This window comes from Emydura macquarii, unplaced genomic scaffold (genome assembly GCF_026122565.2).
Source record: "Emydura macquarii macquarii isolate MOO-44397 ecotype Brisbane River unplaced genomic scaffold, CSIRO-AGI_Emac_v2 contig_3080, whole genome shotgun sequence".
NCBI classification, from domain to species: Eukaryota; Metazoa; Chordata; order Testudines; family Chelidae; genus Emydura; species Emydura macquarii.
In genome coordinates this window covers 3,804,873-3,947,022 of record NW_027133217.1, presented here as the reverse complement: position 1 = coordinate 3,947,022, position 142,150 = coordinate 3,804,873, and the positions used below count along the sequence as shown (strand labels likewise).

Below are 142,150 nucleotides of genomic sequence, written 5' to 3'. Positions count from 1 at the left end.
GGAAAACACAGACTGGCTGATCTTTCCAGATTCACTTCAGAAGTGCCCTCCTGTTCAAAACTATTCCTGAGCCAACCAGCCTATCCCCCAAAACTTGGCTCAAATCCAGCTTGCTTTACTCATCCACACCATCCAGACTGCTCCCATCAGTGAGATGAGCAGGCTTTGACCCTGTCACAGATTTTATCAGGCCAGAAGGGTCCACTTTATGATTATCTAGTCTGACCTCCTGCTTCTGGAACAGCCTCCCTGTATCTCTCCTGCCTTCTCAACCTTCCTTCTCCCTTGAAATCTCAGCTAAGTAGGTACGTCAGTTCCCTTCCCCCATACCTTTTAACTTCTCTCTCCATCTACTTTTATTTAAGTTTTACTTTATCAACTGTATAGTCTCACATAGCTCCGTGAAGCAGTTGGTGAGATAGTTTACTTGTATGGAGCTAGTCAATATAAAGCTGTATTGTAGTGGCCTACGAAGAATTTCCAATAGATTATATATTCGACAAAGTAGTGTGTCTAGGTTCACAGTAGCAGGACTCCATGAGCTGCAGTCATTTTCTTTTTTCCATCATGCAGGTGTCCCATTAGGGTATGTGACCTGACATTGATGGTATAATTAGGCAAGGTTCCATTTTTCTCTTTGCATCTGAAACAATCAGCATCATTCTTGCGAGAGGTCAAAGTTCACTTCTAGCCAGTGACGGCCGTGACGTTGATTGGCAGGTCCCAGGTCGACTTCTGTCTTCCCCTCTTACGCAGGTTGTCAGGTCTGTGTTTATCAATTAGTAGGTTGCACAGCCTAATGAGGTTCTGATGATGGAAAATAGCCGGAATTTCATTCCCATCTAGGAAAAACGGCTGCGATAATAACCCTGATTCCCCTGGCTTTACAATGTCAGTAGCCATGCCACCTCAAACGGCAGTCCAGACAGCTCGCCCAAGGAGGATGTGTCAGTACTTAATGCAAGTCCTCTAAGGAAAAAAACAGATGCTACCGGAAGTGATGTGGGTGGTTCAGTAGGTGGCACTCTTCTCTCTGGTTCTGTACCAAACCAGTGCCCTTGCATAGAATTACAGTGCACTGTGCTGCTGGAGGTGATGTTTTTCAGATGAGATTTTAAATTCCATATTGTAGCTACATGCAGTTATTAAAGATCCTATGGCTGATCTAGATGACTAGATGATCACTGATACCTACTTGGCATTCAGATACCATAATGATGGGCAATAAGAGAGAGAATTTCTGTAAGGGTGCTACATCTGATATCTTGACCAAATTGCAAAGTGGGTAACATGGTCCTGCCAGTCTATATCCTCCTATGTTTTCAGTTGGATACAGTGTTCTTCTTCACTTCATAGATATGACTGCCTTTCACTGATGAGTGGCCTGCCTCATATACAGGTCATAATTTACTTTAGGATCTTTTAAGATGATAACTACTAAATACATGTAAGATCATTATCAGAAGAGCAAGAGTTCTGTGGCACCTTAAAGATTAACACATTTATTTGGGCATAAGCTTTTGTGGGCAGAAACCCACTTCATCAGATCTGTTTCTGCACACAAAAGCTTATGCCCAAATAAATTTGTTAGTCTTTAAGGTGCCACAGAACTCTCGCTGTTTTGCTAAAAGCAGACTAACATGGCTACCCCTCTGAAATTATCAGAAGAGTTATACCTAGAGCTGCTTTCATGAACTTCCATTTAATGCCGTCAGCTGCTTTAACATTAGTTCAGTTTTATATAATCAAAGGTGCAACTGAGAAAGGAATTTTGTAAATCAGATGTGATTTCTACCTTAGTAATGTCTCCTTCTTCGAGGGAGGCTATTCTTCCCTGCACTTTGTCCCATTCTTGATTTCCCCCCATACCCCAATGACACGGGAACTCATAGAATTAAAGATAAACCCTACAAGAAGAATATTTAAAGTGCTCTTATTACACTTTCAGTACATCACTTCTGCAGAGACAACTCAAGATGGCCCTGTCAGTATCCCACAGGTGTGGAGGATGAGTAGTATAATGTAGCAAGGATATACATCTTTGTGACTTTTCACTGCACAGTTGCAACATATACTTCACAGACAAGTCAAAAAGGGGACCAACAAGTGAGCGTCTAATTGTCAGAGAAAAGCCTTGGCTTCCATTCCAGAATTTGCCACTGACTTCCTATCTGACTGCGGCCAACTCACTGAACATCTCTGTGTCTTAGCTTACCGATCTGTAACATTGGTATTATAACCATAACCTATGATTCATTTTAGAAGTGTTCTGAGGTTTAATTAATTAGCATCTACAATGTAATTTGAAATCCTCATACAAAAGTTGCACCATAAAATATACATTTACTAATAGGAAACTGACAACAAATTTCTGTTTATGCACAATAGATGAACAAGTTTGGTTGAAATAAGATTCACCTTTAAATCTTCATCTGAAATTCAAAATGAACCTTAGCTAAGCGGTTGATCTAGTTTATTTTCAGGAAGGCAGCAAGGAATTACCTAAGTTAGAAAGTAACCAGGACACAAGAGTTAATGCCTCTATTCTTAAAAAAAAAGGTGCCAGGGGATTTTAAGGATCACAGCACTAGAGGACAGTAACTATTAATTCATTTCTAAGTGTCTGATGCTACAAATGCTTACTACTGTAAGTAATCCTTACTATTGGGAGTATTTGCTGTGTTTGTGACTTCCATCCTTAGAGAACCTGAAAGTAGTTTTCCTTGGAACAATGTTGGCAATTCTGATTAGTAGAGCTGTGCAGGAACAGGAATTTCCATTGCATGGGAAATTCCATGTTTTTTAAAAATTTTGTTCAAACTGGAATAAAAATAAAGAATTCTGAAACTTCCCACAAAATGATTTTTTTAAAAGATTGTTTCAAGTCATTCCTAACATTTTTGTTTCAATTTCAACATTAATATAAAGTAAAATAAATTTCTAAAAGAAAATTTGTTTCAAAACAAAATATCAAAACATTCCGTTCGGAAAATGTCAAAACGGAATGTTTCAATCTTATGAAAAAGTGGGTTTTTTCTTTTTTTTTCTTAAACAAAATATTGTTGAAATTGACGTGTTTCTGCAAGAAGCTTTGATTTACACAAAACGGCATTTTCTGATGGAAGAACTTTCCACTGGAACATTTTCAACCAGCTCTGCTGATTAGCTACCACTATGGTGAAGTACCCTTCAATGAGATTACTCCTAACAGAAAACCGTATGCTTAGAAAAAGGTGTTTGCAGAGACTATTCACAGCACTGAGCCGTAAAATGCTCAAGCTCAGATTTCGTACTGCTCAATTCCTTCACTTGACGCAGGAATGGACAGGATGCAAAGGAATCCTTAAGACATCTTTGCACTTCCCTAAATCTGGGCCCATACAAGAGGGTTACTCAGCCCACAGCATAGCTCAGAGCAGCCTCAGGGCTGCTGTAAATTGTACAGCCATCTATCCACTATGGTCTTCGGTGGAGCTACAGGAGGGATGAGTTTGGCTCATAATGTTTAAAACTGCATGCATTTAACTGGGACGTTTGGATTTTTTTAAAATATTATGGCGATTGTACATATACCACAGATGTTTCACAGAAACCGGTTTCTGCTATCAGTGTTAATTCCTGAATCCTATCAGTGTTAATTGGAGCCAGCATTAGCACCTCTATATTTAATTTGCACTGAACTGCAGTCTCAGCTAGTAGGGCTGTGAGCTGCTCTTGCCAATAAAATTTGGAACCCAGTTACATGATGAGTTTTTCTACACACGAAGTACATCGCTGTAGATAATGTTAAGGCCAAATGCTGAGATCCTTAATCAGTGTTTACTCAAAGAAACAGCTATTGACTTCAGTAGGCAAGAAAAATTCTCACTGACATCACTGGCAGTTTGTCTGAGTAAGAGCAAAGCAAAACCCTACTTGGCTCTTAACGGTTTTCTACAAATACTAAAGGGCACTTGAGGATTTTCCAGAGTTCTACTGAGGGTCATCTTCCTGCAACTAACGGATCTACTGAGGGGTGCTGCAAGTGGCCAGTTTCCCACTGGAACAGAAATCAGTGACATGGAGCTGAGATATTTTTCTTGATGTAACTTGTTTCATTTACACTGTATGCATTAGTTCTGGAACAGAAGTGGTCGTAAATGGCATGCAGGCAAACACCTCTTTCAGAAATCTCAGCCCAGACACCAGTGTCTGGTTTCCAGGAAGCAACTCCACCTTAAGAATAGACTCTAGTTAAAGAAATTAAGGCCCTCTCTGCTGCTGTTTGCAACAGCTCCCCGCCCCCCCCCCCCAAAAAAAAAAAATAATAATAATCATGCATCAAAAACTAACGACAATATACTTGCTCTATAAAAAATAGTGGAAGATGATATGAAACAGCACCACCTGGTGGCTCCCTCCAAAATGTTAAAGATTAGTTCAATTCAAATAATAAATATAATGTAGGAACTGCCATATTGGATCAGTGGTATCACTGATTTCAATAAGAGAACTTGTGGAGTGAGATATTACTTAATATAAGGACAGCATTACAGTGATATTCAGACTGATGCTCACGAGCTGCAAGTGGCTCTATAATGTGTCTCCTGTGGCTCTTTGCAGCACATGATATTAAAACGCTGTGTGATTTAATTATTAACCAATCTAAGTTATTAACCAATCAGGATGCTTTTACCATGTTATTAACCAATTGCAGAATATTTGGTCAGTCATTTTGCTGTGAGAATTAGAGAGAGAGAGAGAGTGTGTGAATGAAACAATGAATTCACACTCATGTGGCTCTTGTCTTGGGTAATATTGTTTGCTAATTTGGCTCCTGAACCACTGAGTATCACTGTTCTAGTCCAAAATAAAAGCACTTACACAGCAGGTGTAGTTAGAGACTCTTCTACCAGTGTGTTAATAACAGCCAAAAACCATAATAAACCCTTCAGATCAACTTTAAAATATGTTGACCCCAGGAAATTAACTCAGATACCAATGTGTACATGGTGTATGTCCTCTGATGCCCATGGACAGGGCCCAAGCATAATTTTTTCGGGCCCAGTACAAACTTGTACCAGTACAGGCCCCCTCCCACACACACAATGAGGGTTGCTGCCTGGGCCGGGCGCCCCAGGGCATCTGGGCCCTGGTAAAGTGTAGCCTTCCCCCCCCCCCCCCCATGTGGGGGCCCTGCCCACGGATCCATCAGTAAGGACTACCGTCATCTGATATAAATTAGAGCATCCTTACATTCATGGACAAGGCAACTTGTGAATCAGTCAGGGAACCGTAACACACACACACCACACAAAGCTTATCACAGTGCAGGAGAAAATCCAGCCCTTCAAGATGAGTGGGTCTTTCAAGTCAGTGAAGTTATTGCTGATTTGCACTGGTGCAATTGAGCAGAGACTTTTTCTCATGTGAGGTTAATTCTATTTCTTTCACCTGCAAAAATATCTAAATCTTCTCAGTGTTTTACTCACTGCCCCCGCCCTTCTCTAACATTGTTGGGTAATATTTTTTTCCTTCCTTTCCTTTTATTAACAGGAAGATGAAACTCAGGATTCAATACCACGTTTATTGTCTTCCTGCAGGCCTTCCTTCAGCAAGGTACTTAAGAACGTGCCTAACTTTAAGCAGGTGAGTAGCCCCATGTGGTACCTTGATGAACTGGGGCCTTCATGTCCAAATTCAGGCAGTAATGAAATTCATTATTTTGGTATTAGTTAAAGTCACAGACAACAACCCCCTGCTACAGGACAGCAATACCACCTTTCATATCACTGACGCCTAGAATTTGAAGTAAAGGTGACCCAATCCATTTCTGAAACAAAATTTAACAAGCTCAAACGAAAAAACACAAAAATGACCCAACACTACTAAAATTTTAGATGGACAGAGCTAACAGAAACAGCCCAGGCACAAAAACAGATTGGGATTATAAAGAATGGTTGGATATGATTGCCTTCAGCAGAAAGGACACTGGGCCTTATTCTCCATTGCCCTCCTCCACCTTGTGCAGTTAGTAAATTATAATTATTAGAAAATTATATATGTGGTATGAGTACAACATGCAAAACCTGATGTATATTCTTTTAGGAGGAGATTTTCAAATGCATCCAGCTCCCATAGACCTTCAATGGGACTTGAGCACCTCGCTTTCATTTGTGCTCTTGAAAGTCCCCCTCTGATACCTTAGATAGGATCAAAGTTTATGTTGGAAAAGATCCGCTAATTCATAGAATCCATCTATCTATCAGGGCAGATATAGTTCCCACAGAATGAGTACATATCAGAGATACTGCACTGGGTCTTAGCCAGAGTGCTCTGCAGATGAGTGCATTGCGCACAATGCTGCATGCTGACTTAGCCTGCACATTCTCTGGGCCAGGGACTGTCTTTTTGTTCTGTGTTTGTACCATGCTTAGCACAGTGGGGTTCTGGTCCATGACAAAGGCTTCTAGGTGCTATGGTAATGCAAATAATTAAAATGCAGTTTTTGCAATGACACAGTGTCATACAAGCTAGTATCAGGCCTGAGGCTGACAGTTCTTCAGGAATAACTTCACCACCACTGAAATGCAAGTGTTTACATTTTAAGTCATTTTAGAAGTGATATTGAACAAACATAAAAGAAAACTCATGTGAGAAACACTGTCAATAGCAAGAATATGCAGTATTGGACAAAGGAATCTCTACTGTTAACAACAGAAGGAATTAAGCATTTGTAGACAAGTATTTTATTAGAATGTATCGCTTCTCAACTCAGAAGTCAGACGATAAACATATGGGCTCAGACATCAATCCCATAAATACAAATTCCCCAGAGATTATATTTTGAAATAATATGGAGTGGTTCCTTCTCAGAGAAAACTTGCCTGCTCCTCCAGCATACCTGCTCAATCTGGCATTGTGGTGCACTGATATAATTAACCTCATAATGTTAAACTTGCAGTAAAGTACTGGACGGCTCTGGAGAATGCTAATTGCATAGATGCACCCCTTTCCGTTCCAGAATTCTGGTTCAAATGCAGGCCAGATTGTTAGTGATTAAAACTTGTTATCAAGTGATGGATGTTCAATGTCCTATGAAGGGAATGGGATGGGTATAGGTCCTAATAGACAGGTTTCCAAAACAGGGGCACTAATTGGCATCTCTGCCATCAATCTCAGCGCAGAGGCCAAAAACTGAAAGGGCATGAAAACCAAACTAACCGTCTCAGTCCTCGGAGTTGTCCAATCCAGTTACATCAGTGGGGCAGCGTGGCGCTGGTCACCATACAGCACCTGTTCTGCAGATAAAGGACTTCACTCATAGATCTGTCAAGCCAGCATTTTCACTTGTACTACATTACACTATAAAAAAACAAGAGTCCAGATTCTCTGCTGCAGTTTCTTTTACACACAGCAGAGCTGGAGGGAGGAGGGGGGGTTTGCAGAGGAGCAGGTTCCAGCTTCATGATTCTGGGGCTAGTTACTGGAAACTGCCATAAAGTACCCTCATTGGCTATGGCCTTCAAGTGGTTGCCTGCCAGCAGAGCATAGCCAAAGTGTATAGTGCTGTGACCATGTCCCAAGACACCTCCTACCCCAGAGCTGCCTGAAGAGACATAAGAGCTGGCTACAGTGGTTTTACAATGGCTGCAGACTCCCCCAAGCCAGCGCAATTCCCTGCTAGGAAGGTCCAGGTATTTCCCAGCCCGTATGCATCGCCAGAATCCCTTTAGCGGTCAAGGAGGAATAGAGAATCTAGCCTGAGATTTTTTCCCATGTTATTGGTCTAAAGCGAGAAGAGTTCCTCAAGCAATCACTATTATCCTAAATAATTTTTGAAACCCTGGAAAATAGTCGCTTGTGGGAGTGACTTTTTTCATAAGTCATATGCAAAAGAGTGCTATTGAGCAGGAAGATTTGTCACATGAATCTCCCCAAGGGAAAGCAATACCAAAGGGAATGTACTGTGTGGAAAGGTTTGCAGAAATCACGATAGATTCTGTTGCACTGGCATTATATATTTGCTTAAGGTCCACACAAAACTGCCCCTGGAGGAATTCATTTTAATTTGATGTGACTCAACTCCTGAAACTTAACAGAAATGAAATCAAATGTATCATTCTGTCCCACTGTCCCACCCACAGGAAAAGGGGCTGTCTCTTTGCATAGATCTCATTAGTCACCAAGCAAAACTTTCAACTTGCATCATACCACTAATCATCAGTGACTCAGACTGACAAGAGGCCAGCTCTGTGTAGGCTTTACCTGTGCAAAACCTGACTGATTAAATGATGTTGGTTTCTTCTGGGGTATTGAGAAGCAGTGTAGTCTGGTGGACTGAGCACAGGGCTGGGTGCTAGGAACCCTTGCTTTCTAATCCCAGCTCTGATTCTGACTTGCTCTACTCTGTTGCCCCTCTGTTAAATGGGGATAATAATATTTACCTATACATTTACAGGACCATGGGGAGAATTCATTAGTTAATGACTATAAAGGATTATACTTGTGCTATAAAACAAGGCTCTGCACGCTTTGAAATGAGCTAGACCAAAATTCTACAGTCACATCCCTAGATTCCGACACACTCTTAGCAGAAGGTTGGCAGTTCTGCAACAACTTCACTTAAATTAAAATGGGGGATAATTAATTCATTAATTATAAACATGTATAACAGCCTATGTATTATTTAGTTTACATGCTATTTATTTGTACGCTGCCTCAGGTTTTCAGTTTTTAATGTCCCACGGAGTTTGGCACTGATAATGCACAACTGCTGCATGGAAACTGTCAGTGGGGAAACTGGGAGGTTTTACAGACTGGATACTGGATAGTTGGGGGATTTTAATACCTGAGAAGGTGTGGGAAGTAATTTGGGATTATGGGATAAATACGTTAGTTGGATGCTTCTGCTAAAATGGTCAGGAGTAAAATAGTTAACGTTTTCATGTACACCACCATCTTTAGGTTTCAGAGTTAATGTCGCCAGGGTGAAAGGAATTCACATCTCTGAGCCATTTTTTCAGGATGCCTGAAAATTCTAGAGGACAGCATGTGTTAGTTTACACTCAGTTTACACATTCTAGGTTAGCCCAAGCCTGTGTGAGGTGAATTTGTGGATTGCAGTCCAGTTCAGTGGTAGAATATCCTCTTTACAAAACCTACCACAGTTATCAGTAATTGGACCCCTTGTTAGCAACCTCAATACTGAAGATTTTTTCACTAATACAAATAGTGCCTCCAGAGTAGGTATTAGGCTCATTGCTGAGGATGAAGGGAAAGTTTGCACTGATGGGAAGCAGTAAGGTCCAATGGATTGGGCACTGGATGAGAGTCTGGACAGCTGGGTGCTATTCCCAGCTCTGTATCTGACCTGCTGTGTGACCTCAGGCAAGTCATTTCACCTTGGGAAGTCACTCTGGGCCCCTATTTCACTTCCCTCCTTATGTTTACGTTACCTATTTAGACTGTGAGCCCTCTGGTACAGGGATTGTTTCTTGCTTGCTGTGTGTTTGTGTCCAGTGCTTAGCACATGGCACCCTGATAAAAGACGTCACTGTAATACTGCTACTAATAAGGGCAATGCTGCTTCTGGACTATTTTTATTATATGGCTAAGTCAATAAGGGTAAAGGCACAGAATAAGGCACAGAAATGGTAAACAGCTGCCTAACTAAGAAATTTCCTCCTCCTTTCTTATTTTTCTCTGCCCTGAAGCATTCCAAACCTGACAGAAGTGCAGGCAGCATCTTAGTGCAAGCTGCCACCAGCAGGTGTCACCTACATGAGTTTACGCCACCACAATAAAAAAATAAAGGGGAATTTCTGTACAGCATAAATAAACAGCACTGTTTGAATGGCATCTCACTATATATATGTATAAGGTCTCCCCTGACATTCTTTGCCTACTGTAATAAAGTGCTCCCCTGAATTGCTTAAATTAAACTGAGCAGAACAAACTGTAGTTAAGCAGTTCTGGGTGTCACCAAGCAAAAGTTCTTTATGACATCAGGAAGCGATAAGTGGGGATACCATATCAATGCTAAAGCTGTACAAATCTTCAGTTCCATTTCTCAGGGGGTTGGCTGACCTCGTAAGTTTCACTTGGCATTTTAGTTTCAAATCAGCACAGAGAGTCAAAATTGAAACATGATATCAATAGGAATTATTCCCACTTATGCCAAACCTAAATTTGATTCACTAACTTTTAACTTCTGTTCTGATTCCAGAAACTTGGGGCTCTTAGCCTAATAAAGCTGAATTTTTTCAATTGAAATCACATTTAAATTTTCAGCCTTACTGGTAATATGCAGATATGCTTAAATACTGTTTCTCCAAACGCAAAGCCATCTGATAGATGACAGACAGTTCTCCCCTCAAAGAATAATTCTGGAATGTCCATGCCCAAGATGAGTACAATGTTTATACAAATACTGTGTAACACATAGAGACAGACAGCTGCAAACCCAGTAGTTTTCACACTACCTCTCTCATCCCTGGATATGTGAATTGTGAAACAATCTGTTCATGGCAACAGTTGCTTTGTTATTCTGTTCTTTAAGTCTCTCTAAAAGACCCATTTCTGCCATGCTGCCTTTAGTGGATCTAGTTGATCTGTATTTTTAAAAAATCATTTGTTGTTCTCTTTTCCCCAACCTCTGTCTATATGTGTCTTTACATTGTGAGCTCCCCAGGACAGGAATTGGCCCTCCTTCAATGACTGGAAAGTGCTAGTTATCTGTGGGTGCTACTATAAATAAAATAATAATGACTAGGTGGTCATTTACAGTAGTGGTTCCCTATCTTTCCTCTGAGGGATTGGAGGAGAATTCCTTTTTCACCCAAGGTCCCCTCTAACCATGTCTCAGTACAGTCACTCTCCTTTTTTCTATCTGTTATTTCTATTTCTTTTCTATCCTTTCCATTCTTTTTTGTTTTAATCCTGTGTTGTTGTGGCGGATATTTTGTTTTTCATTTGTTAATTTTCTTTTTTTCTTGATACATTGGTGGCTACAAGGTCCTAGATGCATCTGCTCTTGTGGCTTTGGGTGTCTAGGGAATAGACCTAAGAAGAGGAGTTCGGGCCAGCAGGCAGGGCTGCCTGAGAATATAGCTTTGTATATGTGAGATGCTCCCACCACCAGTTATACTGAGGGAAACTACAGGAATGCCAAGGTGGGTGGCTTCCAAGAAGCCAGCCACCACTTTAATGACGCAGCAAGAGGATGTTTGCAGCATGAGGTGTGGTGGATCCAAGATCATACAGTTTTCATCACCTTCCCATTACTATCCTCTCTGCCTCATTACTTCCTCATGCCCCCAAGCCAACTCCCATGTCCATAGCCCAGGTTGGAAAACTATTACACTATTAATTGATTTCAATGTAAAAAACCAACAAGATAAAAATACTATGTTAAAAAATATCTTTCACCAGAAGGCTTGTGCATGTCACCCCGGGGGCCTGAAGCATGCCCGTTTCACAAGGCCCGTGCCATCGCCACGACGAGACCCGTGCACGTCACGAAGCGGTGCAGCCGTGTCACCCCGAGGCGCGTGCGTATCTCCACGAGGTGTGTCCGTGTCACCACAAGGCCTGTGCCATCACCATGATGAGGCCCGTGCGTGTCACGAAGCGGTGCAGCCGTGTCACCCCGAGGCGCGTGCGTATCTCCACGAGGTGTGTCCGTGTCACCACAAGGCCCGTGCCATCGCCACGACGAGGCCCGTGCATGTCACGAAGCGGTGCAGCCGTGTCACCCCGAGGCGCGTGCGTATCTCCCCGAGGTGTGTCTGTGTCACCACAAGGCCCGTGCCATCGCCACGACGAGGCCCGTGCATGTCACGAAGCGGTGCAGCCGTGTCACCACAAGACCCGTGCCATCGGCACGACGAGGCCCGTGCGTGTCACGAAGCGGTGCAGCCGTGTCACCCCGAGGCGCGTGCCATCGCCACGAGGTGTGTCCGTGTCACCACAAGACCCGTGCCATCGGCACGACGAGGCCCGTGCGTGTCACGAAGCGGTGTAGCCGTGTCACCACAAGGCCTGTGCCATCGCCACGAGGTGTGTCCGTGTCACCACAAGGCCCGTGCCATCGCCACGATGAGGCTCGTGCGTGTCACGCGCGGTGAGTGCGTCACTAGCAGTGTGTCTGCGTATCTCCACGAGGTGTGTCCGTGTCACCACGAGGCGCACAGCGTGTGCATGTCACGGCGAGGTACAAGGCACGCGCGTGTGAGTGTCACTAGCAGTGTGTCAGGTTTGGCCACCAAGCCCCAGGGCCGCCCGAGCCGGCCCGAGGAGCCCCTCACGGCGCCCCCACGCAGCGCAGCGCACCACTCCCGGGCTCCCCGCGACTCCGCCCCACCGGCGCGCGCCCAACCGCTGGGGGATCCCTCGACTCCCGCCCCGTCGCCCCTCCCCTCCCTGTGACGTGACCTGGGCGCCGCTGCAGGCCCCGCCCACCGCGGCCCTCCTCGGTTACCCGTCGTGCTCCGCGCGCGGGCAGCCCCTGCTGGCACACACACTGACGTGGCCGCCCGGACGGAGCTGTCCGCCATCTTGTGAGCCTGGGCGGGGAGCGGGTGAGAAGCGCAGGAGGGAGCCGGCCCCGAGCGAGAGCCCGAGAGAGACCCAGAGCCGGGGGCAGCCAGCACCGGGTAAGCGGCGCCTCTCCCCTCGCGCCGCCGGCCCACCTCTCTCCCGTGAGGGCCGGCTGAGGCCCGGGCCTGGGGAGGGCGGCGCGAAGGCCGCTGGGCGGCGGGGCCCGGCCTGCTGGGTCTCCCCGAGCAACGGGGGCGGGCTGGCGGTGGCCCGTATGGCCCAGGAGCAGGCACTGGTAGGCCCCAGGGTGCGGAGAGCCATCCGCCCCGGCCCGGGACTGGTACGGGGAGCGTGGGATGGTCGGGGAGCTGCGAGCGGGGGGAGGGGAGGGAGCGGTTCAAACGGTCGCAGCGACTCGACCCCTGTGCCCGGCCGGGCTCGGTCCGGCATCCCCGCCTCGGCCTGGTCTAGGGACCTGACCCCGGCCTAAGCAGGCCTCGGCACCTAATCCCTCAGGCCCGGCCCGGCCCGGCTGTACGCGCCTGATCCCACCCCCCGAACTCCCCAGTCTGCGGATCCAACAACAACTCCGAGGCCGCCCAGGGCACATGGAGTCTCTTGCTCAGACTGTTGGATGGCTTTACATGGTTAACCTCCCCGTTCAGCCCCCGGGAGCGTGCTCAGGGATGTGTGCTGAGCACGTGCCTTCTTTGAAGGTTGGAGGCTATCATTGCTGAGGTCTCGTAGCGCCTGGGCTGGGTTGGTGAGGAATAGAGTTGTTGCTCTCTTGACCCTGGAACAGAATTTCTTTCCAGCCTCAATGGCTTGGGTTGGTGACCCAGGAGGTCAACCCTCCACTCTGCATGTCAGGCTTGCTTATAACAGATTAGCTGTTGGCCTATAAAAATCCCATCTCTTGCCTTTATCTCTGGCCCATTCATAAAACTCCAGGAAAGTAATGCCCTCCCACAGTGCGCCTCGCCAGTAGAATAGCGCTCTCTACATGGCATAATTCATTTTGCCATGAAGCATGATTGGATTTACCCCCATCTTAATATAAGTAAAATAGTTTTCTTATAAAATTATTCAGTCATAGTGTTTTACGTTGACTTTGTCATCCTGGCACTTGGTACTTGCCGGATCAAATTCCACAGGTTGGTTGAGTGTATGCAGAAGTTTTTATTTTAAATCCATCAGCTTCATCTATAGCTGAAACGTTAACTATTGAGATAGTACTTTGAACTTTGCTATGCAGCCACTGAGCTTCACAACACCTCTTTGAAGAGCATTATTATTCCTGTTGTACAAATGAGAATTTGAGAACTTACAGTTGAGTGATTTGTCCAAGTGTCACGGCAGAACAATTCTATTGCTAATTTTGCCCCCCTGAATTTTAATAATCTAATCACCTGACTTTTTTAGAAGATACACTTTTGAATCAAATGTGGGTATTCCCTGTCATATTCTTCCTTTAAGTCAGTTAGGATTTTCCTCCAAATATTCTTTATTTTGTGGACCTTCTACTCAAAATGGTACCATTATATACACTTTAAGTTTGGAGGTATGGAAGGAAAGGGCTTTTCTGAAAATGTACTTAAGGGGTTGGTTTGATGCCATTATTTCCTATCCTAGACACTCAGAATTGTTGCAAAGCTTGGGAAGGGACTACTTCCCCCAACCCATTATTGTAATGGTAGCCCTGGATGAAAAAGTGAGGACACTTACCCAATTTGAAGCTCTTAAGTAGGCAAGCTTACTGACACCTCTGCGGAGTCTTGTAGAGCAGTGGGATCAAGAGATGGTTTAAACAAGTGTCACTTCCACCCACTCAGCAGTTTTGGATGCTACAGCAGTGGACACTTGTTATTTTCTCCATTAAAAATCAGGTGCAGGATAGATCGTGCCCATAACTGTGTGGCTTGACAGATCACTGAGTCCACTCATTTATCATGGCTTCTTAACTCAAGAACCTTGAATAGGATATAGTGTCTTTTACTAATCTCAACATCAGTCCATATCAGCAAATCTCTTTGTATAAATTTATTTGAAGATGTTATTCTTTTGCGTTCAAATCTGAAAGAGTATAAAATAGTACATTCTTACTCAATAGATCTCCTTGTGTAGATCTGAGTCATATTTACTGACTCTATTGACAAAATGGAGAGTTGTCTTATGGCTTCGGAGCTAGCACAGTTAGGAGTAGACAGGATTTTGTTCCTTTTTGTGACTCAGCAGAGTTGTTTGCTTGTGTTCGTAACCCCTGTGTACATTTTTCTGTAAGTACTAGGGTTGCATGGGTATAACAAAGGGCATAATTATTATGTTGAACTCTTATTATACACTGGTGGAAGAAGGAAAGAAACCCATCTTGACACCAAGATCGGATGAGTTTGGAAGGATAGGAGTTAAGTAAAATGACTTTTCTGTATCAAACATGCTCAGTAGAAAATAATTGAGATGACAATATTCACTTTCAGAATAGAACCACACTTTAGTTTTCTAATCTGACCTATACATGATAAAATATTTTGTAACATTCCCATGAGTATTTCATCGTTCTAGATTCTTTACAATGGATAAGTCTGTTCAACAGAGGCCATGGGTACACTACACCTTAAGTCAACATAAGTTATGTCGCTCAGGGGTATGAATTAGCCACCCCATGAGCAACATAACTTACGCCAACTTGAGTGCTGGTGTGGACATTGCTATGTCAACAGAAGAGCTTCTGCTAACATAGCTACTGGTGCTAGCTGGGGGATGGATTAATTAGGTGGATGGGAAAGCTCATATCGGCTTAAAGTGGTTACATTAGAGTTTACATCAATGCAGCTGCACCATTGTAAGTGGAGCCATAGCCATAGTTGTATAAGATTGTGATTCCATAAAAAAGCAAGCCTCTTTTTTTAGTCTGTTGAAATCCTTGTTAGTTTAGAAGCTGTAAAGCTGGTATTACAGCTACCCCTATCCCCAGCTATCATTCTGTCTCTTCCTTTTACTGATGGGCAATGTTTTGAATCAGCTTCCTGCTATTACAGCTGTTTTTCTGCAGTATTCGGCAATTTTTCTTGCTGCTTGCAAATAACTAATTTTATTTCTTGTTTCTTATACATGAAAACATTGGGGGAATATATGGTATTGCTTTTGCTGATGGCTCAATTCTAATAACTCCTATTCATATGCTGATCTTGAACCAACCAGTCAATTGAGCATTGACTCTTGGATTTGCTTAAATGTCAACCACCAGTCTTGTTTCTCTTATTCTTTAACTTGATTTTATTCACAGTATCTAAGGTGAATTTGGTCATAGTTCTGAACTCTTTATCTTTTCAATGGGGATGGGGTAGTATGTAAGACATATATAGTTTAAAACTTGAGCAGGTTTAAAGTATGTGTTTCACTATTATAAGTCTGAGCCACATTCTGTTTGTGAAAGTAGTTAACACTTCTCTGCTGGTTAGGCTGCGCACAGTGGTCTTAAGTGCAGATGAAGCTGTAATCAAACTACCTGAGATGTGCCTTGACTGGGTAGCAGCCTACTTTTAACTCTGGCCTCACTTTTCAAGCAATTGGGGGGCATCTAAAAGGAAAAAATAGAGTACTCTTCTGCTTCAGCCCAAAAATCTCATCATTGTAGTCAAACTCATTCCAGTACAGTACATTCCTTTACATTTTTTGCCAACCTTTTCTTAAAGGAAGATACAGAAGTTGTGTTCCAAATGCTTCTCTTTAAACTTCATATCTCTGTGCAAACATGTGGGCTGCCATAAGTTCACAGAAACTACAGAATGATTTGTAGCTTAATGGATTACTGTGGGATACGTTAAATTGTTCATCTGTTTTTTAGATAAACAATATTGGATTACCCCTGTTCTTTGTCTTGTGGTACACCAGTTGTTCATAATTTAATGTGGCTCAGGGTTTTGTTTTTGAAACTTAGAAGTGCATCACTGTTTCTCATGCGTCAAGGTGAACTTGAAAACAAGAACTCAGACTGATGTGGCTTTTGAGTAAAATGTTAAATGGTCTGCCTTTTGTCTCCATGGGTTTCTAGAGTATTGTGCAGTCTATTTCTGTTCCCAATAGTGCAGGAATGACTAAATCTTTAGTGCACTTGGGCAATGTCTCACTGTGTATGTGCATGTTCCACCTATTTATTTATATTACAGTTGCACCTAGGGCTCAATTATGCTAGGTGCTGTACAAACACATAATGTGAAGAAGATCTCTGCCCAAAAGAACTTACAATTTAAGTAGACATGAGCTTGTGCAACAAACAGATGGAAGAGATGTAATGGAATTTATGTGAACTCATGTTCTTCAGGAGGCATGTTTCATTGTTGTTCAGAAGCAGTCGAGAAGCTGGCCAAAGTTGCAAGTAAGATCTATCAGTGAAGAATATCATCTTGACTTGTAGAGGTGCCACGCTTCCCTCAGCACCTGCAGCACTTGCATTTATTTGGTCCTGATATTGATCTGTTCTTGTGTGGTAGTTTGGAAGAAAAGTTCAATTAATTTGGAGAAGCGTTTGAGAACAGTTGTCTCTCTCTATCAACATTCTCTTTAAAAAAAGCTTGTGTGTGACTCTTGGGTGAAAATAACTTACTGTGTACATGTTTTCATCCATCCCATCTGGGGAAAGGCATTGTCTGCTCTGGATGGGTCTTCATCTAATTTAATTCATAGAATGCTCTGTTCATCAGATCTTGGAGAACATGAAAGCCACATTTAGATTAGTCTTGTAGTACCATGAAAAAGAATCACTTCAAATGGACATAGATGGGAATTCTTCAAGGTGATCTGTGAAGCAAAGACAGAATTCCCGTTATTGCACCGTGTCTTTAAAGACAACTTGCAATTGGCTCTTTCCAAAAGCAATGTGTTTTACATTAGAAACGTCAGTTATGTCAGGTCTCTGCTTTCCTTATGTTGGTCTCTGAAGTACCTGAGTGGTAAGTAACCAAGATACCGTAACTTTTTTACCTGTTTTTCCTCCTCCTTTCAAACTCAGCATCCACTTCCCACCCCCTTCAGCTGGAGATAAGGAAAGTCGCAGCTCTGGTTGTAGCATCATGTGCTATCAATCGTTTAAGATCCAAATCTTACCAAATATCTCCAAAAAAAAGAGATCGGGACTTAATATATGTAACAAGTTCTTTGGGGGGAGAGCAGAGAAGAAATGTAGAGGTAATCTTGATACATCATGGTGAGAGTATTAAATGATACCATCTCTTGCTTTGCAGCTCATTTTTAAATACTTTGTACATGATTCATCTTCAATTGTAAGACTTTTCACAAAGTTAGATTCCTGATGATGATACATACTTAGACTAAAAATTCTGAAAATGAACATGACTTCTACATCTAAAATTTATGCATAATTTTAGTCTGTTAAATAGTGTCTTGAAAGTAATAGTTTTCATTTCAGTAGAAAAAATTAGAAATCCAAAACTATAATTCCAACTTGAAGGAATTCTTTGAGTTGTCTACAACTATTTGCTATTTAGCCATTTTTCATCCATTGCTTCATATGTGAAAGATCAGTAAACAACTACAAATAGTTGGGTATAACTGTTCTTGAAATAGTCATATACTGAGCCAGTTTAGTTACATACATGACAGTATTCTGATCAAGAGCTGTTTTTAAAATTTGCCCCAACAGAACATTTTAAGCTGCAAGGAAACAGATTCTTCAAGTATGAAAGAATGCAGGTTTTATATCTATTTCAGGTGTGCAATACTATGCTACTAGAATACATTGGCACTAAAACTTCTTGGATATCTCATCCCTGTGACAGTGAGAAATGACCCAACATCTAAAAACTACTTTAAAGGTCAGAGGCATAGTACCAACTTTTAAAAATTGCTCTTTGGCCTAAATATTTTGTCTACTTTTCTTACAAGCCACACCAAGGAAAACTCTGTCTATTCTAAAGATCTTAGATAAAACTTTTCTCTGATATTGTTTACTCTGTGCATTTGGTAGCATTTTGTATAAGCCCATGAAAATATAAATGTAACTTTGTCTCAGTGAGAAAGAGTGCCTTTGATATGTTTGAAGAAAATTGGTTCATAAACATGTCACTCCTGCTCTTAAGCATTTGAGTAGCTGGCAGAACACTTGGATACAAGAAACAATTTCTGTAGTTACATATTGGTTCTGTTATTGACAAGAAAGCTAACATAGGCAGTTGGGGATGGAGGAAAGGACTGCTGTGAAAAAATATTTTAAATTCTATCTGAAATCACAAGTTTAATGTTACATTACAAACTAGTAGTGCTGTGGCTTCAGTGCGGTCAGTTATTTTATAGAAAGGAGGCATTTTGACTAGTTTTATTGTAAATAGCATTTCACGGTGTACAAGAATGGGTATATACATTCATGATACTCTTCACCAGTTGTAGCTACTGAAAGAAAAAGTTAAAGGAAAAACACCTAGGGTTAGCAAGTCTTCGGAATGCCTTCCTTACAACTGTTTTCACTTTCTTTAATAGACATGGCATGCTTGTACTCTGAGGTAGGGAATTAAGCTTTTCTGCAATTAATCTTAATTGCTAGCAGCACCTTTCCCTATTTCCTATGTTGGATGTCTTCAGGAGTAGAGAGAGACACTTTGTGAGCAAGATGCTTATGTTCCTGCCCAGTAGTTTTTCTTACAATGGTTTGAAACCATGAACATGTGTAACACCAGTTTAATTGCTGCTGAAGTTCCATAGTAAGTGCTCTTAAAGAGGAGCAGAGGTTTAAATATTAGTATTGCATCCGGCATTCCACTCCTTAGATTGTGAAAATAGCAGAAAGATGTTGGGGGATGTGCAGGATTTTCACCACACAACTCTCTTTTTAAAGCATTCTACAATATCTTTTTTAAAATGGTGTAAAATTACGGGATATGATGGCCTACATCACAATTGCTTTTTTAATTTAATCACTAAGTTGAATCAGTTGTGATGGCCAAATGGAACTGTGCCATTAAAGACTAAGGGGTTGCATTCCATTTTTCAAAGATCTTAAATCCCAGTTAAAATGTCAGTACAATGCGCACCTTTCTTGGCAGATTATTTACAGTGTAGTTTGAATTAAGTAGACTGGCTTTATTCAACAACAGTTGGATGACATGTGAACAGCAAAAAGAGGAGCATGTTTGATTTCTAAAGCCATGCAAGTAAAATAAAATGCCATTAAAACTGGTATGGATGCTGAAGTATAGAACACTACTAAACATGTAAACTTCAGTCACGTCTTTTTATATTAGATTATGTAATGCTTAAAGGCTAACTCTTGTAGTGCTCTACCACTTGAGCAAAGTTCTGAAATGAACCCTGCATAGTAAAAGCATTGCTATAAGACTTATTCACTCTAATTTTTAAGTTTACTGTGAATTTACCTAAGATGGGTGTCTGCAATCTTGTTTGCATCTCTAAATATATCACTTGCTAGAAATCTACCTAAAGTTTGAACTATCTTGTACTTCCTGGTGTAAATTTGCAGTGTCTTATCCAGAAATATGAGTCTTTGTTGCTTTTACTGCTTACCAATGACACAAACATCTTAACTGAACCTGAATAACAGGTTTCTAGCACTGTGCAAACCTTGTGGGAGGTGGTGCAGAATGCAACATCAAGGTGAAGGTGTGCTCTGTGGTGCTCCAGGTTTGTCTACACCTACAGCACTGCAGAGGTGCTTCTGTCAGCATAGGTACTCCACCTCCCCAAAAGGTGGTGGTTATGTCAGCAGGAGAAGCCCTTCCATTGAAATGGTGCTGTCTACGTTGGGGGTTTGGTTGATATGACTGTCGCTCAGGAGTGTGGATTTTCGTAGTTACACCTGAGAGATATAGTTATACCACTGATTTCCCCGCCTTTTTGGCTCGTGGGCCCCAAATATCATTTTTACAACCCTGAAGGGCCACCAGTCTATCAACTCATTAAAAAATGTATTGATGTATACAGTATTAAGGACTACAAATCACATTTTGATGCTTCTGTGCTCATTTTTACGTTCACTATTTTACACCTACAAATTATTCACAGCATGTCACACACAGACAAAGCAGTAGTGTGGATGAGTGACTTTCATTACACACTGAAGCACACAGCCTGGCAGCTAAGTGCAGGTCAAACCATAAGGCACTGATTTTTAGAGTCCTGCCTGCCCCTCCTCAAGTATGGTAGGTCCTGCCTGCTCCACCAGCAGCGCCACCCCCCCACTGCAGCCAGATGGAAGGAGTTCAGCGGGGAGGCTGCCTCCTTGCTGATCTCTCGTCCCCCTGGCTGTAGCAGAGAAACTGCATGCATCCTGTAGCCCCATGCGCTCCAACTGGATCCCTAGGCAGCGTCTCCATTCTGCAGCCAGGGGGATGGGAAATCAGTGCTCCCCTCCCTCTGGCTCCAGCAGGGACCCCAGCGCCTAGAGACACAGGCAGAGCGCTTTGCTCTCTGATGGAGCCAGGGTAGGGGAGCGCTGATCTCCCCTTCCTCTGGCTCCAGGGGGGACCTCAGCACCTATGGACCCAGGAGGAGCACTTTGTCGTGCTCCCTGCTACAGCCAGGAGGAGGGGAGCGCTGCTCTCCCATCCCCTTGGTTGTAGCAAGGAGCCTGCACCAGTCTTGTAGCCCCACGGCAACATGCTCCACCTGATTCCGTAGGTTGCAGCTCCCTGCTGCAGCCAACAGGAGGGGAGCGGCGGGCCACTTTGAAAGATCCCGTGGACCACTTTTGGCCCCTGGGTCACAAGTTGGGAACCACTGAGTTATACCATGGTAAGTTTGTAATGTAGTCCAGGGCTCAGCCTAATGAAGAGCAATGAAACAGGAGTAAAAGCACCCAAGTGTGTTTTGGAATATTCAGAGGTGTTGAGCAGTACTCGATTGACATCCATGGATGCTGAAATCATGTCTATAGAATATGTATGGCACATTTACCAGCAGGTCAGTCTGCTCTATCAAGCCTGACCTGGAGGGCCCTAACTTACAGGTGATAGGACAACAGAATCTGTTCATTCATTCCCCAGTATCTCTTCTGAGGATGCCAGTTGGGGACTTGCCTATATACAAAAAAAAAATATCTATTGCTGACAATGGGCACAGCTAAACTGATGCTGAATATGGTTTGGTTGCATATGAAGACAAGGACAACCCATGTTAAGGTAACTTTTTTAGTGTAGACAAGCCCCAACTGAACCATTTGTGATCGTTATACCTGTGCACTGGGAACTAGACTGAGACCACCAAACTAGCTTCATGTAAACTGTCAAACAGTTAAGTGGTAATATTTGGAGTCTCTACTAACTTGAGCTAAGGGAAGCTAAGGCCAGCAGGAGGAGTAGAGGAAGATTCTTTACTTAAGAATAGACCATATATTGGGTAGTTAAGACTCTGACTCGTATAGTTAGTTGCCTTTTCTCAGGTAAGACACATGTCCAGATATCTGGAAGGGACAAAAGAATGAGAAGACTGTTTAAGCGTACGTCTACATTGCAATTAAACATGCCTGGCTGGCCCTATCAGCTGACTCGGGCTCATGGAGCTCAGGCTGCAAGGCTGTTTAACGGTAGTGTAGACGTCCGGGCTACAATCCAAGCTTCTAAACCACAATTAAATAGCCCTGTGACCCTGAGTTAGCTGATGTGGGCCAGCCACTGTTATTTAATTGCAGTGTAAACATCTCCTAAAAGGCCCATGAAAAGTAAGGGTCTCGCCATATGGGGTGGAAAATTACTCAGAAATCGTCAGTGTTTAATAGTTAGGCTGGTGGTCTTCATAAATAGATGTGCTAAGGAAAGGAACTAAGACACTGTTGTTTATATTACAGTAGTGTGAGATGCCTCAGTGTAGTAAAGGATGCATTGCAACCAAGGAGAGAAAAGAACTAGGTTTATATTCACTAGAAAAGAGAATCTAAAATGAAGACATAGTGAAGAGTTTAAAAATCTGAAGTTGAATAGAAAAGCTGGATGCCAAAAAACTACTGAGGTGGGTGATAGGCTAAAATGGGGAGTACAAATTTAAGTTAAAACTATCTGCCATCAAAAGGATTCAAGTAAAACCTCCTGTCTCTCCATAGTTTGTGGAGGGGAATTAACAATGGAATTGAAGTGTGAACATAGAAACTTGTTACTATGAGACAAGCACAGGTTGTATGCCTCTTTTGAGGGAAGGGAAGATGTTAAGAATCTCACCTACATGTGAACTGAGTTTACCAAAAATTTTTAAATGGCTGCTGTCAAGATAGAAATCATAACCTAAATTGAGTTATATGCCTTTAAATATGCAAAATACTTTTTAAAACTTGACTCAATTTTTACAGGGCTTTTAAAGTAGCCTAATAGTGGTAGCACTTAGCCCTCCTACAGGGGTGTGGTTATAAATGCCTACATAACAATATTAAGTCCAAATTTCGCCTTTATCTAGTAAGGGGAGATGCTGTGGAGGCAGCACACTCATGCCCATTAGAATGTTTTCTGTCACTTCCTTCCTTCTAGCCAAACAAGGAGTGGCACTGACTGCTGCAAAGGGAGACATCTCCAGTTCTTCATGTCTGGAAAACTGGTGACAGTGTTTTCAGGAAATGGGGCCCTAGAAAGAAGGAAATGCATCCCTTTGCAAATGAGTCATGCCACAGTTCTTCAATCTTTCTGTTTTATGCAGCATTCGTAAGTTAAACTACAGTTCTCTCTAATAGCTTAATATTTTGGCTTTGCAGGAATATGAAAGCAGCATTAAGTTAGAGAAAGCTTCTCTTTTAAAGATAATAAAACTTTTTAACAAACTGGAAGTAAACCTGCTACTAAAAACATAGTTTCCACACCACATCTTATTAAACTTAAGTGAATTAATGTTGGTGAAAGAGTCCAGAATAATGGCCCTAGAGATTGAAGTCTCCTATTCATGGAATAAGCAAAATATGGGCAGCAGTGCAACAGAAGCATTTAGTGTCCTGCCATTGTGCGAGTCCTAAACTTTAGCCTGTACCTGTGTGAAAGAGTAATATCTTCTTGATCATTCTGAGACTAACAAGGTTCCCTTTGACTGGGCACTGGGATGTGCAAATCTGTCTTGGGCGATACACCGACAGTCATATTTAGTCTAACTTCAAATATTTATATATTGGCTTCAATAATATTAAGTAATTCAGCAATTATTTTTAAAACTTTGGTTAAATAAATAGAGTAGAAAATTCTTTTTAAGAACAACAAAATTGCTTCAGTGTGTTATGTAGTGAAACTAAACTTAGTACTATTCTTAACATATTACTAAACAACTCAAGGTATATTCTAATCTCTTTGCATTATTTATTGCTAAGTATTTTGGGATGGGGAAATGTAATAACTAGCATGTTTTATTTGTCAAAAGGAAGTTGAGCTTTGTGACATGGACTATATATTAAATGTTTCTTAAATTGGAGGGGCAGTCTTAAGTCTCAGTTGCCTACTGCACATGTGCAATAAACTTTCAGATGACTCCGAATGAATCTTTGGTAATGTGTTAACTAATTACACGTCATATGTAAAGAATTTGGATTATTGTAGTAAACAAAAATCCTCTAAAAACTGTGCAGTTTCTGACTGTGTATTCCTGCTGTCTTTTATTCTCGTTCTAAAATTTATACCTTAATTTTAAGTTTCTTAGCTTTTACCCATTAGAGTGATGATCGTCTCTGCATATATCAATGTACATCTGAGATCTCAGTTTCCAGGCAGAACAGTAGCAAAGTGAATTTTGTCACGAGTTCACTGAAATGCAGTGTCACCATCTACTAGTTAAGAAATGTTTAAAAAAAAAAAAAAAATTGATATCTGTGTTTAAATACCCTTCTTGTCTTACCCTTTTTCTCCTGTAAAATTTGTCTTGGGTGCAGCTTTCAATTGAACGCTAACATGCAGTGATATTTGTTAGAAAGGAAGAAATTGTTATTGCAATAAACTGCAATAATTCTTATCCCTAAAAATAACAAGGTAGGTGAGGTGATATTTTTATTGGACCAACTATTGGTCCACCTTTTCTCACCCACCTTGTCTCGCTAATATCCTGAGATATTAATAGATAATATCCTGATTAATAAATAATTAATAGATAATATCCTGACCCATAGAGCTACAATACTGCATATCTTTAGAATGTAATATTGAATTTGCTGATAGGTATGTAATGTATCTTTTAATGGAAATATAGAAGTGTGTCAGATATAAAAATGAACTGCGAAGGTTTTGCTGAAAATGTAACTTGGTGTTAGGACTGAAAAGCAGATATCTGGAGGGGGTCTTCTGGTGACATCCCAACTACAGTGCTCAATAGTAGATAGTCATTCTACTGTAATCCTCTAACACCACCATCATTTTCTCATACTGTCCTTTTGGCTGTTACTTTTGCATACCCAGTTTCAGCCAATGGTCAGTGATGTCTTGTAGAAAGTTTCAATAAAACCCGCTGACTCACTTTTAAGAAGAATGTCTCAAAGATGCTGGTTTGGTGTTTAGCAAAGCCTCAACCAGTATGATGATCACCTTGCAAATGGTTTTCCTCTTGTAGAACAAGCCATTGAAAAAGAGGGCAGCAACTGTACGGAAACATGGTGGGCTGTGTCTTGGGATTTACCCTCTTTCCTTATTTTTATTTAGTGAACAGATTGTGTTAAAGAAAAAAACAACAACTCAAGTCTTAACATCTTTTAATCACTTTAAAGTGAATGATATATTTATCATTTTGATGTAATATATGTGATATGAGTAACCCACAGCAAGCATTGGAGCAAGATACTCTGGAAGTAATCAGTTGTATAATTCATGGTGATAAATCATGTGTGCTTCAGTGTTTTCTTCTTTCTCTAAAAATTAACACTTAACTTTTGTATATTTTTTTCCTCATTGAAAAAGGATGGTGATGCAATGTCTTAAATAACTGACATACTGGGCATAAGAGCACACTACCAAAAGATTCAGAAGAACTTAACTATCTTGTAATTAGGGCTACCTTCCCCCAATTTGTCAAAGTCCTTGAATTTTCCATATTGAAACAGTTAAAGAACTAATCTGTTTCGAGTGCAATTTAAAAGACTTAAATATACCAGGAGCTCCTGACAGCTTTTGTTAGAATTTGTGATCAGCTGCTAGTCTGTAGCTGTTCTTAAGTAGCCTGTGTTACTGTGCAGAATGTTGTCGGTAGTTATACATGCAGTAACTTGTACATGTAAGACCAGATGGTATTCACCCAAGAGTTCTGAAGAAACTCAAATAAGAAATTGCAGAACTAGTAACTGTGGTATGTAACCTATTGCTTAAATCAGCCTCTGTACCAGGTGACTGGAGGATAGCTAATGTAATGCCAATTTTTAAGATAGACTCCAGAGGTGATTCTGGCAATTACAAGCTGGTACACCTAGCAAATTGGTTGAAAATACAGTAAAGAACAGAATTGTGAGACACACAGGTGAACTCAATATGCTGGGGAAGAGTCAAAGTAGCTTGTGCAAAGGGAAATTATGCTTTGCCAATCTATTAGAATTCTTTGAGGGTGTCAGCGAACACGTGGACAATGGTGATCCAGTGGATATAAATAATGTACTTGGACTTTTAGAAAATCTTAGGTTAGATCTCTCTCCAAGGCTCTTAAGCAAAGTAAGCAGTCATGGGATAAGAGGGAAGATCCTCTCATGGATCAGTAACTGATTAAAAATGGAAAACAACAGGTAGGAATAAATGGCTAGTTTTCACAGTGAAGAGAGAGGTAATTAGCAGAGTCTCCCCAAGGATCTGTACAGGGGCCAGTGCTGTTCAACATATAAATGATCTGGAAAGAATGATAAACAGTGAGGTGGCAAAGTTTGCAGACAATTCAGAATTACTCAAGATAGTTGAGCTGACTCAGGAGTCTCACAAAACTGGTGACTGGACAACAAAATGGCAGATGAAAATCAAAGTTGATAAATGCAAAGTAATGAATTTTGGAAAACATCTCAACTACACATACAAAATAATGTGGTTTAAATTAGCTGTTGCCACTCAGAAAGAGATTTTGGAGTTGTCATGGATAGTTCTCTGAAACCTCTGTTCAATGTGCACTGATTGTCAAAATAGCTAACAGAATGTTAGCAACCATTAGGAAAGGGATAAGTTAAGACAGAAAAATAAGACAGAAAATATCATAATGCCACTATATAAATCCATGGTATGCCCACACCTTGACACTGTGTGCAGTTCTGGTCACCCCATCTCAAAAAAGATATGCTAGAATTGGAAAAAGTACAGAGAATGGCAACAAAAATTACTAGCTTCTATGTGAGGAGCTTAAAAAGACTGCGACTGTCCAGCTTAGAAAAGGGGGTATATGATAGTGGTCTATACAATCACGAATTGTGTGGAGAAAGTGAATAAGGAAGTGTTATTTACCCCTTCACATAAAACGAGAAACTGGGGTCACCCAATGAGATTAATAGGCAGCAAGTTTAAAACAAACATAAAGTAGTACTACTTCACACAATGCACAGTCAACTTGTGGAACTTGTTGCCACGGGATAATATGGAAACCAAAAGAAAAGAAAAATGGATACGTTCACAGAGGACAGGTCTATCAATGGTTACTAGCTAAGATGATCAGGGACACAGCCCTATTTTCTGGGTGTCCTTAAGCCTCTGACTGCCAGAAGCTGGGACTGGATAATAGGGGATGGATCACTCAATAACTTCTCTGTTCTGTTCATTCTCTCTGAAGCATCTGGCACTGGCCACTGTCGAAAGACAGGTTACTGAGCAAGGTGGACCATTGGTCTGGCCCAGTATGGTCATTCTTATGTTCTTATTTTAATTGTCTTGAATTTCTTCTCTCTAGATTTCATTGGCCAGTGAGGGAACATCATATTTCAAGCATGGGAAATATTTTTGCTAACCTCTTCAAAGGCCTTTTTGGCAAAAAAGAAATGCGTATTCTTATGGTTGGTCTGGATGCAGCAGGAAAGACTACTATTTTGTACAAACTTAAACTTGGTGAAATAGTAACTACTATCCCGACTATAGGTAAGATATTTAAATTTTGCTTGCTTTATTTAAACTTTTTTGAGATTCTGGTCCCTGTAACACATTGTTCACATCAGTGACTTTAGTTAATCCCACGCTTTGCTGGTTTTGTGGCTTATTTGCAGTGCTGCATCCTGACATGGCTCTAGTGACAGTTTGCCTCTGATGGATTGGGAGTGTAGTGAAAGCAGTACAGTGAACTCTTTAAACCAGGGAGGAGAAGAGAACATATGACTGCTTTTAATTCCATTCCTTCCTTCTGGTCAATGTGTGGAGCAGCCTTTGATAGAATGGAAGTTTATCTAACTACCCACTGCTAAGGGTGCCATGACATAGAGTAGTTGAGAGGGGGGGATGGAAGAACAGAGTGGCTTTTCTGGGGAGGTGGCATGGACAGAGGATATAATCCAATCCATACAATCTTCAGGTAGGGTACCAAAGAGTATATTTAAAAGTTCATTTAGTTCCTTTTACAATTCCAACTGCAGAAGTCCCAGTTGAGGAGCCATTCATAGACACACATTACTGTATATTTTTAGGGGACTTCAGAAGGTAAGAGAAACTGCTTTTAGCCATGTTGAGGTCTTGAGAATAAGTGAAAAATGTAAAATTACAGCATCTAAATGTGATTTCATGTACTCATCTTATCTTTTATTATTAACTTCTGAGCATGAATTGGAGAAAATACTGCAATTTTCTTGCTTGATCAACTTTTTTGTCACCATTTCTATTTCAGGTTTCAATGTAGAAACAGTAGAATACAAGAACATTAGCTTCACGGTGTGGGATGTAGGTGGTCAGGATAAGATCAGACCTCTCTGGCGCCATTATTTCCAGAATACACAAGGTGAATCCTCATTTAAATGACTATCCATTTTAAAGAAACTTTTGTATATGTTAAACTTTTTTCCTTAATTGCTTACTATGTGAAAGCATAAGCCAAAAGCATCAGACTAGTATCCATTCAAGGCTGGTAACTGGGTACCAATCCAAAACTTCAGTGTTTTTTGTTTCAATTCCCAAATTAGATTAGTGTAGATGTAAAAATGACAACATCTGTTCCTTTAAAACAGCTGAAAATAAGCTGTGCTGCTTACCTGTCAGCCAGAGTTCAGAGTTGTTTCCTCTGCAAGAGCTAAAAATCTGCTTTTAAACTAATGGAGAGAAAATGGAGAAATATGCTCCTTTTTAAGTACCTACAGAGCTAACGTAGAACCATGAGTTAGACATTAGGTAAGTAGAGGAATTGTTGTTAAAACACTTATATTTTTTTAAATCCTGTAGCAACTCTCCCGCCCTATAACAATTTTTTTTTAAGAGAACATACAGTGTTTGACAATATTTTTGTAGTTTTAGTTCTGAGTATATATAATCTTAAATCTATTCTTGGCTCAAAGTTGGTAGGAAATATATGCATAGTCAGCATTTGTTGGGATTTGTCATTGTCTCAACAAAAGATATTCCAGTAGCCTGAGACACGTGGTTTCCTGTGATGCTACATACTGATAAGCTGTTTGCTTTATCGTCTCTTAAAACTTCAAACTTCTACAGCTTTAGCCCTGATTGTTTTTTCACCCAAACTGGGGCAGTTTTTTAAAGGAGAATTTCTGGTGTGCATATAATTTTTTTTAATAATGATTGTCATCTCGTTTATAGGTTTGATTTTTGTGGTTGACAGTAATGACAGAGAACGAGTGAATGAGGCCAGAGAAGAACTTATGAGAATGTTGGCAGAAGATGAGCTTAGAGATGCTGTCTTATTAGTGTTTGCTAACAAACAGGTATGCGTTAGCAAGTGATCTTAAAACTTCTATTGTAAAAAAAAATTGAAAGTATTTGACATATCACTGTACCAAACATTTTTGCACAGTCTTCAGCATTCCTTAACTTTAATGTGATTTATAAATGAGAGATTGAAAGGGTACTCAGTAGTATGCCATATTGACATTAATCTGTAGTTTCAGCAAAATGTGAAGTGTGTGGCGCTTCTCTGAAAAGTAGCTCTATAGAAGTGGCATCCTAAATCTTCATATTTTGTGTCACTAACTTCCGTATCAAATTCTCAACTTGCTAGTAAAGAATGCTACCAATTTGAATTTTAGTTAATTTAAAAGTAGTTTGAGGTATTGCACCTGTCTGAGTTTCCCCATGTAGTCAGGAAACTGACTGTCAATAAATACTGCCACAGCATACAGTAAACTGAAGATACTTTATCTAATCCATCAGTTACAGTAAACTTAGGTGTCCTTTGTAAAAAGTACAAAGATTCAGTCGACTCTTCCTAGTATCCCTTAAAAAAAGATTGAATGGCAAGCTCTGCAAACTCATCATAGGTTGAGAGTCTAGCTGGGTTTTCGTTCTCATGCATCACCACCAATAGGGTTTAGGTTGGTCCAGATTAGGGCCTCAGCAAAACCCCTATAACTGTACTGCAGATTTGAACACATGCATCTAATTGTAACTTCTTTCTGTGTATAAGAGAGAATAGAATTTAACTGACTTTCACTATGTCTTCACTGATGCCGTCAGATCAATCGATCCAGATCGATTGAGCGGTCAGTGGACACCTACTCGATCGATCCAGATCAATTGAGCGGTCAGTGGAGACCTGCTCGATCAATCCAGAAGTCGACTTGTTAAAACCACCCCCTCAAGAGGCACAGTGCAGTGAAGATGCCGCGCACGATGGAAGTTACGCAAGCTACTCTCCGTAGCATGCATAACTCCCGTCAACTGCCGCCGAATTTTAAGGTAAATGTAGACCAGGCCTCAGCTTTATTAGCTACAGCCATTAAAAGCAATAAGTCGTCATTATTAAAGTCAAAAGGCAAGACTGAAGGTCGGCAGGGAGCAGAGCTATTAAGAGTGCTATTTATGTACCTGGTCTTTAGAACTGCACTTCAAGCTTTTCAGGAAAATCCCATTTCCACGCCTTGGCTGTGATGAGAACCTCCTGAATGTGTGGGAGCTGATATTGCACAGTCTGCCTGAAAATGCAGGTAGCCTGAAACAGTAGCCCTGAAGTGTGCACTGTCTCATCTCCGTGCATGTTAATTCTGAAGCTTAATGAGTTTAAATGTCAGCATTAACCATTTCACTGCTGAGCTCTTAGCAGAAGCATCCAGTGATTACAGAATTGTAGACAGCTTGAATAGAGTTTCACCACTTTTTCTAATTAAATCCCTGACTGTCAGATTCCCTTTTTTAAAAAGTATGTTACCACAGTTAAAAGATTAAACAGAAAGCTGTTACTTTGAATCTACAGCTTAGAGAAAGCAGAATCTTGATTGGAGAGCAGACATTTTCAAAGATGCAACTTAAATTCTTCTAAAATTGCTAAATTAAAATTTGAACTGCTAATGTAACTAAAAAGGTAAATCTTTAGAAATCCTTGCTTTTCCGTTTAATAAAACGAGTTCTGCATCTCAGTCTTGCTCTGCATCATCAGCTTGCTTTTTCCTATACAACACAGTACTTCAGGGGCAGCTTCATTCATAGGATGAAATATATATTTTTCACTGACTGTCTTGTTACATTTTTCTGAAAACTCCCGTTCAGTCAGTATGTAACAATCATAAGATGTTATGCAAATACTGCTGGGGTTCGTTTAGGTACGTAGTTACCCTTTCTTTCATTCGTACCTTCTCATGTGAACACTTGAACTGAAATAGGTAAAGGAATTTTCTAAATGGAAAAATGACCTTGTTTTCCCACCTTCAGGACCTGCCTAATGCGATGAATGCAGCAGAAATTACAGACAAACTTGGACTGCATTCTCTTCGTCACAGGAACTGGTATATCCAGGCAACCTGCGCCACTAGTGGAGACGGTCTCTATGAAGGACTGGACTGGTTGTCCAATCAGCTCCGAAACCAGAAATGAAACCAGAAAACTTCCTCTTCCCTCTTTTTCCACCCCTCCCTTTTATTTCCTCCTTTTCGCCCTTCGCTTTACTCTAATGTGGCAAACTGTGCTACTTTGTGGTATTGAGTGCCGGAAGCTGTTTTCATTACGTTGTCACAGTCTGTATTGCACCACGCTGTAAATGTGGCAAATACAAGCCTGAAAACAGTTAGGTTTCTTATTTAATGTAAATAGTTTTTGTTTCCAATGAGGCAGTTTCTGGTACTCCTATGCAATATTACTCAGCTTTTTTATTGTAAAGAATCAACTCACTGTTTAGTACTGGGAAGGGATTTAAGTGGATTAACATGGGTTGCCAGTAGTCATTGTGCAATAGAGCTGAATACTATCTCTGTTCGGTTGTGAGATCTGTGTTGAGATCCATTTTGGTGGTTGGTTTTTAACCTGAACTCTATATTTTTAAATAGCTAAAGAAAAGTAAAACACTTGAACACATAAGTATGTTTGACATAATTTCTGCGGTTCCAGTTTGAATGCCAGTGATTTTTAATTCTTTTGACATGGCAAAGCAGAAATGAAACCAAGATTCATCTGGTTAAAATACAGATCCATGTGACTGCTAGGTCTCTGGATCTTTCTGTAGTTCACAGCATGTGTTCAAGGGTTAAAGGTTTGTTTGAACTGGTTTAGAACAGTTTGCAAATTCATTCATACAACTTAAACCTCGGTATTTTGGTTCAGGTAAGGTTGACATGATCTTCCATCAGACTTGAATAATTTTTTGGGAGGGTTACATTTTTAAACTGTTATATCCTATGTGAAATGTTTTGTACTTTTCTTGTGTGTAAACGGCTCCAGAAGGCAAAACCTTTCCACAGAAAACACAGCCTATATCAGTCCTAAGCTCTATAGTCAGAAAGTACTGTACCTAAATAAGAAATGCCATGAAAAAAGCACCAAACATCTATGTATAGTGTCTAGAAAAAGCATGAGAGTTTGGAGAGTCATTCCATTCTAGAAGTATTCAATCCCATTTTGGAACAATCTCATATCTGTATATGTGTGAAAACCCTTGGCATCCCTCATACTGCAAGGTTCAGATTTGCCATCAGAAAAAGATCTTTACTTTTTTCTTTTGTATTTTGATAAACACTGAAGAAGCTGGAGCTGTTGAAAACATTAAACTTGAGGAACTATCGGAACTGGTTTGTTTAGTGTTGCGGAAACCTTTATGCTTTCAATACACAATTAGTAATCAACTGTTTTGTATACTTGTTTCAGTTTTCATTTTGACAAACAAGCACTGTAATTAAAGCTATTAGAATAAAATCTCTTAACTATTTCATGTTTTTATGCCTTGCTGTTTGTTTGATCACCTTTGCAAAATCATAATGAAATATTTGTTGAATAAAATGTTTCCTGAAACTTGCACTGGTATTATTCATAGATTGCAAAGCTGGAAGGGACTATGTCATCACCTTGTCTGGCCTCCTGTGTAGCGCAGGCCATAGAACATCCCCAAAATAATTCCCAGAGCAGATCTTTCAGAAAAACATCCATTCTTGATTTAAAAATTGTTAGTGATGGAGAATGCAGCATGACCTTTGATATGCTGCATTCCATCACCACCTGGACCTTACTACAGGTCACATTTCTACCTGAGCAATAAGAAGTCCTCCCAGGGAGGGGTTGGGCCTTAAATTTGCTATAATCCAGAAGGGGTTGCTTTTGGGATTTTAATGTACCCCCCTGCCGTACTTCTAAGCAGTAACTTTATCAGTGTGGGATCTGAAAATAACTTTCATTTCTTAGTTTGCACAAGGTGGTTAATAAAATCCCAGCATCCCAACAGTGTGTCCCTCTGGGGCGCTTGGTGGTAGGGAGTTCTGGGGTTAAGTCCCACGTATCGACCATACAGAATAGTGTGGCTGTTGTAACTGTTCTCGGGGCTGCAGTGAACCTGGTTGTGGGCTGAAGCAAAGCCATCCCATCAAAAAATACTGCAAGTGCTGCAGCACTTTGACTTCAGTAGACAGAGCAGATGCATAGCAGGCAAAACAATGCCTCTGAAGAGCTGCTTCAGATTAGTTCCTATGGGTCCTGGGGTCTTCTGCACTGCAATTGCTTCCTTCAGCAGAGAGAGGGAAGGGAAGTTGAGTTTGAGAAAAATCAAGTGAGCTGAGGGGATTCAGAGCCAGGGAGGAGACTAGTTCTCAGCCTGGGGAGTGGAGCAGGTTCCAAAGCAGGGGGAACATTGATGTGGGGAGGGGTTGGCTGGCTTGGCCAAGTAGAGTGGGAGGTGGATGGACCAGTGTGGGTGAGATGTTTGGGCTGGGGAAGACAGCAGGAGGAAGTGGGAGCTTGAGCACTGGCATGGTGGGCCTGGAGAAAAAAGATCCATGATCAGGAGAAAACCACACAGGAATCGAGGCCCATTTTAACAAGTGGCTCTCAATATCCCCTTCACTTGTAATCTCAGCTCTCCACTTCAGGTGATCTACAAGGATAAAACAGCCCTGCCCTGGCATGGTGTGAGCTTGAGGATGTTCCCATTGTGAATGATCAGCAAAGTAAGCTGGGGGAAGAGACTAAAATCAGCACCCTCCTGCCCCTGGCACTGCTGCCTAGTTAGCCTTAACTGACACCAGCAAGTTCTTGCTCTGCTGGCAGGAGCTATAGGAGAGGGAGAGGGATTGGCTTTGGTTGTGTTTCGTTGTGACGGGATGTTCACCCCACACTTGCCTGGAAAGGCTTAATGCAGAGTGAGCTGGGGGCTAATTAACCCAATGGGCCAGAGCTGAGGGGAATCAGGTGACCAAGTAATCTCCCTACTGAGTGAGGGATCCCAGCTGTGGAGCAAGGAGCTGGGCTGGCCTTGTAAAGATAGGAAATTGGCAGCAGCAGGGGCCTGCTGGGGAAGCCTGCAGTCCCTTTCTGGGAGAAGGGAGGTGCATTTGGGCTGGCAAGCCAGGAAGGTAGAATAGAGCTCGGGGAAAGGCAGCAAGGTCTAGAAGGGAACAGGCTGTGACTGCTGGGTAAAGGGTCCCTGTATCAGAGCCTGGCATAGACAGCAGGCCCGGCTTCCCCTGCCAGCCACTGCGGGAATGGCACTACAAGGCTGTGAATGTGAAAACTGCCTACGACTGCTGGCAAGGGCTTTCCAGCCCCAGAAGGAGAAACCATTGGGTGACCTGGAGCTTGTGGAGCGTGAGAGGTGGAGGATGGCGTGCAACTGCAGGAAGGGGTGTTGACCTTGTGGGCTATTCCCCAGAGTGACCAGCAGGAGGTGCCATCCTAGCAGTGAGCGGAGCACTCCTGCCACGTTCATCCACAAAACTGTCCGCCCCTAGTGACAGGATCTTTGCTACTGGAGGTACCATCAGGCAGAACCCAGCTTGAGTTTCAGGGCTGGTGTTGAACCGGTTGTGTGTGTGTGTGATAGAAAAAATTATCCACGATACAAACTACCTGATGGATTTTAAATGTGAAAGCCAGCTACGGGCTCGTCCTCACTAGAGCGAGCACACGCTGAGAGACATTCATTGCATCCATGCCCTCTGCCCTTGCACCAGCGCTGACTTACGCTGGTTGTGAAGGGGTGTGTTTCATCAGTAGTGGTGAGCCGCCTTTTCTTGCTAGCTGAGTCCCCTTTAACACGTCACACAGTTGAAGCCTCTGTCTCTCTCTCTCCCTTTTCCTGCTGGTAAGAAGCAAGTTTGGTGGGTGTTCCCTTGGTTTTTGGTTTTTTTGGATGGAAGTATGAAAGCCAAGGGAGTCCCTGCAGCCCTCTAACAGCGAAGATACAAGAGCGGTCTATACAGTCGTGAATGGTGGGGAGAAAGTGAGTAAGGAAGCGTTATTTAACCCTGCACGTAACACAAAACAGGGGCTACCCAATGAAATTAATAGGCAGCTGGTTTAAAACAAACATAGGGGAGAACTTCTTTACACAACACACAGTCAAGCTGTGGAGCAGGTTGCGAAGGTCAAAAGTATACCTGGGTTCAACAAAGAATTAAGCTCCTGGAGGATATTAGCCAAGATGGCCAGGGACACAACCACATGCTCTGGGTCCCTGAACCTCTGACTGCCAGAAGCTGGGAGTGGATGAGAGGGGCTGCATCATTCAATATATTGCCCTGTTCTGTTCATTCCCTCTGGCACTGGCCACTGTCGGAAGACGCGATGCTGGGCCAGATGAACCATTGGTCTGACCCAGTATGGCCATAAAACTCTCCACTCTATGGCTATGGCTTATTGGCTAAGGCTGCAATTTCTGCCCCCTCTTCTCTTCCACTCCCTCACTCTAAGCCTATGCTGCTTCTCCCCTGCATTATTACAGCAGCATGTGGGATTCCAGACAGCTGAACACTGACAACTAGCTGATTGCTGCTCTCTGGGCTCATTCTAGATGCACAGTTAGCCTGTGGCAAGCTGGGGTGTAAATCTACCCTGCACCAGCCTGCTCTACGCTAAGTGTCTGTGTGGACGCCACTGCTGCATGCTTAAGGTTCCCAAGTGCAACTTCATTTACTGCCATTTCAGAGCGGCGGAGATCAAAGCACACAAGGGGATTTTTAGTGCCTGTTAGTAGCATGCACAGACAGTGCATGGCAGGCGAGCGCACTGTAGATTTACGCCCCCCAGCCTGCCACAAACCAGCTGTTCCTCCCTCTGAAATGAGTGGCTCATCTGTGAGGGTTCTGGCTGTGGATTGCTGGTGCTGGCAGTTCTGCTATGGCTTGCTGGCTGAAAACCTGTAGAAGCGGCAGTGAAGGGCCTCTGGAGGTGTAAACCTCGTGGGGACAGGGCAGGGATTCTCAGTCAGCAAGCGGAGGCTGTACTATCTCTGACCGAGGGCAGAGATGACTCCAGCCATCATTCTAGTGAAGCCCTCACCCTAGCGCACAATCTAGGGAGTCATTGCCCTGCCGGTTGTCGTAATGTCAGTGATTTGTGAGGCAGGGTAATGTGGACAGGGGGATCTTGTGCACTGTCTGCCCTGCGGTTGTTACCTGTGGTAGCTGGATTCAAGCTAGTTCTGGCAGGGCAGCCTGTGCCCAGCTTTTACTGTCTAAACGTGGCCTTAGTCTGTGTCTCCAATCCCTGTCTGTAACATGGGGATATTAAGGCTTCTTTTCTTGCATCTTTTGTTTATCTTATCTCTAGGTTGTAAACTCTTTGGCGCACCTGGTCTGCTGCGTAATAAGCATTTGTACAGCACCTAGCACAATGGGACGCTGATCTCAGTAAGGGTTCCTAGGCACTACCTCAGTGTGTAAGCAAAACTTGCTTGGATGCAAAGAGCATTTCAGTCACTTGACCTTTAGCATAGACAATGCTAACATTAACTGCACAATCATGTCACGTTGTGCCATCTTGCTGCAGTCAACTGCTTGTGGGGCAGAAATCGACGTATTGGAGACAGGCTAACCACATCCGCTAGAGAGCTTCCAAAGAGAAAGGTTTGATTTGCAGGGCATGTTTCAAGAGGTTCAGTGGGCGATGCAGGTTTACGGGCCCTGGAAGGCAAAGCTGACAGCAGAAGAACAAGAAAAAGAAGCTCTTGGATGGACAAGGTGGTATCCCGGTGGATCAAAAGGACTATTAGTCCACAAAGAGATTAGCAGAGAACCATACAGATTGGGCTACCCTGGTTGCAACCCCCACTAATGGAGCTGCCACATAAGAATATCTCCACTATGGAAAGATGCATTTCCAAGGTCAGCCTCATGTGTACTTCTCCCAGCAAGCCCTATGCGCATACTGTAGCTGTTTGCTCTGTGGAGTTTGCCACCGTTCTTCTGGAACAACATTACCGTGCAAGCAAAATGACACCAGCCAGGAATTGGGAAGTGCCCGCCCCTCAAATTATTCCACAGCAAGCGGTTCGTTTGTGAACTGGATACTGGCAGATTGGTGTGTCCAGCTGGGAATAGCAATATCAAGCTGGTACACGGTCCTTGTTACTAGGGTGGAGAGCTGGCCAGCTTCTCAACTGGGTAAATCCTCAGAACCCCACTGAAGTCAACGGAGCTGCAGCTGATTTACACCGGCTGAGGATCTGGTCCGACGTTCTCTTTCCCACCCCTAGGTGTCCCCTCTTTCCCACCCCTAGGTGTCCGGTCACAACACAGCCGTAATAGAGTGTCATCCCCTCACCCCCTCCCGCGTTAAATAACGTTGAAGCCCTTGAGTGATGTCTCTAGGCCGGGGCGATGGCTGTGAGTGCGTTGACGTGCAATGGGCATGCAAAGGGCAGGCATTTGAAATGTGATTTGGGGTGTGGCTAGAGCAATAGGGCTGAGAATGTGGGGCTGCCCCCAGCAATGAGGAAATGGCCCTGAGGGGGGCTCCCACGTATGCCAGGAGAGCCATATACAAATCACACCTGAGACCGGTGTACTCTAAACACCCTGAAACCGTGGGAGAACCGGGGCTGGGAAGCGGGGCAGGCGGGGCTGCCTGGCTGGAAACTGCAGGAGGGTCACAGGGGTGGCGTCGGGCTGCCTCCTTCGTGCATTCAGGGGCCAGGCCTCGCGTGCTAGGAAGCGTCTGACCTGCCCAGTGAGCCGGGGCAGAAAGCTCACAGCTGGCCAGCCAGTTCCCACTCTCTGTGACTACCCCCTTGCTGGAGGGAGGAAGAAGATCCCTCCTGCTGCATGATGGGGTGCGGCTCTGAGGCTGATTACATCCTCACCTCTCCCCGGACAGTCGTGCATCTCTGGGGACAGGACGCGGGTGAGGTCTGGGTTCCCATTCCTTTTCCTTGGCCCTTCTTGCACCGTAGGCCGGACAGAGCTGCCCGTGGGCACACACCACTGCTGGGGTTTGAAAATCCAGAGGCCGCTGCAGTCTCCTTTGGCAGCGGGCCCGGAAAGGAAGGAAATTTGCTAGCATAGCAGGCACTTCCCCTGCCAAACCTGCGGGGCAGCACAAGGCAATGTATGGCCGCATTTCTCCCAGGCACCTCCCAGGCCAGAACCCCTGTGGCTGGCAGGAGATCGCCCAGGCTGACCCGGCATCCGTACACGGGGGAGTTTGCTGGTCATGTCAGTTGGGTTAAGGTGCTACCGTGTGGTCTCAGGCTGGGTGAGATTCACCCCGCCCTGCTCAGCACGAAGCCTTTCACCCCTCTTCTCGCCCCGGCAGGCTGCAGAGCTGAGCGTCACACCGGCTGCTGCAGGGCTGGAGAGGAGGGGTAGGTTGGGGGCTGGGGATGCACACTTACGCAGAACAAATCCCCTGTGCAACCAGCGAGGAGGGGCTCAGGACCCTATTTCAGCCCTCAGGCTAGAGGGGCAGCCTTGGGCGGGAGGAAGAGGGCAGCCCCACAGCTTACCCCTGTGCTGGAGAGAGGGTGGATATGTCTCCATCCACCCTCCCCACCCAATCTGATCTATCCCCTCATCCCGGCAGTCTCTGAGCCCTCCAGCGCCATGCGAGCGGGGGGAATTTCACCCCCGTCACAGCAACGCACTTTCCTAGGCTGCCATGACCCCTGCGGGTTTGCACACAGCGGGAGTCGCTGATGGGGAGCCTGCCGCTGTGCTGACTGATGGGGGCGAGACGCCCTCCCTCGTCGTCAATCAAACCCCCAGTCCACTAGGCCTTGTAAAAGCAGAGAGGCAAAGGCTGTAACGGGAGCCCAGCCGCTGGAAGCCCGCACAAGGTTCGGGAGGCATTTGAAAGGGAAAAAAGCCAATGACAAAGTGGAGGGATACCGTACAGCTGTTCGGTGTATTAATGAATATTCTCTGGGGCATATTAGGTGTGGGAAGGGAGCCAAGTATAATCTCGCCACGGCCACAAAGCCAGAGTTCAGCGCGGCTGGGTTAGTTTAAAAAAGGCAGCACTGTGGGAAGGGCTAAGGGAACTGCTTGGAGCACTTAAACGGATTGCGGAAACGGCAATAAAGCGGGTGGGGTGTTGGTCAAGCTCCGTAAACTGATAGCGTGAAAAGAGCAACCTGGAAACAGGGGGAGGATGGAAATCAGGGGGCCTGGATTGCAAACGAGCTTCGGGAATGTTTGCTCCTGGGCTGCGGAGCGTCTGGCTGCAACGTAGCCTGGAAGAAACCATTGGATGTGCGTATAGTGCCTAGCCCAACTAGATGACCAGTGTGGCCCCCGCAGGCCTTAGACGCTATGTAATAATACGTGATTAGATGCTCTGGATGGCTTAGAGAAGGGTGAAAAGTTTCGGGACACATCTTCGCCGTCTGTGTCGGGCCGGTTTGGACTCAGGCAGAACCTTTCATCCAAGGATTCCTCGGTCCTGGTGTTACAGCTGAACTGTAGAGTCGCTGCCGAGATCACGGTCACCACGCTAGGCGATGCACAAACCCATGGCAAGACCATAGCTGCTCTGAAGAACCTGCGATTTAAGTAGACAAGACAGACACAGGATTATTTAGCTCCATTTTACAGATCGGGAACTGAAGGGGAGAGAGACTTGCTCAAGGTTGCCCAGGGAGTCTGTGGCAGAGCCAGGAATAGACCCCACGGCTTTAACCCCAAGACCCTCCTTTCTTTGCTCAGGGCTTTACAGCTGCTCACTTATAACATCTCAAGGTTAACCCGCCCCTCCCCCCCGCATGCCCACCATCGGAATCGAATTGAAAAGTGTTCAGCTCTGGGGAGGAACACAGCCACCATTGTAACAGCTAGTGCTAGCTTAGTGGGGGAAGTGAAGAGAAGCCACCAAGCCCAGATTAATATTGCCGCAGTAGCACAGAGGGGCAGGAGAGTGGAGTTTGGCGAAGACAGTGGGATAAACACCCTGACGGCTTTAAAAAAAAAAAAAAAAAAAGCGCTATAGCGTCTGTACTGACCACGCGTGGACAGGACCTCTGTTTTGTCTGAGCAGATGACCAACACGGGAAGCAGCACGGTCCTGTCTGTGAAAGAGCTGTGATGGTTTTTTCAGCTGTAATTACAACAAAGGGGGTGACGCAGCATGTCTCCTGGGATGAGCTTGTGCCCCTTTCCCCCGGGGAAGGCTGTACGGCCTAGCTGAGTGTTTCTCAACCTTTTGGATACCAGGGACCAGCTTGCTGCCTTCCTAAACTGTGGCAGGGAGATCTCAGGGGCCGGGAATGGTCCACGGCTCAGTTGTTGAGAAACACTGGCCTAGTGGGTGGCATGCCAGCCAGGGACTCGAGAGACCTGGGTTCTGTTCCTGACTCTGCCACTGGCTGGGCAAGTGAGTGACCTTGGGCAAATCACTTTCCCTGCTGTGTGCCTCAGTTTCCCCATCTGTAAAATGGGGATATTGATTCTGCCCTCCTTTGTAAAGCGCTTTGGGATGTAGGGATTAAAGTGATGAGAGCGAGGTATTATTAGAAAGAGGGTTCAGCAGAGAGGCACACAGGGGCCTAGAGAAGAGGACAGAGCAGGACAACTAGATGCCCCCGTGGAAGCTGGGCACCTCACTTCCTTAGACTCCTTTCAAAATTCCCAGGCCAGAATCTCTTGTGCTGCTGTGGGACCATAGGTGAGTCACTCTGTCTGTCTGGCTCCTGGTAAATACTCCTTTGACAGAGCAGAGCTAATAAAACTAGTATCACCCACAGCTGGGCTGTGTTCTCATGGCTTTGCTACAGAGCTTCATGGCCATCTAGTACTTGGAGAGCCTCCGACAAGAGGCAGGGAGTGACCAGAAGCAGCGTGAATTATCGCTGGTGTCAAGAAGAAAGGAAGCAGGGGCAGCTCTCTGCTAGCGTGAATGGGGACAGCTCTATTGATTCCAATGGAGCTATGATGTTTTACACCAGTCTGGCATCTGCCCCGTGGACTGCAATGAGAAAAGCTCGCAGCAGACCCGCAAGCTGTCAGCTCGCCTCGGCTGGTACAAGGCAAAGATTGTCTCAGCCGGTCTGTGGAAAGGAGGCCAGGGGCCAAGGCCAGCTTGTGGGAGTTACACAAAACCCGCTCCTGTGCTGGAGAACGCATCCGCCAAGTGGGAGGCCGTGCCGGGCGCTCGAAGTGGATTGCTGTTTACAAGGTGTAGCAAGGAGCTTTTCAAGGCTGAGTCATAAACACAACCCTCCCCCCCCCCCCCCCCCAAGCCATATGCTCCACGGTCCTTCGTCCAGGCATCTCCCCGTGCAATCACTGGGGTATACAGGGCCCAGCGCCTCTGAGGACTTAGACCCAGCTGCTCATAGGTGTTTAGGCTCCTAACTTCCACTGAAACCCGTGGGAGCTAGGAGCCTAAATACTTCTGGGGATCTGGGCCTTAGCCCTTTGTTCCTGGAGGGAGAGGTTTGTAGAAGATTATAATTTAGAGACGCTCCCTCCTCAGGGACAGTATTACAAGCATAGGAAGTTGGAGATGTGCCCTGGAGGCGGGCTGGGAACACTGCATGGCCGGGTGTAGCAGTTCACCAGAGATGATCTCCACTTCGCTTTACAGTCACTGGTTTGGTATTTAATGAACCCCAAGATTGGTGCAGTTCCCAAGTGATCGGCAGCTGTCGGGTGCGTCTGAGAGCTGCAGACTGGGCTTTCAGAACTGGGGTCGCGTTGTTTTTTTCCAGTCCTTTTTACTCTCTCTGCCAGCACAGAGCTGCAGGGATGCTTTGAAAGAAACAAACCCACCGAGCGCTGTTATTCCCTGCCCGTGCACTTCCCCGGCCCTCAGCGTGGCCGTATTGCAACACCTTTGGCACCTGGCTGTGATTGGTGGTTCTTTGTGGGCACCATGGATGTCCCTCATTTTGAAAAACCAGACGCTGAACCAAACCTTTTCGTGGCAGACAATTTAAACAGCCCTGACAGTGAGGGTGACCAGATGTCCTTGTAAAATCGGGGCAGTCCCGCTATTTGGGGCTCTCTCTTATAGAGGTGCCTGTTACCTCCCACCTCCTGCCCCAATTTTTCACACTTGCCATCTGGTTGCCCTACTGACAGCTTACAAGGCATGGCAGGATGAGAAACCGCAGGCAAGTGGAGCCAGCGAGAGTTTTTCCTTAGCACCAGAAGTCAGAGCACGTTAACACAAGCAAAATCCCCGGCCTGGGGCTCATCTCATTCCTGGGCGCCTGCCTCTGGGTCCCTTTCTTCCCAAAGGTAGCTTCCACCCTCTGCCTCCCACAAGCAACCCATTATAGTCCTTCCCCTGAACGTCCGTGCAAGGGGAGGGTGAGCTGAGGTGAACCCCTTGGGCACCAGGGATCGAGGAGCACCGCCTGCACGCCTGCCCCCATCCAACCATGGATGCCTTCCCTGGACAAAGCAAAGCTTGTCCAACAGCATGCGCCTGACACCGTGATTGACTGGCTCCCAAAATCAAACTCCAACAGACCCACGAGGGAGAGAGAGTTTCACACCCAGGGACCTGCTACTGAAAAAATTCTGCCCTGGGCCTCCCAGGGTGAACCTGTGAGATCTAGCAGCACCAGCAGCTCAGCTGATCTCTGCCCAGACACCTCCTCATGGCTCTCATTTATGTCTGTGTGAATTCTGCTCATGTCTCTGCTTAAACAGCCACCAGCTGCTGGACCCAACCCCACGTAGCTCTGCAGGTAGGGAGACCAGATGTCCCTATAGAGTCAGGACAGTCCCGCTATGCAGGGCTTGGTCTTATAAGGGCACCTATTATCCCCCACCCCCCATCCCAATTTTACACACTTGCTGTCTGATCACCCTATCTGCAGCTGTGGGGAACACAGTAGGGCCTGGCCCTGCTTGCACCTTCTCCCCCCGGTGGAGGGTCTGGTTCTATTGACTTCAGTGGGGTCAGTCAAATGAGGCAGGCGAGCACGTTGCAGGCCTCAGCACTCAGCAGCATTTCTTCAGTAGCTTGCATTGCAGAAATGACCTCAGGTCACATGGATCTTGCTGACAGACGTGCAAAGGGACCTCTCCCCACAGGCTCCCGCCAGTTTGCTGGAGATCACGGGGGCAGGAGAAACAAAGAGTTTAACTTCTGTCTCTCAGGGGCTGGCCCTGAGCCTTGGGCTAGCCCCCTCGGAGGCCTCCCTCGCGCTTCTCTGTGCCGCCACAAACCAGGGGGTGATCTCCAGATGAACTCCCCGGCTAGGACCCAGCGCTGCATCATCAAACAGCTTTTTGGGAGCAGGAGGGCAGGCCTGACGCACCAGAGCTGTGCGGGTTTCTCCGGGATTGTTCCCAGGCACCGGCCCCGGAACTGCGGCAGCGTTGGGGCCATGCCACTCCCCGTTCAACGAGAAAACCCATATGCACTGTGGGGAAAACACGGTCACTGCTAACAGAAGGTGCACTATGATGCAGCGCTGAAAATTGTGGGTTCAAATCCTGTTGACGATCCCTTGGGAGGGTGGCCATTCCACCTGCACATCAGTATCCTTACAAAACATCCCTCAGTTCACAGGAACACAGTGACCGCAGCTGTTATTTAAAAGGACATCGGCGATTGATAAACATTTTTATGTGCCCATCGGTGCAGTATCTGGACATCAACAATAGCGTGGGAGCATTGGGCCAAATCTTGAAGTCTTTATGCCAGGATTTCAAAGGGTATTTTGCCTGAATCCTGATTATTTAGTATTAAAAACTGAGTAAAGATTTCAGGAGTCAGCCCCACAGTTTAAGAGCATTGCATCCTCCCAAGGGCTGTCAAAAGAAACACGCCGTACATACAAAAAATTCCATACCTGGGTTACCAAGACCACTTTTCATTATTCCACAATTGAACTCCTTCTCTCCTATAGGTGCTGTTTGTTTGTCTGCTTCGCTCAGCTGGGCCAGTTTGGTTTCTTGTCAGTTTCACTTCCTAGTTATAAGGAGTTTCACTCATTCTGAGACCTCCTAAAGGGATGCTGTTGTGTTAGGATTTCCAAGACAGCAGAGGTAGGTTTAACTCTTCAGACTGTGCCACTCACAAAAAAAACCTAGACAGACCTGGTTTCGCTGGTTGAAACATTAAGAAAATCCCGACAATATTTCCTTTGGGATGGTTTATTAGGTTTCATAAACTGGTTTTAAAATATTACACTTTGGCAAAGTCCCTTTAAACTGGAAAGGTACGGAGCTTGTTGGATTTGATGTGGGGCAATGGCATGAGGCTATGCAGAGCCAGATTCTGAGCTGTGGCCAAGGAGATCTCTGTACATAGCAGTGGGAGATGTGGGGCTTTAAGCTGCTTCTGTGCTCCTCTGGTCTGGACTGATCTGAGTTGGGTCTTTTCCCAGCACAAATTAGAGTAGCCCCAGGGCTGCTCTAAACTGCATCGGTTGCCAGTGACCGCTGGGATCTTCGAGACATAGGGATATCCCAGCCGTGCCTCCTGTTTCCCTCCCCAGCCTCAAGTCCCTGGGAGTCGAAGGTGTCAAAGCAGCTACACTGGCTCCGGGCCCCAGAGGTTCCCCTGACGCTTAAATGATCCTAATGCGGTTGGTTACATCAGCTCTAAGGCAGCTTTGTGCCAGCGGCGCAATACAAAGCTACCTTAACACGGCCTGGCTCTTGCCTGCAGGCCCTAGTACATAGTATTTGCTAAATATAAAATGGCCCTGATTCAGCAAAACACTCCAGCACTTCCCTAGTCAGCAAAGCCCATCAACGTCAGTGTGAATTAGACTTCAAGTTTGCTTAGAGTTAAGCAGGTGCTTAAGTTCTTTCCTGAATCAGTGACGATCCGATGGGCTTTATTTTGGCTCGGACACATGCACAAACCACTCCCCTGGGTTAGGAATAGAATCATTTGAAGACACGCAGGGTTTGCTCCAGCAAACAAACCGCAGCCAACGGCATATCTGCAAACGATTCAGGCTTCTAAGCTACTTACTCAAGTAGCCTAGGCCCAGATCCTCCATGGAAGTATGTGTGTAGGGGGGGGGGTCCACTCACTGCGAGTGACACCTCTTCCTGGCTAGCCTGGGGATTAGCTCTGCCAGGCATTGAACCCACCTCCGGCGGTGTCTTCACCCATCCGGTCTCTCCCTGCAGCCCCTCTCGCTCCAGGAACTGCAACCTCCTCTTCATGACTGGACCCCACTGGCTGGGTCACCATACATGTTCCCCTTCCGGGGGTAGCAGAGTCCCTCTTGACCACTGAGCTCAGGCAGGTTTCCTGCTCCCTGCCCCACCAGTGTCACTTCATCGGCAGCTGGTAAGGAGACCCGGGCTGCCCTCTACTCCAGTTCTAGCCCAGGGGCCCTCCAGTCAGCAGCCAAGGCCTGGACCGTCCTACCTTGCTGCTTACCCCTGAGCCGTCTCTTACCATTCCGGGTTCACCAGCTTCCCAACTCCCTCCACTCAGGGAGTAACCACAGCCTGCTTCCCTGCAGCCCCCTTCTGCTGCCAGCTACCTGGCTTATATAGCCCCCGCCTGTGCCGCCTCCCCTGGGTGCTGTCAGCAGTTAGAGCCCAGCCCCCTCTGGCTTCTCCTCCAGGTGCAGCCGGGGCAATTAATAGGCCTACCTAGCCTCCTTAATGCCTCCTTAACGCCCCATCGCAAGACAAATGCCAAATACCTTTGGGGCGCGTTATCCACTGAATGTGTGTGTTCGCGCCAGTCAAGCAGACCCCGTTGGAAGCTTTGTGAGTCTGAAATTGCCCTCGCCATGGCCACACGCTCCTCATTTCCCCCAGCCAGTTCTCATCCAGCGAGGTACAGAACATACTCCCTGTTTTAAGAAGAGAAAAACATTATTACCTTGAAGCTTAAATGAAAAAGCGACGGCCGGGTTAGGCGGGATTCTGCGTCTACCCGGTCGAAGCTGGAATCAGTTAGATTTTCAGGATCCAGCTCAGACGTCTACAAAGGAGACACGGACAGGCCACATCCCTTTCCCCTTAACCCTGCTGTGGAGAGGACATTGATCTGCGTTAGGGGGGCTAAGATTTAACTATAGCCGTGCGCAGTGCGCGGCACAAACGGGCAGTGGGTGGGTAGAAAAGTTCCTGATTGTGCCAGAGAAAGAGAGAGCTGGAAAACGGGTCAGAATCCTCCCATGAATCAATTCTGGCTAGCTCTATGCAGCTCTCCATGGCTGGACGTGGTGCTCAGATGCTACAGTAACCGCAGCTGTGTTCAAGATAAACCAAGCCCGTGCCAGGAATGTAGTGAAGTTCTGGGACATGAGGTGCCAGGGTTCTAGTCCCATCCCTGCCATTTATTTTCTGTGAAGCCACGTAAACGCTCTGCGCCTCCGTTTCCCCATCTGTAAAATGGGGTGAGGATGTTGCTGGCCTGCTTTTGTTAAGGGCTTTGAGATCTGTGGCAGGAGAGTCGCTTGGGACGCATTGCTCAGGGGAGCTGTGCAGAAATTGACTCGTGTTTCCACTTTTAAAACGCCTCTTTTTTTAGCAATTGCAAACCTAGCGGGGCAAATTCAGCCCTGGAATGAAGTCCACCCAACTCGCCACTTCCACCGGGGCTGGATCTGAGCCGCGCAAGTGTCTTTACTTAACAGAACTGAAAACAAATCACTCCTGAGCAAACCGCCCTTTGGATCAAGTCCCACAGAGCTGCAGCAAATGCCATCCAGAGGCAGGTAGAAGGGTGGGAGGAAGGAAAATCTCAACTAAACTCTTCCCAGGCTGGCCCTGACACAGCAAGCGAGCTCCCCCTCCTGACACACCGGCCCGCCAATTCACTTGCCACAGTTGCTGCCTCTTTCCAGGGGCTGTCCCTTTTACAGCAGCTGGGAAAGTCATTGTCGCAGTAATTTGAATTGCCCAAAGAATAGATGAGCCGCACATTGGACTAGTCCAAAGAGATGGGCAGAAGTGAGGGTGATTAGATGTCCCAGTATAATTGGGACCATCCTGATATTAGGGGTTTTCTCTTATATATGCAACTCTACCTCCCTCCCCCCAGGGAAAAAAAAAGTGTCCTGATTTTTCACACTTGCTATCTGGTCACCCTAGCCGAAGGGGTCTTATAAATATGGCCAGTGCTGGGGTAATGTGACTAAATTGGCTAGAGACGGGATGATGGTGTGTTGGTGTGATGTACGGGCATTCTTAGGAGGACCATGGGTCAGCTGCAGTTCTGCAGGGCTCCCCTCTGCCCCCCATATGGTCACTGGGGAATGGGAGGATCCAGACCTCACTGACTTAAATGGGATTTTCAGGTGCTCAGGATCAGGCCCCAACTCCCATCTAAGTCAACAGGCGGAGCTGGATCAAGCCCTAAGCCACCTGAGGTCCAATCCTGCTGTGTCCTCCATTCCCTCCGTTCCCACTGATCCTGCCCAGTCTAGGTCCCAGCCCCTCTCTCTTTAAATCACGGACCGCAGTTTGCACCCAGGGCCCACTGGCATTTTGCAGGCAGGGATTTTCGGAGCCGAGGGCCATTTGTCATCCGTGCCCTGGCTCCCCTTTTCCCGTCAGCCGGACGGTGAGTTCAGAGTTTCTCCTGTATTCCCGACAGCCGATAATTATCTCCGTTTCCTTTTTCTCTTTGTCAAAAGAGGCCATTCTTCAGCCAAAAGGGATTACCTGAGACCGTACATCATCCGCTGACATCATGCATTGCGGGGGGAAATCCACCCCTCCGGGCAAGCAGCCCTCACGTGGCTTACGCATCCTGCACGTCCCATAGAGGTGCAGGGTCCCCTGCCCAGGGGTGATTTTCATCCGGTACACTTGGACAAGGCTCCCAAGGACAAGCCGGCATCCTGGGGATGTGCCGAGGAATGCACTGAAATTCTGTGGTTCATTTAGCAACTGTACCGCTTCCTGGTCCCCTGCCCCAAAACCGGGGCCTCAAATTAGATCCTCTTTACATGGCAGGAGGAGAACTGGGTTGGAAAAGCCAGACACACAGTGGCCTTTTATTGTTACGCTGTTGGAACAGCACAGCCCAGGGACGATACGGTCAGAGTAACTACCACGCTGAAAATTAACGGGGTCTGCTAAATGCGTTTCTCCTTGAAAATGAATGAAATGACAGGGCGCCTGCCAACAGAAAAGTAATCCCTACCAAAGACACTGTGATGGGAGGGCTAGTGTGTGAGCGCTACTGCCCTCTACTGGATAGATTCAGAACTGCTCAACTGTGTGGCACAGTCTCTATACTACAAGCAGCGAATGGGAATTCTCCTTTAGCTTCCTCAGTGACAGCCTGGGATTTTGGATTTGGGTTCTCAAGTGGATTGTGTGCGCTGGGCACCATGGTGGACAGCTCAACGAAAGCCTCTCTTCAGTCTACAGCAGCAGTGGAAATAAAGCAATCACAAAGTAGGGTGCATAAAAACTGAGATGCATAATACTGTGATGGCAGGATATAAAGATCTGAAGTGCCTTTGCCGTCTGTGTGTTCAGTCCCGGTCACTGGGTCTCAGGAAGGGTAGAGGAGAAATACAGGGGTTTCGGAGTTGGGCAATGAAAATGACTAGAGGCCTGGCTAATCTTCTGCAGGAATGAAGAGAGGCTGAAAAGATTGATTCGGCGAGGAGGTGAATAATGAGGCCCCATGTTAAAGGTTTACAGAATAATGAATGTGACAGAGAAGGCAAGTCCTCTGGTATCCGTCACAAAGAAGGGAACATGCAGGAGAACTGGAAGGCAGCATATGTCAAATAATAAAGGAAAATCCCTTTTCCACGCCAGGCACAAAAATGAGCCTGTGGAACTCATCGCCACCAGATAGCATGGAGGCTGAAAGCTCAGAAGGGATTGGGCATTTCTATGGACAATATCAACATTCTGAGGAGTTTTTTCATAGGAGGTTTGGATGGGCTACAAAGCCTCCTGTTTCAGGCATAAGCCAAGCTCTAAATATTGGTGGGGGGGCTGTCAAGAAGGAAGGACCCTGCAGGGCAGCTTATCCCAGACCTGCCTCCTGCAGGGTTTCCTGCACCTTCCTTTGAGGCAACGGGTGCTGGCCATCGATGGAGACAGAATCCAGCATGGCTGGGTCTGATCTGCTCTGGCAATTGCTCTGTTCCTAGGGGTTTTTTCCCAGCTCCAGAGGCAGAGACCTGCGTTGGAGCTGCCAGCACCGGGTGCGAGCCCTGACATAATTGGTTGCTGCCCCAGACAGCCCAGGGAGGCGTTGCACAGTCCGGGGTGGGAGGGGGAAATCAGCCTGCCATTCGCGTCTAGTGTATGCGAAGGTTAGTGCCCCGGTGAATCAGCGTTGGAAAGGCCTTTGTTTTAGAAGGAGCCTGTCAGATTGTTCCCTGACCTTTGAGCCGGGCAACATACCTGTGCCTGATTTATGCCATGAACGGAGATTTCGAGGGCTAATGAAGTCATCTCCACTTCCTCTAGCCTCTCGATTGAGACCAAGGCTTCTGCTTAGACCTGTCTCTGCAGCAGCCGTAATTAAAGGCTGGGAAAGAATCACGGGGAAAGGGAAGGCGGTTTTTCGTCAGGCGTTTCCTGGGTGAAAGGGACTAGGGGGGAGGGGAGTGGTCAGCTAGATTAGCAAAGACCTACGGGGAAATCGGATCAATCAGGGGCCCGTTCAAAGACCAAGAAGGATTTCCTCTTCCCAGAGGCCCCTTGGCCCGGCTGTAGGCTGAATGAATAGAAACGATACTTTTTATTCATTGTTATAACTGTCTAAAGAACACATTGATCCCACTCCAGCTCCACGTGGATTTCAGCTGTCCTCCTCCCCCTTGCCCCCCGTCCTGCCACGGCAGCAGACGGCGCACGAGACAGGTGTCACAACCAGCCGGGGCCATCGTCACGGCTCACCGCACCGGCAGGGCTTCCCACAGGAACACCTGATGGGACTCTCTGCATTGATGGACTCCTCAGCTCTGGGGCGCCTCACGCTGGCATGATCCCATCACAGGATTCCCCCCACCGACTGGTGGGAACTGCCTTACAGGACCTGGAAATGGGGTGCGTCTGGCGTCTCGGGGCACCTTCTGGCTGCTGGTGGGCTGAGACCACTGCTGTCTCACTGTTTCCTTGTCCTGCCCCATTGGTCTGGGTCCAGCTGTTGTCGCTTGTCATATACTTAGATTATAAACACACTGGAGCGCGCCTGTTTGTTCTGTTTGTACAGCACCTGGCACAAAGGGGTCCTGGCCCATGACTTCGGCTTCGCTCCTAGAGCCTGTCATAGTATAAATCATCATCATCATCATCATCATCTAAGGGGGGGTGCAGGGACTCCAGTAGCAGAGGATGAACAATCAAAGCTTTGGAGAAATGTCTAGCAATTCAGAAGCCTGATTAACTCCCCCCAGGGGTTACTCTAATTCTGTGCTGGCATAACCCCATGGATTTCAATGGATTTCCACCAGTGTAAATCTGGAGCAACGCAAGGAATGCTTGATCTGGCATTGCCGCTGGCAAGTCACCCTGAAGACCTTTGGGTGCTGGTTCGGGTTCTAGCCAACGGGCGAGCCCTAACTGCAGTCATTTACCAGCGCGAGCCACGTCTCACATCCACCCAGCACATCTGCTTTCGGGGGCGACAGCCGTGCAGCTACATCGGTGCAAACTTCCCCCAGGGAGTCAGACCCTGAGTGTCCAAACTGGGCCCTGGATCCCGAAGGTGCAAAGAGGGTGGAACGGCCACTTCCGGCCCCCAGGCTGAGTTCAGCTTGGCCACGGCCCAGAACTGGGGCCTGAGCCGGGATGCCAGAATTTGAGGCACCCAGTTCGGAGAGTGCGTCGGCAAACGTATGCTTGTGGGCCCGATCCTCCTTTGCCCTGTTCCCTGGGCCAGCGCGCAGTAGCTGTGAAACACACCCAGAGCCGAAGGGTAGCGAGCTGCACTCGCTTCGCACCGCAAAGGACAATACGAGTCGCAGGCCCTGCTCAGGTCCCCGGCTTTTCTTTTGTCGTAGCTGGAAAGGCCGCAGCTGTCAGATTTCAAAGCCACTTTTTTACAGTGCTGAAATTGCACAGTGGCTGTTTCCCTTTCCTACCACTCCCAACCCAGTCTTTCTGACCTGTGCTTATGGCCAAGCCTAGAACCCGATGGATCATAAAGCTTCATTTCCCATAGTTAAGTGCCAGTTAACACGTAAGTGACAGGACCCTCTCCGCTCTGCGCTTTATTACATGTGTGGGGGGACGGGACACGCAATTCCTCTTTTATTCAGTCATTACTTCAGCTTCAAGGGGACATTATCTTCCTCCCCCATTTCCTTTCTCACTTGCAGCATGAAATCGAGATTAAAAACACGCCCCAGGGCCTAGAGAGAAGGGGCGCTAGCCTAAAAAACACCCCTACACTTTTACGGCCCTTCAAGTATCCATCATAAAGCAATTGTGGGCTCTAAAAAGAGCTCCCCTTGTAAAAGGCAGTGTCTCTCCCCGACCTGTCATTTCACTCCAGCAGCAAAGACCCGCCTGGCCTCAGCACCTGGAAGTAAGTAGCAATCACTGGGATAAAAATGGGTTTATTCCTCCCCCTAAACTCATCTTGTCATTTTCAGCAGGGAGTGAAATTGACCAGTGATTTTCCTAATTAACCAGAGGTGTCAACTTTCCCTCAGCAGAGAGACCCCCTTCCTCCTCTTTTCGATTGTAAGGACACTTCCTTCTTGCCCACCATTCGCAGGCCTGATTGAAAAGCACTCCAAAAATGAGCCAGCTCCCAAATTCACTTCTGACTTCAAGAGGAGCCGGATCGGGCCCTCGCTGAGCAGAATAAGGGAATGCGACTGGGGGGACTGAATCAACAGGCGGGAGGTCATCTGCATGCTGCAGCTTCAGAGACAATGGTTCGCAGCTGGCAAAGCACCGTAGGGGCAGGTGTGCTCTGCTGCTGAGCACAGGACACGGCGTTTCCTCTAGCGCTCTTTGCTGACATCCCGCCCCAGTTCCCCAGGGCTTTGGCCCCTTGGCAAGGACTCGCCACCAACAACCCTCTGCAGCCCAAGCCCCACGCCCAAGGGCCCGAGTCCTGCATTGGCCGAGCGGGCGCTGCATAGAAAACTCTCTGTGCACTGCCCATCCTCCAGCCTGGATCATCGGGGGGCCCAGAACGAGCAGGGCTGGCTCACACGAGTGGGTATCTGCAGGCCGTGCTGGCCCCACACACGCCTGCTTGCAGGTCCCGAACACAGCCACACACAAGGCGCGTGTTTGTTAACTGCATTTCATAACCAGGCGAAAGCCACAGGCAGCACAGTGCTCCGGGCAGCTTGGGCCACCATTACAAAACCCATTTCAGGGCAGCCGGTGAGTAAGGGGCACAACAGGGACCAGAACGCCCAAGTCTCCTGCCTCCCTGTGCCATCTTCTAGCCTGTATCCTGAGTTAAATGCAGGAGGGCAGCACCCAGCCGAGCTCAGGGCCCCGATTTGCTAGGCATTGTACGCAGGCATTGTAAGAGACCGTCTCGGTCCCAAAGAGCTTCCCGTCTGCAAAGGGCCAAGAGATGAAGGCCGAGATTCTCAAAGGTACTGAGGCACCCGACTCCCATTGGTTGCAGTGGGAGTTAGGCACCTAAATCCTTCTGAGGATCTGGGTTGAAGCGACTTGCCTCAGCTGACACAGATAAGCAGCAGAGCCCAGCTTTCCTGAGATGCTGGCCCGTGCCGTTCCCTGACCCACTCTGCCTCTCGGTAGCTGTGGCGTCAGCATGGCATGTCCTTTCTCCTATTGCTTAATGTTTATCTCCCCTCCGCTTCTGATTTCTGCCAATTCCAATGCTGGCTGAAAGGGAACGGACGTCCGACTGGCCGGGATGACACCTAGCTGCTCTCTATAGGGTTGGCACGAGATTAATGGCCTCCGTCCAGTTCTAAGTGCTGCACGTGAACATGCAGTTACACAGCATTCAGCCAGTAGGGGTTGGTGCACATTATCAGGTTCCAGACAAAGGGCATGACCCGTGGTAAACAGAAGAGACCATGCGGAGACTCAATCTTGGCAGAAGCCTGGCTGTCATTGTAATTGTTTTCTCTGACAAGCACCCAGATGACTTGGTAACACTGGATAACACAGGTCTCTGGCCCTTGTTGTGCAGGAGGTTTGACTAAATTATCATCACGGTCCCAGCTGGCCTTAAACTCTACGGGGAAAAAAACAACAGTCCCCTTGGTCCTTTCTGACCTTGGAGTCTGTGAATTGTGACTAGCTGGCCCTGCCTTGACCAGCTGGGCAAAGAGGCTCCATGCCTCCATTTCCGCCCTCTACAAATGGTCCCTCCATGTTAAGCTGGGCCCTAGTGGCAGGGTAGCTTGCATGGCTGTGCCTGACCAGTGGACTTTGCTCTCCTGGGGCTGTCCACACAGCCCCCTTTCCCCAGCACTGACTTCACCCGGAGAAACCCTGTGTGGAATAATGCACAGACAGGATGCCCTGAACAGCAATAGGCTCCCAGGCAAATTGCCAGCCAGTTTTCTAAATCACGCTGCAGAGGGTTGGGGAGATCTAAAGAGAAGAGACAAACAGCAGCCGGAAAGGCACCTGCCCTGATGGGGACCGTGCAACTGAACCTCTGGCTTGTTCCAAAGGCCCGGTGTCATCTCAGCTGCCTTCCACAGCCCTGCTTCACCCACTTCGCTGCCTTAGCCTGGCGCTCCCACAGCCGCGGTTGAGCCTGCGGGAGAGCAGGTGGTAGGAGCGCTTCCAGCTCTCTAGTGCTGCTCACCTGCCCTTCAGCCCCTGGCTGAGACTGGGAACGAGGGCGTGTTAGGGCCCCTGTAAGAAGAGCTCCTAACAGCCATGGGGGGGGGGGGGGGGGAATGTTCATTTCATTTCCTCCAGGATTTCCCCTCCTCCCACAAGCCCCGTCCAGCCCTGCAGCAGCAGCTGATCACTCATTAAACTGCAGCACAAAGGGCAGCACTTGATTCTGCGGCTGGAAACCACATTCACTGGGTTTCATTTATACACAGCCTGCACCCACCCACTGGGTTAAACATCCAACAAACTGGTGTGAGCTGGGCCCACCTGGGGCACATCTCCCCAAGGGCTCCAGCAGCCAGGGCACGGGGCTGGGAGACAGCGGAGCTGGATTCCCGGCTCTGCCAGTGACTTGCTGTGTGACCTTGGGCAAATCTCCTCTGGGCTACAAAAACGATCAAGATAGCAACTGCCCGGGCTGGTTACCAGGTTGGGTCCCAGTCACCCCAGCAGGGGACAACTGTCACCTCACTAGCTCCATGGAGCGGCTCATGCAGTGGTGAAACTACAGAGAGGCCTGTTGCATCAGTCCAACATGAAGCAGCTGTGTTGATTCCTCCCTCCCCCCGATGTACCCCATTGAACCTGCTCTCCCATCCCATCAGTACAGGCCCAGCAGTTGAGCCAGGATCCACTCCCCTCTTCTCAGCCAGCGCAGCTGTATGCACGGACACATCCCGCCAGGGGCAGGAACAGCTGGGATAGCGGCTCCCAGGGGGGCAGACACCCAACAGCCTGCAGGCTTTTGAAGCTAGATTTGCACCTGGCAGCTCCATTCATGGGATTACCCTCATGGCAGCGCACACCACAGCCATGGCTCTGGAGACAGACGTCCCCTATTTGCCCACAGAGCCCGGGCAGCTGCCACGCAGGTTTTCCCCACCCATATGCCGCAGCTGGCAGGTGTTCAGAGTTGCTCTCTGCCGCGAATGACGCTGCGGAGGCCGGCTGCACGGATGGTTCTGTGACCCAGCCAGGACTGAAATCTCCGGCTCTTTTCACACAGTGCCCTGGTCTCCTAGCAGGTGAGGGTGGTGGCCGGTCAGTGAAGATCTTACACATGCCAGGCAGAAATGCCAGCGCCCCTGGAGCGTTCCAACTCCAGCCCACCAACCGGCACAAGGGATCCACACAAACTGACCGAGGGCCAGGAACGGCTAGCTCCACATATGGCAGCCCTGCTGGGGTGAACCGGCCTGACTGCACAAAGCCCAGGGAGCTGTGCCAATACACACCGGCAGAGAATTTGAGCCGACAGCGCTACGTAGCAGCTATTCTGCTCCCACGTCACATCCAGGGACAGTGGGACAGCATGTGGGAGGGGACGGTCAGTGTACGTTTGTCCAAGTGTAAGTTTAAGCCTCCTAAACTTCAGATTCTTTTATTCGTGGAGGGGGGTTGAGGAGGGAAGTTTACAAAACATCCTCTGTAAGTTTAAAAAAAATTGGGGAAATTTAAAGGGACAATGTCAGGTTAAAAAAAATCATTTAAGAAACCCTTCAGCGTGCTAAAAATGCACAAAGATAGCAACCATCTCCAGCTGCCTGGTTTTCAGGGACGCTCTGTTTCCGTGCTACGTCACTCTGCTTGAAGCAGACTAGTTCCATTGTCCATTTTTGCTGCACACCATGTGCCAGCTGCTTTAACCTTGCTGGTTCTCATGCGCCAGCACAGCGGGGTGCAGACATTCACAGCGGGCGACAGTCAAAATCCAAACACGCTCTCTCTTCTATCACGTTCCCTCCCAGAGATTTTCAGTAAAATTGGGATTCAGGAGCAGGTTCTGGATTTTACTTTGGTTTTTTCAAATATCTAACTCTGGGCACATTCCCCAAGGTCCCCATTGTGTCAAAGGTTTGGTCCCGGGCACAGTTATCCCAGGCAGACACACAGGAGTGACCTGTCCTCCTGGCTTTAAACCCTTTGTGGGGTCTGCACACAAGACGCGGTGGGACAGGGTAAGCCCAGCACATTGAGAGAAATAAGCCAGTGCAGCAGTCTTGGGGGCTAGGCTCCACTTAAAAGTTTTACCAGGGTAGCTGCAGTTCTGCTGGCATAAGAAAGTGTTTCTGCTGGTATAAAGGGGTCTACACAGGCGTCTACACTAGGGCAGCGGTTGCATAGATGAGGGCATTAAAAAAAACCAACCAACTAACCCTATAGGCCATACCTGCAGCTGGTGTGAATCGGTGCCATTCGAGGCACTCTGGATCCAGTGACTTCACCGCTGCACTGATTTGTACCAGCTGAAGAACTGGCCCTGTAACTCGAGTCCCTTTAAAACAAGGCCGTAGCAGTTCCAGGCTCCCCAGCCCAGCCTCTCCCACGCTTCCCTGCAGCTCAGTCGTCTGAGTCCGTGTCGTGGCGCCACTTGGCGCGGCGGGCCGGAGGGGACCCCTTGCCGTTCCCCTCACCCCTGGGGGACGAGTGCCGGCTGCGGCGGTCCCTGCTGCCGCTCCTGTCCCTCCTCCGGGCCGGGAGCTGTCGGCGAGGGGGGCTCCCTCCCTTGCCCTCGCTGCTGGAGGAGTCTGTGTCGTGCCGCCGTCTGCCAGGCTGCTTCTGTGCCTGTGGGCCGGGGGCTGAATGGCTGTCAAGCCAGCTGCCTGCAAAGCGCCGGGACGATGATGAATGGTCCTTGGGGCATGAGGCTTTCCTTCTCCTCCTGCAACAGAGAGGATGGGTCAGAGCCTGCGGGGGCAAACCCCATGGCCCCTGAGAGGGACAGAGAACAGGCCCTTGGAGCAAAGGGAGAGCCAAGGGACTGGTCTCTGTACGCTGTAACCTGGCTGAAAGGACAATGCAGGCAATGCTGGGGTACTGCTCCATACAGGGGAGCGTGGCCCAGGGAACGACCCTATCCTGTCCTGTGTCTTCCGCTCCCCTCGAGCACGATCCTGTCCCAAGCCGTGGGACCCAATTCTAGGATGCCAAGAACAAAGTTCTTCCAAATTGGGGGCTGGGTTCTGCTTTCAGCTACACCCAGCTAGACCTGCCGCCACGGCTGTTCACCCTGGATTTATGCCTCTAACAGAGGTCAGAGATTGGCCCTAGAAAAATTCATTCAAAGTGAGTTATTCTCTTGCAAAATCGTTCACGCCTGCTGTTCCGTTAAACCCAGAGACCCGCTTCCTTTCATTCCATCGCCAGGCCCCCGGGCTGAAGTGACAGCAGTACACTTGTAATCAGCCGCAGGTCACGAGAACTGCTGGACGCGTACGGGACACCCAGTGAAATTTTGCTGATCTGCATGACGCTAATCAGCGTGCACTCTAGTTTGTGTACCAAACGCAGAGCCCCTCGGCCAAGATTTCACTGCTGCTGCTACGGAGAGGCCTGTGGGTCCCGGGACATCATTCCTTTTTGCCAAAACATACGTTTCCTGCTATTGCCGGGCAAGATTTTCGTAGGACACCAACACTAAGCTACACCAGCAGATCTGGCAGGGAAGCGTGTGCTGCACTACCCCTGAATCTCCACTGGACTCCCTCGCCCAGACATTAGCAAGGGCTGCAGGCCCCTGGCGTGAGCACCAAGGTCCCTCTGGTCACTTGGCTTTGCAAAAGGCAATATGGGGCCGCGAGTCAGACTAGCGGTTACGGGACAATTTCCCCGTCACGCACATTAACGGCATGGGCAAGGTGCGTTAAAGTGACAACCCTCCACAGAGATCTCCCCGAGCCAGCGTGGGAAGAGGCAGACGGCTTGAGTTCCCCTTTAGACACGGCCAGCTCCTCCTTAGTCCAGGGCAGAAGGAACAAACAAAAAAGCCAGCAGAGGTGGTAGGTCTTGTTTCTGCGATTCCATGAACATGTCAGGGAGTGCGGTAGCTCTTGTCTCACGGCGCCCTCGTGTGTTCAGCATTTGCAAGTGCATCAAAAAATGTGAATGCACTAATATTTAACCTGGTCATGCCAGGGAAGGGTGGGCCAAATGAGAAAAGCCCTTGGGACCCCCCCAGTTCTGATCTCAGACTGGTGTTACACTCGAGTAAGACCATTAACCTCAACTGAGTTACTCCAGGATTATACTGGTACAAGTGGGAGGAGAATCAGGCACCTCGTTTATGCTAAGAACCATCTGCACTGACTCCTCTGTTAACTACTGTGGGCTAGAGTCCTAGTCACAAGCCTGAATCTCCTTGGGCAAGGGGCTGTACAAATGCAGACCAATCAGACAGTCCCCGCCCCAAAAGATCTTACAAACTATTCTCTAAGATATAAAATGTTCTACACACGGCTTCTCTCCCACCATGTGGGGTAAAGGTTTCAAACAGTGGGTGGAGAAACACTTGTAAAAAATATTTAAAAAAAAAAAAAAGCAGGAATTTTTTTTTTAAATGAGCAAACAGCTAAATACCAGCTAGACCCCCAGTTATACTAGAAGTTACAGTCAGACCCAAGTTTCCGTCTATCCCTGATCGGACATCCTGGAGCAGTGGTTCTCAGGACACCGCTGGAGACCGGCAGGCTGGTTTGTAGTCTAGTACCAGAGCAAGAATCCATCGTAACGCCACTGACTGAAATGAGAGAGGGGTTCAGCCATGGGCTCTGGAGTCTGAGATGTGGAACGCTAGGTCTAATGGCCCAAGAAGCATTGTGCTACAGAGAAGACAGGGAGAGAGAAGTCATTTCGCTCTTAATGGATGGAAGATTTGTACTAGCCTTTGGTTGGGGGCAAAGCAAGTGCAGAAGTTGATCAAAAGCTGCTAGAGAGAGATCCGGGGAGGGGTGATGCACTGAGATTGGTAAGAGGCCCAGAAAACATCTACCTGCTGCAACAGAAAAGCACTCCGCAGGTTACTCCACTGAAGGTTTGCACTTCAGTCTCCCCTGGAGAAGGTGGAGTGACTGGCTCAGTATGATGGGTCAATCCACCCCACTGAGTCCCCCCCAGTGAGCCTTCTTACTACCCAAGGAGCTAGCAGATAGACTCAGCTCACATCAGCTCGCTGTCGGTGATGCGGGGAGGGAAGCACTGTAGGCTTCCCCACCTGAGTCAGACAAGCTAGAGACCTCTCCCAGTCCCACGCCTCTGTAACGCTGCAATCAGCACCAGGGGCAGCTGCTGCACGTGGCCTCAGGACATCGCACGGGGTCTCACGAATCAAGGTGCTGCGTCGCCAATGCCAGACAGTCTTCACACCATGCGGAGTGCATCCGACTCCCAGGGCTACGTCCTATTGATCTACTGTCACGAGCCCCAGCTAGTCAGCCCCGGCTAATGCAAACCCTCCGTCACCACCTGCAGCCAATCTGTAATGCTGGGTTACAAAAAGAAAAGGGTTCCCGCCGTGAGACTCCCATGCTGAGCTCCCTTGGCTGGGGGAAGGAGAGAGCACGATGCAGCAGACACCCCTGCCCACCACACAAGGGCTCTGGGGCAGGAGCAGAGAGAGACTTGAAAGGCTGCTTTGTTCTCCCCATGCCTTTGTTTGTGAGCTCCCGGGCCAAGAAGGGGCTCAGTGCAAGAGTAACTGAGTAAAGTTCTCCGGCTTGTGCTACACAGAAGGCCAGAGGAGAAGATCTAATGGTCCCTTCTGGCCTTAAGAGTCGATGACTGCCCTTGTATTTGTACAGCACCTAGCACAACGGGGGCCTGACCCCACTGCCATGAAACAGAACAATAGTGATCAACGACTCGATGTCTAGCTGGCAGCCGGTAAGAAGCGGAGTGCCCCAGGGGTTGGTGCTGGGGCCGATTTTGTTCAACATCTTCATCAATGATCTGGAGGATGGGGTAGATTGCACCCTCAGCAAGTTTGCAGATGACACTAAGTTGGAGGGAATAGTAGGTACCCTTGAGGGTAGGAATAGGATACAGAGTGACTTACACAAATTGGAGGATTGGGCCAAAATAAATCTGATGAGGTTCAGCAAGGACAAGTGCAGAGTCCTGCACTTCGGACGGAAGAATCCCATGCACAGCTACAGACTGGGGACCGACGGGCTAGACAGCAGTTCTGCAGAAAAGGACCTGGAGGTAACAGTGGATAAGAAGCTGGATATGAGTCGGTAGTGTGCCCTTATTGCCAAGAAGGTTAACGACATACTGGGCTGCATTAGTAAGAGCATTGCCAGCAGATCGAGGGAAGTGATGATTCCCCTCTAATTGGCATTGGTGAGGCCGCATTTGGAGTATTGTGTCCCATTTTAGGCCACCCACTACAGGAAGGATGTGGACAAATTGGAGAGAGTCCAGTGAAGGGCAACAAAAATGATTAGGGGGCTAGAGGACAAGACTTGTGAGGAGAGGCTGAGGGAACTAGGCTTGTTTAGTCTGCAGAAGAAAAGAATGAGGGGGAATTTGATAGCAGCCTTCAACTACCTGAATAAGGGTTCCAAGGAGGATGGAGCTAGGCTTTTATTGATGGTGGCAGATGACTGAACACGGAGCTATGGTCTCAAGTTGCAGGGGGGGAGGTCTAGGTTGGATATTAGGAAAAACTTTTTCTCTAGGAGGGTGGTGAAGCACTGGAATGGGTTACCTAGGGAGGTGGTGGAATCTCCATCCTTAGAGGTTTTTAAGCTGTGGCTTGACAAAGCCCTGGCTGGGATGGTTTAGTTGGGGTTGGTCTTGCTTTGAGCAGGGGGTTGGACTAGATACCTCCTGAGGTCCCTTCCAACCCTCATATTCTATAATAGCAGCAGTTCTGGTACCTTTCCCCATGATCTGGGGAGGGGGAGGAGGAGGTGATGGCTACTTCTTTCTTGTGATGTTTCTCCTTTTCCTTCCCTTTCTTGTGTTTTTTCTTCTTCTTTTTCTTCTTCTCCTTTTTGGATTTCTTGCTGCTCTCAGGCCTGCCCGGTTGAAGAAACAGAGACATGCAAATGGCATCAGCGCGTCTTTTAAAGCACAGCTGCATTTGCTGTCCATGGGCTGTCCAGGGGCAATTTGACAGGTCTCAGCCCTGTGCCCGCCCTCAAGGGTCCACCCCCATGGCTGACTCAATGAATGTTTTGCAAGGACGGATTAAGCGCCAATTGCTCACAACAGTCTAGCTGTGTGATTGGTCGCTTCATCACATGGCACTGCTTTTTCCACCCAATTGGTTAGCCTCATCTTTACAAAACCACTTCTGCCCCAAAGCAAGTTAGTCTGGGATTAAATGAATCCCGGCTGCCAACTCCAAGTTTGCCAATGTCCGTACGCAAAAGACTTTGCTGGCAGGGAGCTCTGTGAAATCAAAGCAGGGGCAGACGCAGCCGGGGTGGGGGGGTGGGGCGGAATTTGGTTTAAAGAAACACCCCGCTGTTGGCGAACAGCATCTCACAGTAGCCCGTGAGAGCTCTAGCTATGCATTAAGCAAAAAAGTGGGTTGTTCTTACCAGGCCTCTTCCGCCTTCTCTTCCTTGCCCAGTTTTCTCTTCGCACCTGAGGCCTCTGGACTGTTTGCCACTCTCTGATGCTAGATTTCCAAAAGACAAAATAACGTCAGAGACCGTCGGGCTGAGGGCGCCCACAATGAACAGCACAGAGCAGGTCCCACGGCTCAGAGCTGCTATTCCGAGATGAGACGAGGTGGCAATGTGGCTGGGGGGGTGGGAAGGAGCCCCGAGCACAGGGCTGGCAGCATTCAGGCACCGTCATTCTGGCTTCCACTGGACATAAAGGCTATCTTGCTTCCTCACACCACCGCTGATGAAAGCCATGAAGGCATGGCTGGTGCTGACTGGCTGTGCTTCTTGCAGGAGGGTCCTGTTGCTCAAGACAGGGCCCCACATCAGTCTCTCCTTGACAAAATTCTGCACCCACTTGGACAGATAGAGAAAGGATGAGCCCAAGCCAAGCTCTCCTGAAGGTTGGGGGAAAGGGATTTGGCCCTGGGTGCAAACTTTGGAGGCTCAGAGTTCAGGGAGGTCAGGGGTCAAGAGAGCTTTCAATTCTGTTATCCACGTGCTCTGCCACAGGACATCAGTGATTCACCCACTGGACAGATGAGACCTTGTGGTTAAAGCCCTGGTAAGTCACTTAGTCTCTCTGTGCCCCAGTGCCCTATCTGTGAAAGAGGGCCAATGCTTCTGTATCTCACAGGGGCGCTGTGAGGCACTTGGGTATTAATGAGGGGAGCCAACTCAGCACCTACACAGACACGTGAGTAGGATCAGCCCCTTTAAAAAAAAAAATGAAGCCCTCACACTTTACTTGAGAAACATGAAACTAACCACAGACAGTTACACTCTGGAGTTTCACTTGAATGGTAAAAATTAGCATAGTGTGGACGGAGCAGGGATCAAACCTCTCTTATGCTCTGCAAAGCACCTAGCCTGCAGAACCATGACAAGCACAGGCTGGAAAGACTTACAGTAAATACAGAAAGCCCCAGTTTGGCAGCCTCTTTGTCTTCCTTGGAGAGCATCATCCTGCCAGCAGAGCCACTGGGGGGAAGGAAAAAACGTCAGGATACACACACATGCACACTGTATGATTTTCTCTAGTCACCGTGAGCCATTGATGCTTTTGGAGTGATATCTACCGGTGATAGCAGGGGACTGGACGTCAAGAATTTCTGAGATCTGTCCTCGCTCTGCTACTGAGTAGCTGCTCAATCCTGGCAGAGTCATTTAATTTCTGTGCTGCCTCAGTTTCCTCTTGGGGAAACACTTCCCCTTCCCAGGGAGGGGCATGAGGATTCATCGGTGTTTAGAAAGGTCTTTGAAAATGCTCCAATGAACACGCTAGACCAGGGCACAGTATTACCGTTATTTCACGCTGGCCCTGGATAAGAATCACCAATCTGATCAGATTCCTTCCACTTGTTTTCAGAACGCCCTTGCATTAAGCTCGTACACATCCTGGGCTGACTGGACGCAGAGTCTGTTCCAATCCTTCCTATTAATCCATGTTCAACCTCTACAAAGGAGACCACAATCCACCCCAGAGGTGGCCACTTTTCTGCAGCAGCTGGAAGGATTCCAGCCTAAACAGGGTTTTGGACTGCAGCATATTATATAAATGTAACAGGCTAGTAAAAATACTCCTCCCATTCCCCCAGCGAGCCAACCCCACTGCCCCAATAGGAAGCTGCTCATTGGTTGGCTTTGGTTCATACTTTATGGTTAGATCACTTCCTGTTTGGAAGACTAGTCCCAGTGGCTCAGGGTAGTTGTGTAACGTGGTACTTGGTGCAGTGAGAGGCAGTATGGTCGGGTGGAACAAGCAAAGGGCCACGAGTCTGAAAACACGCTGTTCTAACCCCAGCTTGCCACTGGCTCCCTTTGTCTCCATTTCCCTCATGGGAGAGAGAACAAGGTAACAGCAGGGAGACACATGGGGAAAGACTGCAAAAGATGGGGGGAGATGGGCATTGCAGAACACAGGAATGGCCATACTGGATCAGACTAATGGTCCATCTAGCCCAGTATCCTGTCCTCCGAGAACAGGGTAATTATGGAGTGACCCCACCCCATTGTTCACTCCCAGCTTCTGGCAGTCAGAGGTTTAGGGGCACCCAGAGCATGGGGTTTTGTCTCTGACCATCTTGGCTTATAGCAATTGATGGCCCTCTCCTCCATGAACTTAATTCTTTTTTTGAACCCAGGTATACTTTTGACCTTCGCAACGCGTTCCACAGACTGACTGTGCATTGTGTGAGGTAGCACTGCCTTCTGTTTGTTTTAAACCTGCTGCCTAGCCATGTCATTGGGTGACCCCTGGTTCTTGTGATAGGTGAAGGGGTAGATAACACTTCCTTATTCACTTTCTCCTCACCATTCATGATTTTACAGACCTCTATTATATCTCCCCTTAGTCAGCTCTTTTCCTAGCTGAACAGTTCCGGTCTTTATAATCCCGCTTCATATGGAAGCTGTTCCACACCCCTAATCATTTTTGTTGCTCTGCTCTGAACTATTTTCAATTCTAATATTATATCTTGGAGATGGGGCAAGCAGATCTGTGCACAGTGTCAAGGTGTGGACATACCATGGATTTATATAGAGGCAATATGATATTTTCTGTCTTATTATCTATTCCTTTCCTAATGGTTCCCAACCTTCTCTTAGATTTTTTGACTGCCGCTGCGCATTGAGTGGATGTTTTCAGAGAACTATCCAGGATGACTCCAAGATCTTTCTTGAGTGGTAACAGCTAATTTAGTCCCCATCATTTTGTATCTATAGTTGGGATTATTTTTTCCAGGGTGCATGACTTTGCACTTATCAGCATTGAATTTCATCTGCCGTTTTGTTGCCCAGTCACAGTTTTGAGAGATCCCTCTAACTCTTTGCTATCTGTTTTGAACTTAACCATTACTCATGATGGTTATCATCTGCAAATTTTGCCACCTCGCTGTTTACCCCTTTTTCCAGATCATCTATGATTTTGGGGTCAGCTGCACTCCTACATTCGCCATCAGGGGTTCCAAAGAGAGGGAAAAGCATGGGAGTTCTTATGCTGGTGGGAAATAGCCCTCGAGTTACCTCGAACTCCCCAGCCCCAAGACACGATCCATGTCCTTCTCATCACGCTCTGCTCCATCACGCTTACAAACCTCAGCGAGATCCTAGGAAGGAAGAGTTTAGAAAGAGCAGTAAGTCCATGGAGTGGACCAGGTAACCGCACCCAAGCATTATATGACTGATGGTGCTGAGTTCCCCGATACTGTATTTTCCATCGGAGCATCCCCTGAGGAGCACTTAGGTGACCTGCGTGACCCCAGACTCAATGGTAACAGGTACAAACTCTCAGTAGACTAAGGCCCCACCATCACCACCCCATTTCAAGCAGCGGATCTCAATGCATTTTGCAGAGATGAGGCCCCAGGGCTGACCAAACAGTCTTGCTGAAGTTAATACACAAGTACGGCAAGCCCAATCCTATTCTGCCAGCAGGAGGATAGAGATGATCGACACAGATCCCTCTGTGTGTGTGTGTGTGTGTGTGTGTGTGTGTGTGTGTTGGGGGGGGGGAAGGAGGAGGAGGGGTGTCGTCAGCTACATTCAGAAAGGGCAACCCCTCCTGACTTATCCGTGCTGCATGGAAATTCAGTCCTTCCCTGTCTGTGCTCCATACACAACTTGTGAAGAGCTGGGGGAGCCTCAGGGATCCAAGCGGCGATGTGTAACACTGGTACTCTGCTAGGCCTACAAAACTGCTGTGGGACAATCAACTCCCCAAGGGAGCACAGTCTGGAGGAAATGGCGCTGGAGTGTGTGTGTGGGGGGAGGAGGGCGAGGGGGGTGTCAGGACACCTCAGTTCTATTCCTGACTCTGCCTCTGATCTGCCGGCAAGTCTCTGTGCCTCTCCCATCCTGTCTGTCTGGTCGGTTTAGACTGTAAGCTCTTCTGGGCTGGGTCTGTCTCTCAGTGTTTGTACAGCGCCTAGCGCAGAGGGGCCCTGGCCTCAGTTGGGACCGCTAGACACTACTGTAATATAAATAAATAAGGCCCTGATGGCATAGCCTCTGAGTACTGTAATATCAGTTCACAAAGAGAGGTAAAGTCTGTCTAATAAATTTGCTGTGACTCCTTCACTCATCTTTTTACAATGGCTTATTCGTTATGAAGGTTTCATAGGGTCAGAGACTGAAAGTTCACAAGTCCCACAGCAGTGCATGTTCAGAGCAGTGTACGCTCAGTGCCACTTAAGTGCCAATAATGACAGCCAGATTGAGGGGAAGTTTTAAGGTGTCACCTCTCTGGCAAAACCAAGAGAGCGAGAAATAATCGCTTCCCAGTGGCATGTCCAGCATTTGATTTTTGCTCTGCCAGATCCCAAGATCCGGAAATTTAAAAACCACCTCATTCTGGTTCCCATCATGCTTACCATTTCCCTACTCTGGTTCTGACCCAAGTCCAGCAGTGAATGTCTCCAGAACCAGCACTTCAACTGAAGCAGCTTTGTGTCCCAACTGTCACGGCCGTAACTAGAGTTCAGATACTGGCTATTTAAGTCATGTCAGACTCGGGGCTTGTCTACTGCAGGGAAATTAATTTGGATTAAGGGAGGGTGTGAACTCAAAGATGAATAGCTATTCCTGATCAACTCCCTGCATGGCTGCTCCATGTCCTATGTAGACAAGTCCTTAGAACAGGGGAGGGAAGCGAGATGGTAATCAAAGTGATGTGATCTTTTTTAAAGATCTGACATGTCAGGGCTGGGAACACTTTGAAAACAGCAATACAAATGTTTTATGGACCAAGTGAACTTCCTCAGAGCCCCCGTCATGAATCCAGGATCCGAAATAAGAAACCCAACCATTTCAGTCCTTGTAAGTGACATAATCTGGTTAAAGCATTAGATGTCAGTAGACTCACAAGCCAAGCCCAGATAACCTGGTACAGAGAGAGCCTGCAGCCCTGCTGAGCACCACCTCCCGCTCCCGCCCCTGAATCTCTCGCAAAAAGCCCCCAGGTCTCGCACTCAGACGCCTCCCTTACCTCTTTGCTCAGGCCTGTGGGCTGTTTCTTCACATTCTTGTAGCCCCTGGAAGAAGTAAAACCCAGACAAGTTACAAAAGCAAGCAATGGCTGATTCCCATGTTCAGGGAAAGGGGCTGGGAGAAAGGGATTGAGACGCCAAGATTCCTCCTCCATCAGTTGAAGATCACCAGGTCACTAGACACAGGGTTGCTATTATCTCAAGACTGCAGGGGGATCGGCCTCTGCCAGGCAGTCAGGAAGTTTATCCAGCTGAACCTGGTTGGAGCTCATGAACGCATTTTTATGTCGTTCTCAGACACCACGATGATGGGCACCCTAGAAATAGCTGACAGAGCAGGTGGCCAAGAGTCCCTCAACACTGGATGAATGATTTGCATTATGACAGTGCCCAGAGATCAGTGCCTAACCAAGATCATGGCTCCGTTGCACCAGGCACTGTACAAACATGCAGTTAGAGACTGTGTCCCTACACCAATGAATTTATAAGATAAGTAGCCAGAACAGAGGAACGGGGGAGAGGAAGCAGAGGTGACTTGCCCAGCTGTGACTACAGATTTCAGATCACATGAACCAAACACCAAGGTTCTTTTTAAGCTGTGGTTCTCAACGTATCACAGGCCTTGGAAAGGTCACCTGTTAGACCCACTTGGCATAGACTTACAGAGCCGCCATCATGGCCTCCTGCTCGGCCAGCCGGACTGCAGCGAGCTCAGCTTCTCGGGAGATCGGCACATCGCCTTTCTTCCCCTTCGCGTACCAGGTCAGGTCTTTGCCCTTCTGCCACCTGCCCACCGGAGCCATCAGGGAGTTCCCTGCCATTTAGAACAAGAGAAACCTTCAAGAGACCTAAAGTGTTAGGCCAGCATGAAACGTCACTTCTAAAACACTGTAACAGGACTAACGATAGTCATGCGTTAGGATCATGCAAGGCTGAATGCACAGGTCACTTCACCCAGCTCTTCCACTGACCTGCGGGTTGACTGCAGACCAGGCACTTCACCGCCACATGCCTCTGTTTCCCCATCAGTAAAATGGGACTACTGACCCTAAGCGCCTTTGTAAAGTGCTTTGAGATCTATGGGTGAAGAGTGCCAGGTAATAGCTAAGTGTTGTTCTTGACAAGGTCCATGGCATGATTCAAAGAGAGGAAAAGACAGTGTTTGGGCCAGTTGGTCCCAGCAATTCAGCTTCCACTAACAGCTAATAATAACGTCTTACATTTCTATTGCACTTTCCATCCTTACGGATCCCAAAGGGCCTTGTAACACTCTATATATAGCTGCACTGAAATGAGGTCACCTCTGGGGTGGACGGTGGCAGCCAAATAGCACACTGCACTACGGACAGTTGGAGAAAGGAGGCTGGCCAGATCCAAAGACAAACCACAAACTTACAAGAGTGCAATTTAATGAACACACAGGGAGAACAGGATCTTAGGTTTTTATGTTTGAACAGAAGCTTTATATCACAACAACTCCCCAAGTGCTCTGGCAGCAATACTGACTGCATGAATAGGATTCACTTTGCCGAGCACAGAAATTCAGCCAGCTCTTGGTTGCTTGCCGAGGGAAGGGTAAATTCTCCATCAAGCAGTCTCTTTAAATGGAGACTGGCTGTCTTTCTAAAAAGAGCGGCTTTAATTCCACCTCAAATAATTGGGTTTCCTGCAGGAATCATGTGGTGAGGTTATGTAGGCCAGATTAGATGGTCAGAATGGTCCATTTGGCCTTTAAAAAAAAAAAAAAAAAAAATCTAAGAAACACAGCAGTGTTTCAGGCCATCACCATGACACAGCTTAGGACATGAAGCAAGGAGCAATACTATTATCACGAGAATAACATTAGCACTAATATTCCCGTGCGTCCAGTTCCTTGTTAGCACGTGGGCATCAAATAAAGTAATGGTCACAGCGGGTCCCCTCACATCGACAGCTGCAGCAGAGAAGCAAAGGACCAAATATACCAGGAAGACCAAATCCTCCCTTTAGCTCCAGAAGTGGTGCTCTCAGGTCAGTTTCGTTCCGGCCAGGTGGAGACGGGGGCATGGCAGCAGGGAAGGAGAAGGCATGGTGCCCCTGCTGTGTGCGTCCTGTCGGTACATGAAGGACATCAGCCTCCAGTGCTGCCTGTCGGGCACCTTTCGCAAGAGCTGAATTTACACAAGACACTTTATGTGATGACAGGACCAACTCTTACCCAGGTAATTTTCCCTCTGTTTATCCGTCTTCACATCCTCCCAGTTGAACTGGTCCTGCCCCCCTCTCACTCCTCCTCTGGATGAGCCGAACATGATGCGGGAAGAAACAGCCGGTGGCGCTGGGAATGAAATCGATCACCACGAGGCGCTCAGATCTCTGCCCCGAATCATCCAGATCTAGAAAACACAGCAGGACAATCCCAAGGGTTACAGACCACATCCGACAGCCAAACAGCTTCCACCAGATAGGGGAGACAGGCAAACAACCATGGGAGGGTGGCAAAGGTCTGAATTTCCTAAGAGGGAAATTTACTGCTAAAATCTGCACTGATTCCTGCAGCTGGCGTAGGGTGCTGTGAATAGCAGTGGCCTGTGCTGGCCTGCCCCCACAATACATCAGTGGGGATTCACCTCGAGAGAGTGAGCAAGTGGCATTTTAGCTGGAGATGGCTGCTTTTGTCTGGCTGGGGTTCTATAGGGGATAGAATCCACCCCATTGTCCATGCAGAGTGCTAGCTGTCATTGTCCCAGCCCTACAGAAGAGCAACACTGTCTCACAAAGCAAGGGCAGATTCCTCCAGCCATCCACGCTCTTTGAAGGCTGTCCTGACTCCCAGGCACGTGGAGCAAAAGAAGATGCACTCAGGTCACATCTAGCAGAACACAGGAGTTGCATGCCAGGTTAGACAGCACACAGCATCCTGACACTGGCAGTGCAGTGCTTCAGAGAAAGGCAAAACACCCCCATAGTGCACCTGGCCGATTTTTCATGGTTGTATATGAAAATAAGCTCTTCCTAACCCCCGCGGCAATCAGCTTGTGCCCTGAAGCATGAGATTTGATTTACCCCATATCTTAGCATGTACACCTACTGGTATTTTTATATTGTGCCATGAAAAACAAATACACACAAACACAAACCCTACTTTGCCGACTCGTGGAAACACAAGTTTCCCCCAGCAGAAACCTCACATGAAACAGAAGCAACACAACCTGCTTTTCCCACAGTCACAAGGAACAAAACTGTTCCTCTAGGTTTTCCCATCTCTTTCCACGCTGCCCAGCCCAGCCGCCTACCTCCAATCCGCAACATGCCTAGGGGATGTGGCTGAGAAGCCTGGTGGCTCTAAATTATTCCTTCCTCTGCATTTCACAGGGTACCCGGGTCTCCTCTGCATCCCTGCTTTAGGCCCAGACACTGCCAGCTGTTCCACACAGGCAACACCACTTTCAGCCACATTGACTTGCAGGATTGGGAGGAGGAGGGAGGGTCTTAGGGCCATTTATTTTTGCAGACCGTGTTGGTTGTCAGTGCAGAAATCAACCAGCACCGGGCTCAACAGATGCCCTTACTGCTCATGGAAGTAACCCGGCTGCTTTTTATGCCCAGCCACAGCATGTGTGGCTCACGCAAACCTGCCTTGAGAGACCACACACCCAATTCTCGCTCTCTCACTGCGGCCTTGCTCTATAAGCCAAGAGGCCGATGCCTGCCCTCTGCAGGGAGCAGAGCTCCCCCAGCAAATTATAGGGTGACCAGATGTCCTGATTTTATAGGGACAGTCCCGATATTCGGGGCGTTGTCTTACGTTGGTGCCTATTTCCCCCCATCCCAACATTTCACACTTGCTCTCGGGCAGTCCCCCTACCAGCCAACCCGGCATGGGTTCCCCCCACGCCTTGTTACCAGGAGAGGAGGCGTGCAGCGCTCAAAGGCAACCAGGCCCGGTGCCCACTTCATGCTCCACCGTCCCGGCTGGGCCCTTCGCTTCAGTGTAGCTGCAGGCTCCGGGGGCCTCGATCCCTGCAGCCGGGCCCTCCCGGGGAATCGCCCTAGGGTGCTGCAAGCAAAGGGACCCCCGCCTCTCCTCCTGGCCCCTGCCCGCTGCAGCAAAATGCACCAGAGCTGCCTGCAGCAGGCCTGGGAACAGGCCCCGCCCGCACGAGCCCCATGCCTCGGGAGCTACCACTGCGATGGGCAGGCGGGAGGGAGCACGAGCTGTACCAAGTCGCTGCAGGGACGGGGGGTGCGCAGATGCACTTGCAACCACTTCTGGATGCCCTTGGAGTTAGACTTTTCGGCCAAGCTTGTTGAGGTCACAGCAGGCAGGGAGGATGGGGACCTGGAAGGGGGCTGCTCGCCTCCCACCTGAGCAAAGGTGCCCACGTGGGTAAGGCTCTGAGTCTCTAAATTAACACCCCCAGGGGAGTTTTAACCCCTGCATGTGCAACCTTTTGACTCAGAGCAGTAACAGCTAGGTCTCCTCTGTCTCACCTCTTAAATCAGTATAATTTCTAATCTCCTTCGCTGGGCTGTGGGGAGGATTAACTGACGTTTGTAAAGCACTTAGAAAGTGCAAAACACAGCGTATTAATTGATTTATTGCAGAAGACCCTATAAAAATAAACCAGATTAATATGAAAGGCCCTATAAAATATGAATAGATAAGTTCATATAACAATAAGCCAGAGGCATATAAAAGGCCCTATGAAATATATATTAATATATAAGACCTTATAAAATAAACCAGAGACATAAACCAGAAAGGGACTATGAACTATATAATATATGAATGTATAAGACCCTATAAAACAAACCAGATGCATATGAATGGTCCTATGAAATATATATGAGACCCTAATAAATAAATCAGATGCATATAAATGGCCCTATAAAATATATAATATATGAGATCCTATAAAATAAATCAGATGCATATGAAAGTTCAGTTCTGAAACTTTTAGATTTAGGATTTTTTTAAGAGTTGTTTTTTTACAAAATGTGCCAGAGTATGACGAGAACAACTCTGTGTTTCCAAAAGTGGGAGAACCCCTCACCTGTTCTACTAAATCCCCAAAAGGCCAATCCAGTCAAAATAATTGACCTTATATTGACAAAGTGAGTAGCAGCCCTGAAACTTTGGGTTGATCAAAAGGCCTTTCCCAATATAGAGACATGTAACTGGTTTGAACTAACCAGTCCTTCTCAAGCGCACTTTGAGATGACTTGTTTCTATAAGACCGGGGAGTGAAAACCTGCATCATGCTTAATTCCTACTGAGTTGCAGCCTTAAACACCCCATGCCTCACTTTTCCTAACAGTTAAAATAGGGAAAATAATATGGGGGGAAGGAGGAGAAGGTTATAAGACTTCATTCCTTAGTGTTTGTAAAACATTTTGAGCTCCTCTGAAGAGCTATAGATATACTTATTATTGGTTGCTAATAATAAAAATACTGTTATAGAGCACTTGTCATCCATAGATCTCAAAGCACTTTACAAAGATCAGTATCATGATTCCCATTTTACTGAGTGGGAAACTGAGGCACCAAGAGGTGAAATGACTGGTCCAAGGTCATCCAGCAGGCAAAGGGCAGACCTGGGACTAGAACCAAGGCTTCCAGTGAGTGCATTATCCATTAGGCCACCCTGCCACCCTACAACTTTTGGGCTGTGAAAGCGCATTACTGAATGCTTGTTGGACCATCTAATTCCACACTTCTCATCCTCATCCCCAGGAGTCTGATGTGGCTCCCTGATCAAATCAGCAGAAAGACTCTTACTGGCTTCTGTGTGAGTTGGATCAGGCTCGAGAACCTTTATTCTACCATGCAAACAAAAGCCATTGCTTCAAGTTTCTGTCCGTTACTGATAATTATCTAATATATTGGGACCATCTAATAATCTGAATGGATAAAACTGCCACTCCCCATGGACCTTGAGGAGTTGAAGATCCTCCCATGTGTCAATCTAAAAGTAATTTCTCCCTGCATGTGCAATGAAGTCTTGGGTTTGACCACTGCCAGTATTTCTCAACAGAGGGGTCACGACCCCCAGAAGGGTCAAACAAAGTAATACAGCGGTTACAAGGCACTGACAAATTTATTATAATCTAAAACAAAGAAAATCTTGTTCCTCCACTCCCCACACACCCTTACCCTTAAAAGTCAAATATTCTCTGTCAGCCTTTCAAAACACAAATGCAAATCAATTCAGCATTGCTATCATTGATTCTTTTTTTTAAAAAAACCACTTAATTTTACAGTAATGGTAAAAAGGTTGTGGAAATTTACTCCTGGGGGAATTCTGCCCCACTGTGCACATGCAGAATTCATGTCTCCTGTGGATTTTTTTTCCTCTGAAGAAAATACATTCTGCTGGAGAGGCGCTGCATTTACGCCTTTCATCCACAAGGGGTTGCCATGGTGCCAGAACAGAGGGCAGGCAGCTCAGCCAGCTATAGCAGCCAGCAGCCGATAGGGAGGAGGTGAGGAGGCAGGGGATATGGGGGAACGACAGACAGAGTGGGGCACACGGAGCTGCTGGAGGGCCACATAGACTGAGGTTCAAAAGGGCTAGTGAGGATGGGGAAAGACTGGGGTAGGGGCTGAATGGGGACACATGTGGATGGGTGATGGGGAGCAGGGACACATGGGGACAGGGGGAGGAGGAGTGGCTGAGTGGAGATGCAGAGAGACAAGGGGAAAGGGGAAAGTGGGTGCAGGGACACATGTGGAGAGGGGCAGATGTGCCTGACTGAATGGGAGAGGCTAAGGGCCAGCCAGGGTCTGCATGGGCGAGGCTCCCCAACTCCCTAACAATCCCTCCTCCCTCCAAAAACGAGTTCCATCTTTCATCCACCCACACCCAATAACCCTCCACGTTCACGCCCAAGCTCCTTCCCAGCAATCACTTCTCTCTCCTTCAGCTCCTCCTCCGTTACTCAGCTCCCCCAAGCCTTTGCACTTCTTCTGATGGGTGCAGGAAATATGTTTTTGTATTGTACTTTAAATGAATTATTGCTCAAAGTTCTATATCAATGTGCCTCGTAAGGAATCTATTTGTCAAAAAACATTTCCTGAATCATTCGTTGTCTGTCTTGTTACAGACATACTTGCTGACAGGTTTTTTAAATAAATTAGCAAAATAATTGAACATGGCATGATGATATTGTGTTATTTTGACAAAATATGCAGCATTTTGCAGAATTTGAAAATATTGTGCATAGAATTTTTAATTTTTTGGCATAGATTTTTTTTTTTTTTTTTTTTGGGTGCAGAATTTTCCCAGGAGTAAAAATGGTTGCCTTTGAATAAGGGCTGTCCAACCTAAAAAGATATGCTAATCTATGCCCTTGAATTCCTAGATTTGTTTCTTAAATATGTACCTCCAGTAGGTAATACGGCCCAGATCCTTAAAGGTATTAAGGCATCTAACTCCCATTTAATCAAGGGGAGCAAGATGCCTAAATACCTTTAAAGATCTGGATTTATGTCCTTTGATCAGGTATTTTCATAAAAATGGCTATACTGGGTCAGACCAATGGTCCATGTAGCCCCGTATCCTGTCTCTGACAGTAGCCACTGGCAGATGCTTCAGAGAGAAGAAGCAGAACAGGGCAATTTCAAGTGATCCATCCCTTGTCATCCAGTCCCAGATTCTGGCAGTTGGAGGTTTAGGGACACCCAGAGCATGGGGTTGCATCCCTGACTATCTTGGCTAATAGCCATTGATAGACCTAGGCATAGGAGTGCACACTTTGGCTGCTGATCGGAGGATCACTGAGTTGAAATTTGGAGTAGAGGGCAGGCCTGGTTCCCCCACCAGTCACGGGGGATGTGGCACCATTGGAGCAGTAAAGGGAAGACTGCCATTTTGTATGAAGGGATTTTCATACCCTAGGAGGGAGGGAACACATATCGTGTCTCAGAACCTCCATGGTGGTCCGAGAGGCTGCAGTTCCTAGAGCAAGAGGGGTCTGCGGGGTGAGAGGACAATGGGAGAGACACTTCCGGGGAAAGTACGCCTGGCTGGAACTAATCCCCAGGATGCCCAGGAGGAGGCGCCGCCTACAGTGAGTGGACCCTGTGACAGGTGATGTTGATTAGGTGTAGAAGGAACTTCATCCAGCATTGCTCAGCCGCATGTTCAGTGTCTGAAAGTGGTGGGACAGGAGAGAAGTTAAAGGGGAGGAAAAACACAGAGAGGTGCCCCTCCCACACATTTAAAAAGCAGTCATGAAAGTTATGAGGAAGCCCAAGGGTTAAATGGCAAACTACCAAGCTCTTGTGTCTGAGCTGATCTTAAAATAGCCCATTAATCTCACAGTTTAAAACCCATTTTCATTAAATGCCATCCAGAAGGAAGGCAAGGTCTGTTTCTTGTCAGAGATAATTAGATCTAGAGCCTCACCATTGTGCAGTGATGATCCACATGGACCCACACTTTGTACATCATATCTTATTTATCCTTGATTCAGCACCAGACTCTTTACAGATAAAAAAGCTCAAACCTTGCCCCAGGGATTTTACAGTCTAACCCCCTGGTCCTGCAAACACACACCTTTCACTTTACTCAGCCCCATTGAAATCAATGAGACTACTACCGTGATTAGTTACACATGTGCGTAAGCTTTTGCTGAATCAGCACCTCCATTTAGCCAGCACACCAGGAGTAGCAACTGACTAAGGGAAGGAGGCTGAGCAAGGACTACAGCGTGAAGATCGCAAGATTGCTTGTAGATGTAGCATAGCAGCCTCCATTTCAATTTTAGTTTTGCTACTTATCAGCTGAACAGTTTACAATTGCTGTATTTTTGTGTGTGTGTGATGGATAGGAGGAGAGGTCTTCTCTCTAAGCACTGGTTTGGGAGACCTGGCTTCAAGTCCCAGCTCTTTAAAGTTATTATTTTTCAGAAGTGCCTATGTTATACTGGTGCTCATCACCACAGTATCAGAGTAGTATCCTCAAAGTGCGTAGTAAGCTCTTTTCCCCCTACTATGATTTAAATCAAAACTATTAGGAAGTTCCATTTTCCAGCTACGAATCCTACCGCTCCCTGCCCACATATTCTCAGTATTTGATCTTTACTATGTTGTCCCATTTGTGCTTCTGGCAAAAGTTACCATTGTCCAGCCTTGGTATACCAAAAGTCCTGTAGGCTTGGATTCTGTGAAATGCTGTGTTTTCTTAGCTGCCGTTGAAGTCAATGGAAATTGTGGGTCCTTCTCACCTCTCAAGATCATTATTTCTCACACTCAGCCAATGTTATTTTCTTCAAGTTTGCTTAAACAATGAATGTGCTCAATTGAGATGGAAAGCCCTTAGTCATCAAAGAAGGATCCCTGGTAAGTTTAGCAAGAATGAATTGTTCACTGCACTCGCCTGCTCAGATTTCAACACCTGAAGTTATTCTGCTTGTCTAGCCTCTTTCTGCTTTCTTCTTCTGCTTTCTGCTTCAATTAGACATGCTGATTCACTGTTGGATGATTTTCCTGTGCACAGCTAAACAGACACCATATTTCCCTTCCAGGAGAGGCTGCATTCTGTTGGTTGGTGCTAGTGATCAGGTGCCAAGGGGATGCATTCAGCACGGCCTGAAATTACCATGCCAAGCAGCGGGCTGCAGTGATTACCACCCTGAATTTGGCATCATACATGCCCAGCCTGTGAAGTACTCTGGGGAAGCTGCCACAGACTTTCCACTGATTAGGATGATTAGGATGTTGGTCTTCACTTCCTGGTGCCTTGTGTTGCTGTAACCTGGGAAACAGCTGACACATTCTCCCGAGGTGGCTACATTTAGTGGTGGATCAAGTGATTCCTATCATGTGCTTTGGGATTTTCTAGGATGAAAGACTTTATATAAATGTAAGACTATTACAGCAAAATCTGGCCTGGGCTACACCCCATCTCACACGGACAACCCACATTTTAGGCTGTCATTTCAAAGCACCAGAACAGCCTCCAGTACAACTTTGTTCAAACTTCAGTTAAAAACAACTCTGCTGTTGCTAGCCCTTTGTGTTCGCTAAGAGAGGTTTCACCTTATTAATTTCCCATTCATGTTAACTTTAGTCCTGCAGTGAATCATTTACAGTCAATTTATAAAGTCTTTAAAATTGAGGTGAAAGGCACATTGGCAGTGTGCAAAAGCTTTTACTGTTTGATAGCTGTTCAGTGTGTGAAAGGGGATGGGAGACTCAATCCATCTCCCAGGGGACTGATTCCTTGTCACAAAACCCCACCAGCACAGAGACACCAGTTGGGCCCCTTTTTCGGTAATCTCAGGAAACAGGGCAAGGAGTAAGAGGAAGGACTCGGGAGACTTGGGTTCAAGTCCCTGCTCTGCTACAGACTTAGGCAAGTCACTTAGCCTCTCTGTGCCTCAGTTCCCATTCTGTAAAATGGGGATGATATCACCTCAAGGGTGTTGTGGGGATAAAGACACAAAAGAGTGAGCAATGCTCAGATACTATAGTAAGGGGTGCCACATAAGTACCTTAGGGTATGTCTATGCTACAGCAAGGCTGCTGAAGTGTAGAGACACCCTACATCAATAGGAAGTGGTTTTTTCCATCACTGTAGGTAATCCACCTCCCCAAGAAGCTGTAGCTGCACCTACACACAGGAGTTTGCACCCTGTGCAATGTGGTGAGCTAAGTTTTTCACAGCCCTAAATGATGTAGCTAGGTCAACTTAAGTTTTAGGTATAGACCTCGTATAATGAGAATGAACTTTCCTCTTCCTCCTAGAGATGATCAGGGTTGAGGTATTTTGGTGAGTTGCACTGGAGAATCTGCCAGTGCCCACACTGTATCTGATTAGTGGATAAACAGAGATTTCAGTCTCCAGGACTGTCAGTCCAGTGCCTTTCACCAACACTAAATAACACACATAGACAAAATGAAACGGGTGCACAGAAGATTGCAAGGTAAAGAATCTTTACTCAACTACAAACTTTCCCTCCTTATAACAGTATGTTACAGTCTCCTTCTCTGCAAGCCCAGGTTGCCAGATCTTCCCTTTACACTTCTGCAGATTGTCAGAAAAAATTCATTTCTTCCAAAATTTTCTATATTCGTCCAAATTAAACTCATCATCAAACACTTTCTCCTGACTGGTCTTAACCTTTCTGGATTCGCGTTTCCGTAACCTCTCTCTTCTTTCAGCCTCGGAAAGAGTGCTTAAGTCTACAGGCATCTGCGGAGGGGAATAAAAGTTAATCAGTCAAAAGCACATAGGAACAGTCACCCCAAGAGTGTCTAATGATCCACCTAACCTGATATCCTGTTGAACAGATGACCATTAAAAATACTGGTGGCTCTGTCTCCTTGGAGGAAGTTAACTGAACCTCGTGTTTCAGGACATGGAGAGAACTCTGCCCCCTTGACAAAAGGCTGAGTGAATTTGGAGGTCTTTCACCTTTCTCTACAACATCCAGTTGGTCCATCTTGACCACCAATGGTCTGATTCAACATGGCAGATCCTATGTGCCCATCAGTGGTCGATACAAAATGTTTCACGGGAAGTTGTAACCCCAGCCCCCGCATTATGCACCTATTTATGCAATACTCAATAAAACCTCCATACCAGTAATTTTATTTAAAAAATAGCTTTTGCTCAATTCCTTACAGTAAGAATCCGCCTTGGCTCCTTATAGCTGATGCGAATGGCAGATCCATCAGGCTTGATCAAGAGCACTGGGTAGGTCCTGCCATACGTCTGCCTCTGAATGCGGGCGATGGACGTCCTGTTGGAGTTATGTTGGCTGGGAGATGTATGCAGATGGCAAGCAATGGGGAGTAACCTGTGCATGGCATCCTGCCGCAACAAACTAAGAGGAATTCAAACAGGGCAGGGTTAGTTATTATTCCCCTCCAGTCCATGGGGAGATAGAGAAAAACGTGGTTGAGTTCAGTAGACTAACATACATGATTCAACATGGCACCATATCACAGAATCATGGACTAGAGAGGGAAGAGATTTATAGTCCTCCATCCAAACTACTTTTAAATGTCCCAAACAAAGAAGCTTTCACCACAATCCTGGTAATATTACTAAAGATTATGATAAACATTTACATAACATTTACCTTCAAATGTTTTACAAATATTAAGTAATTATATTAACAATAATGATACTTTTTGCTTATATATTTTTACAGAGGATCTAAGGCACTTTTCAAAGGAAGGCAAGTGTTATTTTCCCCATTAAACAATCAAGGACATTTAACCACATAGAATTTAAGTGACTTGGGAGACAGTATCAAAGCCAGGATTAGAACTCAGGAGTTCCTGTGCAAACCCTGAGTCCAAACCCCTCTTTTATATCCCACAATCTGACAGGTCTCATCTGCAAACCATTGGTCCTATAGTCCGGCCTGACATTTTAATGATCAGGTTTATTTTCCCTTCAGGTAAGTCATTTGCTGATGACAGATTGCACTGGGCTAATGTATATTATGTGACTGGAGTTCACAGGGCCTTGGATCACAAATCTTTGCCAGAAAGCAAAGACAGTAGTGGAAATAGTGTTAACAGCAGAAACAGGAGAGTAGAGACACTTAAGGAAAATGGTTAGAGCCACTGAAAATCTTCCTGATGAAGAGGAAGTGTAAAGATCAGGACTTTTTAGTTTAGAGAGAAGACGAGCATGAGGGGACATGATAGAGGCACATGAGATGTGGTTTCACTGGGCCTAATCCCGGAACTCTTAACTCAAGTGAACAATGCTACTGACTTCAGTGGGGGCTGTGGATTAGATCCTGTCTTAACGAGAATAGCTACAAACGTTATTCTTGATCATAAAGGGCCTGATATTTTGAGGTACCTGAGTACCTACTGCAAGTGCTCTCAACACTCACTGCAGATGGCCCATTTATTTCATCGAAATTAACAAAACAAATGTCAGCCAGTCCTGTAGCCAAGTCACAGTATTTTAATGTGAAGCTTACCCCAGAGTCCTGCTTACTGCTGCCATTCCACTCTTAGGTACAACCACAGAAGTCAAGGGAACCAATCCAATGAAGGCTGTGCCTGAAATATTGCATTTAATTGCTGCATGAAACTACTCCATAAAGTTCAAGGCAAGTGATCAGATCGCCAAACCGCAGCTCTGCACCATACACCTTCTTCTCTTTGTAGGTAACCTAATGATCAACTGGACCAAAAGGAGATGGATCAAGCAAAGCAGCTTTTCTTTGCTACTTTAGGCAAATCTCTTCTGAAACTGCCTATTTTTAAAAAGAAAATTTGCAATCCTGAGGTGGCTAATTGTCTAACATTTTGGAAAGCGCTTTAAGATGAAAAGTTAGTGTAAGAGAGAATTCTGAGAACTGATGGTTTCACCTTCTTTCTCTGCAAAATTATAGCACATGGGCTCCTCAGATCAGGCCAATCTGTGCTCTGTGTTCTTTGCTCTTTCCAGCTAACAATGGTGCAACTTGCATTAAAGCAGAAACAAAACAGAATAGGCAGATATCACAATGTATGACATTTAATTTACTGCAGCATCATTTCTCATAGCAACTAGCAAGTTCACTTTATCAGGTTTCGTTATTAAACCTTAGGAAAATAAGCTAATTCCCAAACATGTCATCTGGAAACTGGCTAATTTCTAGGGGCCACTGGGGCTGCTGTGCCAAAGAAAAACAGTTGTTTTCTTCACACTGGGACTCTGCAAGGGGTCAAACCCATCTGGCTCTACCTCTCTGCTCCCAAAGACCTCTCTCTTCTCTGCTGGTGGTGGTTTCCAACTCCTCTCATACACCAGGGACCAGTACAGAGCTCAGAGCTGCATATGGCAAGGCGATACTGGCAGCTGAGAGGAGAATGAATGGCAGGAGGAAATTTTTCTGGCAGGGTGGGATCACGATCCTGGTGAGGGAAAAAGAGAAGTACCCAAAACATGTACTCTTCTCCTCAGTATCCCAGGGGTTAACAATCTATTCCATATTGCAGTCTAACTGCACCTGCAGGATTAGTGATGATCCTGTTGTACAACATCAGGTCTGTCGTGGGATTACAAGTATAATCAAAGGAGAGAATGGGGGCAGTGGAACCAGCATACATTTCAGACAGCTAGCTACACCCCTGAATACAGAGGGTAGGTTGCAGTGTGGCCCGAACACCTCATACATTGATATCTACCCTCATACATGAGGAGGGTTTTTCCCCTCCTTACCACAGTGGTCCAAATTCATCCCTGGTTGAACTTTTTAAATGGGGCAACACCAGGAATGAATTTGGCCAGTGTTTTCTACATATAAAATCCTTTAACCATTCTGTGCTATCTCAAGCATCCTTCCTATAACCTTCCATGGCCAGTCTGTTAGTGGGGTCATGGCTAAGCTCGGACACAATGATTTAAGACTGCAGGAGCTTTTCACTCGTTTGACTCTAAAAGCTCCCTAATGCTCCCATGTGACGGAGTTATAGTCTGCCCCACCTCCCCTGACTCCGTTCTGCACGTGGCACACACATGCTAAGCACAAGCACCATTACTATCGGTTATTGGTGTCACAGCAGTGCCTGACAGTTTCTAACAGGATTAAGGCCCCATTGCAATAGGGTGCTGGACAAACACCTCTCAGATTAAGATCTGATACATCCTGTGCTGGGAGCGCCTATCTTGCACTTGAAGGGACACGTTAATTGATTAAGGCGTTCTACCTAGAACTCCTAGGATCCTAAAGCGTCCCAACAGCAAGGGACCAGGAAAGTAAAACCTACAAGGGCTGAGGGAAAAAATAGGGACAAGCAGGGGCAGGGTGATGGGCGGGGTGTTGGGCACCAGTGGGGTGGCAGGGCAACAGGCATTGACAAGGGCAGGGTGCTGGGCAGGGGCAGCAAGAGGGCAGGGTGCTGGGCTGTTATAGGGGCAGCAGGAGCAGGGTGAGACGTGTCAGCAGGAGCAGGGTGATGGGCAGCGATAAGGGCAGCAGGGGCAGGGTGACAGGAGCAGGAGAAGAGATGCCCCAGGGAGCATGAAAAGGGGGGCCTGGCCAGAGAGGGCACCCGTAGATGGCGGGTCACTCTGGGAACATGGGGGCAGTAGGGCCAGAGTCGTGGAGGTAGCAGGACTGGGGCGGGGGAGGGGGGGGGCACAGAGAGCGCGAAGGCAGAGGTTGCAGAGTGCAAAGCCATGGGGCACAGAGGGGCTGAGGTACCAGGGGCAGGGCCCTGGGATGATGGGGGGAGGGGGCACGGGGCACAGAGGGGCTGAGGTAGCCGGGTGCAAGGGGCGGGAGGGGGACAGGCCATGGGGCTGGGGGGAGGGGCTGAGGTAGCTGGCGCGGGGGGGGGGGGGGGTGGGACGCTCCCGCCCGGACACACACACACACACACACACACACAACAGTTTCGCCCTTCGGGCAGCTCGTTCCCACTCACGTGACTAAGCCGCGGCTCAGGCGGGCGGAGTCTCTCTCAGGATTCTCCCCGCAGCCGCCGCCACGCGCCGTCCGTTAATCCCTCGCGCCCGGACCCCAGCCGGCCCAACGGTTCAGCCGCAGCCTCCCCTTCTACGTCATCAGGCGGCGCCGCGCCGCTAAGCAACGCTGCGTGCCCTGCCCTGCCGTGCCGTGCCCAGAGCGCGCCGCCGGCCCCGCGTGGGTGGGCGTGTCGGGTGGGGGGCGGTGTGAGACCACCCCACCCCGTCAGAGGCGAGCTCGCGCGGGGAGTTCCCTCCCCTGCAGGCGGAGGAGGGTTTTCTCCGGCCCGGACCGGCCCGGCCCGGGGTGCGGGGCTCCCTGGGAGGGTCCCGGCTTCTCCCATGAGTTGGCGGCGCCTGTGTAGCGCGGCAGTGGCAGGTGAGTGAGGGGATCCCCTCCCCCAATACAGCCTCCTCCCAGAGCCCCCCCCCCCCCGTACCTCCCCAACCCTAATGCGTCGCTGTTTCCAGCCCCCCGGACCTCTTCCCCCCCCCCCCGCTGTTCCCTCCATGCTTCCCCTCCCCCAATACAGCCCCAGCCCTAATACTCCTCCCTCTCTCCCCCCACACACTCTCTCGGGTCTCTCCTCAGCCCCCTCCCAAACCAACATACCCTTCTCCACAGCCTCCCCCCCCCCCCTCCTCTCCTCTTCCATCCTCTCCTCTGGCTGCAGGGAGGAGTAACAGATGGCCCAGGCAGAACCACCGCCCCCCGGAGTGATCATTACAGGCTACTGGCATTTTAAATGTCCGTGGCAGCTTCTGCCCCAGCGCACTTGGCAGGCTGGGCGTGTGTGATGCCAAACTCAGGGTGGTAGGTGGTAGTCACTGCAGCCTGCTGCTTGGCATGGTAATTTCAGGCCGTCCTGAATGCGCCCCCTTGGCACCTGCTCACTAGCTCCAACCCCCAGAGTGCAGCCTCTCCTGGGAGGGAAATATGGTCTCTGTTTAGCTGTGCACAGGAAAATCATCCAGCAGTGAATCAGCAGAAGCAGCGTGTCTAATGGAAGCTGTAGGGAGAGGCAAAATGGAAATGCCCGTTTGCTGTCATGATGGTGGGATTACATCTTGCACTCACAAAAAATGCCATGGCTTCTTTTAATGACTCCAGGAGTCATTTGCTTCTCATCTGAAAAGGACAGAATTCTGTGTGTTGAGCCCCATACGTTAGCAGGGTTGTTGGTTGCAGTTTAAGAAGCTCAAATCCCTGCTCCAGCAAGCTCTACGTCCCCTGTGAGTTAGAATTCCTCTTTACAGGGTTTGTACCAGCGTATGGTCCTTTTGTTCTATTCACATTCAGAATAAAAATGAAACCACTTAAACATATTGGGCCACTAAAGAAACTTTTCTTCCTGCGTAATGATTTACCAGGTAAAATATTTTAATGTATCTGCAGACAACACATGTTTTAAAGATGTGTCCCTTGTACAGACCTGTGCTTTGGAGGAAACCAGTGTATTTCCTAGTGGGGTTGCAAACCTTTTATCCAGTTGCAGCAAATATTAATCATTGTGTCATGTTAAATTCTTCATGTGTTTCTCTATTTGAATAAATTGCAAAAAGATGCCGTAACTGTGTCTTCCCTCTGTAGCTTTACTCTTGCTGGGTAGAGCCACTTTTTCATTGCAGCCCTTTTCCCTCCAGTAATGCCATTACTATGAGTCCTTTGAAGAGGCTTCCTTCCCTCATTATTGTGGCTCAGTCCCTCTGGCAACATCACCAGCTGTGTTGGTGGAGGGTCCAGTAAGAGGGAACACATACCAGCACTTCGGCCTCTCCCTACCACTTTTTGTTTAATGCGGGGTGGGGGAGGCAGCAACTGAAAATTTTGCTCTATTGCTAATTGCCAATCATGATAGTTTCTAGGTATTGGTCCATTGAGGATGGAAAGCTTGTTAGTGACATTAAGGCAAAGGAGAGGAGGAAGATTATATTGTTGCGGGACTGGGAATGGGTAACATTTTTCCAATAGATTTTTATTGGCTAAAGGAGGCTGCTTATATTGAGGGGTTTTTAGAGCTCATCCCTTGGTTTTGCCCCATTTTGGAGCTGGCCTCATTGACAGGAGGTCTGGAGAGTACGTAATCTAACTTCGAAGAGATTTTTAATTATTGCATGGGAAGATGACTTTTTTGTGTGTGCAGGATTGATTGGTATAGTGATGGGATGGTAGAGGGTATGTTAAACATTGAATCCTGTGAAGGGGGAGACCCCAATAACACCAATGTGTTGGAATTATCTGGGTTGTCACTCCTTTTTGCTGGGGGAGGGTGGGAGGGAGGAGCAGTGTATTCTGTTACATTGTTGCCATGGCAACTTGCTCATAAGGTCCTTCAGGGTATGTCTACACTGCAGTAAAAGGCTGACCTGTGTCCTTGACTCTGATTTGGGCTGCTGGGCAATAACATTTCAGAGTAGATGTTCGGGCTGTGACTGGAGCCCACATGTCTACACTGCAGTGTTATAGCCCCGAGCCCTGAGTCAGCTGACATGGGCCAGCTGCGGGTGTCTTATTGCAGTGTAGACATACTCTCTGTGCCTAGCTGCTCCAGCTCTTCTGCCACTTGAGGCTCTTGTGTAGTCACTTTATGGATGCCTCTAACAGGTTTCTAGTATCTTTCCATCTTTTCTCAACACTCTGTTGAAGACTGGCCTTTTTTCCCTGTCTGTACCTCTTTGTTTCTCTCTCACTCTGCCATTACTTAACTCTGGGCTTGTCTACACTTAAAATATTGCAGCTGAAGACACTACCTACTATGATGGGAGGGATTCTCCCATTGGCATACGTACTCCACCTCTCTAACTGGTGGCAGCAAGGTCAACAGGAGTATTCTCCCATTGATTGAGTGCTGTCTGTGCTGAGGGTTCGGTTGGTTTAACTGCGTCACTTGGGGTGTGGATTTTTCACTCCTTGGGTGACGTAGCCTGACCTAATTTTCTAGCATAGACCAGGCCTTAGTTATAAAAGGCTCGTCAAGAAAATAGTCCTGTGCCTTTTTGATTTCTCAACCTACCCATCGTAGTCTTTCTTTCCCTCTTCTCATTAGTCCTCAAAAACCAATGCAGGTGTCTCTTGGGCTTCTTAGTGCTCTTTGCTTCGGATGCCTTTCCCAGTAATGTATTCCATAAACCCATTTCACTCCTGTCAGTTTAGATGATTTCCCATCTCCTTCTCCCTTGAAATGACAAAACTTAGAAGAGTGCCCTTATGAAAGAGTGTTTCATAGCGCTTAAATTGGTTTATATTGGTTTATAAAGTGATTTATCTTAATTCAGTAAGGGCTTGTCTACACTTACCTCTGAGATTCAGCAGCAGTCGACCGGAGTTACGCAAGTTTTTTGCGTAGCTTGCATAACTCTCGTTGACTTTTCTGCTTCTGTTCTGCGCGCCGTCTTCACTGCACTGCACCGATGGGAACCACCTTCCAATCGACACAGTGCTACGCCACTTGAGAAGGTGGTCTTAATACGTTGATTTCTGGATCGACTGAGCGGGTCTTCACTGACCTCTGTCGATCCAGAGAAGTCGATCTGACGGCAGTGAATTTGCTGTCGTCAGTGTAGACACAGCCTAAGAAACTGGTTTACAACTGACTTATCTGTTAAAGTAACTAAGGAGGAAGTTGAATAGCAGCTACTGAACTAGACTTTTTTAAATCATCAGATTCAGGTAACTTGCATCCAGGAGTTGTAAAAGAACTGGCCAAAGAGCTCTCTAGACTGTTAATGTTGATTTTCAATAAGTCTTGGAACACTGGGTAAATTCCAGAGCACTAGAAGAAATGAACGTGTCAATCTTTAAAAAGTAAACTGGATGACCAAGGTAATTATAGACCTATCAGCCTGACATCAATGGTGGGCAAGATAGTGGAATAGCTGATACAGGACTCCATTAATAAAGAATTAAAGGAGAGTAATATAATTACTGCCAATCATCATGGGTTTATGGAAAATAGATCCTGTCAAATTAATGTGATATCTTTTTTTATGAGCTAACAAATTTGGTTGATAAAGGTAGTAGTGTTTATGTCATATACTTTGCCTTCTGTAAGACATTTGATTTGGTAATGCTACATTTTAATTAAGAAATTAGAAGAATACAAAATAAACTTGGTATGCTTTAAACAGATTAAAAACTGGCTGACTGATAGGTCTCAAAGTGTAATTGTAATTGGGGAATCATCATTAACCAGGTTTGTTTCAACTGGTGGGGATCAGTTATTGGCCTTATGCTATTTACCATTTTTGTCAATGAACTGGAAGAAAACACAATCATTATGGAGGAAGTTTGTAGATGATATACAAATCGGGGGGCTTGGTAAACAATGAAGAGGACAGGTCAATACAGGACAATCTGGATCACTTTCTAAAGTGGGTGCAAGCAAACAGTATGCATTCTAAAATGGCTAAATGTAAACATATGCATCTAGGAACAAAGAATGTAGGCCATGCTTACAGGATGGGGGACTCTATCCTGTGAAGCAGTGACTTTGAAAAGAACTTGGAGGTTTTACTAATGGAACAGACCACCTAGGGAGGTTGTGGAAGCTCCTTCACTGGAGATTTTCAAAAGGAGGCTGGATAGCCATCTGTCTTGGATGGTTTAGACCCAACCAACCCTGCATCTTTGTGGGAGGGTTAGACTAGATGGCCCTTCTGGTCTCTTCTAATCCTATGGTTCTATGAGTCTATGCTGGATAATTGGCCGAACATGAGCTCTTAGTGCAATGCTGTGGCCAACAGGGCCAATGCGAGCCTTGGATGCATAAATAGAGAAGTATCCAGTAGGAATAGAGAGGTTATGTTATATTTGTATTTGGCACTGGGGTGACGGCTGCTGGAATACTGTGTCCAGTTCTGGTTTCCACACTTCAAGAAGGATGTTGACAAATTGGAGAGCGTTCAAAGAAGAACCACAAGAATTAATAAAGTATAAAAAAACATGCCTTGGAATCTGTTTAGTTTAACAAAGAGAAGGTTAAGGGGGTAACTTATCACAGTTTATAAGTACCTACATGGGGAACAAATTTGATGATTGAGGGATCTTCAGTATAGCAGAAAAAGGTACAACAGTATCCAATGGCTGGGAGTTGAAGCTAGATAAATTCAGACTAGAAAAAAGGTGCACATTTTTGACTGTGAGGGTAATTAACCATTGGAACAATTTACTAATGGTTGTGCTGGAGTCTCCATTGCTGGAAACTTTTTTAAATCAAGATTTACATCATTTTCTAAAAGATGTGCTCTATTTCAAACAGGAAATAATCAGGGCAAACATAATACCTATCTTTAAAAAGGGGAACAGAGGACCTGGGGAATTATAAACTAGCTTCAATACCTGGAAAGATACAGGAGCAAATTATTAAACAATCAGTTTGTAAGCACTTGGAGGATAATAGGGTTATAAGGAATAGTCAGCATGGATTTGTCAACACATCATGCCAAACCAATTTAATTCCCTTTTTTGATAGGATTACTGATCTTGTGGATAGGGGGTAAGCCGAAGAAGTGATATATCTTGATTTCTATTGAGGCTTTTGACACAGTCCCACATGACATTCTCATAAACAAACGAGGGAAATGTTGTCTAGATGAAATTACTATAAGGTGAGTGCACAGCTGGTTGAAAGATTGTACTCAAAGAGCAGTTATCAATGGTTTGCTGTCAGATTGGGAGGGCATATCTAGTGGGGGCTAGCAGGGGTCGGTCCTTGGTTCAATATTTTCATTAATGACTTGAATAATGGAGTAGAAAGTATGATTATAAAATTTGCAGATGACACTAAACTGGGAGGGGTTGCAAGCACTTTGGAGGACATGTTTAAAATTCAAGATGACCTTGGAAAATTGGTCTGGAATCCACAAGATGAAATGCAATAAAGGCAAATGCAAAGTACTTCACTTAGGAAGGAAAAATCAAATGCACAACTACAAAATGAGGATTAAATGTCTAAGTGGTAGTACTGCTGAAAAGAATCTGGACCACAAACTGAGTATGAGTTGTCAATGTTGTGCAGCTGCAAAAGAGGCTAATATGATTCTGGAATGTATTAACAGGCGTCTTTTATGTAAGACACAGGAGGTAATTGTCCTGCTCTACCCGGCACTGGTGAGGCCCCACCTGGAGTACCGTGTCCAATTCTGGGCAGCACAATTTAGGAAAGATGTGAACAAACTGGAGAGTATCCAGAGAAGAGCAACAAAAATAAAATGTTTAGAAAGTCTGACCTATGAGGAAAGAATAAAAAAAACTGTGTGTTTTCAATCTTGAGAAAAGAAGACTGAGTGGGGGGGCACCATGATAAGTCTTCTGATATGGTAAGGGCTGTTATAAAGAAGATGATCAGTTGTTTTCTATGTCCATTAAAGGTAGGACAAGAAATAATGGGTTTAATATGGAGTCAGGGAGATTTAGGTTGTATATTAGGAAAAACTTTCTAACTGTAAAGGTAGTTAAGCTCTGGAATAGACTTCCAAGGAAGGTTGTGGCTTCCTGTCATTGGAAGCTCTCATCACTGGAAGCTTTTAAAAACAAGTTGAACAAACACCTGTCAGGGACAGTCTAGGTTTACTTGGTCCTGCCACAGCGTAAGGGGTTGGACATGGTGATCAGTTGAGGTCCCTTCCCAACCCTACATTTCTGTGGTTCTTTAATTCTATGGCTTGTATTATGCAGGAGGCAATGGTCCCTTCTTGCTTTATAATCGATGAATTTATAAAACTGTGTCCACAGAGTGGTTTTCATTGGTTGAAATAAATTGATTTCAGAACTGATTTTAGTTAAACCCTTGCAGATTTTGTATGTAGTGACTGCAAACGTGAACTGGAATTATAGTTCCTAGATTATTTTCTCTGTAACCTTGGGCAAGTCAGCCAACCTTCGTCACAGCTTTCTGCATCTGTGAAAGGGAAATAATAATGCCTGCTGCACATAGGCGTTCTGATGATTAATTAATATTTGTTTATATTAAGCTTTTTTGAAGATGAAATGTCCAATATCCATGCCAAGTAACATTACTCTGATGTGGCGTTTTAAAGTTGCAGTTGGATATTTAATCATGCTTTTATCTTGTCTTTTGAGTTGAGAGGAAGGGATTTTTTTCCCTATTGATTTAATTTAGCCCACCATAGAAACAATTGAAGCAGAAAGTATCTAATTACTGCAGACCCCAGCTGGGAGTACAGTTAGGAAAGCATACCACTGTTCATTTGTAGCTATTCATATGACTGTGTTTATGTATCTTTTGTGAACTGGACTGTATGTTAATATGGGGCAAATAGCCTCTTTTTATTTCCTAATTTAAATAATTTCATGTGGCTAAATATGAGATGATCTAATTAAAAATTATGCTGTGATCTGATGACTGTAGAGGTTGAGAGAATTTCCTCTTCTTCTGTTCAGCTTTTCAAAGCCTTTCTCCTAAATTATTACCATATAGATGGACAGCAGAAGCCTTTGTTTCCTTTTAGCTTGTTGCCAGCAGGCTATCCTGAGGCCTATTGATGTAAAAACCACTTGGATGAGAGGTAAGGAAAATAGTTTATATTGAAAACAAAACCCAGGCTTACTGTGCAGGGTTTCTCAACCAGCCTGCCCTTCCCACATTGCTAAATTGGAAGGGTGTCCTGTTATCGAATAGGTTGGGAACCACTGAGCACCCTTTATAAAAGTCCTAGAGCACTTTGTGGTGCTTCTGGTGCTTCTCCCTCCAGATCCCATTGGTTCCCCTGGGAGCTGTAGAGAGTGACACAAGGTATTCCTTTCTGCTAAGGGGTTGATTAAGCATGCTGCTTTTGCATCACCTGGGAATGAAGGAACTGGACTCTGATCCCTGAATAGCAGAGCACTGCATCGCCACTAGCCTGCTGGGTTGGCCCTTTCTATTCTATGTTTATCAGAACGAGAGAATAAGCCCATGATCGTCCAAATTAGTACCAGTCAAATAGCAGCTATGTAGTTTTGCCACATTCGCGTCCCCTTTCAGCTGCATTGATGGATGGAGGGAGACAGTGCTTTTAACAAAAAAACAAAAAAAACACTTCCCCATTGGGAAGGTCCTTTCCAGGGCTCTCTTTTGTTGCTGTCCCCCACTGTGCTGCTCTGCTCCCATTCTGTTCAGTGTTCTGGGAGCCAAATGCTTAAAGCCTGATCTCATCTTAGATTCACTTAACTGCTGGCATACAGAGCACAATGGAGTAGAGCAGCAGGGTGGAAGGGTGGGGGTATGATGGCAGGAGAAAGCAACCCAGGAATGTAAATGGTCAGAGTTATCCGAGCACAATGTAAGGGACTGGTGTGTATATAGCCCTGTTCAGAGGGATATACATGAGCCTTCTCACTGTGTGTCATGCTACAGGTTCCTCTTACAGTGGAGAAGGTACAGCATGCAACAATTGTATGATCTTGAGCCTGTTAACTATTTGAAAAAATAAAATGTTTTTGACAAGGATTCAAAATTACAAGCGTCCAAGAGCTGGGACTGGCTATATATAGTTGCTCCTGGAACAAGTCTGAGAAAGCGCTGCCAGGCTGAGAGAACCCGTTATAGGCTGAAAGTTCATTATCTTGTGACTCATAAAGCTAGCAGTGAATACTGTACATCTATTGAAAACTGGTGTTTCAAACTTTCATGTGATATGAAGTAGTGGTTTCTGTCTCCAGCTGATCATTGGGTAGCATCTAATCACTAAAATCATGTCATGGTTGCAATGGGAGACTGTGGAGTGGAAAGCAAGAAGGTAATCAAATCAGTGGTTTTACAGTCTAATAATCTCCCCATATAGGGTGGCCTAGAAACAGCCATTTTTTGAGACTATATCGGACAAAATCTTTTTAGGACCAGCAGACACTTGCAGATACTGGTCCTGGAGCAGAGATCAGAAATAGACATTTTTGGTACTTGCTTGGGAAAGAAAAAGAGGAATGCACAGTTCTAGAGGAACAGCAGAATGAGTGCACAGGCATCCAACAAGAACCTAAGCCAGTAAAGTTCAGGTAATGGAAGTGTTTAGCTTGAATGTGTTCTTTATACTTTTAAAGTAGTAATTATATGGGCTAAACTACAAGGTTGCTGACTAGATAGATTGGTAAAAATGCTTCTAAAATTGAGCGAGGGATGAATTAAAATAATGAATATTGTGGATATTCACATTCCCCAATAAAAACCTCTGTGCTTACCAGAAAGTTGGCACTGCTCATTTTACTCACTCCAGTCTGGGGACTTTGAGCATGGCTTCCCTCTGTCTTAACACAGGTTGATGCTTTAATTGTTCTCATAGCCATTCTTGTTCTGGATATTTTTCCTTTGCTGTTCGGAGAACTCCAAGAAATTCTTGTCTGTACTTTATGATAACGTCTATATCACCCATTCAGCTCCTGAGAACACTGTAATACCAGAAAGAGAGAGGCAAGGAAGTACTCTGTTAGTGTGCAGATGTATATGTAGATAATTTTATATGTTAAAATTTTTTTTCTTTAGTGAATACATTTTCCAGCAGACTTTCATTGTTAATACACCCAGGCATTTTTGACATAAACAATGGCAAAAATTATATCTGTAACTGATGACTTTAAAAAAACCAAAACTTGTTTGATTTCAATTTTGCTTTTCTGGAACATAAGAAACTGAAACCTTTATGAGAAGTTTATGGCATTGTGCTTTTATTTTAAGGAGGTGCTGGGATATAATACGCCAAATTCCAACACAGAATGAATTTTTAGCTGTGTTATAAAATCCTGATGCTGAAGGTTTATTCTGGAGTAGCTGACTCAGTGGCATTGTAGAGGTCCTTTAACTTGACCATCACAGATTCCAAAAAAGCATTATATCTGGAGGGAATGACTTAATCAGTTGTTGTTATGCCTAGTGAAACCTTAGTGAAAATACTGTCCTGGCTTTCAGGTGATTCAAGAAAAGTGGAGATCTAGAATAGGTTGGTTCCTTTTGGGAATAAAATTAAATGTATATCAGTGTAGATTACTTTCTCGTCTCTTATGCACAGTGTGTGTGCAACTCCTGTTCACCATGAAAAAAGATGATAAAGCTTCACACAGGCCATTCTGCTGTTAGAATGCTAACTAAGCACAGGTCTCAGCTAGCTGGCAGCAAAAATTCTGTTTCCTGAGCAAGTGCTAGCAATTGCACACTGCTATCAACAATTGCTTCGCAGCAGGCGCCAGCCTAAACAGCCTTCCTCTGAACAACAGCAGGTTATGATGTTTTACTGTTCAGCGAAGTTATCTCACGAGGCATGAAGAGAAGGTACGGTGTAATGCGATGACGTCTAGGAAGCTCAAAAATGCTGAGTGTGTGTCTATTGCAAAGTATTATTAATCTTTGCCATATTACTTGATGCTTCAACTAGATTGGATTTTAGAGCTTTGAAGACCCTACCCGTTGTCCCATGGTTTAGAGGGGTGAGAATGTAATGCTTATAAAGAAGATGCTAAAAATAGGGAATGAGATTAAAGGTGTCTAATCCAGGAAGCCTCTCTTGAGTCTGTAGCACTGATCTCTGATCTTCTTTTCTACTGCTAAAATGGCTTCATTACCTTCTCTCTTCAAGCCTGTTTACTAATCACTACTAGTTTTGTTTAACTCTTTCTGTGCTCTGGCTTACCTACCACTTTCCCCATGAAAATCAGTGGAATATTAGAGTACTGCAGTGGAAGTCTGCTTGGATGTATGTAAAATATTCATCAGCCATCTAGGACACATTTATGCGACTGGTTAACATCCTAGCAGAAAGAACAGTCATGTGCCAGGCACATATCTCCAGAGTACCAACAGCAGTGAAGGATTCAGTTGTATACACATTGAGATTTGAACACTTGGTCTACTTGGAACTATGGGTTCAAATACCCTTCATGACATTGGCCCCAAAATCATGTGAATTTTCCTAAAAAGATTAAATCATGGACAGGCGCCTGAGTTCTGAACTCCCCCTATCCGCTCCATGTGCGTGTTTGTGTGTGTTATTGTGTTGCCAAATTTATAGTAATTAAGGCATTTATTGGGCCTACTGCAGGAGCCCTTGCTGCTGTTCCAGGCAGTGTACAAACACCTGGTGATCGACAGTTCCAGCCCTGAGGAGCTTAAATTCTAGCGCAAAGCATAATAGTGAGTTTTTGAGGTGGGAGCTGGGACTTGCCAAACTCATCTCTTGAAGGGGCCATCAGACATCTATTAAATAGGAACAACTTCCAATCCCTGCATACCTGGTCAGGATTCAAACTGGTGACCTACAGGTGGAAGGCTGTGTAGCTGATGAGCAAAGCTTTGAGGTGTCCAGGCCCCCATAAGTCACACCTTTGAGGGTAAGGCTGCTTTCTGGAGAGACAAGTATATTAAATCAAGTGCTGACCTTTCTGGAGCGTACGTAGACAGGGTCTCTCATTCTCTGGGCACAGGCAAAATCTCCCACATATTGCTCTGAGTCAAATGCACTGTGTCTGCCACATGCTTTTCCTAAAAGGACAGCTGCCATTAATTGAAATACAAACACTAAAAATACAACAGTAAAATACATTAACATAACATCTAAATTTGGTTGTAAACACGTTTGTAATGTAAAATCATTCCGGCAATTGCTGCAGGGTCCTTATGCTAACTTTAGTATAAACATGTATTTTTTTCCACCTCCACATGGATGATCACAGTGTTATTAGCTCTTTCAATATGTGGTGTTAAGTTTAATGATCCAGTTCCTGGAGTTATGTGAATATGGGAGAATCTGAGCTTTTACTGAAAACCAAAAAATAAGCTTCTGATCCTTATGGTTATGGAGAAAAGCTTGACAATGTCACCTGAGTTCCAGAGGGGGTAGCCATGTTAGACTGTTTTTAGCAAAACAGTGAGAGTCCTATGGCACCTTAAAGACTAACAAATTTATTTGGGTATAAGCTTTTGTGGGCAGAAACCCACTTTGTCAGATGCGACCTGAGTGTAACCCAAGAGTTCAGGAACCAATAGGCAAATAAAAAGAACAAAACTCCTTATTTAAAAAAAAAAAAAAGATTTTTAGCTGCTTGACTTGTGATTTTTGAATGCTTGGAGTTGTTAATATTGCATCAGGTGTTGAACCCACAAGATGGGAGGCTAGATGTTTGTAAAGCACTTTTGAAGAAGAAAAGTATTGTATAAGTGATAACATTTGCATTATAACTAGTTTTGTTCTCTATCTTAAGTTCTTATATGACCCCCATCACATAGCATCTGAGCGCCTCACAATCTTTAATGTCTTTGTCCTTGCAATACCCCGCTAAGGTAGGGAAGTGATCTTCAGCCTCATGTTACAGATGGGGATCTGAGGCACAGGAAGGCTAAGCTGACTTGGCCACAGTCACACGGAAAGTCTTTTTTGGAGCAGGGAATTGAGTCCAAGTCTAGGCTAGTGCTGTAACCAGCTGGACCATCCATTCTCTCTCTTTTTTTTTTTTTATGATGTCGTAAAAGCCCCTAGAAGGAATACTATATAAAATACCAATATAAACTGAAACATTTTATTAGGGTAACTCCTTAGAGTCAAATTATGTAACTGACTTGAAAATATTTCTCGTACTGTCCCCTAGTCTGAGATTGTGTAGCTAAGTATACTCTTTGGAGAAGTAACGCTTGGCAGCTCTACGTGCTCTATGCCATTCCCTATTTCATGGAGACAAACTGCAATTGCTTCATACTGTAAAATCCCCAAGTGTACAATTGTTTCTCCCCCTTTTTTTGTTGTTTGCTGTGATTCTTTCCTCCTTCCCCTCATAACGGTATGACGAGGAAGGAGCCAGGCTCAGGAGCAGTCCTGCTGGTGAAACAGGAGTATTTATGTGTTTAAAAAGGCTGTAGGTGAGTCCAAAGAGTTGGTTATAGTAGCAGGCCAGCCCTTCAACTGACCTACAGGAGTACAGACAAAGCACTAAAAACCTACCATAGGGAACAACCTTGAACTGGCCTTGGGAGATGGACCATGTGTGACCTAATATATATCAGCCAGCTGAAACTTCTATGAACCACAGGAGCCAGTTGTGTTGAAGGCCAAATTAACATGGAGAAGATGCAAGATCTGAGAGACCCACTGAAGAGCCACTATCAGGCCTCACACAAAGGAACAAGGGACCTCCTGCAGCTGTGAGTGTCTTAGAGCTCTTGGATTTCCCCTCTGAGGTAAAATCTCCGCTCTGGTATCAGACTGCCACCTTCATGCTGTTCAGTGTCTCAGCAGGGATGGTGACAAAACAAAGCCTGTGGTTCCACAGCAGTGCACTTTGTGGTAGGCCATCTTCCACAAATGGGACAGTAAGAGCTGTTTTTGGGAAACACTGGCACGGCAATGACCATTGCCAACTGGCAGTGACATAACAAATGTTCACTAGCAACCACCCACATTGATTGCCTCAGCGGTCTAATCTTATGGAAGGAATTGCTTCACTATCTGTAATTCACATATCACTCCTTCCCCCGCAACCCCAACATCTCTTTTAGTCTGCACGGGTGGTCTGTGGTGGTTGCCAGCAAAAGTAGAGAAGTGGGAACAAATGGGGGAGGAAGGGAAACCCTGGTTCTGCCTAGTTGATCTTTTCCCTTTTGAAACCAGAGACCATCAATGACGTTCAGTACCATGGGCTGTGAATCAGTCCTGCAATGACCTTCAGGGTAGTTGGCAGTCCTTCGCAATGCATAAAATAACATGCTTTAAAAATGTGGATATTAACATAAGAGGTGACCCTGTTTATGCTCTGAGTCCTGAAGAGAACGGTTAGTGTTAAAAATGTTCAGTCACTATCCAGATTCAAAATTAGCTGGGATGGGCTGTTTTATGTATAGTGGTTAGAGAAGAGGTCTGAGAGTCAACTCCTAGATTGTATGTTCCTGTCTCTCCCACTGGCTAGTTGTGTGATCTTGGGCCACTCATTTAATCTTTTTGGTCAAGATCCACAAAGGTATTTAGGCTTCTTATCTCCATTAATTTCTTTTACCCATCTATAAATTTGTCTAATATTTGCCTCCAAATGAGGGCATGAGATTTAATGTTTATAAAGCACATTAGTGAAAGACTCTCTCTGGATGACGTGCTATTATTTTTATACAGTCGTTTCCTATAGACAGCTCTTGCCCAAGTGCAACCTATCTGGTTGGTTTTCAGATTTACTTCTCTTATTTCCTTCAGCTCTCATAAGTGACAAGTATCTAAGTGTTATTCATAACGAATAACTGCCATTTAAAAACACAGCCTGCAATTCAATCAACACAACCGTTCTGAGTCACTAAAATGATGTCCTTTATTGTAACCATATGCATTTTATCACTCTCTTTATTAAAAAATCCTAGCCTGTTCCTAACGTTTTTTTTCTTTCATTCAAATACAAATGTCGTTTTAAATCTCAGATGGGATTCATTTAATTATCAGGGCGCGTTTCTGGCTTTTCTACATTGCCACCAGCTGGAAAACTGAGTGGCTTCTGCATTAAAGTGAAAGTCCTTACCTATTGAAAGGCACTGATGGAGGCTGCAAACAAAATGAGGGATATCTCCAATAAAATGTAATTGCTTCAATGTCTTGTTCTGCAACATCCAGTTGGAGATGTGAGTCTGATGTGTAGCAGCTGTATGTGTGTGTCTAGTTGTCAGAGTTGCTAGGATGGGGGAGTAAGAAGTGTAAGCCTTCTTCCCTCCCTGTAACTTAGTTATCTTTGCTTAAAAAAGGAAGAGAGAAAGGAGGCACATCTTCTCCCCAGCATCAAAGGCGTCAACTGCTTCTTTGGTACCATGAACCAGAAATGTCTGCCAGGCCTTCTTGGCCATCAAAAAACCCAACTTTGTCCTACCCCCTGGCAAACTCTGCTGCTTCTCCTTGACAATCTTTACAAACCAGCTATGCCTTTCCTATTAATAAAGCTGTGGCATGTTCAAAATTTGGGAACAATGTAAAATGAATTCATTTTGGTATTAAAATAGAACACCTTGGATACTGTACTGATTGGACAGGTCATGGTAGAGGGCAGTGAGTGAGGGTAGCTTTGGGGAATCTCAGATATATAACTTCAGGGACTTGCTGCGTAGTTTAACATACTGTCTAGTACAGATGACCATTAGTATTGTCATCTGAATGCATTGTTTTTTGAAATGGCACCTCTCACAGTTTATGCAGGTAATGACATCTCCACCCCACACCCAGATCTGCCTTCCAAATAGCTAAAGTGCTCAAATACAATGGCGAATGGGCACTGGAGAAAGAAATGGTTACCCATCTTCTTGTCGTGTCTTCGTACTACCTCTGACCACATCTGCGCACATGCGATTGACTGGTCATTGCCGTCCACCAGGTCACTCAAGCAGCTGGCATTGCAGGAGGTGCTTCCTATTGTGAGGCTCTCTGATACAGACACAGGTGTTGGGGCCAATGATATAGCTCCACCTGATCATTGCATCTCTAAACCAGCCAACTCCAGCGTGGAGTTGATTAAGGCAATACCATGTAGTCCTGGACTGATTTGTACCGTGTGGTAGGGTCTCAACTGGTGGGAGCCAAAAAAGCACGGTTGCCATACCTAAACCCTTGTGTGTGTGAGTGACAATGTTAGCAGTTTAATGGCAGCAAGAAAATTTGGTCATGACTTTGGTCGACTCAGCATCCATGTTACATCATATAATGGATGTCTTAGATCTGTGCATGGCTTTGTGCGTTCGACTACTAGCAACATCCTGGCATATATCAGGAGGAGCAATGCCTATGAGGTTACCTGTGTTCCTTCAGTACTTTGGTGCATTCCAAGTTCCTGTTGTGTGTGTGCTCTTTCTCAGATTTGATGCAAATATCCAACATGCATTGGTTTCTAGTTGGATATCAAATTCCTCCTTACAACTCTAAGCTTTGCACCCAACGATGTCACAAGTTCACTCAGGGAGAGTTCCTCGTAAGACCAGTTTTGTTAGATTTTTACATTGTAGTTGTTTGGGAAGAAAAAACCTGATGGAAGCTAGTGGGTTTTTAATATTTATATGGTTGGCTATTTTAAGTCACATATTTGTCCTGTCTTAGATGCAGCTTTCTTTTTCTGTTGCTTTTGTTCAACAACTTGGTGCAGAATTGACTAGGAAAATGGTGTTGCAAGTAACTTTCACAGAGGGCTGTAGGAAATGGCTTTAGAATGTACTAGGAAGCCCAAAACTAGGTTAGTTTTTCCATTTGAAGCCCCAGAGTAGTACTTTTCAAATATGTTAATGTTTCCAGACCCCTTTTATTTTACCAGCTATTTGCTCTATTTCCAGGAAGTGAGCCTGAAAAAGCCCAAATGATTGGCTGTTTATATTACGATAACACCTGAAGAAACCAGTCATGATTGTACCCTCAGTGTAGTAAGGCATATAGTAACAGACAGCTCAGAGACCAGTGGAGTGTTTGATATGCACCTGTGTTTGCATTCTCTTTTGAGGACAGATAAAATATTTTTGTAATTCCCAGATTATTTTACTGGAACAGTGTAATTCCACTTTGAGGCCAATCTGCACAGTAAATTCTATTTTTCCTCTTAATATTACCCTAATTTTGTTTAAAATACCCCTTAAGAATGTCCTGGCAAATACTCCAGTATAGCCCCATACAAGTTACTTGCAGCACTAAATCAGACCTTTCTCGTTAAATGTCAGTATTAAATTTTGTGCTGGAGAAAGATGCTAGATTGACAGTTCTGGAGAGTGACTCCAAAACGATCAACCTTAAAATGAGGGTTTAGGAGCCTAGCTTCAGGCTCAAAGCCCTTTATTTAGCTATAGACCAGATATTGTACAAGCAACTGCGCCAGCAGCAGCAATAAGATATTTTACCACTTAAAAGAAATGGGATCATCTCTAAGCAACAAGAATAGTTCAGTCTCCATGACTCAATCAGTCTTTGGCCTTTGTGCTGATGTTGGATGTCTTTCTAAAAGAGATACTGTAGCTCAGCCTGAAATTATGGGCTTAATTTCACCCAGTGAATCCTGCATTATCTGATTTGTATCATGCAGGAGGTCAGAGTAGATCCCTGCTGGCCTTAAATTTTATTCAACTGCCACTAAGGGGACCAGTTGTGCTGGTGGTGTTTGTGCTGTGGGTCCCATTCTACTGGGATCTGGACTGAGACCATCAGATTTGCTTTACAGAGGCCCATTGAAGAGCCATCAGATGGTAACAACTTTTTCAGTTTCTACTGAGGTGGGCTGGATTGGCATTACTTGTGCATAGGTGAAAATCTCTGTATTCCATTACCATCTAGTCCAAAGGGTTTTACTCACAGCTCTAATGCACAAGGGGCTTAGTCAGTACAAGAAGTAACGTGGCAATAAATTATTTAAATCACCTTGGCAGTTTTTAGGGTTTGTTTATCTTGCTGTCTAGCAGGATTATGCTAAAAATAAGCCTTAAGGTTGTTAGAAAGCAGTTACTTACCAGTGTCCTGTTAGAGACTACAAACTAATTCCTAAACCATATCATTTCCCCTGTTTAGATGGCAGACCTTTCTCCTTCCTGACACTCAGCTGAGTTACAAATCATGCTATTGACAAAGCTATGTTTGTTACTATGTTACCAGAATGTTGAGAAATTATACAGGGTTCAGAAACAGAGCTTTGAGCCTTACTCCAGGAGTTAGGCCCTACCAAATTCACAGTTGATTTTGGTAAATTACATGGTCATAGCATTTTAAAAATTTTGAATTTCACGGTTTCAGATATTTAAATCTTAAATTCACGGTGTCGTAACAAACCATGAATCTGTATTTAAAAACAGCAAAATATAAACATGTAAAGCCCATGATGACACACACACACACACACACACACACACACACACACACACACACCTCCCCCCCCCCAATACCATTCCATTCTTTCTTCTGTGCTGCCTTCAGAGCTGGGCGCCTACCCTTGCAATCCTCTTTTGGGTTGGTACCCCCGGTTGAGAGAGACTGCTACAAGGTAAAAGTATGCAAAAGACCGGATTTCACCAGGGAGACCAGATTTCATGGTCCGTGACACATTTTTCATGGCTGTGATTTGGTAGGGCCCTAGTCTTAGCACTGTATTGGCTAGAATAGTTCTTCTTTTAAGTAAAGAACTGTTGTCCATTTTGTAGCACCAAACTGAGCTAGCTACAATCATGTACGAAGGCATTTCTTCAGCCAGTGTAGACTGGGCTATAGGCATAGGCTCTGTTCAGATTGGTTTGCAAACATGATTATGGTAACATTTATAAAACTGGCAATGAAATACAGGCCACAGAAACAACAGCTAGAGGAGATTGGTATGATTACATAAAGGTGAAAATAAAAATGGTGAGTGACATGAAGCATTAAAAAATCAGTATCGACATAGGGAGAGTCAAGGTAATGACTCAAGCTAGGTTACAAACACAACCCCATCTGTCTGCAGGACTGAGCTGGACATGGAATCTAACATATGCACATACAGCACTAAGCAGTGGAACTACACTGTATTCTTCTGTATTTGTAGGTCCAGAGTCTGATGTGTTATGCCAGTGTAAAACAGGAGCAACTCCACTAAACTCAGCGGAGCTGCTGGTGCGAATCCAGAGTGTCACTGAGATCAGAATCTGGCCTAGTTCAGTTGCAATAACTGTGCTATCTATGGAGAAATGTATGGATAAAATAAAGAACTGATTACTAAATTTCCACATACACTGTAGCTGTCTTTTTACAGCTATCCCTTAAAGCTCAACATTGAGAATGCAGTCAACGTTGGCCCAAATTTCCTTCTTTTAACTTGAATTACATAGCAAATCCTTTCCCTATTGTTCTCTTTGCTGCTAAGAAGTTCTTTTTTTATGGGTGTGTAATATCTCAGATCAGTTACATATAAACAGTCACTGAAGTTGGTTCTTTGTATTTCTTAAAAGCCAGAGTATGCTTTGATGTGGAAGGCATATGCTGGCATTTACCAGAGTGTTACCAAGGCATGCCTGGAGATTTAGCAATAAGAATAGTAGGAGAGTGGAAGAAACCACAGGAGGAGATTAAAAATCAGCTCAGGGTTTTCATTGGCTATTTTAAAATGGAGAATCTGTAATTAAAGCTTTAGAAGGTTCACAAATAGCTCAGCTTTCTGCCTGCTCGCTCATATTATCAGTTTGTTGCTGTTACAAAGAGCTGGATTTTATACTTTGACTGAAAGGGTATAAAAGTAAAAGGTAAGGTCTCTGTCTCCTTTCTGGTTCTGCTTTAAATAAAGTGGAGTTACTGTAGCAAATTTTGTTTTGCTTTAAATTTCTTTTTCCTGTTAATTGCTGTTAATAGATAGGAGAAGAAATGTGAGGCGAGAAAAGAAAATGTAAAAGAGGAGACAGCGAGAATTAAAAAAAATAAAATAAAAAAATCCAAGCACTCCCGACTAGCATATACAAGCAGGGGAGACTGCAGAGTTCTGTGTTTTAGGCGGCATAAAGAATTCTTGTTAGCATTCAGATACTGTGGTGAAGAGTGAATTATTAATTCTTTGATAAGATCCACGTTGGCATTTGAGTGTCACTTTTGGATAGCTACTTGTTAATGGTTTGCAGATACAGCAAGAACAGGAAGACACTATCTATTCGAAGGATATAACATTGGGCAATATAAACAAAAATCACTTTGTTACTGTTCAGCTTTTGGAGGGCAGGGGGAAAAGCTGCCTTATATATCTGGTGCTTTCCTAGAACAAAAGATTAATAATAATTTGCACTTGCATAGCCTGGTAATAATGCATGATATCTAGCTGATGGGATATACAAAGGATTCATGTGCTGGTTTTGGAGCTCGCTGAATTTATAAATATAGCGTCTGGGTAGACTGTGGAGCTGTGCAGATTAGTATTGTTAGGGATACACAAATATCCTACCTGCTCTCTTCTACCTGCCCCGAGTCTAAGTTGTCATGTTAGGTAAACCCGCAGTGCACATATGGCTGGAACTAATTCTGTAAGTGGTTGTGTTGAGCGTAGGGCTGTTGAAAAGGTGATTTGTATGGTCAGGGTAAAATTGCTGAGATCTAATTAAAAATAGAAGGGCTTCATAGTGCCCATCTTCTGAACTCTCTAAAATTGAGAACCAGCTGATGGGGCCGAAAATGCAATCCAAGAGCTTTTACTTCTTGCAGAAATGTACTTGTTAAGAAAAATCCATGCTAGCTTGATTTGTTATCATGCTCTTTGTGTCTTCAAGAGTTTAAGATGAGAGCTACTGAATCATTTAGTTCAGCAACTGCTACTAATGCAGGATTGTTCCTTGGAGGTGGTCTGCATGCCAATACAGGATGCAATTCACTTGCACCTGTATGAGCGCTGGCAATTATTAACTCGCCTCACACCCCAGGGAAGTATGCAGGTGAACACTTCCTCTTCCTCCCACCCCCAGGTGAGCAAATAGTCACTGTTAGACTGTGTCTGGCCCAAGGTCATGCAGTGAGGCAATGTGACAGTAGGATTGAGTAGAGGAGCTGCCTGCTGTAGGAGCTATGCTCACTTGTGGAGGGAAGAAGGCTCTGAGACTGGGAATTCAGTATTGTGAAGGTATTCTCGCTCCCCTGTGAAGTGTGATAAGAGGCTGGTTTTGTGTGTCTGTCTGTTCTCAGATCATGTCTTAACAGCCCATCAACTACTGACCACCAACAGAAAGATTTTAATTACCTTTAAAAAAAATAGATTATTCAGTTCTGTCATTCCCTTTCACTATGCCTATGCATGAGAGTAAAGGTCTGCAGGGAGAGGCCATTCAGAAATCAGGATGTACATTGGTATTTTATTTACAGGGGCTGGGGGAAGAGTAGTGGGGGAGGGTGTTTTACCTTTTAATTAAGGAAAGACTTCATTGGGATTTGAACCTGTGACCTTCAGTCCAGGAGCTTCTACTGTTTGAGCTAAAGCTTGAGTAGTTCCTCTACCTTGTAGCGGTAATAGACCCTTCTCCACTTGTGTGGCCCAACCACTAGAGGGAGACAAAAACCCACACGCTGCAAGACTGGATTATGTTTGCACCCTCATATCAGGGTCCAAAAAGTTGCAGCATGTTAACGTACTATTCTTGTAAACTTTCATGTAAACTCAGTACTGATGAAAGTGCTGAGTTGACAGCCCTTGAAATGGATGTCCTCACCTAGCCACAGAATGGTGGCTTCCCCCAACAGAGTGCTTCTGATATAACCTGGAGGGGCAACTCTAGCAATGAGGGGGTGTTGGACACACTGGCCCATTCCATCCTCTTCTGAGTTTGTCAACTGTTTATGGTGCAGGGGGGTCATGTGGACACTTGTCCAAGGAGGACTGGACTGAGACCACCAAACAGCTGTTGGAGGATTGGTTTCAGTCATTACCAACCTGGGCAGGACTTGAAATGACTACCTAAAGATGAAGGGCTCTTCAATGCGTTACCAGTCTCCTAAGACATGCCTGTTTCTCTGGGTTTTTCTCTTTGAAATGAGCAGTTCAGCTTGTTCCCACTGAAAATTCAGCTTGTTCACAATGAAAGTTCTATGGTAACATGCACAGTGCCGGGGTGAGTTGCTCTTCTTTTACCTCCCTGGCCTTGTGAATCAAGCTTTTGTGTCCCAGAGTCAGATTCTCTTTCTTCCCCCGCTCCCCCCCGCCAGCTGCATCACACACATTTCTTATGGATGTATCACTTAGATCAGGAGTTGTTGATTCAACTGGCATAAGCGAAAATGAAAATATAAGTGAAAATGAAAAACTTCAGAAGTTCTGGTGCTGGTTTTTGGTAACCTTTGTCAAACGTGGCAAACACACATTACGTTGCGAATGCACAAGGTGTTATATTGGGATAACAGATGACATTTATGTAAACTGTAGGTATACTGAAAAAACATAGTTTGGCTCAATGATTGAGTATAAAAGGGTCTCCTGAGAACATACAAACTAAATACCTGTGTAATCGTGCTTCTTTATAATATCCAGCAAACTTTGGATACTAGTCTCTCTTCTGTTTGTGGGACTAAATGGCTCAGGGGATTTGTAATGTGTAGAAGGGAATCTTGTGTTCTTAGGATGACACTCTGAATCCTGCCCAGCTTAGTAGCGATGGGCATTCATCTGACTGCTGCTCAGTGGACTATATGAAGTGAGTTTGATTTCAGTTCAGTTCCTTGAGGGCAAGTGTCCTCGTCAGAATGAACCCACCCTATATTTGGCACTAACTGTTCCCCTTGTTAGCAGTCTCAGTACGGAGGCCCAACTGACTGGATCCTGGAGACTGAGCTCGCTTTGACCTAGGGATGGCCCCTCCAGGTAAGGGTGGAGGTACAGTAGGAGAACAGTGGGAGGAAATCTTGTGCTGTTGCTGCCCGTCCTGTGTTTGCTCTCCAGATGGAGGGCGTTGCTCTCTAGGGCTGTTAGTCCAGCACATTTCATCGCAAGCATGAAACTAGTCACTTCTGCCATGCATCATGAGAGTTTATGCTTATCTGATTTCATAGCTCATCTCAATTCCACTGTTACTGTTTCCTTCACTATCCCATCTCCTCCCATAGGCGGTGCTATTTGTTTTATGATGACTGCATATTTGGCTGCAGAAGCCAAAGTGAAAGGCAACAAACAGAAACTTTTTCCTTTGCATGAGGCATCTGCTGGAATCTAAAGCAGGGACTTCTCACAATTTTGTGCGTTTCTAACCAAGAGGTGTGTGTGGTTTTTTCACCTCTGCAGCCATGACGGGACCAAGACCAGTAGTTCTGAGTGGCCCATCGGGAGCAGGAAAGAGCACTTTGTTAAAAAAGCTGCTTAAAGACTATGGCAATGTCTTCGGCTTCAGTGTCTCTCGTGAGTATTTGTGTGTGATCCAGCGGGGGGGAGTTTCACTTTTGCTTTCTAAAAGTGAAACCAAAGCTTAATAACAATCAAGGGCCTGCCTGCATAGCTGCTACACATGCAGAGCTAGGACTTCCCTGGGAGTTTTGCACATAGTGAGTCCCCACATCATAAATATGTTCCAGAGGAGTAGCCGTGTTAGTCTGTATACAGCAAAAACAATGAGCTTATGCCTGCAGAAATTAAATTGGTTAGTCTTTAAAGTGCTACAGGACTCTCGTTTTTTTTTGTGTGTGGTTTTTTTTATCATAAAAATGATGCATTTGCTATTGTGGGCTTGAATTAACGGCTCTTTGTTAGCTTGGGTGTGTTTAAATAACTTGGGCCATGTTTTACTACTGGCATTAATGGACATGACTCCAATGTCTTCATTGGCATTGCACCTTTAAAAGGGTCAGTGTCTTCATGCTGCCCTTAACACAGCACATAATGGATGTGGTTCAGACTCATCCCTTCCTGGGGTTTGTCTTTAGTCTTAAAAGTCACAAAGCCCTAAAGCAGGACTGTGCTTACAAACATATGACTTACGTCCTCTAAACACCCCCAAGAGAACTGATTAAGGTTCTCCCCACCTCCAAGCTTTAACCTTTTGCGAGTGGACTTAGTGAGACCTCTGTGGTCCTGTTATTGGGAGAGTCAGCAGAATAGTTCTGCTCATCTGTTCAGATTCTTATATCCTGACACTGAGTCACATACCTGCTTGTGCCAGTAACTGTTCTGGCTCATTGACTTATTTTCCTACTTAGAACTGTAAGATGTACAGCAGATCTTTGTTTTCTCTACATGAGAAGTATATGGTGGATTCCTTTAATATGTAAATAGCCATATTATATAGCTAACTTACTGTCCCTCCCATCCACCTCCAAACTCTGGAGAGCTGTGAATATTGACTTATCATATGTACTTTTTTAGTGCTTAGACACTAAGGTGACTGGCACTCAGTAAATACCTAAGGTAAGGAGTTAGATAATAAATGAATACCCCACCACCGTATCGTTGCTACAGGACTCAGAGTAGATGACCTGTGATAAAATCGGTTCTCTGTCTTATTGCTGTGACAAGAAGATGTTGTTTGTTTGCGTGTTTCCAGTAGCATTCTCCGGGTGATAGGTGTTGTACAGGCATATAGGAAGGCACAGTCTGCCCCAAAATGATTACAGTCTCTAAAAAATATGTATTACATGAGGTTGTGATACTCAATTTCAGATGAAAAATGTTAAATAGAACAGGATAAATGTAACCCTCCTATTTGCAGGCATTAAAATGTAATTGATTGATAAAGCTCCATCACTGGATACAGTATCCGGGAAGTTGCACAAGATTTAAAAATTAACCCAAATCTCTGACCATAAGAAAATTAATCCAAAAAAAAAGGAAGGAGCTGATGGAAAAAGGGGAAAGCCAAATAGCCAACTGTGTGCTGGCAGTTACAAGAAGACCTTGCACTGAGCCTTGAAAATGCCATGGAGGAGTTCCAGAGGACATCCTTGGGGATGAAGGGGTTCCACAGGCAGGGTCCCCATGAACGCTCTGTCTTGGCCTAGTTCATGTGAAACCTCAGAATAGAGAATAATGACAATCCAGATGATCTTCCATGCCTGAAAGCTCATGTTTTAGGCCTAGATTGAGGGTTCTATATATTAGCAACCAGACATAGCCAATTTCCAGTCCAGAATGCACACTTGTGTAGCCCGGTTCAGACAAGTTCTCTTGGATCATTAACTGCTTTCTTTAAACCAGTTTTTTAAAATCATCTTTGTAAAATGTGGTTCTATTTTTTTTTTTTTTTTGGATCCTCTAATTTTTAAAAGAATGACTGCTGAATGTTAATGACCAGTCTGTAAACCTGGGTGACTTGCATTCTGAATTTCTAGAGGATGGGCAGGCTTGAATTTCTAGTTCTTTTTTTATTCAACCTGTCCACTGTAAAACAGGCAGTTGGCACCCACTGCCTTAACTGACCACCTACATGTGTCTCCCAGGCTTTGAGAACAGTGGCATTCATGTTGAAGTCCAGCTCTGCTGGGTAGCTTATTTTTGCTGGGCCTCTGGGTGGTGTCTTTAGGTCTACTTATAAAATTAATTTTTACTGCAGTAGGAAGTTTTTGTACTAGTAACTTGGAGGCTCTGGGTAAAATCCTAGCCCTAGATTTCCATGGAGCCAGGATTCTGCCCCCTGTTAATATTGTGACTTTCAGAATAAGTTTAAATGTACTTGAGACTAAAAGACTTTTAAAATGTCTCCTTTTGGTACATGTATAATGCTTCTTTGTAGGCCTCTAGCAGCCCAACAAAATCTCACATCACAAAATTCAGCACAGAAGTAGACTTTATTGTCTGTCCCTGAGGCTGCCTCTGTGTTTTGGTTTTTTTTTTTAATCCAAGCACAGCACTTTACATGCAGGTGAGCTGTGCTTTATAGAAGCATATAGATGAGACCACACTGTTTTTCTGATCAAGTCCATTCCAACCAGTTTGAAATAGTCATTCATGTTGTGTTCGATGCCAACTGCCAGAGGGTGTATCACAGTTTCCAGAGCACAGAGTAGTGCTTCAGAATAACACAATTTGTAGTGGTCTCCAACAAGCCTCGTATGGATTCTAACTTGGTCTCCTATTTCATTCAGAACTCTGACCTTATTCATTACGTCTATCTCTATGAGCACCTCACAATCTTTTAAAATTAATTTATCCAGTACTCTGAGGTAGGGAAGTAGAATTATCCCTTTTTTACAGAGGGGAAACTGAGACACAGACAGACATAGGCCTGTTTAAACTAAAACGTAGGTCAACCTAGCTACATCGCTCAGGGTTGTGAAACATTTCACAAGCTGTGCAACTTAGTTAGGTCATCCCCACTACAGACACAGCTAGGTTGATGGAAGATTTCTTGCTCTGACCTAGCTGTTGCCTCTTGAGGGGGTGGATTTTCTACAGTGAAGGGAAAACCCCCTTCCATTGCTGTCATAAGTGTCAACGCTACACGTGCTACAGCAGCGTTGCTGCAGTGTTGCAGCTGTGCCTCTGTAGCACTTGTAGAATGTACATATCCTATATGAAGCATGTCTACACAAGGAAGTTAATGCACAGTAAGCTGGGGTGTGAATTTAAAGTACGCTAGCTACTCCACACTGATTCCCTCAGGCAGTTTAACTTAATGTACTGCCAGAGTTTATTAAACTGATGAGCACAAAGGCATTCTCAGTGTGCAGTAAGAATGTCTACATGGGAAGTCAGTGCAGTGCAGGCTTTTTCCATGTATAGACAAAAGACAAACAGCCCTAAATGACTTGCCCAGTGTCATGCAGAAAGTCTGTGCTGGAGCAAGGGATTGAATCCGAGTCTCACATGTCACAAGCTAGCAACCTAACTGTTGGACCATCCTTCTCTTCTATAACCAATGACTGAATCAGTTAATACCTGCTTAAAGTAACTAAAAACAAATGATGCACACTATGTTTTACATCGATAATTGGGGTCCAGAAGCTTTGATCAGATTAAACAGATAAGCAAATTATCAAGTGATCGAACTGAAGCCTGTTTATGCTGCTGAGTAAGTGGCTTTGTATTGCTTTGACATTATTTTACTCTTGGATGAATTACAAAATTACAGAGACTGTGTTTGCTTACAGATACCACAAGGCAACCAAGAGTCGGAGAAATGAATGGCAAAGGTCAGTGTATTGAACTTGTGTGTATTGTCAGATTAGGTAGGGCTACTGCTCTGCAAATTCCGGACAGCGTTTCCTGCTATGGGAACGTTTGCGGAACCTGACATCAATAGCCAGCTTTGCTGGTAGAAAATGAAGAGCAAACAGTGCTTGTAACCAATGGATAAATACATGTTTGAGCAAGTTTTATTTATAGGCACGTTCCATGAAAGTGTAATTGCAGGGAAGTCAGACCTTATTTACTTAGAGTTTATGGAGTGTATCTAGCAGGCAGAAGGAGTACGTGTCCAATAACACTATTTTACACTTATATGGCACCTTTTATTCTGAATGATCCCAAAGGGACTTGTAGACTGAAGATATAAACTATACACAGGGATAACTTCACCTTCAAATGAAATGCAGCTGCGTCTGGTGTGGGAGGTAGCAGCTATGTACTAGAACACAGCAACATTACACAGCAGTTTAGGATATGCCAACTGTTGAGCACACAGCAGCTGCAGCTAACTTCAGTGGGAGCTACTGAGTGCTCAGCACCTTTGAAAATTAGATCACTTCACTTCGGTACCTATAGGTGGATTTAAGAGCTAAACACTAGGCACTCAGTTTTGAAAATCTAGGCCTCAACGGTCACAAGTAATAGTAAGGTTCTGGATTTCATCCCTAGTCCAAAAGACCTTGCCTCCAGTGGCATAGTATAGAACCCTCGCCCCGCTCAAGAAGCATTCTGGTTTACTACTGACTGGGAGGGAATAGTGTAATTTAACTCAATTGCCAGAGCAACTGAGGTTTAAATGCAGCCACACTAGAGTCAACCCAGCACCAAAAAGCATCTGAAATGTCTTAATGGTGTCTTTATGCCTGGGTAGGTCAAAAGCATCCACATATGATTTTTATCTACTTTCCCAAAGGACAGTTTACCTTTCAACTGAGAATAAGAAATTTCAGGGGGCACAATAAGCCTCTTAAAAATAGAGACACGTAGTCTGAAATGACTTCTCATCTACTAATGTAGTGTTTTGTGAGCACAGCACTATAATGAGATAGGTCACTGGAGATCTGGAGAGTAGAAGAGGCAGTGTAAACAGCAGCACCAGTATATCCAGCCAATTGTAAAGATGTATGGGAGATAACTGAATACCATGAGCGGAGTGTGGGGATCCATTTGGGTTGCTATATGTGGTAACTGAAGGCCAACTTTTTGAATTGAGTGCCTAAAACTAGGCACCTAAATAAGCACTTAGTTGCCTAACAGAGACATTTAGGTGCTCCAGTACATATTAAACACCCAAAATGTACACCCTTGGCCCTTAGCCTTTAACTTGTTTTAAGTCAGATGAAAGCTGTGCACTGATGTAGATTATTTTTTATTATTGCTGGATCCAGAGTACCACTTTGTGACCAGAGAACAAATGCAGAAAGAAATTGATGCTGGTGAATTCATTGAGCATGCAGAGTTCTCTGGAAATATGTATGGAACAAGGTATGTATGTGTTACACTGTATCCAAAAGCTCATGTGGGCTACGGATTGAGATTTACTGACTTCTTGTGTTCTGCCCTGAGATTATGTTGGGGAAATATTTTAACTTGCCATGACACTGTTCTCTTCAGAATGGGAAGATTCTGCTCCTAGTCTAAGCTTTTCACTCTGACAGCATGTGTGCTGTTAATTTTATTCTGTCATTAGTAATTGGTGAAATTCACCCTGTACAGAAGGTCAATATTGGGCATATGCAACACTCAAATTCTGCTTAAGCCTCAAGGTTTGAGTGGGACATAGATGGCCCTTCACAGAAGTGAATTTCATCCATTCAGAATGTTTATAGTGCTCTTCATCTTCAAAGTGCTCTACAAAGATTAATTAAACAAAGTGGGATTTAGATTCTTCATTCACTCCCTGTGTTATCCCATAGCCTGAGTGTGATCTGATCAGTGCTGAAAGCATGTGTCACTTGTTTTAGTCTGGTACAGTAACACTTACAAATTAATAAATTCTCTCTGGTGTGGGCACTCTGCAATTAGGATTAAAGTGCGAGGTGGATTTTAAAATAGCATTGCTACTGGCATAAAAGTGATCATTAATGAAACAGTAATTAAGTAAGCTGCAATTTTAAAATAAATGTCAGATATTTTACATAACACAAAATCTCTGCCAATTATTACAGCACAGGTTGGATCTGAAAGGGAAAAGTAAAATAAGGTCAATTATTTTCTAGGATATCAAATCAGTGATAGAATGAGTTGATTTTAAAATTACAAATACCTTTTAAGGTGAACTTAAATGCTTTAAAAATAAACGTATAAAAAGTCTAAAATTTCCAAAATGACTAGTAATTTAGCAGGACAAACTTGACAATTTAAGAGGACCTGATGTTTAGAGGATGGGTATTCCACATGTTCTGAAAATCAGGCCCCTTAAAGGTGTGTCAAAAATCGGGGCAACCAAAATCACACATCCCTTTTAAAAATATAGTCCTAAGCTTCTGAGAGACCAGACTGCATTATCAGAATGTAAAATCAATACATTTTAAAACAAAACAAATGAAAATAATTTTCTCTCACTTTAGAGTACCGGCCTACACTTCAGTTCTAGTTTCTGTATCTCTTGCAAGAGATTAGACGTTATTCCCCTAAGGCAATGTAGGGAAGACAGCTTCCTGCTTTGCTCTAGCATTTGTGATGTCATTGGCTTGTGCAGGAGGAACACATAATCTTGACCTTCGATCTTCGCAGTTGGAAACCTTCCAACTCACCTTAAAGGAGAAACCAAGTTCAAGCCTCTTAAATCCATGGATTCAGTCTGCTAAGGGGAGTTTGCCTTTTGAATGGGTAGTTCCATTTAACCCAGATGTTCAGCCACTCTTCTGGGGTACCTCCCAGGGAGCCAGTTTAGCTTACTGACCACAAATGGCAATGGCTGCTGTTTGGTCAGGAGAGTGTTAGCATGCATTCCTCTGCATGTGGAGGCAGTGGGCGTGGGCCAGACAAAGATGTGGTACGCAGTTGGGTGTCATCGGTGTGAACTTTTAGGACCCTGTCTGCTCATACATGAGTTACCAAATAAAGATTAAAAGAAACATGCCATTGCAGAGTGAAATGCAGAGTATTTTTTTTTGCTGTTTTATGTCAGTTCAGCTCTTTATTCTGACTAAAATGTCAAGATGGAGCGGAGAAGGGAAACAGTGGAGAAAGAACTGGGAAAAAGATAGTGAGTTGAACTGGGATAGGCAAGAAGATCAGGAGAAACCAGTAAAACAGGAGCTCTGTTTTGTCCCCTCCGTGGAGGAGAGCTGTTGTGAAGGAGTCTGACCGTACCACTGTGTTCTGCCATCCCGTATTGATCTTCTGCACTAACGCAGTTGGATTTCTGGAAGAATCCCGCAGTCAGGTGTTGGTTAGTCACTAGCTGGGGCTCTTCCTCTGTGTGTCAGAGCCCCAACCCAGTGATAGGGGTGGTGTGCTTTTGCATGTGCCACCCTCAGGGTGAAACAGTATGGAAAGCCTTACCGTTTGGGGTGCTTAATGATTTTCAAAGCATTTTTCTATAGTTAGCAGTGCTGAGCAAGGTCTCTGACTGAATTCCCAGTCTGGTAGTACATCTTGGCTACTTGCATAATATCCCCTGCAGTTTCAGTTAGATGAAGGATTCTTCCCTTCCTGTCCTAATCTGTTTACATCACATTAATATGCACTGCTATTACAGCTGCCATGGTGCACCCCAGAGGTGTCTGCAATTTAGTGGTGGGGAAGCATGTCCTGTATGTATGCTATATTGGAGTTTGTTTAGGCATACTTCAGAATCAGAGGTGCTTTGTAATAGAAAAACATCTCCCCTCATGTTTTCCCATCATATAGACCGAGGTTTGTTTTCTGCATTCCCCTCTCTCCCTCCCAGCCCTCCAAAGGCTCCAGACATGATTCGTCAGACTATTTAGGGCCTGATCCTAAGAGGTACCAAGCACCCACAGTTCTCACTGAAGTTCAGGATTAGGCCTTTTGCATGTCCTAGAAATGCTAAGTAATATTACTTAAAAAAATAAAAGTAATATTACTGTTTGTTGTTGTATTGCCGTAGCATCTAGGGACCCCAGTCCTGGACCAGGGCCCCCTTGTGCTGTACAAAAACAGAATATAACATCGGCAGAGCATGAGTTTGATCTCTGAATGAGAAAATACCAGGAACTACTAAGGCAGAATGGGACTGTTCACAGCTGGGATGAGCACAGGCCTTTCCATCCAACAACTTTACATGTGACTCAGGTACTGGGATCATTAAACTTGACCATGAGCTAAAATGTCCGCCTTCTGTAAACACTTCCATTCCCTCCCTCTAACTGCCGTGGAGGTTTAAACATCTAGTAAATCCCTCTGGAAACCTTTGTATAGATCTAAACTTTTTTGCAACTATTCCTATCCCTTCTGAAAAGTCTCAGGTTTCTGTGCAGTCTGAGGGCCAATTGCAAGTCTGGTATAAACGGGTGCAAATCTCTTGATTTCATCCATTTAGCTGCGTATGCAGGGTCTGAATTTTCCCCTTAATCTTTTCTCCCTAGATATTCTTGCATCTTGACGAAGTGGGTTGCAGCCCACGAAAGCTTATGCCTTAATTAGTCTTTAAAGTACTACAGGACTCTTGTTGTTTTCCCTAGATATTGCCACTCTTTATGCACTCTGCTTTGCCCATCTGTAAGCTTTGGGAGCCGGTATTTTAAATCCAAAGACAGCTGTTTTGTTTTACCAGATATTTGTAAGATCATTTCTACTGTACACCTCTGGCCATCTTATGAATGCAAGGATTGGTCAATACTCAAATAGACTAACCATTCACCTAGTCTGGAATCCTATCTCCAAGAACAGCTAATGCTGTGCTGTGGATACAAGCTTCTTCCTGCCTCTGCCCAGCTAGTGATTTGTTCATGCCCTGAAACATGGTGATGCTATTCTTCATACAATATTGTACATTTCTATAACACTTTCCATCTCAAAGCAATAAAAGCAGCCCTGAGAGGCATCCTTTTCTGAGCTGCAGTCAGCTGGTGTGCACACGATGCTGGCAGGGAGGGGAAATTTTAACCAAGGAAATCAGGAGGAAACCCCAAGGCTTACTAAAAGTATCGTAGAAGAAAACAGAGGACTTAAGGCCAGGTCCAAGAGATCTAATCCTTTCATGACTGAAAGATAGAATGCTTTTTTCAAGATATTTTGGTGATGGAGAAATATATAAGAGCCTGAATCAAAGAGAAATTAACTTACTCCAGGAGGTGTCAGTAATTTTGAAAAACTAGCCCCCCCCCCCCACCCCCCCCCTCAAAAATACCAAAACACTTTCTCTGATCACAAGGGCTAAAAATTTTCAGGCTAATTGTTTTGAATGCTTAATTTGAAACCAGTTAAAGGAGCCTGTTTTTCACGAAGTGCTGAGCACCTGCCCTTTGAGAATCAGGCCCCTCTAAGATGCCTCAGGTCAGACACCCAAACTCAGTAGTCACTTGGACCTTGGCCAGGATCTTTGCCGCGTGTGTGCATGCAACTAAAATGCCCGGTAATGTGAATGCTGAGAGCTCTGTACTCAAACTAAAATCACTAGGAGTTAAAGACAGCACCTGGGGCATTTCATGTTCTTAAACTGGAGGATGGGGAAAAAGCATCTTTGCATGGTTAGTGTTTGAGTAATTTTTGTGGATTTGTGATAGAAAACAGTCGGAGCCATAGTTCTAATCACTAACAGCTTCTGCAGTTTGGGAAGCCAGTATAGTCAATGAGCTCGTAAATCTCAGTGTTTGTATAGAGTACAGCAATGATGATAAAGTGGGTTTAAAGGCCTTAGGACAGGATTAAGGCGGAAATCCCAAGAATAATTTTGAAAGCTGTGACTCCCTTCACCTGTTGCAGCAGGACAAATCTTGTTAAACAACGTCCTAACTCCAGCTTTCTGCTGCTTATTGTTAGAATAATTCTGGGATTTGTATGGCCCTCATTACTGTAGTTTCTGAGCACCTCACCATCTTTAATGTATTTATATAGGGAAAGACTGTTATCCCTATTTTGCAGATGGGCAACTGAGGCACAGAGAAGCCAGCAGGTAGGGGGGTAGCAGGGGACAACAGATAGGAAACAGATGATGATGGTAATAATAAAAAGTGCTCTTATGTAGCACTTTTCCATCCCAGGATCTCAGAGCATTCCCAAGGAGTTTGGGATGATTATCCCCATTTTAATGATGGGGGAAACTGAGGCGTAGAGAGGGGAGATGACTTGCTGAAGGTCACCCGGAAGGCCAGTGTCAGAGCTACGTATGGAACCCAGGACTTTTGAGTCCTAGTCCAGTGCTCTAGCCATAGCATGCACACCGACAGTTAGGGAACACCGTGGTGGAGAATCCCAGGTGCAGTTCAGTTAGAGTTGGGGGTCCTCCAATCAAAACAAGTTGGGAACCACCATGCTAATGGGTTTTACTGCTCCAGGTGGAATCAGAGCTCTTCTGTGGAGGCCTTGCTTCTACTCCCATATCCTTGGCATAGGGGGATGCCTTGGCATAGGGGGACCCTAGGATTTCCTAGGAAAGAACAGATGCTTGTGCCCTGCACCTGTCTAGAGTGAGCTCATCTCATCAATCCTGGATGGTTTCACCATCCTGATTGGCTGCTATCCTTCAGGCGCTGTGGCAGAGGAGGGTCTTGAGGGGGAGGTGGTTAGGACTGAGCAGATCAGTTTAGGGAGGTGTCCCATGTGTAAGGGGCAGCACGGAAAGAGGCACAGAGACATTGGTAAGAGGAGTGTGCAGATGGGCAGGCAACCGGTCAGGCCTCAAGCAGCTGCACTTCCTGGTAGCGGTAGCCCAGGTAAGGGAAAGTATGATGATTCTCATCCAAACCATAAACCCAGGGAGAGGAGGAGAACAGCAAATAGACAATGGTGGGGGGGGGGGGGTGGACAAACAGCCACACTCATTGCCTAGAGGTGGTTTATTCTCATCTTGTTTCTATGGTGCTGTGCTGACAATTTATCATGTAACTGAGAATTAAAATATGAATGGAACATTCGCCAGGTCCCCCATCTACTGAAAGATCAGCTGGATTTATTTGGTCAGATTCCATTTAAGTCATGAAGTTCATATGCAGTAAGTATGTTGCTGATTGGAACCAGGAGAATGATTCTTCCTATAACAATTCAGGAGAAGACAGGCTGCGTTGAAGCACCCATCTTGTTAGAATTGGTCACTTTTACTTAAAAAGGGCAAGGCATGCAGACAGATACTGACCAAAGGACTGCTTCATCACATTCACACTACAGCAACTGCTATCATACGAGCAGAGTATATGACAGCACTCACTCAGTTGGTAAACAGACAGCGGGCTGGGCTCGATCTCTTGAGGTCCCTTCCAGCCCTACATTTCTATGATTCTATGAGCAGCTGTGGGGAGGGAATGGGATCAGGGTTGGGTGGGGTGAAGCATTCCAAGTGGAGCTCTGGATTAACCTCCATATGAGAGCATGAAAGCCCTTTCTCTAAAGAGCTGCTCTTTCTCTTATCCTCTGTTGCCACCATGTGGCCATTTAATTTAACTAATTTAAACCCTCAGTAGCCACCACAAAACTTCTTCTCAGGTTTTCTCCTCTTATTCTTTATTATTTGTAGTACATGAGTGCCTAGGAGCTCCAGCCATGGACCAGACCCCACTGTGCAAGGTGCTGTACAAACACAGAACAAAAAGATGGACCCTTCCCCAAAGAGCTAATACCCGTTTATTACAGTATTCAGATTAGTTTTTCTTTGTGCATTCAGATAATTGGAGTCACTGCTCTTTAGATGTTAGTTTGTTCTAAGAGGAGCATAGAGAGAATTTGGAGGGAAGTTTAACATATATCAAATACAGTCCACAGTGGGGAAAGCTTATGATTATTTTTGCCAGTTCAAGGGAAACTTATTTTAATATGCACCTTCTTAACTTGATATCTTCTGAGCCTGGCAAATCTATGAAGGATACTGCCCTCTTCAAGAGAATGTATTGGTATGGAAACTTGTGATCCCTTATAGAAAAGTAACCTAGTTCAGTCCTTAGTCCAAACATCTGTGATTCATAGATTCCAGGACCAGAAGAGAACCACAGTGATAATCCGGTCTGACCTCCTGTATAACACAGACCAAAGGATTTCCCCAACAGATTCCAAGAGCAGAACTTTTAGAAAAATGTCCAGTCTCGATTTAAAAATGGTCAGCGATGAACAATCCACCACAACTCTTGATAAATGGTTGCAATGGTTAATTCGTCTCACCATTAAAAATGTACATCTTATTTCCAGTCTGAATTTGTTTAGCTTCAACTTCCTGCCATTGGATCATGTTATACATTTCTCTTGACGTTGTCACCCTGTAGTCCTTAGGGATTTGTAGGGGCTTTGGTGTTTGATCCTTCCCAGAGGAATGATGTCATTGCTAAACTGTAACTGCGTTGCTCTGCGTTTATCCCAGTGGAATTTAATGCCATCTCTTTGGCCATTTCTACAGACTTAATTTATTTTGATTTAGCAGTATGCACTTGTTTAAAGCTCTAGGGACCCAGATGGTTTTGTAAGAATACATCAAATTCTGTGTCTCAGCCCAGAAAATTTAATTCTCCAGCACCCACCATAAACTGCTCTCTTGGCCAGCCCCTTGTGAATAATTTATTCCCCCAGCCCTCCCCTTCTGGCCTGGGAGAATAGCTAGGCCTTCCAGTTTGGCCTGTAGGCCAACATATATGGGCCCTCTTGGAAAAGGGGGTGGGTGAAATCCAGAGTTGGGGATCAGTCACTGAGACATTCCTGCAATCCACCCCCTCCTATTCAATCCCAGGAGTTGTGATCAAGTCCTTCAGTGGATTAGAAATGCTGCCATTTCTCATGAGGTGCTAGAGGCAACTATTAATGAGATATGTACAAAGAATAACGCCTGGTTATTATATGGCACTGCTATCTTTAGATCTCAAAACGCTTTCCAAAGGGAGTCAGTATCATTATCCCCATTTTACAGATGGGGAAGCTGAGGGGAAGTGACTTGCCCAAGGTCTCCCAGAAGGGGAAGCCAGGAATTGAACCCAGGTCTCCTGAGTCCTCTGTCTAGTGCCCTATCTACTACACTGCCTCCATTTCTGAAATGTCTACTTCCAGTTCACTCTCCTCCCTCTTGTGACCATGTGGGAGTCACCTCTTGGGGTAGTGGGATTTAGCGACACAAAAGAGAACATCTGTGGTGCAGCATAGATTGTGAATGACTCTTAATGCATGAGGAATACATAGCTACCGTTCCCTGGGTCTCCCTTCTCTGCATCTCCATGCCAATGTGTCCAGTAACCAGCTTCTTCTCTCCCTTCCCCACCCCAGTAAAGCTGCAGTGCAGGCTGTGCAGGCACAGAACCAGATCTGCATCCTGGATATCGACTTGCAGGGCGTCAAGAACATTAAGAAAACTGACCTGAAGCCCATTTACATCTCTGTCCAGGCTCCGTCCATAGAAGTCTTGGTGAGTGAGCCTCTTTTCGTGTGTCCTTACTGTGCTCTTACTAGGGGAGAATTACTTTGGTGTCTTCCGAGCAGTCGCATGAGATGATCCAATTAATGGCTGAATTCAGTGAGGCAATGAGAATTTCCTGTCTCCCCTCCACTGATTAATTTACTATATAACCTACAAAACAGGTAATGGATTTTGATCAAATCTCGGCCTATCCGCTCTCTTCCCTGCTCCTATGGTCTCGTACTCCTACTCTTGGCTTTGTGCACATTCGTTCTTCCCTTTAAGGCTTCATCTCCCATGCTCCTTCCCTTTCCACTCTCCGATCCTATGATCTTCCCATCTCCTATGTGTCTCAGCACCTGCTTGTGCTTGAAGCTGTGTTCATGTTAGTTTGCAAGCTCCTTAAGGCATGCCCTATCTTGATACGTGTTTAGGAAAGCTTTGTATGTGTTTATGATGCTCTCTAGGGTTATAGGGACTTCAATATCCATCTACTACAGTTAATCCTCATGGGGTAAGACAAAGGAAATCTTATCTATGGTCTCATGTGGCCCCATATATCAATGAATTTATCCCCACAACTTCCCTCTGAGGTAGAGAAGTGTTGTCACCCCAATTTTACAGATGGGAAACTGAGACACAGAGGGACAAAGTGACTCGCCCAAGGGAGTCCATGGCAGAATCAGAGATTGAACCCCGATCTCCTGAGTCCAAGTCCAGTCCAGTGACCCTCCCACAAGACCAGCTTTCCCCCGCTTTGTTCCTTCTCTTTCGTTACCCCCATGTCCATTATGTGAGTGGTATGTCTCATCAAGAAGAAGAAAGGCCACTCCATGAGCTGCTGCCACAAAACCAGCTCCAAAGTGTCGCCTGTCAGCTGCCGTTTGCAGCTTCGTGGCTGTCCAGTTGGCAGTCGTATTGTAAGAAGCAGCACGGTCCAGTGGTCTGCGCACAGGGCTGGCAGCCAGGAGTGCCTGAGATCAAATCCCTGTTTGGATAGAGGCTTGCATTGTGACCTGTGGGGCAAGTCACTGAACTGTTTGCTAAAGTGGGGTTATGCTTCCTTACGTCTCAGGGGATGTGCGAGGCTTTATTGATCAAGGCCAGTACACACAGCCAGCCTCTTGATCTATTCCTCCTAGCCAGTGGGCAGAACGGTGTCCCCTGGCTCCAGAAACAGCCATGTTCCAGGGGAGAGGGTGTTTGCAGTGACTTCCTGTTCTCCGTCTGTGCACATGGCAGTCTAGTCTCCTGTGGGCTGTAAGGCTTTGCTCTCATTCCGGTTGCTGGGTTTAGTATGCGGGTGCTGGGTGGCAGTGGTGGCCTGTTATATACAGGAGATCAGGCTAAACGATTTGGTGATCCTTTCTGGCCATAAACTTGATGACTGTGGCTTGGAGCCTTGTGAGGGTGGTTGTGATGGCAGTAAAGGGGGAGGGGTGCTGACTGTCCTCCAAACAGTGCTTGGAACCTGCATTTACACTTATTGTCTTTGGGCCATAGGAAAAGAGACTGCGTGACAGACAGACAGAGTCCGAGGAGAGTCTACAGAAGCGGCTGAACGCAGCTCGTGTAGACATGGAACTTAGTAAGTACAGAAAGCTTGCAGACACACAACTCTGGTGGGGAGGGAGAGTGTGTCGGAGTTTGTGGCGCCTTGTCATGTACAGATGTCTAACTCCCTGTCCCAGGGATTTATGAGAGGTCCGGCCAGATGAACTGACCATGACTATTTGGCACTTGGGAGCTAACTGCAGGGGGAAGAGGGGTTTCACTGTCCTGGATTTACAAAAAGGAGCGGGGCAGGGCCAGCACATAAACTAGCATGGACATCGCAGCTGTAAAGACCTCACAGGAATCAGGTGTGTTTGTGAGAGAGAACACCTCAGCCTTCCATTGTCTGCATAAAAACCGTAGGCACTAAAAGAGAAAATCCTCCTCTCCTGTCTCTTCCCCATTCCTCTGAAAGAGCAGGAGCTCTGACTCCCTTCCCTCACCCCCTGGCACAGCATTATGAGAAAGATCCTCTCCCCCTTACAAGTGGATAGGACCTTCTGGTCCCTTGCCACCTCCCCTAACTCCTCCAGGCCAGTTCGTCCCATCCCTGGCTTCCACTCTTGTTACATCCTCCCGGGTATGTGGGGGGATAGGACATTTCAGTCTCAAAGATGCTAGGAGGTACTAGGACCACTGAGGTACTGTTCAGCATTAAACCGTTCTTAGAGCTTCGGGGTTTGTGTAGTGAGCCTGGTTTTGTTTTGTTTTTTCAGTAGTAACCACACTATAAAAGTACTTCGACAGCTATTAAACACGCACCAAGGTGGCCGGGGATGCAGGGAGAACAGTGTTTTACGTTTCGGGATTTTAATTTATTATGAAGTAAAGTTAACTTAACTTTTAAATAGTTTCCCTGGTTTCAGACTTAGGTTCTTACGTGGCTTCCATCAGGGCAGTAACTGAGCACCTCACAATCTTTAATGTACTTATTGTCACAGCACCCCTGTGAGGTAGGGTAGAGACGCCATCCCCATGTTACAGATGGGAGAATTGAGGCATAGAGAGGTGAACGACTTGCTCAAGTTGACAGTTGGATTTTTTTTGTTGGTCTTTCTTCTGTTTGTACAGCACCTAACACAATGGGGTCCCCATCCATGACTAGGGCTCCTAAGTAAATACGGTCACACAGGTAATCTGTGGCAGAAGCGGCACTTGAACCCACATCTCCCAAGTCATAGGCTAGTGCTCTAACCACTGGACCTCTTTCCCTTTAGTTCTAGAGAGTTGTTCAAAGGGAAAATCCTAGAGTTACCTCATCAAACTGTACTTCTGCCTTTAAATTGCTGATGCTTTCCTTGTCCTGTTCCATCTTCCACGCTCACCCGTCTTACCTGGGAGGATCCTGTGTAGTTTTTCAATAATTCTGGAGGCCCTATAAGAGTCAGTGACAGACTAATGGCCGTTCTTCTGCTCTTCCAACGTCTTGTGTTTTCAGCAACGCTATTTCCTACTGCTGGTGATTGTTTCACAGCCTATTGGAGTTAGCTCTTTCAGACTTTATTTATGTTGGTTCTGGTTTTGTAATGAGTTCAGCAGGAAAGTGGTGTTGATAATCTCGTCCATAATGTCTTATGTTCCACCCTCAATTTAATTTTCAGAATCCTTCTGGGTCTTATGAGTGAGTCTCTCTCCATTCCATGTGTTTCCTTTTCTTTTGGTTTCACCTAAGCTCCTGTTTATTTAGGATCCTCCATGAACTTATGGTTTTTCTGTAGGGAGAATATGCAGGAAGCACTTGCTGTCAAAAAATATATGTTCTAGCGCAACCAGAAGATATGGGCTTGATGCAGAAATTACGGAGGGAGGGTCTATGGGCTGTTGTTCAGGAGGACAGACTAAATCAGCATTTCTCAGATTTGGCCACTAGGGGATTTTCCTGCAGCCATGACAGCCTCCTGGGCAGAGATGGGGGAGAGGGCAAAGCAGTGGCCCTTCCTGCAGCACCTAGGGGCTCTGGGGGAGGGCTTCACCACCCCTCCCCTGTCTTCAGCGGAGGACACCAGGGGCGGGCTTGAGGCCCGCCCTCCTCCCCCCCCCCCCTTCAGTTGGAAGCTCCAGTAGCAGGCTTAACCTGCCTCCCGCCCTTCATCCATGGGGCTCTGGTGGCAGGCTCTGGGCTTAACACCCCCCAGCTTCAGCTGTGGGGCTCTGGCTCTGGGCTTCAGCAGGGCCAGTCTTACCAGGCACTGTGGTCAAGAGGCAAGGAGCAGGGTAAGCCTGGGGTGCGAGGCCTCGGAAAGGAGCTCAGGGCAATGGGGGGGGGGGTCAAAGGGGGGCAGGGGGAGGCAGCAGGTGCCAGAGGCGATGGCTCGGGGTTTGGGGGAGGCAGTGGGGGGCAGGGGCACCAAATACAACTGCACATTATTTTTATTATTGAGACTGCAAAAAAAAAAACCCAACATACATAAATAAATGACAAGGATTTGGACACGTACCTGTGCATATTGATTTGTTTTTCCTAACGTTAATTAAGTATTTTAGGAAAATTTCTCAGAGTAGCCCCCAGCAAGAGTGAGGCCACCACAAAATTTGTTGTGAGAACCCCTTGACTCAATGACCATAATGGGCCCTTCTGGCCTTAAAATCTATGACTCGGTGCTACATTCAGCTCTTAGCCTGATGCAGCCGTAAGACTAGACTTGACCTAAGCAGAGTGCTGCATGCTCGCCTATAAAACTACTTCAGAAGGACGGGTTGACAAATGAGATTATCAACAGTGGCTGAAATAAAATAGAAATGTTAGAAGTCCACCTGGATTAGATTCACAGAAGAGAAGACAAAGGAGCAAATGCTCCTTTTCTGAGTTCTGACTCCTCTTTTGATTCACTAGGTAACGAACCTGGCCTTTTTGACCTGATCATCATCAATAATGATCTAGAAAAAGCCTATACTGAACTGAAGGAGATTCTTGCAGAGGTAAGTCATGTAGGGTTCTTCTGCTTTGGGTACTGTCAAAGCCATCGTACGTGGACAGTTAACTGTTAGAGCATCAGAAGGAAACGCTTGACAAACATTCAGTTTGAGAGAAGTCGAAGTGGTGGCTAGGGTTATAGGCCCTGATTCAGTAAGATGTCTAAGCACATACCTAACTTTTTAAGTATGAGTAGTCCTATTGGCTTCCATGTGATACTACTCCTGTGCATAAAATTAGGCATGTGCTTAAGTACCTTGCTGACTCGGGGCCTTAAAGAGGGAATTCTCGTATGCAGAGGTTTTTTTCCTGGTCCGGGACCATTCTTTGCAAAAGTTTTGCCCAGAGCAGGAACCATGTCTTCTGTAGTGTTGGACTGGGCCAAGCACACTAACATCGGTCAGAACATAATCAGTAATTGCAGCAACCTTCATATACCCAAAGCTAGGGTCAGTCATTGGTTTCATGAGCCCTAAGGACCACTGCTGTCAAAGCGGTTCCTTCTGAAGACTGAACATGGGTGATGTAACACAGAGCCGAACTTTAAGCTGGGCAGTTAGGAAGGGGAACTGTTTCTTGGAAAGCAGTGCCTCTGAAAAGGACATCAGGGTTCTGGTGGATAACCAGCTGAACACAAGCTCCCAGCCTGGTGCTGTGGCTAAGAGGGCTCGTGCAATCCTTGGATGTATAAGCGGAGGGGTATCAAGGAGGAGCAGGGAGGTGGGATTACCTCTATGTCTGGCATTAGTGAGGCTGTTGTTGGAATTCTGTATCCAGTTCTATTGTCCACACTTCCAAGAGGATGTTGAAAAATTTGAAAGGGTTCAGAATAGAGCTACAAGAATGATGCAAGGTCTGAAAAACCTGCCTTCTAGTGAGAGATTTAAGACTGTCAGTCTATGTATCTTAACAAAGAGGATATGAAGAGGTGATTTGATCATGGTCTATAAGTACCTATATGGGAGAAGATGTCGGATAGCTGAAGATGTTTTAACCTAGCAGACAAAGACAGAACGAGATCTGATGGCTGGAAGCTGAAGCTAAACAAATTCAGATAGGAAGCAAAGCACACGTTTTTAACTCTGGTGGTCATATAACCTTTGGAACAATTTACCAAGAGATGCATTGGGTCATGTGAAGTTTCTTTAAATCAAGGCTGGATGTATTTCTAAAAGGAATAGTCTATCTCAACCATAAAATATGGGCTTGAGGTAAGGGTCCCTTGGTGAAATTTTATGGCCTATGCCAGAGGTCAGGCTAGATGATCATAAGGATCCTTTGTGGCCTTACAATCTATGAAACTATGAATTATTTACAGAGAGCGATATATATATATGATCAATCATTTTCTTCGTCTGCTTGCAGGAAATCCAGAAGGTTCAAGAATCCAAGAAGTCCTGAGTTCAATGTGCTTGCCACCATTCCTAGCGTACTTCACAGCATTCTGTTCCAAGAAAGACATTCCCTTTAGCCTGATCCCCGTCAGAATTTCTATGAGACCTTTATATTAAAAAAAAGAAAACCAACCTTATATTTATGTTAGCCGGGGCTTCTGCCACTTTGTGTGTGCGCACTAAAATCTCCAGTCCTCTTCTAGGTTTGCATGGAGATTTCAGGCAGACTGTCTGAATTTCACTGTACTGTACTTCCTGACCAAAGAGCAGAATTATTCTGAATTCTTTTGTATTGCCTAATCATAGATGTAATACAGCCCATGCTGATACAATCAGTACATGTAGTGTGTGAAACTGTAAGCAGTAGTCTCCTCCATAGCATTTTTGGTGGATACATCCTTCCCACTTGGCTGCCTGCTCCAGATGCTACCTGCAGAGGGAGACTGCTTAGCATGACCTGACCTGCACTTCCTCCTGCAGATGGATGGGTTACAAGTGTGGGGTGGCATCAGCTGGCTTGAAGTAGCCAACCAAGAGAAGAGATGCAACTGAAAAGGGAAGAGGTGAGCTGAATACAAACTCCGAGCAAGGGTGGGGCAGAGAGAGGACAGTGCTAACACTGGCTCTTCCCTCCCATAACTGTTCCACTAGGCATTGAGAGCTCCCACTAGGCCAGTGAATCCGGCCACTGTCTGACATTCTCAGCTCCCCTCTCTGCCTGAATAAGCCACTCTGCTTGATCTCAGGGCTGGTGCTGCAGAGCTTGGGCTGCTCTAAACCCCCAGTCCTGGTGCCCCGGATCTAGTCAGGTGAACTGTTGGGGTTTGCTTGAAAAAACTAAATTGGAGACTTGCTTAATCTACCAATAAATAAAATCACTTCCTGACTTCTGCTGGCTAAAATGAGTTCCTGGGGGAGCAGTAGCTCAGCACCTTCCAGCTGCCTGCCCTGAAAAACTATGGAGTGTGGTCATACACATTACCCTGTCTGAATACAGAGGTGGCAAGATTTGGGTGTTCCTATGTTCAACTCTGGGGAATTTCTTTCCCGGCTGTTCAATCCTTTTATTCCTGGAAGAAATGTAAAATCCCCCACCATGCCCCTCCTCCCCCGGGCAAATATAAAGCCATTTTTCCAACAAGGCTCGGATTCTGAATCAGTGGTTAACCCGTCATGCTAGTATCCTTCCTTGGCTGCTGTTCTAAGGAATGCTGTGGTTTTGCTCCTGCCTCACTCTGTCTCTAATCCTTATGTTCTCAGAACAGTTTCTGAGACCTCTCTGCCTGCTGCCGTTCTGTTCTGTTCTAGTTGAAGCCTTTGAAACCTCAGGGTTTCCCTGCAAATGGAACGTCCTAGAACCAGTTTATTTCTGAAAGATCCAAACTATTTTACACCTTTTATCCTTGATGGTTTTCTAAAATGAAGAGTTATGGTAGGTGCAACCACTTCCCAGACTATCACCATTCCCCACCACTGCCCACGCCCACAGGGTGAATGGTAGAAAAGTAATGTTCTTTTTATTTCCATTTCTCCCAAAATGCATGTGATCTGACAGCAAACTTCAAAACTGAATCTTGGCTCAACCTGGTTCCCAGGACGTTGTTAATGAATTCCAAAGTTTTCACTTTCAGGCTTTTCCCAACATGGATAGGGGTGGAACCTTAAGTGGTACTTGGCACCAAAAGAATTAGCAATATCATCTGTGCTGGGTCCTCACAACTCCAACTGTTAAGAAGCTAAAACCCGTATGTCATGGAACAATTAGGACTGAAATCCTGCTTTCCTATCATTGCCTTGACTCTGCAGTCAGAACTGCTCTGCGTGTTAACTGAGTGATCTCTGTGTTGCAGAAGAACTAAGGGTCTCTTAGGAGGAAAATTTCTCACTTATGAATAATGTAACGTGGGGGGTTAGGGATTATCGGGATGGAGGTAAAAATACTTGAGCTCTGACTACCCTAATGCTCCCACGAGTGGTGAATTAAGGGCTTTGTTTTGTTTTTTACTTTATTATTTTGCTAGTGCAGTTATAGCCTAAGTCTCTCATTTGCTGTTTGTGTTATTCTGTCATTGATGTTCCTTAACTGGGAAATAATGCTGCAAGGTCCTACAGGAGATATTACAGCAATGATGTCATAAGGACCAAGTGCTGCACCAGTGACATTTCCCAGGAGGCTGTCCTGTGTTTCAGGACAGGGTGTCCGTGCCAGGATCCTACAAACTGATGGGTCTAAGTCTTTCAGGAGATGTTTCCCATGCTGCAGTCAGATTGCCTGATGGGCGTTCACTCTGTGCTTGTCCTATATCAACACAACAGGACCTTAAGCAGCTGAGACAGCGCTAACCCATGCGCTAATCCGACTATACAAACTCCTCTAATCAATAAGCAGAAATCACACTGCTTTCCCAAACTGGGCCCTTGAAACGGGGTCAAGACTTTGCAAGGGTTCTGGCATGTTCCAGCACAGAGAGACCGGCAGAAATAATGAGTGACTTACAAAGCAGGTCATCTAAATGAAGAAAATTGAGTGAAAAGAGCCAGGCTGTAAGTGTTTCCCTGCAACCCAAACCTAGCATTGGCACTGGCCTCAGGCAGGAGAACGGGGAAAGGAAACTAGTTTGTGTGCCGTCTACCAGAACCAAAAAGAGTCAACAGACGGCACTAACGATGAAAAATTAATGTTCTCTCTGTTCCCCACCTGCCCCTTTTAATAGTCTACAGTGTTCGTTAGAGAGGTAAGAAATTTCCCCCTCCCTCCCCTGCAATATTTATTTTTCATCTAAGCATGTTCCTCTGCCCAATGACATATCTTGTACAGCGTCATCCTGGACTGGAAGCAGGAGAGGAATTAATGATCTAATAGATCTCTCCCAGCTCTAACTAGTCCGATCTGATGCCATTCCTTTTTTCTCAGACACACTCTCTGAACTCTCATGATGTCAGGCCCTTTATTGCAATGGGAAATCAACGGACGGTAGCTGGCTAGGTGCTTTTGGGGCCCAGGCCCTAGATCAGTGGTTCAAACTTTTTGAGCTGAGCCCCCTACTTCTCCTTGAGTTATAATTTTTGTCACCCTCCCCGCCCAGACAAAAATAGTCACATGCAAAAATGTGCTTGATTTGATAGCCTACTCATAAACCTAAGAGAGACCTTAATAGAACTTTAATTAAATTGCCTACACCCGTAAGTTTCAAATATGCAGCTACTTAATGTGAAGGGTGTGTCTGTTTCTCTGCAGACAGTTTGTCAGTTTGTGGGGAGATTTTTTGAAACCGACACTCTGAGGCTAGGGCTACACTGACAGCGGCAAAGTCGCTGCCATCAGATCGATTTCTCTGGATCGACTGAGCGGTCAGTGAAGACCCGCTCAGTCGATCCAGAAATTGACGTATTAAGACCACCACCTCAAGTGGCGCAGTGCAATGAAGACGGCGCACAGAAGAGGAGCAGAGAAGTCGACGGGAATTATGCAAGTTTTTTGTGTAGCTTGCATAACTCCAGTTGACTGCCGCCGAATCTCGGAGGTAAGTGTAGACAGGGTCTGAGGTTGTCCTCCACTTCCAGTTTCGAACGGTACTTTGTCTTTAGCACAGCTAGCGCAGAGAATATGATCTCACACAAATAAGATGAACCAAACTGTAAAAGAGCTTTGATTGCATACTTTGACAAAGCTGGGTATTCTGAGCCAACTTTCAACCAAAAATTCCCCAGACTGTTTTTTTAAATTGAATTCCTAGTGTCCCATCACTCTGAAGTTCAGTCAGCTTCTCCTGAATGTCAATTGAGAGACGGGACAAGGCCACTGCCTTAGCTACAAAAGGTTAGATAATCCAGTCATTCAGGGGTGCATTTCCTCTGGGAAAATATTTATCCAAACTGACTCTGAGAGAAGTCAAGTGATTCTTGATTTGCCTCCACAACACTCAATAGTTCAGATTCTGTTTCCTCGATAGCACCATTTAACAATGGGAATGGAATGCCTTAATCAGTTTTGATCTTTGTTTTCCAAAGATCTAGCTTTCTCTTGAAATCTGGTATATTCCTGTGCAGGTTAAAAATAGTACTTTCCACTTCTTGCAATGAGACATTTAGAGAATTGAGTTTGTCAAAAATATCAGCAAGGTAAGGCAAAAGCACAAGCCAGCAGGAATCACGCAGTGTATCTGCATTGCTGAAATTCAAATCCAACAGAAAAAGTTGAACTTCATTTCTCAGTTCATAAATGCGTTGCAACACTTTCCCCCTGGATAGCCACCTGACTTCCGTGTGAAACAACAAAGCATCGTGCTCCACTCCCATTTCTGCTCAAAGCATTGCAAAGAGACCTGCTTTTGTGGGCTGTGTCTTGATGAAGTTCGCGATTTTAATTGCAGAACTCAGGACATCTGTAAGTTCCTAATCCATGTTTCGAGTTGCAAGGTTTCGCGATATATCATACAGTGAGTCCTTGATATATGTGGAGCAATTTCAAACCCTTTGGCTTTCAAGCCTGCCTTACCTCCCGACATAGAAGGAGCTCCATGTATGTGGATTCAACTCATGAGAAGTTAGGAAATTGTTTAAAATGTTAACCAGTTCAGATCCAGTTGCACGCATCTTAATTGGCTTGCAGAACAAGAAATCTTCCAATATTGATGTTTTGTGACGGTACTGAACGTAAGCTATTAAATTATCTTCTTTTGATATATCTGCTGTTTCATCCAACTGGATTGCAAATAAACCGAATTGCAGTGGAAAGATAGCTGTGCCTTGATATTTTCTGCCATGTACGAGATTCAGCAGCTGACTGCTTTCTGATACCAGGATCATTTTTATCTTCTCTGCCACACTGTCACCAACCATTGTCCTGCAAATGTCACTTGCACCTGGGAGAAACAGTTTTTCCCCAGTTGTGTAATGCTTTTTATTCTTGGCAATGTAGTATGCAACTTGATATGATGCTTTTAAAGCAGTGGCAGGGGTGGACACCACATTTCTCATTGTGTTTTTTGTTTGTTAATTTCTTGTCGCTTTCGTGCAAAAAAATCTCTGTTCTTTCCCACCAGATTGCCATGTTTTGGTTCTAAATGGCATCTTAATTTTGTTGGCTTCAGGCTATCATTTGCTAAAGTTACTGCACACACTACACATTGAGGCCTAATTTCTGCATTAACTGGAATGGAAGTGAAACCAAAATCCTGATATGCTTCATCCTATTTTCTTGTTTTGGCAGATTTTTTTCTTGTGCCAACTTTAGCCATTCCAGCTCCTGGCTTTCGTTTTGGAACACTGCCATCTTTTGGCAATAAGCACTGATCCATGTTTCACCACACAGTGATGAGAAAAAATATCAAACTCACTAGCAGAATAAACACTGCACTGCACAAGGACAGATGTGATACTAAACAGAAAAGAGAGAGGTGTTTCTGTAGAAATGATTGGCTAGCAGAGAGGCTCCCTTTGTCAGCCCCAGGCAGCTAACTGTGGGGCTTCCTGCTCTCAGCCCTGGAGCAGCAGGGGTGGGGGGCTTCTGAGCTGGGAGCCTGGGAGTGGCGGGCCTTCCCCGTTCTCAGCCCCAGGACTTCCCTGCTTGGAGCCCCGGGGTGGCAGAGTCTCCTGTGCCCCCCACAACGTTCCTCCATGCCCCCCCAGCAGGGCGTGCCCCCCACTTTGAAGACCTCTGTCCTAGATCCACAGGGGGGACTTGTGCATTGCAACGCTGAGTGTCATGGCCACTCACTGTTAAGTGCCTAGACAACATGCTGTGATCCATGAAGCCGAGTCTGGCACGTAGGCTTCCTCTCCAGTGACGGCGGGAGAGCTGGGCAACTTAGAATGTGATCTACAGAAACCAGCATGCTAAGCTGGGAGCCACGGGAGCTCGCCACTCATCCCATGGAGTCAGATGGCTTAGGTGCCTAAGTAGTTTCTGATGGGAATGAGTGAGGTACCTTCCTTGCTCCACACAAAAGGCCGTGGGAGGAGCTGCTGCTACCACCACCCCATCTGCTTGAGGGGGAATTGAACCTGTCTCCCACATCCCAGGTCAGTGCTCTAACCACTGGGCTAAAAGTTATAAGGTGGGTGGCACCCCCTTCTCCAGCAGCCGGATTTTGAATGGGGCCCAATCCCCTCGGTGGCCTCTGAGTATGCCTACCGCAGCCGGACCCACTGGCAAGTTTGTTGGAGGAATACCTATCTTCCCTGGTCCATGCATCACTTTGGGGCTTGGATGAGAGATAGGCATTCAAGGACCGAGTGTGAGGAGTCAGGGTGCAAGTCCTGAGATGGAAACTTTGGCACCAAGCTGGTTTTATCCCCTGAAAACTTAGAGGCCAAGTGAGTTTAATTGCCTACAGCCTTCATTTGGAGTTTTGGAGATCTCAGTAGAGCCAAAACTGGGACTTAGACACCTAAACTGGAGACTTAGGCACCTGAGTCTGGGGTTCAGATGCCTCAGTACTTTTGTAGAGGGGGCCCCAGATATTTCCAGGTATTTAGGCTCCTCTTGGGAGTTAGGTGCCTAGATACCTTGAAACATCAGGCCCGTAGTGCTCAGTTGCAATTCAGCTTTGGAAAAGGCTAGCTGCAGTCCTCGTAGTGGAGCACTAGAGAGGGCTCATGGCACTAAGAAAATCCATTACGACCCTTCTGCCCAAACAGAAGTACAGCTGTGTAGTACATTGCAGGAACGGGTGTTTCCAGGGATCTTTCTTTGTACCAGTTAGGATTCTGTGGTCATTACCAGCTGAAAATGTACCAATGTGACCATCCTTTAGCAAACTCCATTCTTAGATATTCCCCTGGGCTCCCTTGAATTCTGGAAAGCACTGCAGCCAGTGTGTCATACAGGAATTACTTAAGCCTCATAAAGTCCCTTTGGGCTAGATAAGTGGCAGCTAAGGATTGCTTCCCTCAGCACTGAAATGCAGCCATCTCTGGGGTGGAAGGCAGCAGCTATTTAACATTTCATAGTGACACTATAGAGCAGCTTAGGACAGGGAGTGGAGAAGACTAATGAAAGAACAAGGGGACTTAAAATCATCTAAAATTCAGCCCCACCGGCCCACCCTTACAATCAGTGCCATGGGATTCTTTAAATGACCCCAATGAAATAAACGGGTAAGCATGCTATTTATAGTTCCAACTCTCTGCGGTGGACTAAAGCAATGAACACTTCATTCTCTCATGCTAATGGGAAGTGACATGCTCAGAGTCAGGATTTTGATGTGCGAAGGAAAAAAAACTAGCTTAGGTTGCCCTTGCTTCTCTAGGCAGGGGACCGCATTTCATCACGAAAGAGACATGGATGCTGTAGACAGAAACCCGTATGTAACAGCACAGGATTTCTTGTGTGCCTCTATGTTGTGATCATGAAATTAAAGCCCTGTGTCTCTGCCTGACTTCTTGAGCTGCTGGCAGCTACTGGCGGGAGGTGTTTAGAGCATAGAGGTGACACAGCTGAACAGGAGAAATAAACCCAACAGACTGAGAACATGTTTTGTGCCTTTAAAATGCTGAAGAAGTTCTGGAGAAACTGGCTGCTCAGGGCAGGGATGTCAAACTCCAGGGGTGTGGTTGGATCTGACCTGCTTTAATGTATTTATGGGGCCTGTGTAAAGTGTTCAGATCCTTTAGCATCTAAGCTTTCATTTAAAAAAAGAAATTAACCTTCCAAGTGTAAACCAATGCAGTGTCTTCCTGAGTCTGCAGACGGCTTGGAACAGGAGATAGAAGATGCATCTGAATGGGGTGTTAACTCTGAAAGCTAATGGTTGTGTTTCTAATGCCAACATAGTTAACTATTTCACCACAGATCATTTTAGCAAAAAAATCCAAAATGTGTGTTCCAGGCTCTGGCCTCCCTGTGGATCTTGGGTTCTGCTGGAATGGAGTTATGATCCTTACAGCTGTGTGCGACAGAAGTGAGGCTGGAGAGAGATGGAGGGGAATCACCATGTGAAAACGCAAACTGGTATATGCAACCATTAACGAGCACTGCTTTGTTACAAATGGCCATTTGCCTAGATAGATCCTAACACCAACCAAGTAAGGACTTGGGAGTTGGATGTTAAGGGCCTGATCCTGCACTGTTGGGGTCACTGAAGTGCACATGCCTGGAGGCAGAAACACAGGGAACTTCTATCCTGACAAATTAGGCACCAAGTCAGTTTAGGCACCTATAGGATTAGGCTGCAGCCTTGAGGGAGTTTTGTGGATTGTAGGGGATCCTAAAACTGGGACTTAGGCACCCAAGTTGGGGGTTTATGTGCTTAAATACCTCTGTGGATCTGGGCCTGAGGGTTTTGCCATGAAAGCCCTAATCTTGTAAGCAGATACATGCAGGCAGAGTGGGGCAGCGCCGTGGGGTCCTGTTGAAGTCACTAGCACTCCACATGGGCTCCACTCATGCAGATCCAATTGCAGGATCGGGGCCAGAGTCAAGGGGAGGGGCCTTAACTCTGTCAAGGCCGACTCCTGCTTGCCTGACTGACGGGAGCAATTCCAGTATGGCCAAGGGGGCTCTGCGGGAGAGAGGTGAGCAGCAGGAATTGCCTCTCCGTGCAGTCCTAATTCCACCCGGGGTGATGTCACCATCACTTCCATCACCGTGCAGCATGATGTCATAAACCCAGGCTGAGGACTTCATTGCAGGCTCTCTCAGGGGGTGAGCTGGCCCTTGAAGAGGATTGAAGACTCAGCTGCACCTGTGCTAGGTTTGACCTGCCTCCCTAGGAGAAGGCAATGGGTGAAGTCAGCTGAGGAGTCAGGTGACCTGGGAGAGGAGGAGGAGGCATTGCTGAATGTGTGTGTGCAGCTACTGGAGGGAGGGCTGCAGTAGGAGTGGGCGAGGGCGCTGCTTATGGGGCTAAAGAAGAGCATCGGTGTACAGGAGCTGCTGTAGAAGGAGAGTCTGGTGAAAGCAGGAGTTTTCTGATAGGGACGGCAAGGAGAGGTCTCTAGCAGCGGGAAGCCAGTCGCCTAGGCTGGTAGTACAGGAGGATGTGCTGGCAAAGAGTCAGCTCTCTCTTTTCCCTCAGCTGGCCTGGGGTGGCAGAGTGCCCAAATCTTTAGGGTCCATAGGGCCGGGAACCTATGAAAGACGGAGAGTGTAGGATTTCTCCTGTATTGCCACCTGGGGAGGTGAAGCAGTGACTCTTGCTCTGAAGGGGAGGGAGAAGGGACTGTTGTGTGCCAGCCATGGGGCGGAGGCGGAAGAATGGCGTCTCCTGTTGAACTGTGATTACCTCAGAAGGGGTGGACTTCTGGGGCTGGGTCCGAGGGCCCAGTTACCTCAGCCACCAAATGGGGCAAGCAGCAAGTCACTTCAGTGAGCTGGTTAGGATGTAGACTGAGAAGATGCAGCTCATGTGTGTGCAGTTCATCCCAGGTAGATGGCTAGAAGACAGATCCGCCTGCAGGGAGCAGCCAGGAAAGGCAGCTGAGCACACTGAAGAGGAAAGGTATTGAACCATAAAGTGTCCCAGTGACGTGAGATGAACTTGGGCATTTGCTGAACCCTTCTGAGAGAACCACCAGCTCCCACAGGCGTGGACAATATGAGGAGCTGGGGTGAGGAAAGAGTCAAATATTCAAAAGGAAACATTTTCCAGGCTGGAAAAGGGAAGTTGGGTAGGTGCTGGGGACAGGACTCACCCGTCGATGCCATCGTTCCTTTTCTCAAGGTTGCTGTAGTGACTTGCCCAGCTCAGCTAAGCCGTAACCCAACACTAAAGCAGAAAGCTTGGAGCAAAACTTAAACAAACTTTGGGGGAAAATAGATTTAAAGCCACCAGTAAAAATCCTAAACAGGCAACCACTGCACGTGTGCACCTCCGCGTTGGCTGTTTCTTGTGTTTATACATCTTCAAGTACGTGCATTGCATTTAAAAACAAAAGGCCAAAGCCTCAGAGTGCTGCAGTTTTCACTCTCAGTCAAACTCAGACTTTCACTCAGTCAAAGCTTCCATTGGCCTCAGTGGTTGCCGAGGGGTGCCCGGCACTGCTGAAAATCACTTAAGGAAGGGTATGTTTACACTGCAGTAAAGAACCCCCGGCCCCGAGTCTCAGAGCCTGGGTCAGCAGGCTCCGGCTGCAGTGATCTAAAATCGCAAGGCAGACGGCTTCAATGAAGACATAGAAAATAATAGCTCCTTATAAGAAATACAGCGTTCCCTGCAAGGGAAGCTTAGTGACGTTATCGGAGAGCTGCTGCATGATTGTGAATGGCTGTGGTCAAAAAAGAGAGTCCAGAAAATAAGATGGAAGCAGGGCGTTACCCTCCACTTCTAAGATTAAGAGCAGCTTTGGAAGTCCCCGAACTAGACGGATGGATGTCAAACAAAAGGATTTGGTTAGCGGTGGAGTTTCTGAGGAGCTGCTTCAAGACAGACAGGAATGGAGGAGGACTCAAAGAGCCAATCCTATATAGATGGGACCCAGTCTAGAAGAAGAAGAGTCTAAGTCTGTTGGGGGTTGTATGATTCTGTTGTGAGAGAAGTTATCGCTTGCTTCTGATTTACAGGGTCTCTTTCTAAAGTAAGACCTTCAGTTTTTTTAGATTCAGGTTGTCGGTTAATACTATGATTGGTGTCATCCGGGTGCCCGAGCTGGGAGGCAGTGCAGCCTCATGGATAGTGTGCTGACTTGCGAGACCTGGGTTCTTTTTCTCTGCTGCTGGGGGACCTTGGGCAAGTCACTTTTCTGCTCTCTGCCTCAGTTTCCCCCTCTGTAAGATGGGGATAGTGATACTGAGACCTCCTTTGTTAAAGCACTTTGAGATCTACTGACAACTAGAGGTATATAGGTACTATTATTATCTAGGAACAGCTGCTCCGTAGCTTCATTATTTCTCCGTTTACTTCAGATAGGTACGTTGCTTTTCCCAGTACTCTTCTTACAATGCCTTTCCCCCACTTCCTTCCTCCCCCTGTAATTTCAGACTTATTCCATTTGGTCTCGGTATCTTACCAAACATCGGGGAGGCTTCCATTGTGGATTTCTCACCTAGGCTGTGCTAGGGACATGCTTAACTTCTCTCTCAAGTCTGCATCTTCAGTGAAGTCTGGGGAATGCAGGAGAGGGTGTAACTTGTGCTCTCTCTGCCTCCGCAGCAGCAGCACATGGGGCGTAATTGTAGGGTCGCTGCTGATCATGGCCACTGACTCTTGAAAACTCGCGTTCCAGCAGCGTGTGGATAACCAAGCCCATGGGCGGCGGGTATAAGAGGCTTGGGGAAGCTAAGCCTCCCAAAACAGCTGCTGCCAGAAGCTCCTCTGCCCCTGCCCTGTGGCCCCACCTTCACTGCTCCTCTTTCTGCCCCTGCTCCGCCTCCTCCCCCAAAGCCCCTCCCCACCCACCGCTCACGCCTCTTCGCCCCCACCCCCAAGGCGTGAATGGCAGGCGGGGAGAGGCCGAAGAGGTGTGAGTGGCGGGCGGGGAGGAGTCTCGGAGGAGAAGGTGGGGCCACGATCCACGATCCAGGCACCTGTGCATGCCCCCCAGCCCAGCCTCCCCAAAGGCAGGACTCACGCGCCGCCCATGAGAAAGCGACAAAGATTTTGGAAGCTAAAGGCTAATACCCTCCAATTTTTTAATGATTTTTTAAAGGCAGTTCCTATGTTGGTACTAAATTACTTGGTGTGGCCTGTTAATCCAAACAATTTCTCTCAGTGTTCGGAGTGAAATCCTGCTCCACTGAAGTCCATGGGCCAACTCGATCTTCAATGGAGCCAGAATGTCACTCTCTTTAGCAATATCCTTCTGCAGTGGCTTAAAGCTGGATTCATAAACCGCTAGATCTTCCTAGCGGATACAGTACACGGCGATTCTGTCTTCTCTGTACGTGTGTTTCTAGGGCACGCATCACTGTAGTGTCTGGGTGCCCTTAAGCACTGGCCCCTGCTGTTTGGGACTCCGCCATATGATTGCTGACTATACTGTGAATTTTGTATGTTGACGGACACACACATGCCAGGGACAGAAGGGTTGCAAGTCAGAACTGTCATGAAACAGTAGCCCTCCCCGTTAAATGTCTGCTGTCATGCTTCCAGCTCTCCTGCTAGACTCATCACACTGTTTGTTTTCTCCTGTCTTCAGACTATCTCCTGGTATTTACTGTGCTCCTCAAACCTTTAATTATTAAAGCAGACGAGATGAGAACAGTTGCTGCTATGCCTCAATGGAAAACGGTGTTGGGGATTGATGTACCGAGTGACAGCTCTTGATACAGCCTCCCAGGAGCACTTACTGACAGACTACTGCAGCCCTTCTTTATCGGGAGTGACAGCTGAGTCAATGTGACTGTACAGCACCCTCGCCACGGTGTCAGGTGGACTGATCTGCCAAGCCAGCCGAGCAACCTTGCAGCCATAGCTAACTTAGCTCACTTGTTTAACAGTGTGTGCACCCAAGGATTGGGCATTGAATAGAAGACAATCCTGCCTGCCAGACAAATGGTCCACTTTCAACACTGTTGTCCCTGTTTGCATTGCTTATTATTCCGTGTTTCAAATAACAAAGTTGTGAAAGGAGGTTAAATGTCTGATATGCTAAAGGACAATATTCCGGTTGTGACACCAGCCGTCAAATCAGGACACATCTGTGTCTATTTATGTGTTAGTCTTTCATTTACTGGAGCATATACAATGTAAGGCAAAGGTTTTGGTTCTCAACTGAGAATCTAATCTTTAACAGTGGAAACAAAATGAAATTAAGCTTGCTTAACTCCTCTCAACATATCCCCGTTCTGTTGAGCTATTAAAACTGCCTACCAGAAAGGGAAGATTTTTTTTCCCTCAAGGGCAATCAGTCCTGTCTCCAAAAGAAAGTGCCTGACACTTTTAATAAATCTTTTAGAAGTATAATAAGTACATTTCTCCTTTAAATAGATGCATAGTTCATCCTGAGCGGGACAACACACAGAATTGTACTTTAGCAGACAAGAAATATACCAAAATATTGGGTAGCGCCCCAAAGCAGAAATACTTTAATGCAGTGGTTTTCAACCTTTTTTCATTTGCGTACCCCTAAACATTTTCAAATAGACATATGGACCCCTTTGGAAATTTTAGACCGTGTGTGAGAACCCCCAGAGGTCTGTGGAGTACAGGTCAAAAACCACTGCTCTATGATAGAGAGAACCTTTTGTGGACCCCTTACACATAGCCCAACTGAAGTCAGTGGGATTTTGTGTGAGGATTAAGGTCTTGGTGCAGGATCGGGACTTCAATGCAGACAGGAGGCAATAAGCGAGGGTATTAGACAAGAATAAGGGAGGCTGGGAAGGTGTAATGAGGAAGGAAAAAGGTTACAATAACATCCCACCCAGTCACTCAGTAAGGCACGTACTCATCTCCGTGATTGTTCTTTTTTAATTAATTCCCTGGAGGCAACACCAGATGGGAGGTTTTTAGCAGGGAGTTGAATGGGGAGAGGGAGGGGGCTTGAAACTTGGGCTCCATACATGGGCAGCAGCATGGAAGAAGGCCCAAAAAGTGGGCATGAGAGAAAGAAACCAAGGCAGGGTCTTGACTGTGATCAGTGGTATGAAATGCGAAAGGCTGGGGGGGAGTTATCTGCTGACGGTGGCTGTTAATGAGGTGAAGAACCACCTCATGGGGAGATGCTATTTGACATAGTTAAAGTCAGGTAATGGAGCTGGAATGTATATTAACAGCCCTGTCACCAGCAATCGCTCCGAGCCAGTCTGAATGCAGAGAACGGCTCACAACGGGATCTGTTAGTCACTTGGCCCATGAAATCAAATTACTGCCGTTCTCGGCCAGTTTAACCTTCCTAGGGGAACAGACAGAGCTGATCTCTCCTCAACTGGAAATTCATCTATGGCGCGTCCTGGAGAATACTATCTATCCCCTTCCCTCTGTCACTGTGGTCAAGCATTGTGGTCCAGTTTAAACCTCCTTCCATGCAGACTAGGTTCACTTCCAGGGCTTGGAAGAAACTAGAGGAGACTCGATGACACATTCTGTTTTGAGGAAATCCATTCTAAACACCAGACTATCCCGAGTTGCTCTGGAGTCACTCCAATGGGGCGCTGATTTCCCTCTGCACCCATTGAATTAATGCCATGCTCAGCACCTTCCAGGATTCAGCCCTCTCTTTTTATTTTACTCTTTCATTTTCGTCAGTGAATTGCTGGGCTGCTGAAAACAGCCCATCGAAGCCAATGGGAGTTGCTCTATTGATTTCAGTGAACCTTGGGGCAGGCCTGATCTGAGGCATAGATTACTCCATTTGGATAAGATGTAAAACCATGGAACTGACCACTTGTGTCCATCAAGGATCTCCTGGCCTTCCCAGGAGCAGAGGTGTTAGCTCTGGTGCATCTGACCACAAAAACTTTTCCTCCCTTTCACTGTAGTTCAGTTTGCTGTGCAGCTGTTCCCTAGCCCAGAAGCAGCTGCATTTTCAGTGATGGTGTCTGTCTATAGTTTGTAAGGCACTTTAAGTCCTTTAGCTGCTCGATCAATGTAAAATAAGGGGGAAAATAATCTAGTTGGGAAATGTCAGTTGTGTAAACAATGCATTTTTTCCCTCTGGGCAGTACATGGCACCATTCTATGTAAACTACTAATTGCATATAGCTAGATACGTGTGAGACTCCTGCTACCAAAGTGTCTGAGCACCAGTGATCATCAGGAGTGTACAATAATTAGACCATACGCAACGGGTTGGCCACTTGACCAGCACTCTCCAATCTAAACAAAACAATAAATAGACCTAAAAGTGATCAGGTCTGACTGGTTGGTCTGTCACTAGTTCACCATATTGGAAGTAAAACAAACTTGTATTGTCAGCAAATGCTGCTCATTCAGTGTCACACCTTATGCAAGTGTAGGATCTTTTCTAGAGCCTTTGGGACAGATTTTCTCCTCAAAGCCTCTCTGACCCTATTGATTTCAGTAGATTAGCACAGCAATGTGAGTGAAGATGGAACTTAGCCCACTACATTTAAGAGCAGAATAACATAGTCCCATGAATCCAGCAGATCCCATTTCTAAGCAGGAAGCCATGTAACACTGATTGCATGTTCCATAAAGAAAAATGCAACCCGTGGTTTTCCTTTAATATGAACCTGTGATTTAGGCTTCAGTTCAGTGAGATAGTGACAAATGGGAGCAAGGTACTTAAACATTCTTGGCTTTAACCAGAGTCCTAATGTGTAAAATGATTTTTATTATTTGTTTATTAACTTATTTATCTACTTTCTCATCTATTTTCTCCTCTAATCCTCTGCTTTTCTCTCTGGTCTCCATTTCTTTCTTCTGTTTACTCTTAACCTTCAGGTACCACTATGGCAACTCACCCAATAGCAATAATCATGTCGAGTCAACTGTCTGGTACATAAACAGCTTGTGTATTGTGCTTAATGTCAGTTCTCTTTTGCTTATGCACATGATGTGCTTTACCCTTCTAGCACAGAGAGACGTGAATGATCCTGGTCCATTTGTATTCATTAGGTGCTCAGATATGATAGGAATGGAAGCTGAACAATACCTGAGCTAGATAAACCTTTTAAAATACATTATATACATGTACAAATGGTGGGACGCTGGGTTTTATTTTTCTGCTCTCCTCGTTGGACCAGAATGGGTTCAGATTTTGATTGCAAAAATTCCATCAAGGTTTTAAAAAACTGCTCTCAGAGCAGTGCTGTGGTTCCATCCAGGCCTGCAATAGGAATTGTGAAGCAAATGGCCCATCTTGCACAAAGCGTTCACAGTCCTTTCCAGTACAATGATTATGATTATGATTTTTTTTTTTTTAGTACCAAGCGGCAAGAAAGCACCCAGCTGTGTGATAATCAGCACAACAGACCATGTTTGGCTACTGGCATTTAGCTGCGGGAGCACAGTGGAATCATTCCCTAGGACAAAAACTCGCTGATGATGGTGACTCCGGGATTCCTTGGTAAGAGTCATTATTATTTAACCTTATGTCTTCATAGCTACTGACAACCATTTCTGAAGCATCTACCCGCGTAGTATCTCTATATATCTTTGTTCTTGTGGTCACAAACATCGAACCAATGCTTCAGTCCTCGGTGTTCTGAGATTGTCGGAGAATGTTTGAGATTCCCTGCCAGAGACTGTGTTAAAACATAGCTCAAATGAGAAACGCTATTTGGTGCCCAAAAGGATATTCTGCCCCTGGGTGTTCTCAGTTAGCTTGCTGCTCCCAGCGTGGGTATGTAGACACTGCAGTCCCAGCTGTGAGAGCACCCTGTGTAGCCACAGCCCAGCTAGCTGCGATGGAGTTAGCTTGAATAACAACGGCGGTGAAGCTGCGGCAGCGCGGGCCGTGCAAGCCTGCACAGGGCCATGGGTATGTACCTGAGCCGGTGCTGCCGCGGCTTCACTGCTGCTCTGATTGGAGGTAGCCGGCTCCAGCAGGTCTGCGTGTGCTGCAGTGGCATGTCTGATTGCAGTGCAGACACGCTGTCATTCTGCCACGTGGATTCAGTGGGTCCGGCTTTGCTGAACTGGGGCCTAATTCTGCTTCGGCTGGGTACCCGTCCTGCTTATTTGGGGCCAGATTTGGTTACCATTATTGACGCAGACTTGTACGCTTTCTGTACTTGGGCCTGCTTCTCTGCAAGTAGCTCCATTGAATTCAATAGCACAGCACAGCACGTGCAGTGCGGAGCTGTGCAACTGGAGGGAGGGTGGCAGAATCTGACCCTTGGGTGTTTGGTTGACTGCTGCAGCCAGAGATCCAGCATACACCCAGCCTCCAGTGATCAGGGGGAGAGGCAGAGAGCTGCGCCTCTGTCCCCTTTGCGGTGTCTCTGAATGCACCCGCACAGGACTCATGCGTTTCTCTATCACAGGGCGGAATTCCATCCATCTCCTACTCTTAGACCAGGGCTGGGCTACAGCGGCCTGTGTGTTACCCTGCTTACGGTAGGTCTGATTGCATCCAGCATCTGCAGTTCTCACTTTCCAGGCCTGCAAGGCCGGTGTGTCAGTCTGTTTCCCCAGAACAACTTCCCAACGACTACCCCTGGAAAGAGGGAGTCTCTCTTTATCCAGCCAGAGTTCCTCTGTTGGCGTCAATTCCCGGGCTTTTCCAAAGCAGAGCAGTAGGTGCTGCAGAGCCGGTGGCTTTGCCGTTCTCCCGTATCAACCCACAAGTGTATGCTGAGGGCTGGCTTACCCTGACTTAGTCTTATTCCTTCCCGCTTGTTTCCCTTACAGCCGCTATTATACTAAACCAATAGAGTTCCACAGAAAACATGCCCGTAAGCAGGGATCAGCATGCAGGATTCTTAAATTATTCCAAATGACTCCACTCGCAGGCTCTAAAACAGGCCAAATCAATCCCCCACCCCGCATGGCTGGGAAAGTTTGGATTCGGGCTTGGGCCTGCTTTTATTCGCTTCTTTAGTGATCTCCCTTCCCTGCGGCCTACGGCTCTCTACAAGCTAGTGCTCTTCATCCGCATTCCCAGCTGACGAGACAGTTGGGCGGCTCTATCTGTGAATGCAAACACAGACCCATTTGCTCCTTGCACAACTCTGATGTCTAGGAGGTCTGTCCATTCTAAATGGGCTGGAAAATGAGCCCAAACGTGGTGGCCTGTTTCCACTGTGGCAGTTTCTCTCTTCAGATTCTGACCCATGTTGCTGTGTCCCAAATAGCCTCTAAAAACAGCATTCTTCCCCCCCCCCTCCCCCCAGGGAGAGCAGGACCTCACCTTACACAGGGAGCCTGAATACGGACTAAGTAAACACTCAGTTCTTCAGGATTTGGCCCCTTTAAAATAGCCTGGCTGGAGTTTTCTATAGCTCTTGTGATATGGACGGGACACGAGGATGTAAAAAGCAAGGTGTTTGTCCCAGGTCGTGAGTAGCTACAGAGCAGCCTCCCCGCTGAGGATGGCAGCGTTTGGAGAGCATTTGGGGAATCAACTGTAAACAAGCATGTTAGTTTGACAGTGGGGCAGATGGAAGCCTGGGGCTCATGTAACCTTCCCTCTGGCCTCTGCTGTGAAGACAGGCAGGGTTCTAATGAGTAACTTTCCTTGTAATTGTGCATTTGATTTTTTTTGAAAACCAGAATTAAAAATAGCTTTAATCTCATTTGCTAATTAATGGCTTCGTTGGTGCCTGAAGTACTTTGTGTATGGGCTAAAATGCACCTCTAGTGCTCCCCATGTATTCCTCCGGCAAAACAGCCCACCAACCCTGTCTCCAGTACAGTACCAGATCCGTGTGCTTCAGACACAGTTATAATAACATGGACATCACAGAGCAGGGCGTAGCTGAGGGAACTGGGAGGAGAACCTTGGTCCTTTGGCTCCGAAACCTCAGGCTTCTGGTATTTGTGCTAAGGGAGACCTGCTGTGGCTGGCTGCAGAGAGCTTTCTGTTATCTTCTCTCCACCAGGGCAACACTGCACACACCACACATCCCCTCTGGAATGTTATGGCCCAGTGGAATGGTGATACGTCCGAGAGCACCCCCGTCGTGGCCCAGAATCGGCAGCTGAGCCCAGCGGTGAAAGGCTTAGTTGTACGTGAAAATAGTCATTCTGTCTTCAGCATAGCACACTGGACTTAC

The 142,150-nt window shown here is 45.8% G+C and overlaps 4 protein-coding genes and 2 long non-coding RNA genes across 12 annotated transcripts; 3 read left to right on the top strand and 3 right to left on the bottom strand.

Moving 5' to 3' along the window:
* Positions 1-12,465: 12,465 nt before the first annotated feature.
* On the top strand, positions 12,466-32,819 carry ARF1 (ADP ribosylation factor 1). The gene is made up of 5 exons (XM_067530395.1): positions 12,466-12,635; positions 27,346-27,530; positions 28,267-28,377; positions 29,187-29,311; positions 31,251-32,819. The coding sequence occupies exons 2-5, from the start codon at positions 27,383-27,385 to the stop codon at positions 31,410-31,412; spliced, it is 546 nt and encodes a 181-aa protein (XP_067386496.1). The 5' UTR covers positions 12,466-12,635; positions 27,346-27,382; the 3' UTR covers positions 31,413-32,819.
* A 4,994-nt stretch (positions 32,820-37,813) lies between these two features.
* LOC137141529 (uncharacterized) lies at positions 37,814-45,623 on the bottom strand. Its single transcript, XR_010916662.1, has 2 exons — positions 45,290-45,623; positions 37,814-39,770 (listed from the first exon to the last, which is right to left on the bottom strand). It is a non-coding gene; the product is annotated as an uncharacterized lncRNA (long non-coding RNA).
* Positions 45,624-54,565: 8,942 nt separating this feature from the next.
* Positions 54,566-70,455, bottom strand: CUNH1orf35 (chromosome unknown C1orf35 homolog). Its single transcript, XM_067530458.1, has 9 exons — positions 70,200-70,455; positions 68,512-68,689; positions 66,978-67,128; positions 66,314-66,359; positions 64,354-64,436; positions 62,238-62,310; positions 61,261-61,340; positions 60,592-60,732; positions 54,566-56,597 (listed from the first exon to the last, which is right to left on the bottom strand). Exons 2-9 carry the CDS (start codon positions 68,603-68,605, stop codon positions 56,276-56,278), a joined length of 990 nt encoding a protein of 329 aa, XP_067386559.1. The 5' UTR covers positions 68,606-68,689; positions 70,200-70,455; the 3' UTR covers positions 54,566-56,275.
* Positions 70,456-74,916: 4,461 nt separating this feature from the next.
* LOC137141523 (uncharacterized) lies at positions 74,917-76,997 on the top strand. Its single transcript, XR_010916657.1, has 2 exons — positions 74,917-75,639; positions 75,825-76,997. It is a non-coding gene; the product is annotated as an uncharacterized lncRNA (long non-coding RNA).
* Positions 76,998-77,218: 221 nt separating this feature from the next.
* On the bottom strand, positions 77,219-81,813 carry MRPL55 (mitochondrial ribosomal protein L55). Of its 4 annotated transcripts, none has more exons than XM_067530416.1 (4): positions 81,685-81,813; positions 79,248-79,453; positions 77,927-78,128; positions 77,219-77,494 (listed from the first exon to the last, which is right to left on the bottom strand). In XM_067530416.1, the coding sequence occupies exons 2-4, from the start codon at positions 79,271-79,273 to the stop codon at positions 77,348-77,350; spliced, it is 375 nt and encodes a 124-aa protein (XP_067386517.1). In that variant the 5' UTR covers positions 79,274-79,453; positions 81,685-81,813; the 3' UTR covers positions 77,219-77,347. The 4 variants fall into 4 exon arrangements, with proteins under 4 accessions (XP_067386517.1, XP_067386519.1, XP_067386518.1 ...); XM_067530418.1 differs by having other exon boundaries at positions 79,248-79,329; positions 81,685-81,807; XM_067530417.1 differs by lacking the exon at positions 81,685-81,813 and adding an exon at positions 79,642-79,707.
* A 111-nt stretch (positions 81,814-81,924) lies between these two features.
* On the top strand, positions 81,925-124,477 carry GUK1 (guanylate kinase 1). 4 transcript variants are annotated; one of them, XM_067530413.1, is made up of 9 exons: positions 81,996-82,103; positions 103,908-103,982; positions 104,400-104,513; positions 108,194-108,235; positions 109,619-109,715; positions 117,597-117,735; positions 119,230-119,314; positions 122,114-122,199; positions 123,560-124,477. In XM_067530413.1, exons 2-9 carry the CDS (start codon positions 103,970-103,972, stop codon positions 123,593-123,595), a joined length of 612 nt encoding a protein of 203 aa, XP_067386514.1. In that variant the 5' UTR covers positions 81,996-82,103; positions 103,908-103,969; the 3' UTR covers positions 123,596-124,477. The 4 variants fall into 4 exon arrangements, with proteins under 4 accessions (XP_067386513.1, XP_067386514.1, XP_067386515.1 ...); XM_067530414.1 differs by having other exon boundaries at positions 82,011-82,103; positions 103,911-103,982; XM_067530412.1 differs by lacking the exon at positions 103,908-103,982 and having other exon boundaries at positions 81,925-82,103.
* The last annotated feature ends 17,673 nt before the right edge of the window (positions 124,478-142,150 follow it).

Excerpts from the sequence above, each read along its gene's own strand:
- MRPL55 (XM_067530416.1), bottom strand. The coding sequence starts at position 79,273 with ATGGCAGCAGTAAGCAGGACTCTGGG. Across the intron at positions 78,129-79,247 it reads GCAGTAAGCAGGACTCTGGG|TTTGTTGCGGCAGGATGCCA; the intron begins GTAAGCTTCACA and ends AATTCCTCTTAG. Across the intron at positions 77,495-77,926 it reads AGCCAAGGCGGATTCTTACT|ATGCCTGTAGACTTAAGCAC; the intron begins GTAAGGAATTGA and ends TCCCCTCCGCAG.
- ARF1 (XM_067530395.1), top strand. The coding sequence starts at position 27,383 with ATGGGAAATATTTTTGCTAACCTCTTCAAAGGCCTTTTTGGCAAAAAA. Across the intron at positions 27,531-28,266 it reads AACTACTATCCCGACTATAG|GTTTCAATGTAGAAACAGTA; the intron begins GTAAGATATTTA and ends TTTCTATTTCAG. Across the intron at positions 28,378-29,186 it reads TTATTTCCAGAATACACAAG|GTTTGATTTTTGTGGTTGAC; the intron begins GTGAATCCTCAT and ends TCTCGTTTATAG.
- CUNH1orf35 (XM_067530458.1), bottom strand. The coding sequence starts at position 68,605 with ATGTTCGGCTCATCCAGAGGAGGAGTGAGAGGGGGGCAGGACCAGTTC. Across the intron at positions 60,733-61,260 it reads GAGAAGGCGGAAGAGGCCTG|GCCTGAGAGCAGCAAGAAAT; the intron begins GTAAGAACAACC and ends TCAACCGGGCAG. Across the intron at positions 56,598-60,591 it reads TCCCCAGATCATGGGGAAAG|GAGGAGAAGGAAAGCCTCAT; the intron begins GTACCAGAACTG and ends TCTCTGTTGCAG.
- GUK1 (XM_067530412.1), top strand. The coding sequence starts at position 82,067 with ATGAGTTGGCGGCGCCTGTGTAGCGCGGCAGTGGCAG. Across the intron at positions 104,514-108,193 it reads CTTCGGCTTCAGTGTCTCTC|ATACCACAAGGCAACCAAGA; the intron begins GTGAGTATTTGT and ends GTTTGCTTACAG. Across the intron at positions 119,315-122,113 it reads TCGTGTAGACATGGAACTTA|GTAACGAACCTGGCCTTTTT; the intron begins GTAAGTACAGAA and ends TTGATTCACTAG.